Source organism: Labeo rohita, chromosome 10 (genome assembly GCF_022985175.1).
Source record: "Labeo rohita strain BAU-BD-2019 chromosome 10, IGBB_LRoh.1.0, whole genome shotgun sequence".
In the NCBI taxonomy this organism is placed as follows: domain Eukaryota; kingdom Metazoa; phylum Chordata; class Actinopteri; order Cypriniformes; family Cyprinidae; genus Labeo; species Labeo rohita.
In genome coordinates, this window is record NC_066878.1 from 14,795,909 (window position 1) to 14,907,538 (window position 111,630).

Genomic DNA, 111,630 nt, shown 5'->3' on the forward strand with positions numbered 1-111,630 from the left:
ATAGGTTCACAATTGATGGACTGGAGTCTTGTGGATTACTTGTGGATTATTGTGATGTTTTTATCAGCTGTTTGGACTCTCATTCTGACAGCACCCATTCACTGCAGAGGATCCATTGGTGAGCAAGAAATCCAATGCTAAATTTCTCCAAATCTGTTTGGATGAATAAACTCATTTACATTGGAATGGCCTTGCATTGTGTGAATACATTTTTAGCAAATTTTCATTTTTGGGAGAACTATTCCTTTAAAAATTAGAGCAATGTAACAAAAAACTTCTTATTATGGTGTTATATTATTTATAGGGTTGTCAAACGATTAATCGCATACAAAATAAAAGTTTGAGTTTGCCTAATATGTGTGTGTGTACTGTGCACAAATATTATGTATTTTAGAGTACACATTAATGTATATAATAAATATTTAGAAGTTTATGTATTTATTAATTATATTGTTATATATAAATAAAAATATTTTTACATAAATAAAATTTCTATTAAATACATTAATTTGTGTGTATTTATGTTTATATAATAATTACACACTGTACACACACATATATTAGGCAAACTTTTATTTTGTATGCGATTAATCGTTTGACAGCCCTAATTATTTATAAAGACACTACAAACATGGTAAAAAACAGTAAATTTAAGATAATAAACAACACAACGTAATATGTTTTGTCATTATTTAACCAAGGGAAATTAAAAAATGAAGATGCGTGAAAAAACAGACATTTATTCAGTTCTCTCATTTTCTGTCATCATTTTGGCACCTTCTGTGAAACATAAAAGTTAATGGACTCCAATTTTGGTTAGTTACCAAGCTTTATCAGTCTTAAATTTAAATTCAAACCAAAATTCAATACAATTTAATTTTGTGTCTACAGAGAGAAAAAAAAAAAAAAAAAAAAAAAAAAAAAACAAAACTTATACACGTTTGAACCACATGAGGGTGAGTAAATGTTGACAGAATTTGCCACATCACAATAGGGTTGTGGTCTGGTCTTTCCTGGTTATTTCATGACCATGACTTCTAATTTTCAATTTCAGCCAAGCTTTAGATGTTGGACAGATGGCCTCAAATTTGTCCCTAGAACACTTTAGCATAAAGAGAAGCTCATAGTGAACTCAATGACTGGAAGCTGTCCAGATCCTGTGGCTGCAAAACAAGCCTAATCATCACCCTCCACAAACATGCTTGATATCTCATCATAACTTTTGGTGCTTTTTGTAATACACTTTGTTATGGTGAAAATGGCATTGTGCATTATGCTCACACACCTTCACTTTGGTCTCCACTGTGTAAATGACATACTGTTTTCATGACTTTATCTTTAGGTACAAACCCATGGAAATAATACTCCATTTCCATCAGGAAAGTGCCTCTAACATTGTACCCACACATTTCAGTGCCAACAATTTCATACACACAGCCGGACAGAAAAGAAAGCATACACTGAATGTCCTGTAAAGCAGCACTTTGACAGAAGAGCATTACATGAAAATGAGAAAACAGGGCTGAACCAGATCACAACTGGCAAATCTCTAGTAAATACGCAGCAATGTTTAGGATTCAGCTTTTAAATTCATCTCATGTTCTCTCTGTTCATTGCACAGTGTTATCACAGTATCGTCAGGCGTTAACATTCTCATAATGTTTATTTCATCAACCAATACCAGAGCTGCATAATTTCATACGTACAATGCCATGTTTATCCACACTGTTGCCCACTAAAATGTCTCAGAAATGGTCTCAAAGGACAAGACAGCCCAGTGAGACATGGAATCTTTATTATAGCTAGTGTTTGGTTTTAATGACCACAGCGCCACTCTGTGGTGGCATCGTCAATGTCAGGTACAAGCTCTCATTTAGACCGTTTTAGGCAGTGGATAACTAAAAATCAAGAGTGGAACTTGAGAAAATGAACCCTAAAGTTACAACCCAAATACATATCCTAAATACCCTAATATTATAATCAACATTTTCCTCTGGCTGAGAGACATTTGCAGTAAGGTTAATAAGTAAAATAGTGGATAAAGTTGGAAAAAGGCAGAGCACTGTAACATTGTATTTTAATAACCATGGATTAAATTCATTTTTTTTTTTTTTTAAAATACACAAAATAAAATATTAACACAAGGCAAGACACAATTCAGAAGTAATATAGTAGAAAAAGGATAGTTGCGACTTAAATTCTGATTGAGCCACTTAAAGTAGAACTCCACCCTGGTGAAAAAACCAGCATATGCTGGTAGGTATGTTTTGATGCTGGAATGCTGGTTAGGTAGGTTTTGATGCTGGTTTTTGCTGGTCAAGGACCAGCATGAACCAGCAAAGGACCAGCTTAAACCAGCATCAAAACCTACCTAACCAGCATCCCAGCATCAAAACATAGCTACCAGCATATGCTGTTTTTTTCACCAGGGCACTTCCAGAACAACGGTTTACAAATAATGTACTCACCCCCTTGTCATCCACGACATTCATGTCTTTCTTCAGTCGTAAAGAAATTGTTTGAGGAAAACATTTCAGCATTTTTCTCCACATATGACTGATATGGTGCCCCGATTCTGAACTTCAAAAAAGCCATTAAAATGCAGCTTCAAACGATCCCAAATGCAGTTGTAAGCGATCCCAGTCAAGGAAGAAGGGTCTTAGAAACAGTTACATTATTTAAATACTTATTCTCAAATGCTCATCTTGCCTTGCAGTCCTTGAACTCTGTGCATTCTGGCTCAAGTCAAAAAATTCTGACTATTTTCTCCCTCAGCTTAAATCATCCTACATTGCAGAAGTTCTGACCCAGTCTTTGCAAAGTGAACAAAGATGATCAAACACCCTTTATTTAAAAAAAAAAAAAAAAAAAAAAAAAAAAAAAAAAAACCCACACACACCCCCATCCCTTTATGACGGAAGACAGACATGAACATCATGGATGACAAGAGAAAGAGTAAATTTGAATTTTTTGTAAGTTGTTCTGGAGAGATTAGACCCATATAAAAGTGATATTTTTAAAGTGTCCCTTGCAAGTTTTTAAATAAAGCAAGTGTTAAAGCCATTTATCAAATATCTGCTTTTGAGGCCCAAATAAATCCACTTTCATGCAAACAGGCAACACACCCAAACAGGATTGTTAACTTAGCACTGCAAACTGTATTTTAGCCCTTTAGGCATATTAAAAATGCTGTAGGAGAGCCATTTAAACAGTGAAGTGGATGGCACCCTTTAAAAAGTTACAGCAACAAAACCAAGAAGAGTTGTACGATACTTCAAAGTGTTTTTCAAAAATAAGATGAGCCACACAAAGAAAACTGCTTTGCTTCAAACAATTTATTAGTTACCCAATTCTGGAAGACATTTGCATTCGGCTACATTTTAACAGAGTAAAAGTGGCTTGGAGATGAGCTGTAGGATGGTTGAGCAGGAGCATTCTGGTTATACATTGAACTGTAGCCACTCAAGACTTTAGAAGCTGAAGCACTAGATGTACCTTGACTGGCAGCACTTAGATCATAGAGCTGGGACCCAGGGTTATACTTGGTAGAGAGGCCTTGAGATTGGAAAGAGCCACTGTAACTGGCACCACCACCCTGTGCAGAAACAAACTGACCAGAAACTCCTGAAGGTGAGCCACCTGCAGATGACAGGGAAGAGAACTGTATCGGAGAGCTTTGAGATGTAGAGCTACCCTGTGATGCAGCAGAATCTGAGATCTGAACACCTTGTATCCAACGAGTGGCTGAAGGCTGCCATCTTTGAGACTTCTGGCTTTGGGATACAGAATAGCTTTGATATGCTTGGCTCGACTGACCAGCAACACCTTGGGGTGAGGACAGTGACACACTTGCATATGGGGTTGGAGAGCCAGAGGCAAACTCACTAGCAGCATCTTGAGGCTGAGGTGATTCACCATAAGCAGTGCTTCCCTGTAGGGTGAAGAGAGTTGAGGACCCTGTCTGGGTGCCAGAGCTGCCTCTGAAGGTAAACTGCTTCCGTGAACCCTGAACAGTAGTAGGACCAGCAACAGCTTGGGGTGAGGACAGTGATCCACTTTCATAGGAGGAAAGAGATCCAGGGGCAAACTGACTTGCGGTACCTTGAGACTGGACAGAGCCACTGTAACGGCTACTCACTCCTTCTGATGCCAAGCCAGTAGAGGCCCCAAACTGAGCCCCAGAGCTGCCTGTAAAGGTAGAAGCTAGCTGCTTTCTTGAACTCGGAACAGTAGTAGAACCAGCAACACCTTGGGGTGAAGACAGTGACACACCTGCATAGTACGATTGAGATCCAGGGGCAAACTGACTTGTGGTACCTTGAGACTGAGGAGATACATAAGCAGTGCTTCCCTGCAGGGTGAAGCGAGTAGAGGATCCTGCCTGGGTGTCAGAGCTACCCATGTAGGTAGAGGTAGGCTGCTTCAGAGAAGCTTGAACAGCAGTAGATGGACCAGCTAGGGGTGAAGACAGTGACACACCTGCATAGGAAGATGGAGATCCAGGGGCAAACTGATTTGCGGTACCTTGAGACTGGCTAGAGCCACTGTAACGGCTACTCACTGCTGATGCAAAACCAGTAGAGGCCCCAAACTGAGCCCCAGAGCTGCCTGTAAAGGTAGAAGCGAGCTGCTTTCTTGAACTCTGAACAGCAGTAGAACCAGCAACACCTTGGGGTGATGACAGTGATACACTTGCATATGGGGAAAACCCAGGAGCAAGTTGACTTGTGGTACCTTGAGGCAGTGATGCACCATAAGTAGTGCTTCCCTGAAGGCCTAAGAGTGTAGAGGATCCTGCCTGGGTCCCAAAGCTGCCCATGTAGGTAGAGGTAGGCTGCTTCAAAGAACCTTGACCAGCAGTAGATGGACCAGCTTGGGGTGAAGACAGTGACACACCTGTATAGTACGATTGAGATCCAGGGGCAAACTGACTTGCGGTACCTTGAGATTGAGGTGATGCATAAGCAGTGCTTCCCTGCAGGGTGAAGCGAGTAGAGGATCCTGCCTGGGTGTCAGAGCTGCCCATGTAGGTAGAGGTAGGCCGCTTCAGAGAAGCTTGAACAGCAGTAGATGGACCAGCTTGGGGTGAAGACAGTGACACACCTGTATAGTACAATTGAGATCCAGGGGCAAACTGACTTGCGGTACCTTGAGATTGAGGTGATGCATAAGCAGTGCTTCCCTGCAGGGTGAAGCGAGTAGAGGATCCTGCCTGGGTGCCAGAGCTGCCTGTAAAGGTAGAAGTAAGCCGCTTCTGTGAACTTTGAACAGTGGTAGGACCAGCAAGACCTTGAGGTGAGGACAGTGATACACTTGCATATGGGGAATATGACCCAGTGGCAAAATGACTTGTGGTATCTTGAGGCTGTGATCCACCGTAAGCAATGCCTCCCTGCAGGGTGAAGCGAGTAGAGGACCCTGCCTGGGTGCCAGAGCTGCCTGTGAATGTAGAGGCAAATTGCTTTCCTGAACTCTGAACAGTAGTAGGACCAGCAACAAGCTGGGGTAAGGACAGTGATCCACTTGCATATGGGGAAGACACTGGAGCAAGTTGACTTGCGGTACCTTGAGGCAGTGATGCACCATAAGTAGTGCTTCCCTGAAGGCCTAAGAGTGTAGAGGATCCTGCCTGGGTCCCAGAGCTGCCCATGTAGGTAGAGGTAGGCTGCTTCAAAGAACCTTGAACAGCAGTAGATGGACCAGCTTGGGGTGAAGACAGTGACACACCTGTATAGTACGATTGAGATCCAGGGGCAAACTGACTTGCGGTACCTTGAGACAGAGGTGCTCCATAAGCAGTGCTTCCCTGCAGGGTGAAGCGAGTAGAGGATCCTGCCTGGGTGTCAGAGCTGCCCATGTAGGTAGAGGTAGGCCGCTTCAGAGAAGCTTGAACAGCAGTAGATGGACCAGCTTGGGGTAAAGACAGTGACACACCTGCGTAGGAAGATGGAGATCCAGGGGCAAACGGACTTGCGGTACCTTGAGACTGGACAGAACCACTGTAAGAGCTACTCATTCCTTGAGAGGCAAAACCTGTAGAAGCCCCAAACAGAGCCCCAGAGCTATCCTGGGAGGCAGAGGTAAACTGCTTCCGTGAACTCTGAACCGTTGTAGGACCAGCAATAGCTTGGGGTGAGGACAAGGATACACTTGCATAGGAGGATCCAGGGGCAAACTGACTTGCAGTATCTTGAGGCTGAGGTGATCCACCATAAGCAGTGTTTCCTTGCAGAGTGAAGGGAGCAGAGGACCCAGCCTGGGCACCAGAGCTGCCTGTGTAAGTAGAGGTAAACTGCTTTCGAGAAACATGAATAGTAGACTGACTGGCAACACCTTGGGATGGGGATAATGCACTTGGATGCGAGGGAGACACAGGAGCAAGTTGACTTGCAGTACCTTGAGCCAGTGGTGAGCCACCAGAAGCAAAGCTTCCTTGCAGGGTGAAGGGAGCAGAAGATCCTGTCTGGGTGCCATAGCTAGAGATAAACTGCTTACGTGAACTCTGAACAGTAGTAGACTGACTATCTGCACCAGGGGAAAACTGACTTGTGCTACCCTGAGACTGGACAGAACCACTGGAAGAGCTGCTTATTCCCTGTGAGGCAAAACCAGTAGAGGCCCCAAATGAAGCCCCAGAGCTACCTTGGGAGGTAGATGTAAATTGCTTAGGGGAACTCAAAACACTAGTTGCCTGACTGGAAGTGCCCTGGGGTGAAGAAATGGGCTTTAAGTTACCAGAAACGGATGGACTAGAGACAGCTTGAGACTGTGAAGCCAACCCACTGTAATAGTTACCTCCCTGAGATGTAAACTGACCAGAGGCACCGGTTTGAGACGGAGACCCAAACTGAGAAACAGTTCTATAGGAAGACCTGCTACCTGTGGACTGGCTATACATAGCTTGGGGAGCAGACATGGAAGCACTGACAGTGCCCAGAGATAAACTAGGAGAGCTACTTCCTCCTTGTACAGGGAGATAACTACTAGAAGTTGCTAACCGAGTGCTTGACATAGACACACTAGGTGAACTTTTAGCACTTGTGGACTGGCTAGAAACCCCCAGGGGTAAAGTATCAAGTTTGTTAGACATCAGGGATTCTGGAGTATACAGACTAGAGGCACTGAGAGACTGGGGCAAACCACTGTAACTATCACTTCCTACTTGTGCAGGGCTAGATTGGAAATAACTTGGAGAAAATTCAGCCCCAGAGCCACTCTGAGAAGAGGCAGAGCCTTGAGCCTGGCTAGATAAGCTACTGTAGGAGACACTGCCCAAACTGCTCTGAGGGCCAACCATAAGCAGACTAGGGGTGCCTTGACCATTAGTAGACTGGCTAGATACCAAAGGCATGGGCAGATGCAGACTGGATGTCTCTGGAGATTTGGCAGAGAAGTCAAGATGACCAAGTCCTGCTGCTTCCGCTAGATAGGAAGAACCAGAAGCTAAAAACATGCCAGAACTACCCTGAGAGCTGGAACTAAGACTAGGGGAACTCTGGTCACCAGTAGATGGACTAGAAGAGGTCGAACTGAGCTTGGTATTGGAGTCTGGGGTATATTGACTAAAGGCACCTTGAGACAAACCACTGTAGCTACCTTCACCCTGAAGAGGTACATGTTGACCTGTGCCCTCTGAAAATACAGGGCTACTTTGAAAAATTGCACCTGGAGCTGATGAACTGCTGTGAGAGATACTCTCCTGGGAGAACACAGGCAAAGAGGCTTCTGCTGGTTGAAGAGCATAAGTTTCCAGGGAGCTGGACACAGGCAGACTATCACTGGTGGACTGGCCAGAAACAAGCTCGGCAGGGTAACTACTCGCTCCTTGGGTAGAAGTGACGGGTCCACTAGCAGCATACTGGGTTTGCAAACTTAGTCCACTAGCAGCACCTTGAAAGGTTGATCCAGAGGATGTCAAATCAGCAGCACCTTGAAAGGCTGATCCAGAGGACGTCAAACCGCTTGAAGGCTGAGCATCTACAGGCAGAGGCAGGGAAGCAGAGACAGAGCTGCTTGGAGCAGTTTGGGCATGGGATGTTGACTGAGAGCTGATGGAACCACCTTTGACAAACTGGAGGAGATTAAACTTCGATCTGCTTTTCAGGGGTCTGCTAGGGAACAAACTGGAGCCCACTTCTTCAACAGGCAAAGCCCCAGTCACACGGGCTTCTGACATAGAAGACTGGACTGCACGAGGTGAGAGAGTATCAGGATGGGCATTGGAATGAGCTCCACCTATAGAAAAATAAAACAAGAATGGTGTACAAGCCCTACTAAACAAGCAAAAAAAAAAAAAATAAATAAAAAATAAATAAATAAAAAAAAAATAAATAAATAAATAAATAAATAAATAAAAAATAAATAAATAAATAAATAAATAAATAAATAAATAAATAAATAAATAAATAAAGACAGCTCACCTCTAAATCCATCAGCACTTCTCCAAAAAAGCAAGATCATCACTAGCAAGGGTAACCTACAAGTTTTAAAAACACTTTAGTAAATGTTGCCAAAATAACTTACAAACACAGATTGAATCACTAAACTCACTGTTTCCACCCTTGATCCATGGCAAAAATCCACAAGGGTTCCAAAAAACCCAATGTTCAAGTTCTCAAACCACCACAAACAATCTACAAATCCAAGCATACAGGTAGGTTGGGGTAAGTGTATTTTATAGGCCTTCACTAGTCCAATTAGAGCAAATGACTAATTACATCAAATATTGTTCACCTGGGAAACTGGTCGTTAAACGATAATTGATGCTTGTTTTGTGAAGAATCTGATATGCTCTGCAGTTTAAACATTTTAAAACAGCTAATTAATCCCAGAACAATAAATTCACTGTCTGCATATGATATCCTCAGACATTTTATACAAAATATAACTCGTTTTATTTTTAAAAAAATTATTAACTGAAGTATGTGCTAATTATACTACTTTTATCAAAATATCAAAAAGATCAAAAAAGATCAAAAAGATCAAAATCATTGGTTTGCAAGTAATTATATACTTTTTTCTCTATTTTGTTTGCAAAGCAGAACATGTTCAGACTCATTAAGTTACAAAATTTTCTGGTGAAATGAGTAGCCACATTTAATGAGAAGCACAATTATATTTATTCATTTATACCACATCAAGGTTTATTTCATGAAGCAACTGTTCATATACATATTTTCAATATAGCGTTCATGCATTAGGACAACAATCACTTGATATCACACTTTATCACAGTACATATTTTAATGGCACCAAAATAAATTATAAACAACATATTACTTCCACAAACAGAAATTACACATTTTATACAAAATATAAAATAACAACACATGACAAAAGAAAAACCTATTGCTCCGTGTTTGATTTTACTCCTTTGATTTGATAGGGCCACTATGCTTTTTCCATTCCTTTGTAATGCATTCTATGAACATATGGCTTCTTTTCATACTTTATGATAAATATGTACTTTTATATAGTGTATTCATTATAACGATGAAAAATTCATAGAATACATTAAGCCATTATACATTCAACTTGGCACTTCTGAAATATGGAAATACAATGCTCTAAACCTTTACCAGCTAATAGAAAAATTGGCCTTTCCCGCATTGTATACCACTTGTTCAAAACACAGTTTGACACACTGAGCTACACACACACACAAACTTTCACACTGCGGTGTAGCAACAATATTCATACAATATTTGCTTTACTATTTAGCAACACTTACATGATAAATAAATACCAAGAGCAGCAATGAAAACAACTTTGTATTCCATCAATGTAGACTCAGTGTATTTGATTTGAGCAGGGAACGTGAGTAACATCTAGAACTGTTGAGGACAGATTCACGGCTGATTGAGAGACAAAGTGAATAAACGAGGAAGGAAGTAAGACTAATGTTTGGAGTCTCGGGGATAAAACTCGGCCAGAGTGCTCTGAGGAATCCTCTTCAGCATCTCCTTGGGGAAGATTCTCAACAGCTGCCAGCCAATGTCCAGTGTTTCGAACACAGTTCGGTTCTCATATGCACCTGTGGCACAAAACATGTTAGGCTCATTCTGAAGTTATATATAGTGCAGCCCATTGCCATGGTTAGATATCAATGCCATCAAAGCTACAGATGAGTTGTTTTTTGGAGAAATTTAGTATTACATCACTTGCTCACTAATGGATCCTCTGCAGTGAATGGGTGCAATCAGAATCCAAACAGTTCATAAAAAACACCACAATAAATCACAAGTAAGACTCAAGTCCATCCATTAAAAGGAGAAGTCCACTTCCAGAACAACAATTCACATATAATTTACTCACCCCCTTGTCATCCAAGATGTTCATGTCTTTCTGTCTTTAGTCGTAAAGAAATTATGGTTTTTGAAGAAAGCATTTCAGGATTTTTCTTCAAATAATGGACTTGATTGGTGCCCCAAAATGCAGTTTAAATGCAGCTTCAAAGGGCTTTAGATGATCCTAGCCGAGGAAGAAGGGTCTTATCTAGCGAAACGATCTGTCATTTTTTTCAGAAAAAAAAAATTTGTATACTTTTTAAGCACAAAAGCTTGTGTAGCACAGACTCTGGGATGCATGTTCACAACTTACTATTGAATCACATCGAAAGGTCACGCGGAACCACAGACCCAGTGTTTACAAAGCGAACGCGCAAAGACTAAGAAAATGCAAGTCAGTCAAACGCTGTTTACAATCAAACAGGTACAATGATGTCGGACAATTCTGAAGTTGCAGGAGAAAATAAGATTTTAGAGTTTTTCGCCATACTCTACTTTTTTTAGCCGGAGCACACAGACAATGAACTTAGGCGTGATTCATAGTCATTTCGTTCATTTTAGCAAAATATAATTAAAATGTTATGTGTTACTTCCCTAACACATCTACTGCTTACACAAACGTTGATCACACTACAAACAAGACAAAACTGTAATGCTATAAGAAACAGAAAAGATTATTTCATTGTTTACCTGGGTCTTTGGTCTATGATTAGCTCACCTCACCTCTTATCTGACAAGATTTCGGGTTTGAGTAGTTAGTTATTCACATGACAGCCCCATAAGATGAACGAACGACTCGAAAAACCCGCAGACTCGAAACAGGTGAACTAATTCCAGTACAGAACCTAATAGGATGTTGCTCATGCGCAACTCAACAAATCACTCCCCGAGACGACTCGTTCTTTCTGAGTCACATTAAAGATTCTTTCAAAATGAACGAATTGATCAAGAACGACCCATTACTAATTCGTAGCATCGTGAACGCGCATCCCAGAGCCTGTGCTACACAAGCTTAAAAACTACACAATTTTTTTTTTTTTTTTTCAAAAAAATGACAGATCGTTTCGCTAGATAAGACCATTCTTCCTCGGCTGGGATCGTTTAGAGCCATCTGAAGCTGCAATTAAACTACATTTTGGAAGTTCAAAAAAAAAAAAAAAAAAAAAAAAAAAAAAAATTCGCGGCACCACTCAAGTCCATTATATGAAGAAAAATCCAGAAATTCTTTTCTCAAAAACCATAATGCCTTTACAACCTAAGACAGAAAGACATGAACAACTTTGATGACAAGGGGGTAAGTTAATTATTTGTAAATTGTTGTTCTGGAAGTGGACTTATCCTTTAATGTCTTTATTTCTTAAAACCATGCAGCTTTTCACTTCACAAGATGAAGTCAGCTGTTTGCACTCTCATTCTGATGGCACCCATTCACTCCAGAGGATTCATTGGTGAGAAAGTGATGCGATGCTAAATTTCTCCAAATCTGTTCCCATGAAGAAACAAACTGCCTTTTTATTATGGAATATTTTCCTTTTTTTAACTGATATTACACATTGTGATTAGAGACAATATTTGTTCTGTGCTTGGTGAGAACAACTGATTTGATGTGTTAGATTTTTTGTGTGAAAGGGTGAGATAAAGACGAAATTTTTCATATCATTTCACAGGTGCGCTTCTCTTGTTACTTACCCTGGGAAATAAAATTCTTCTCAAATTTCTGTAAGAACTCCAAGTACAACAAGTCATCTGATGTCAGTGCTTCTTCCCCAACCACAGCCTTCATTGCCTGCACATCTTTTCCAATGGCATAGCAAGCATACTGCAAAAGATGAGAAATAATTTAAATCTCCATATATAACGTGCATTAAATGAATAAATGGGGAAAAAATCTGGTGTGCACAACTGCTTGTATAACAAACCCAATGGTTTTAGTCACTACTGAGCTGCTGTTCTTTCTTTATTATTTTAATTCTTAAATAAGCAGCACAACTGCAGCATTGATAATAATAAACAAGTTATTTGAAAAGCAAATAAACATATTAGAATGGCTTCTGAAGGATCATTTGACACTGAAGACTGGAGTAATGATGCTGAAAATCCAGCTTTGGATCACATGAATCAAACAAAATACATTTTACATACACAAAAAAAAATTCCATACCAGCTGATTAGAAACATCTGAGTGGTCTTTGCGTGTCATTCCTTCACCAATGGCTGACTTCATCAATCGAGACAAAGAAGGTAGTACATTGATGGGAGGATAGATCTGTATGGAAATATCAACAGTTGAACTATTAAATAGCACATGGGATTCAATCATGTACTATATATCTAATGTTCAGACTGTAAGCTTATTTCTATGACTCGCCTGTCTGTTATGAAGCTGCCTGTCCACATAAATTTGACCCTCAGTGATGTAGCCGGTTAAATCGGGAATGGGATGAGTAATATCTGTGGAGAGGAAATTAAAATATTAAGTAAATCAGTTATGATCATTTAAAGATTAAAAGTAGAGTAGGATGTTTGCTGACCATCGTTGGGCATAGTGAGAATTGGGATTTGGGTGATGGAGCCATTGCGTCCCTCCACACGTCCGGCCCTCTCGTATATTGTTGCCAGATCAGTGTACATGTAGCCTGGGAAACCACGTCGACCAGGAACCTCTTCTCTAGCTGCTGAGACCTTCAAGATGATAGTCAGGAATAGCATGTTTAGCCTTGATACTAACGGCTGTCAGTATAAATTTAGGACAGTTAAATCGATTAATCATGATTAATCGCAACCAAAACTGTGAAAAAGTTTGTTTACATAACGTGTGTGAATACTGTATTTATATGTACAGTTGAGGTCAAAAGTTTACATCCCCCTTTCAGAATAATTGAAAATGTTGATTATTTTACCAAAATAAGAGGAATCATACAAAATGCGTGTTATTGATTTATTTAGTAATGACCTGAATAAGATTCACATAAAAGATGTTTACATATAGTCCACAAGAAAATAAAGTAGTTGATATATATATATATATATATATATATATATAAGACCCGATTCAAAAGTTTACATCCCCTTGATTCTTAATACTGTGTTGTTACCTGAATGATCCACAGCTGTGTTTTTTTTTTTTAGTGTTTAGTTTTTGTTGTTCATAAATCCCTTGTTTGTCCTGAACAGTTAAACTGCCTGCTGATCTTCAGAAAAATCCTTCAGGTCCCCCAAGCTCTTTGGTTTTCCAGCATTTTTGTGTATTTGAACCCTTTCCAACAATAACTGTATGATTTTGAGATCCATCTTTTTTTTATACCGAGGACAACTGAGCGACTCATATGCAACTATTACAAAAGGGTCAAATGCTCACTGATGCTCCAGAAGGAAAAACCATACATTAAGAACCAGGGGGTGAAAACTTTTGAACAAAATGGAGATGTGTAAATTTTTTTTCTTATCTTGCCTAAATATAACATTTTTTTTAATTCAGTACTGCCCTTCAGAAGCTACAGAAGATACTTACATGTTTCCCAGAAGACAAAATAAGTTGAATGTACCCTGATCTTCAAATTCCAAAAGTTTTCACCCCCCAGCTCTCAATGTATTTCGTTTCCTTCTGGAGCATCAGTGAGTGTTTGAATCTTCTGTAATAGTTGCATGTGAGTCCCTCAGTTGTCCTCAGTGTGAAAAGAAGGATCTTAAAATAATACTGTTATTACTGGAAAGGGTTCAAATACACAAAAATGCTGGGGAAAAACAAATCAAAGAATTTGCAGGACCTGAAGGATTTTCCTGAAGAACAGCAGGCAGTTTAACTGTTCAGGACAAACAATGCACTCATGAACAACTATCACTAAATGAACAAACAAACAAACAAAAAAAACCCAGCTGTGGATCATTCAGGTAACAAGACAGTATTAAGAATCAAGTGTATGTAAACTTTTGAACGGGGTCATTTTTATAAATTATTTTTTATCATAACTATTATTTTCTCTTGTGGACTATATGTAAACATCTTTTATGTGAAATATCTTTTTCAGGTCGGTACTATAAAAAAATAACATGCATATTGTATGCTCCCTCTTATTTTGGTAAAATAATTAACATTTTTGCAGATTCTGCGAGGTGTATGTAAACTTTTGACTTCAGCTGTATTTAAATATATATATATATATATAAATAAATGTATAAATATATGTAATATATATATTCTTATATTATATAAACACAAACTTTTATTCTAGAAGCGATTAATTGCGATGAATCGATTTGACACACTGTACCTCTCGTAAAGCCTCGGCATAAGAGCTCATGTCAGTCAATATGACTAGCACGTGTTTCTCACACTGATAAGCCAGAAACTCAGCTGAGGTAAGCGCAAGGCGAGGGGTGATGATGCGTTCAATCCTGCAACAGGAAATTAAACAACTTGTTCCAAGTCACATCAAAATACTTTCAAAAAAATCATATTACACATTTATTTATGTCATTCTAAACCTGCATGACATTTTGAAGGATTGTACTGGTTGCTCTTCTGTAACTCATTTAATTTTTATCCTCTTGGAAATTATTCAGAACTTTATGGATGTTTCTTTGGTGCTTTTATGCAATCCCAAAAGGCTATACATGTGTTTGGAATGACATGAGAGTGAGTAAATAATGACATCATTTTATTTTTGGGCCAACTATCCCTTAAATTTTTAAGAAAAATTTGAGAAGATACTGACGTGGGATCATTGGCCAAATTTAAAAAGAGGCACACGTTGTCCATGGACCCGTTCTCTTCGAAATCAGACTTAAAAAATCTTGCAGTCTCCATGTTGACCTAAAGATACAAGTAATATCAGGAAAATATCCCATTGGTATGGATGTAAATGCAAACTTTTAATCAAAAGTGCTCCTCACCCCCATGGCAGCAAACACAATGGCAAAGTTCTCCTCACTGTAATCCATCACATCTTTGGACTTCTTCACCAACCCCGCCTGACGACAGATCTGTGCAGCAATCTAAAAACACACATATTACAGTGAGGAAAAACAAAACAGGTTCAAGGTTCAATTGTTAAGTCATTAGGCTTAAATTAAAATAGGCATTTTGGTATTTTCCACAATATTGCTGTCTCAAGATGTGTGCAAGAGTGCAATGGTTAGAGACAATAAATCTGCTTGATCTGAGTCACTGTGTCTGACTGGCTGATTAACTTAAATTTTTTACGTTTGATATTGCAACATTGCATTTTACCTAAACTATTGTTCAAATGTTTAGTCAATAAGACTGTTTTCTATTTGAATGCATTTTAAAATATAATTTTTTTTCTGTGATGCAAAGCCGAATTTTCAGCATAATTTTTCCAGTATTCAGTGTCACATGATTCTTCAGAAATGATCTAATATGCTGATTTGCTGGTCCAGAAACATTCATCATTATTATCAGTGTTGAAAAGTTGTACTGTGTAATATTTTTGTGATATATTTCAGGATTCTTTGATGAACGGAAGGTTCAAAGGAAAAGCATTTATTTAAAAATTAACTATAAAACATAATTATAAAGTAATGCCTTATAAATGCCTTTACTGTCACTTTTGAACAATTTAAAGGAGAAGTCCACTTTCAGAACAACAATTCACAAATAATTTACTCTTCCCCTTGTCATCCAAGATGTTCATGTCTTTCTGTCTTCAGTTGTAAAGAAATTATGTTTTTTGAGGAAAGCTTTTCAGGACTTTTCTTTATATAATGGACCTCATTGGTACCCTGATTTTGAACTTCAGAAATATAGGTTAAATGCAGTTTCAAAGGGCTCTAAACAATCCCAGCCAAGGAAGAAGGGTCTTATCTAGTGAAACGATCTGTCATTTTTTTTTTTTTGGAAAATAAAAATTTGTATACTTTTTTAAGCACAAAAGCTTGTGTAGCACAGGCTCTGGGATGCATGTTCACGACTTACTATTGAATCACATCGAAAGGTCACGCGGAACTACAGACCCAGTGTTTACAAAGCAAACGCGCAAAGACTAAGGAAGTGCAAGTAAACCAAATGCTGTTTAACAACAAAAAGGTACAACGAGTTTTACGGAGAAAATAAGATGACGTTTTTTGCCTTTCTCTTCCTTTTTTAGCCAGAGTACACAGACGATGAACTTAGATGTGATTCGCAGTAGTGATGGGAAGATCGGATCATTTTGCAGACTCGGACCTTTGAGCCTCATTAAGCAAAATGCAAAATGAACGAATCTCTTTTCCAGTCATTTCGTTAATTTTAGCAAAATATAATTAAAATGTTACGTGTTACTTTCCTAACACATCTACTGCTTACACAAACGTTGATCACACAACAACAAAGACAAAACTATAATGCTATAAGAAACAGAAAAGATTATTTCATTGTTTACCTGGGTCTTTGGTCTATGATTAGCTCACCTCACCTCTTATCTGACAAGATTTCGGGTTTGAGTAGTTCGTTCATCACGTGACAGCCCCATAAGATGAACAAAGGATGTTGAACAAATCACCCCCCGAGACGACTCATTTTTCCCGAATCACATTAAAGATTCGTTCAAAATGAATGAATCGTTCAAGAACGACCCATCACTAACTTGTAGCACTGTGAACGTGCATCACAGAGCCTGTGCTACATGAGCTTTTGTGCTTAAAAAGTATAAAAAAAAATTTATTTTATGAAAAAAATTACCCATCATTTCGCAAGATAAGACCCTTCTTCCTCGGCTGGAACCATTTAGAACTCTTTGAAGCCGCATTCAAACTACATTTTGGAAGTTCAAAATTGGGGCACCAATCAAGTCCATTATATGAAGAAAAATCCTGCAATGTTTTCCTCAAAAATCATAATTTCTTTACGACTGAAGACAGAAAGACATGAACATCTTGGATGACAAGGGGGTGAGTAAATTATTTGTGAATTGTTGTTCTGGAAGTGGACTTTACCTTTAATGCGTCCTAAGGCTATGTTCACACTTGGTGTCTTTTTTGAAACTGCCAGCATCTGTTTTACATTATAATCCTATGGAGTAAACCGTATTTTCAAAAAAAGTCCTGAGCACTTTTTTTAAACACCACCGCCGGCATCATTTTCAGCAGCTCAGAGCGTCTTTTCAAGTTGAAAAAAGTTCAACTTTTCTGAAAGAAACACCCTACGTCAAGGCCTTTTTGAGAGCTGACCAATGACAAGCGAGTAGCCAGAACTGACGTTTCCATAACAACAAGAAAAAATGGAGAAGGTGCAGGTAGAATGAGTATTTTATTGTTGTGAACAGATATTCTCCTCCCTGTTAACTTCAAAAACCGGCATGCGGCTCCGATAGCCTCGTGGGCAGTGCGATGATACGAACCATGTTGCGCTTCGGGCATCCTTTTTTCAAGTCCCGGCCTGCAGACACTTCCCGATCCCATCCATCCCGATCCCATCCAACCACCCATTTTTAAAAAATAAAACACCAGCGCAAAAGCGAGCTTCCTCTTTTCTCGACATTCATACTGTTGCAGCTGTTGTTATAGCAACAAAAGACGCCCTCGGCTGCCAGATTTTTTTTTTTTATAATAATAAAAAAAGCGCCCTTGTCAACTTTTTCTTGTCAAAAAAGACGCCAAGTGTGAACATAGCCTTACTGAATAAAAAGTAAGAATCACCTTGAAATTCTCTTCAAGGATAATCACCTTTTATATAATCAAGCTTTTATATATTCAAAACCTTCTTGCCTTTAAGATGAAAAACAAGAGAATGAGACATTTAAAAAACCAACAGCAGCCTCACCTCATTGTGGGGTAGACCAGCTGCAGAGAAAATGGGGATTTTTTGGCCTCTTGCAATACTGTTCATGCCATCAATGGCAGAGATGCCGGTCTGGATCATTTCCTCAGGATAAATACGACACTGAGGATTAATCGGCTGACCTACAGGAATCATGAGGAAATTGGATGGTAAACATAACATCAATACTCAAAAATGCCACTGATGACAGTTTGTCAGTGTAATAATTTATGAGGCCCCATTGAAATGTACCCATAATGTCTAAGTAGTCCTCCGCCAGCACCGCAGGCCCTCGATCAATCGGCTTTCCAGAGCCGTTGAAGACCCGACCTGTAACAGACTTCTAGTTTCAGCAAATACACATGATAAAAAAAAAAAAAAAACATTACATGGCTTCAGGATATCTTCTTTTTAATTCTTACCCAGCATATCCTCAGACACAGGTGTGCGCAAAATATCCCCTGTAAATTCACATGTGGTTTTTTTGGCATCAATACCAGATGTTCCCTCAAACACCTAAAAATGAAATAATGAGGGATGCTACGAATCAGATTTCCACAAAAGTAAAAAAAAACAAGAATTTTGTAAGGTCTCAGTCTCTGACCTGAACCACGGCTTTGGAGCCTGTGACCTCCAGCACTTGTCCACTCCTTTTGGTGCCATCAGGCAGAGTCAGATGGACAATCTCAGCATACCTGGGGAACTGAACCAGATATTTAAATGTTACTGATCAACCGGTTAACATTACATCAAGAATTTCAGTACTTTCCAAACAAATTAGATGATTGCCTTGGCTTCTTTATGCATAATTACAAAGACAATAATGAACATCTAGATGGGTCACTGAGTAGAAGTAGGTAAACTGTCATTACCATTTACAAGAAAATATTTTATATTGGTTGTTATTTTATATTTTATACCCAATAAGTAAGCAGATATTTAGATGCATTATGTTTCTAAAACACAATATATATCAGATGTGTAACAAGGTTATTAAATAATACAGAAATCCAATACCTTCACTTGATCCAAAATCACCAGGGGTCCATTAACACCAGCAACGGTTTTATACGCTGTGCACACAATAAACATCAATGTCACAAGAGATTTTTCATAGTCTACATCAAATCACAAACACAACTATGTCACACAAATTCTACAGAGCTTTTCTTTTAATTGCATGAGCAAAGATCAGTAAGGACTGCAATAAGAAAAATAAATACAGTAAAAAATAAAGCACATATCACCTGATAAAATATGACATCATGTTATGGTCAAAGTGTCTTAAAAAGAAAAATAAAGAAAAAGAATGAGAATGTCATTTATAATGTAGAAACACAAACCCAAATAGAAATAAATAACAGAGATACCCATAATAAAAAAATAAAAGGTCATGATGCCCAAGTAATCTGTTATTCCTAACATTTTAATTATGTATTTATGATTGCTTAAGAGATAATGAGATTCTTTAACTAAAAAGACTTCATATTTGACAATTGAAATCTTTAAATGTAAACATTTTTAAAGCTCCTTGCAAGTTGTGATATCATCAGTGCCTCTGATGATGCTGCCATCTATGGCAAGCCAATTTAACATTAATCCTGTATTTTTATGTTAGAGGATTCTACTCAATTTTACTAGCAACTATTCATTACATACTAATACCAAGACTTGATATATAAACTATAATATATATAAACTTTAGATATGTACACTCATATTACTTATGAATGGGAGAAAGTGTAACACTTTATGGCAGAACAGTCCCGCCTTCTAAAAGAGCCAATCACTAATTGGTAAAGTCATCACATCACTGCAGCTGCCATTAGAAGCTCTGGTTGCTATAGAAAAAGTCAGTTATTTTTAACAATAATTTAGAGACGGTTGTTGTCATATTTCATTGGTGATTTCAAATATGAAACTCAACTGTAAACATATTTGGAGAATTTGATGTTTCCCATTCAAAGAGATAGGAGGTGTACGTGCACGACTGCAATAGCTGCCAAAGAGGTGCTTCAAAGATGGCCGCAAGTGAAATGCCTTGTCTTAAAGGGACTCTTTGTTTATACTTCTTTCAATAAAGGGTTTTCACGACGCATCACCAATCGGCCATATCGGCAGCACTGAATATAAACAACACCAATGAATCAAACTAAACTCGCATATTTTGCTAATTATTGCTGCTGAAAATGGTCAATTATTGTCATGTTTTGGGCTGTACCAATCGGTTGGCCCAAGAAAAACATTCGGATTACTATAGACTGACAAAAGATATAACAAATCTAGGAGAAGAGTGTAAAGTAACTACTGCGTTACTTTAAAAAAAAATCTAATTTAATATAACTATAAAATAAATATAAAACATTGTACACTAATCTACACTATTTTAATGTTGTTGTGGGCAGTGTTGGGAATGTTACTTTGAAAAGTAATTAGTTATAGTTATTAGTTACTTCTCACAAATAGTAACTGAGTTAGTAACAGAGTTACATCATTATAAAAGTAACTAATTACCAGGGAAAGTAACTATTGTGTTGCTTTAAAAAAAAAAAAAAAAAAAAAAAATTAAATATATTAAATAACTTGGATGACCCCAATATTAAATATGTTAAATGAATGAAATTTTAATGAAATTAATTACATTTTTAGTTTACTCACCAGACTAATATTAAATATCTGATATAATATTATAATTATAATTAGCATTCAACTTTAGCCATTAGAACTTTAGTAATTAGAATAACCATGTAAGAATGCATGTTTGTCATGTTGACTGAACTTAGGACTGGTGGTGATATTGTTTGTAATTTAGTGTTTCTATGAACGTCTTGTTACTACCACAAATTCTAGTATTAATAACAGTATTAAACACACTAAGGTTTAATGAGCTGCTGGGTTCATGAATATTAATCACGTTGTCTGCATTCGCTCTAACTGATTTGCTGTAATCAAAACAGGGACGATAATAGGTGAGCGCCAGCCAATGAGATTGCTGTTTGCACATTAGTTCCGCCTACTACCGGAGAAACCAGCAGTTCTTAAAAGCTGAAGTATTCCAAAGGAGCTCCGTTGTTTTGAGAGGAAAATACAACAAAGAATATTGTTTAAACGTAGCTCGTCAATTCTGCATGGTATAAGACTCTGTCGCTCTGTATGTTTCTTTGGGTGTGTGAGACAAAGTGACAGCTAGTCGTGTGCCTTCACACTAGAGTTTACAGCTCGTCAAATACAGGTACGCTGCGCATCCATTCAGATGAACTGAAAAACAAAATTATAATAAAATTATAATAAATGATAGGTAAGCCGTATTTTATTGGCAGTAATGGTAACGGCGTTGTAACGTAGGAAACAGTAATTCGTTTGATTACTCGTTACTGAAAAAATAACGCCGTTAGTAACGCCATTTATTTATAACGCTGTTATTCCCATCACTGATCTTTACCACTTAATAACTTTAGTTTGTCAAAATATTGCGCCCTTTCCTGCTTACTAAGTCCTTCTCTTTATGATTTAGCAGCTTCCACACATTTTTTTCTGTGGTTTAGACAGCATAAATTAGCATAACAAAGTATTTCGTAGAACATTAACCGTGCTGTTGTTTACATCCGAGTATATGCAATATGGACAAGTGCAAACCCTCTATAGTCACTAGTCTTTCAGTTTTACTATTAACATCTTATTAAGTACTATTATTTCCTAAATGCTTTCAGTAGTAAGAGGTATCTTTTCCATTGCTACTGATAACAAATGTTATATTTTGGTCACTATATTATATGGGGATCTGTGGTTGAGATACTGACTACTCATTTAAACTAGTATGTATTCCAGCTGTTTCTGGTACTTGTTATTAACAACTACTTATTAGGTACTAGTACTTCTATATGTTTCTTAATAAGAAATAATAAGTAATGAAAAAGAACTAGTTACATGAACACAGATACTAGTTAACGGACTAGTCTAAATGTTAAAACGGCTTGCCATGACGCCATCACGACGCAGATCCTGCAGGCATAAACCTAAAACCCGCATCACGCTGATTTTTAACGTAATATGTGGTGAAAATCCAACCAAACATTACATTGATTTTAAGATCATGCAATTAGACGTAAACAATATGCATTTGAAAGAAAAATATATTCTCTGGTTAGCAAGCTGACCCTGGATTCACCTGACCGCATCTATAGATCAGAGATGTACAATATCAGATATGCTAAAAATGAGATGCTAAATGTCTGCAGCTGAAAAAAACATGATTGAACATGAAAATAGCAGATGCGGTGTAAATACAGAGCACGTCATTCATTCGTTGCGACACACACACATCATTTGATCGCTATGGTGGTGGGTTTCTGTTTGCGAGGGCCCTTCATAGTCAGCAATGATCACTCACTTAATCTCGGCTGAGAAATGTAGTCACGAGTCACGGCAAGGACATTTTCCCGAACGGCGACGTGTTTGCTCCCGGTAACAGCGGATGATATTTCGCTCACGGCTCCGCTTACCATTCCCCTAAGAGCCTTCATGATGACTATACTACACAAAAATCACTACTGTAAGCTAAGTGTGAGAACACGGCTGCACATGCGCATTGGTGCTTACGTGTTTCTCCCCCTCCCCTTTTCAAAATCGACGCAGTGAACGCTGACGCCCTCTAGAAGTGTTTATGTTGTTGACACGATCACCTGTGACAGTATAATATGCTTTATATTTCATATTATTAGAATAACAACCAGAGTAAAATGTGAGTTGAACTGAAAATTAAAAAAAATAATGAACTTAAGAATTTAAACGTATTTATGTTTCCATTTTGCTTGAACAATACCAGCTCTAGAGCTGCATAAACTTTGTGCAAATCAGATTTGAGAATTAACATTTAACCATCTGTACAATAAAAAATAGAAATAGTGCAAAATGTTAAATATTTCTTTTAACGTATTACGTCATACAGCCTCTTTGCTAAGACGTTTTATTTCATTACATATATACATATATATATATATATATATATATATATATATATATAAGCCATATACATATTGATTTAAAATAACATATAATTGTTAATTTTATAATTACTGTAAAATTGTAAATATTGTAAATGTATGGAGAAAACGAACCTTTCATATTAAAAATTATAACAAAAAATCTAAAATTACAACAAATAATAAAACATTATAACAAAATTATTTTAAAAAATAGTCATGCACATATATACGTCAAAATTAATTAAACTGGCATAATTGTTAATTGTGTAATTTCTGTAAAACTGTATATGTATGAAGAAAATAAATCTTTCATATACAAAATTATAAAAAAGAAAATTTAAAATTATAACAAAATAATAAAAAATAATCATGCACATATATATGCTTTAAAATTATTTAAAATAATTGTTCATTTTAAAATGACTGTAAAATTGTAAATATTGTAAATGTATGGAGAAAATAAACCTTTCATATATATATATTTTTTTAAAAAAGTAAAAAAAAAAAAATAACCAAGCACAAATTTCTCTTTCTCTCTCTATATATAAAAATTAAAATTAACTTCAAAATTAATTAAAATAACATAACTGTTCATTTTAAAATGACTGTAAAATTGTAAATATAAGGAGAAAATAAACCTTTCATATGAAAAACTTAATAAATATGCATAGATCTCTCTCTCTCTTTTATATATATATATATATATATATATATATATATATATATATATATATACTTCAATATAACATATAGTTATTAATTTCCTAGTTATTGTAAAATTATTAAAGAAGCAGTATTTATGCCAGCATGCATATTAATTTAAATGAAAAAAAAAGAAAAAATCGTCAAAAAAATTGTCAAAAATGTCAAAAAACTTCCATTCATATTTAACCGGAAACACTGATATTAAGAAACTTCCTTTTATTTTTTTATTTTTTTCTCGCAACTTCAACATACAAATTAAACTTTTCACTATAACATCTACAGTCCAAAAAATGTTAAGAAAACAACTATTATTCTTTATGGGCAAAAACAAAGATATTTCTAATAATAAAATAAAAAAGCGTAATATATTTTAGACAAAAGTAGAGACAAAACAATAGCAAAACAAACACATTTCATCAAATAAAAAATACTTGAGAATAAAGAGGGTTCTCAATCTGCACATCAAATTTGTCATTACATTGAAATGGCTTCTTAATGATGTTCGATCATTACCATCAACATCCAAATCTCATAGAAAAAAACAATACAATTGATATATTTATTTACATCATCTTAACCATGAACATCAATAATGGAAGCTCCTCACACACAAATATTGAATTTAGGTCTTGGTAAGAGTTCTACCCGTATCATCTTACATGATATAGAACTGCTTGTGCATCATTAATCTGAGACATAATGATTCCTTCTCTCATATTACAGCTACTGTTTAATTACATTGAATGTTTTTGTATCTTGCAACATCATTAAATGCAATTAAAGGTTATTCTATTAGTAACGCAAACCAAAGACAATCTATAGTATGACTTATACATAGTCCTTCATACAGCATAACCAAACCTGCTGTCATACTTTGCAGTGCTGTAGCTGGTGGCAGTGGAAGGCGGATGCTCATTTTGGGTTTGGCCCACCTGGCTGTAGGCCACACCTGAACGGAAGCTGGAGATTCGGCTGTTGGGGCGACTCTCAGGTGCGGGAGCGTCCTCTCTTTAAGGACAGAAAGAAAACAAGACATCAGAGCCAGAATGTCTCATTATCATCATCAAATGTCACATAAGTGAAGGAAATGATGAAAAATGGAGGGGTGGATTTCACCTAATATCATTGGAAAACTCTTTTTCATGTCGATTCCAGTTACATTTGAAGATGAGAAGCCATATAATGATCAGAATGATCATAATGAGCAGTAAACATCCAACAACGGTTCCTGTGATGACTCCTGCTCTATTAGGAGCTGTGGACGATTAAGAAACCGAGGAATCAGTTAGCATAAAATCACTGGTCTGATGAGCACTGGAGTTTATCTATATGCTTCACTTACGCTTCACAGCTTGAAGGTTAAGCCGACAGCTCTCTTTCCCAACAGCATTGGACACTTCACAGGAATAGACACCGGAGTGGCTTACAGAGTGATTACTGATTAGAAATTCACCTGTGAGGGAGTCTAAATGTATGGAGAAAAGAAACCTTTCATGTAAGAAATGGTAGCATAATGAAAAAATATTTTTAAAATATTCATGCATTAATCAATGGGGTTTTATTTAAATGTTATTATAATAAAAAATGTTATAGAATTGAAAAACACATAGAAAATGTTTGTTTTAATTCATTTTTAACTAGAGATAACTGTTAAAACACCCCCTTTGGAGTATTCAATAGGAAAATTGTTTTTTAAAAATAAAGTAAATAATGTTGCTTTTATTACATATATCATAGAAAACTTGGCATTCTTCTGCAAGCACCATAATTTATATATCACAATAAAAGTTATATATAAATAAAAACTTACATTAAAAAAACTTAACTATCAAAGTGATCATTTGAATGGCCACTGAATAAAAAATAAAAAAGGTAACTGCAAGTTTTATCTCACAATTCTGACTGTATTCTCACAACTGCAAGTTTACATCTTGCAATTTAGAGATATACACCGCAACTGCGTGTTACAAAGTCATAACTGTGAGATATAAACTCACAATTCTCAGAAAAGTCGAAATTGCAAGATATAAACTCATAATTCAGAAAATTGTTTATAAAAAAGTTTATATTAGAATTCTGAGAAAAATTCAGAATTGTGAGTCAGAATTGGAAGTTTATTTCTCAGAATTGGAAGTTTATTTCTCAGAATTGCGAGTTTATATCTCACAATTCTGAGAAAAAGTAAGAATTGCAAGCTTGTATCTTGTAATTCTGACTTTATTTCTCAGAATTGCAAGTTTATATCTCACAATTCTGAGAACAAAGTAAGAATTGCGAGTTTGAATCTTGTAATTCTGACTTTATTTCTCAGAATTGTGGCTTTTTTTCTCAGAATTGCGAGTTCATATCTTGCAACTCTGACTTTATAATAAGCAATTGCGAGTTAAGTGAGAATTAAGACAAAGTTTTTATCTTGCAATTCTGACTTTATTTTTCACAATTGTGAGTTTATATTACGCAATTCAGAGAGAAAATTCAGAATTGTGAATTTATCTTACAATTCTGACTTTATTTCTCAGAATTGCAAGTTTTTTATCTCAAAATTTGGAGAAAAAGTAAGAATTGCGAGTTTATATCTCACAATTCTGAGAAAAAGTAAGAATTGCGAGCTTGTATCTTGTAATTCTGACTTTATTTCTCAGAATTGCAAGTTTATATCTCACAATTCTGAGAACAAAGTAAGAATTGCGAGTTTGAATCTTGTAATTCTGACTTTATTTCTTCTGAGAACAAAGTAATTGCAATCTTGTAATTCTGACTTTATTTCTCAGAATTTATATCTCACAATTCTGAGAACAAAGTAAGAATTGCGAGTTTGAATCTTGTAATTCTGACTTTATTTCTCAGAATTGTGGCTTTTTTTCTCAGAATTGCGAGTTCATATCTTGCAACTCTGACTTTATAATAAGCAATTGCGAGTTAAGTGAGAATTAAGACAAAGTTTTTATCTTACAATTCTGACTTTATTTCTCAGAATTGCAAGTTTTTTATCTCAAAATTTGGAGAAAAAGTAAGAATTGCGAGTTTATATCTCACAATTCTGATAAAAAAGTCAGAATTGCGTGTTTGAATCATGCATTCTGAGAAAATAGTCAGAATTGTGAATTTATATCTTGTAATTCTGACTATATTTCTCAGAATTGCGAGTTTATTTAAGTAAGAATTCTGAGTCTGTATCATGCAATTCTGAGAAAAAATGTCAGAATTGTCTAATTGTATCTCGCAATTCTGACTTTATAGCATGCAATTGCAAGTTTATAACTCACAATTCTGAGAAAAAAGTCAGAATTGGGTGTTTGAATCATGCAGTTCTGAGAAAAAAAGTGAGAATTGTCAATTTATTGCAAAATTATATCTCACAATTCTGACTTTATAACATGCAGCTGTGAGTTTATATTTCACAGTTCTGAAAAAAAGTCAGAATTGTGAGTTTGTATCATGCAATTCTGAGAAAAAAAGTATCTTGTAATTCTGACTATATTTCTCGTAATTGCGAGTTTACGTCTTACAATTCTGAGAAAAAAGTAAGAATTGCGAGTTTGTATCATGCAATTCTGAGAAAAAAAGTGAGAACTGTCAATTTATTGTCAATTTATATCTCGCAATTCTGACATTTTTTCCTCTGAATTGCAAAATTATATCTCACAATTCTGACTTTATAACATGCAACTGTGAGTTTATATTTCACAGTTTTGAAAAAAAGTTAGAATTGTGAGTTTGTATCATGCAATTCTGAGAAAAAAAAAGTCAGAATTGTGAATTTATATCTTGCGATTCTTAGAATTGCGAGTTTTTATCTCACAATTCTGACTTTATAACACGCAACTGATAGTTTATATATCAATCTCACAATTCTGAGGGAAAAAAAAGTCAGAATTGAGAGTTTATATGTAACAATTCCGAGATGTAATCTCGCAATTGCAAGAAAAAAAAGTCTGAATTGTGGCTTCCATAGATTTGGATATAGTTTTAGGGAGTCAAAACGATTGAGAATCACTGATGGAGAAGCAGCATGTCATTACAACACATTACCAGCAGAGGTAGCACTTACTCTGAAAGGCATCTGGAGGAATGGGCCCGCCGCTCTCTCTCCTCCATGAATACAGCAGAGGTGCGGTGCCTTGATCCGATCTGCACCGAAGAGAAGCTGGCTCACCCACGGCTTCACCACCATCAACCCAACACTTCGGCACCGACGGCCTCACTGCCACAAAGAGAGTCAAAAACTATTCTAATTTACCTATAGAAATTAAAGACTAGATAACTGCATTCACAATCAATTCAATACTTCACTTGCCACATAGAGAGTCCAAAAACTCATATAATTCACCCATACAAAATCAAGGTAGTTTAAATGAATGAGCAATTTTGTAGAGAGCCAAATGAACTTCCGTGAAGTGGTGCACAGCTATTATGCCCAGGGACTTCTCTTCAAAATAAACCTTTCAGAGGAAAATTAGAAAAAATTTTAACTGTTTGCGCTTTTTCAACGGCTCTGAGTTTGCTTGAACACATCTTCGTTTTTATTGGTCGAATGAACTGATAGCCCCGCCCACAAACAAGTGCCATTGGTCGAGGCCCTTTGTTGCCGTGTCTGCCTAGGTGCAGTCTTTAGTAACTTGCAAGGCTTCCAGTGTAATTTGCTTTATTTCACCTGTACAAAAATAGGTCGTTATGCTGCTTTATGTTGCAAACTGGTATGTTAATTTCATTTATTATCATAATCATAAACTCAGCATAGTGCAAATAGTTTTACAGTTTACTCCACTTTGTTATTCTTTACATAGTGGCTAATGAACCTCGTACATTCACAGAAAATATCTTCCTTTCGCGTTGCAAAATAAGGTTGATATTGTAAAAAGAGTCAGATGTGACATTACCCATCACAATCAGTGATATTTTTCGGCTGTCCACTCCCGGGGCCTTTTTGACTTTGCACTGATATGTTCCAGCATGACTGGCAGTCAGCGAGGCGATCGATAGAGAAGCGTCTCCCTGGGAAGGGTCTGTAGCTGTGAAGTCCACACCTTTCATTAAATCAGGGTCACCATGGGTGTATCTCCTTCCTGCTGTGTATGATATGATCTAATAGAGAAAATTTTAAAATATCATTCAAAGCTGCTAATTGTTTTTGAATACAAATTCAAAACAACACTGAGACTGGTATTTGTCATTTATTTTTATGGATAGGATAGGATATTTTTCATGGATAGGAAGCAGTGGCAGAGCGGCTTACGCACCATCTGGTCTTTTTTTGTGGTGTCTGGGCTGACAACTGACCACTCAATGTCAAGCTCGCCTATGTCTGCTTGACTAGATGTGTAGGTGCAGTCTAGTGTAACCGGTTCCCCTTGAGCCATCTGAATAGTTTGTGGCCCACTCGAGGTCACTTTCATTGCTGCTGTCACATCTACAAAAGTATGGCAAAAGATTAATGTGCATCTATCTGCAAAATTCTTTGAAGAGGTGTTTATTCACAACCTCAGTTTATATGCCAGCCTGCAAGGTTAATCGATATCATTTATTTTTAATGCGTTTTAACTTTTTTTTTTTTTTTTTTTGATTTATGAGTAAAATAAGGTTGTGGTTAACATTATGTGAAGAAACATACTATGGAAGCCCATTTCCACCACATGAGAACAAATTCATGCTTTGGTCAATTATAATTACGGAATAAAAAGTCATAATTTTCACAGAAAAAAACAATTATGACAAAGCTGAGATAAAATGTTATAACTATGACGGAAAAATACAATTATTACATAAAGTCAAAATTATGAGATAAAATGTAATTCTAACAGAAAAAAAAAAAAAACAATTATGACAAAGTCAAAATTATGAGATAAAATGACAATTATGACAGAAAAACAAACAATTTTGGCAAAGTTAAATTATATGAGAAAAAAAGTTACAATTATGAAAAAAAAAAAACATTACATTAAGTTGAAAATATGAGATAAAAAGTCATAATTATGAAAAAAAAAACAATTATGACAAACTCAAAATTTTGAGATAAAAAGGTAATTATAGAAAACATAAAATTATGACAAGGTCAAATTATATGAGATAAACAGTTATAATTATGACAAACATAATTATGACATAAATTCAAAATTAAAAGATAAAAAGTCATAATTATAACAGAAAAAAATATATAACTTTTACATAAATTCAAAATTAAAAGATAAAAAGTCATAATTATGACAGAAAAAAACAATTTTTACATAAAGTCACAATTATGAGATAAAAAGTCATAACTATGACGGAAAATACAATTATTACATAAAGTCAAAATTATGAGATAAAATGTAATTCTAACAGAAAAAAAAACAATTATAACAAAGTTAAAATTATGAGATAAAATGTAATTCTAACAGAAAAAAAAACAATTATAACAAAGTTAAAATTATGAGATAAAAAACAATTATGATGGAAAAACAAACAATTTTAGCAAGACAATTATGAAATTTTAAAAATGAGATAAAAGACAATTATCATAAGACAATTATGAAATTAAAATAATAGTTGTCCTAGATAAAAGGACAATTATGATAGAAAATACACAATTATGAAAAAGTCAAATTGTATTAGATAAAAAGTTATAATTAAGACAAAAAACAATTATTACATAAAGTCAAAATTATGAGATAAAAAGTCAGAATTCTGACAAAAAAACCTGTTATGATAGTAAAAATTATGAGATACAAAGTCAATACGCAAATATTGACAAAGTCAAGGTATATGAGATAAAAAGTCATTATTATGACATAAAAAGTCAGAATTATGAGATAAAGACATAAATATTACGTAGAAACTCATCAAATTTTTGCTTCTGCCAAATGTGACTTTTTAGGTCATAACTGTGAATTTTTAGTCTTATTATTACTTAGTTATTACTTAATTACCTTATAATGTTGACTTTATCTTAGAAAAAAAAAAATCTTATGTGAAGGAAACTGGCTTCCATAAATGACGTACAGTCACACTTACAATATTAATTTTTTGAACATAATTTTGACTACAACATAACCTCACATCCTTGTGGTAGTTCTAGTTAATAGGAACTAATTAGCATCTTAGTATACAGTGATTCCAAAATCCACATTTTAGATATGACTCTGTGTATTTTATATTGTAGAACATGAAAGTAACTTCAAGCGCAGACTATATTTTACACATAAATTGAAAACTGCTACTTTAAAAAATGATTTCAGAGGAAATTCATGGCTTGAAATTGCCAGCTCTCTCATTTTATGAATTACAAACTGACTACAAACATCTTCAAACTATAACTGTAAATACAGCATTTTGGTCAAAAAACCTTAAAAGGGATAGTTCACCCATTAATGAAAATTCTGTCATTAATTACTCACCCTCATGTCATTCCAAATGACCTTCGTTCATCTTCAGAACACAAATTAGGTATTTTTGATTAAATCCGAGACCTTTGTGACCCTGCATCGACAGCAATGTAACTGACACATTCAAGGCCCAGAAAGTTAGTAAGGACATTGTTAAAGTAGTCCAGAAATATCTTAATTTGTGTTCCGAAGATGAACAAAAGTCTTACAGATTTGGAACGACAGAAGGGTGAGTAAATAATATCAGAATTTTCATTTTTGGGTGAACTATCCTTTTAATTGTGACATACTGAAATGTCAAACCAGGCCACTTCCAAAACAAAGATTCACATTTAATGTACTCACCCCCTTGTCATCCAAGATGTTCATGTCTTTCTTTCTTCAGTCGTAAAGAAATTATGTTTTTTGAGAAAAACATTTCAGCATTTTTGTCCATATAATGGACTGATATGGTGCCCCGAGTTTGAACTTCCAAATTGTGGTTTACATGCGGCTTCAAACGATCCCAAATGCGGTTGTAAATGATCCCAGCCGAGAAAAAAGGGTCTTATTTTGCATAACGATTGGTTATTTTCATAAAAATAATGCAATTTATATACTTTTTAATGCCAAACGCTCATCTTGTATTACTCTGCTTGGACTGTTTTTGTTCCAGTTCATGACAGTTGGGGTATGTTCTCCCTTTTTTGTTAAGGGTGTTTAATCTTATTTGCATTTTCACTTTGCAAAGACTGGGTCGGTGCTTCTGCAGCAATGTTGGATGATTTTGAAATGATTTTTGCAGTTGAGGGAGAAAATACCCTAACTGTCTCAAATCAGAATACACAGAGTTCAGGGAGAGAAAGGCAAGACGAGCGTTTGTGATTAAAAAGTATTTAAATTGTATTTTTTTTATGAAAATAACCAATCGTTTCGCTAGATAAGACCCTTCTTTCTCGACTGGGATCGTATGAAGCTGCATTTAAACTGCATTTTGGAAGTTCAAAATCGGGACACCATATCAGTCCATTATATGAAGAAAAATGCAGAAATGTTTTCTTCAAAAAACATAATTTCTTTACGACTGAAGAAAGACAGACATGAACATCTTCGATGACAAGGGGTTGAGTACATTATATGTGAATCTATGTTTTGAAAGTGGACTTCTCCTTTAAATTAATCTGTTCTTTCTAGGTTATTTTTTTCTATGTCATTCAAAGTCCAAGGATGATTTTCAATTAGCCTATAATTCCAAAATCCCTAATATTCCTGGTTTCATGCTGACGGCCTGTCCTGGTGCTCACTCATGAATGATTCATATGAGCTCATATAATGAAACCCTCCAAATGACTAATATCTGGATTTGGTCCAGATGCTTGTGTATAAATCCCATCATACATCCATGACTTGGATGAAGAAAAACTTTCAGGCCTAATTGAGGAACTTTAGCTGTGTTGTGAGCAGAATGCCAAATTAACCTGGTCTAGAATGTGCTGAAATTCAAGTTTCAAAGTACCTTGTGAAGAAACTTACTTGCTTTGAGAAAAAACACAGCGAGCACAGTCAATATCATAAATGAGGACGACGGGGACAAACTTGTAAGACTAACATAAGGCCATTTCAGACATCTGTAAAAGATGAAAGCAAAAAGACAGCAAAAGCTAGAGAAGAAGAGCACGACTAAAAGACACTGTGAGGGAGATAATGAGCATGTCTTGCTGGGTACCATATTTTGAACTTTCAATGGTAACGCACAGTACCTTGTGCTGCAGCATCGTTTTTGTACATTCATGTTTGGACACCTCTGTTTGAAGTTTTGAAGATGCACGCTTGAGTCTAGAAGTGAAAAGAGACTGCAAAAAGCATATATATTTTAAAACAGTAATTCATGGTCAGTTCTGTCAGCACATGTAAGTTACTAAAATCCCCAGAGTTATCCATTTTTGTTAAGTTGTTATGCTCTATGTAAGCAAAGTTAAAAGGTTTTACACTGTAAAAAACAATTTGTTGAGTCAACTTAAAATAATTTGTAACCTGGCTGCCTTAAAATTTTAAGTTCAGTCAACTCAAAAAAAGTTTATTCAACTTGAAATGTTAAATTATACTAAGTGACAACTTAGATATTTGAGTTGAATCAACTTAAAATTTGAAGGCAGCTGGGTTACTTACCCATCTGTTAAGTTTAGCAAACACAAATATCTAAGTTGTGACTTAGTACAACTTAACATTTCAAGTTGACTAAACTTATTTTAGTTGACTGAACTTAAAATTTTAAGGCAGCAGGGTAACACATTATTTTAAGTTCACTCAACAAATTGTGTTCTTTATTTTTTACAGTGTAGTCAAATCGAAAATCCTCTCTAGGTCAAAATGACAGGAAACACAGCAAAGAAAATGACATTTTAAACATTTAGAAAATAAAATAACATAAGTTAATAAACACACAAACATTCCAGCTTGTTATAAAGCACTCCAATTGTAAAATACATGTGTCTTACATATAAATAGGACACGAAACCTAGAAAATATCACAGCAAAGCTACAGTACGCACCTGTTGTGACCCAGAGACATTTTTCACAATCACAAAGCGAAACCTTTCTTATCTACTTCCCTGTGGAGAGAGAAAAGAACACATCATTGTTGCTTTTCTTTTTGTAACACACTCTCTTCTTCCTCCTACACTATTTTGAGCTCCTGTAACCCCATTGTTCAGCAAAATCTATCCTGTACCATACATTATACAACACAGGACGAAATATTTTGGCTGCTTTTATGCTGATCGACCGGAACAACAGGTTCCTCTGTGCAAATGTTTATCTGAGCTAGAAAAAAGGCAATGAAAACACAGATATATCTGCAATTATATATAAAGACTTACACATGAAGGGCCAGTTCATCTCTTTGCTCCAGTCCTCATGCACGTCACCTTCTGAATGGCTCCACTGTGAGACAGCAAGTCACCTCTGGTATCAAGTGAAGGTGGTACCATGGTGATGTGGTCCTCAGAGACTGGTCTCAGGTGACAACTGGTTACTCCACTCAGAAAAACAAAGGACAGAATAATAAATTCTTGTAAGGTTTTAGTACACCAACATGCAGGGTAATTGTTTAATGCACTTATGTTTATTGACAATAAACAGTGTTTTTTTACCAAGCTAACATGCAGTGGAAGTCCATCTAAAGGTGGTTCCTTTACAAGGTTTTCTCCTGACGACATAAACAGGCCACTGCAAATCCCCATGCTTTTTGAGAATCGGATAAGAATTAGTAACACAAATGAAACTAAGAATGAAAAAACATGAAAAAGACATATATTTAAGACATTTAGCAGCTGCTCTGGCAACTTTGGCTTCACATGTGAGGCTCAGATGGTCAACAGATGGCAGTTATGGAATTCAGAAATGCTGCTGGGAAAAGAAATGATTCCTAAAGAATATAAATAAACAAAATAATACAGTTTGGGTCAAAGGTTAGTAGGCTATTCATATAGCTACAAATGCATGTAGTACACTGTAAAAAACAATTTGTTGAGTCAACTTAAAATAATTTGTAACCTGGCTGCCTTAAAATTTTATAAGTGCAGTCGACTCAAAAAAATTTTATTCAACTTGAAATGTTAAATTATACTAAGTGACAGCTTAGATGTTTGAGTTGAAGCAACTTAAAATTTTAAGGCAGCTGGGTTACTTACCCATCTGTTAAGTTTAGCAAACACAAATATCTAAGTTGTTACTTAGTACAACTTAGCATTTCAAGTTGAATAAACATATTTTAATTGACTGAATTTAAAATTTTAAGGCAGCAGGATAACAAATTATTTTAAGCTGACTCAACAAATTATTTTTTTATTTTTTACAGTGTAAATATAGGAGTTACGAGCACTTACAACACTTACAATTAATGTTTTTTATATATGTGTCAAAAGTTTACATGCATGTTGCAGAATCTGCAAAATGTTAATTATTTTACCAAAATAAGAGGATCATACAAAATGCATGTTATTTTTTATTTAGCGCTAACATGAATAAGATATTTCACATAAAAGACGTTTACACATAGTCCACAAGAGAAAATAATAGTTGAATTTATGAAAATGACCCTGTTCAAAAGTTTACATACCCTTGATTCCTAATACTATGTTGTTACCTGAATGATCCACAGCTGTGAGTTTTTTGTTTAGTAATAGTTGTTCATGAGTCCCTTGTTTGTCCTGAACAGTTAAACTGTCTTGTTATTCTTCAGAAAAGTCCTTCAGGTCCCACAAATTCTTTGGTTTTTCAGCATTTTTGTGTATTTGAACCCTTTCCAACAATGACTGTATGATTTTGAGATCCATCTTTTTACACTGAGGACAACTGAGGGACTCATATGCAACTATAAAAGAAGGTTCGAATGCTCACTGATGCTCCAGAAGGAAAAAAGATGCATTAAGAGCCAGGGTGTGAAAACTTCTGAACAGAATGAAAATGTGTACATTTTGCCTAAATATCTTTTTTTTTTTCCATATGACACTGCCCTTCAAAAGCTACAGAAGATACTTATATGTTCACCAAAAGACAAAATAAGTTAAATTTACCCTGATCTTCAAATTCAAAAAGTCCTTAATGCATCTTTTTTCCTTCTGGAGCATCAGTGAGTGCTTGAACCTTCTGTAATAGTTGTATAGGAGTCCCTCAGTTGCCCTCATTGTGAAAAGATGTTGGAAGGGTTCAAATACACAAAAATACTATTTTTAATACTAAGAATTTGTGGGACCTGAAGGATGTTTCTGAAGAATAGCGAGCAGTTTACCTGTTCAGGACAAACAAGGGACTCATGAACAACTAACACTAAACAACAACAACAAAGCTGTGGATCATTCAGGTATCAACACAGTATTAAGAATCAAGCGTACGTAAAATTTGGAACGGGGTCATTTTTATAAATTCAACTATTTTTTCTCTTGTAGACTATACGTAAATGTCTTTTATGTTAAGTATCTTATTCAGGTCCGTACTAAATAAAAAATAACATGCATTTTGTACTATCCCTCTTATTTTGGTAAAATAATTAACATTTGTAGATTCTGCAGGGTGTATGTAAACTTTTGACTTAAACTGTATTTTAACCATAATTGTATAAATGACCAAAACAATGGTTTCATAGTTTTGTATGTTGTCAAAATAGAGAGAATAATCCCAACAAACATGAGACGTCCACCCGACGTCCAGATCATGTCTATATTCCGACAAAGACGTTGAAATGACGTCGTTTGGACGTCGTTTGCTCAGTGGGATCAGTTTAAACATTAGTGGGAGGTCCGAGTAAGTAGCCTGTCTTCCGGTGTCGCACCACAGTCCACGATCCGCTTTATCAGGGCGAAGTGAAGTGCATACTGTAAATGGTCAGCAACAAGTGTGCATAATAAAGGCGAACTTTCAACTTTCCTGGCTTTGCAGTTTCTCTGCAGGATAGTCGAGGTGTTCTATTCGTCTGTGCAACAAACTGCATCGCGCTGTTTGCTCAAACCGCTGCAAGAATGAGTGAGGAACATTTTGACGTGGTTGTAGTCGGCGCGGGCCTGTCCGGACTCAGCGCGGCTCGCAGGCTGCAAAAGAGAAACCCGCAACTCAGCGTCCTGGTTCTGGAGGCCAGAGGTGCGTCGCAAAAAATGTTTTTGCATTAGATATCATCATTAATCAGTTATATAAGTCCGCTTGCACAGCTATACAAAAGTTATACTTTTTCTTGTTTGCTGCGCACAGACCGCGTCGGAGGACGAACTGTAAGTAAAGACCTGCCAGCTGCGAATGGCGTTGACCAATGGGACATGGGGGGACAGTGGGTGTCCAGGTAAGCTTTTAATTACTTAAATAACTGCTTTTGTTATTGCATATTTTACTGGAAGTTTTTAATGTCACTTTATGCAGCGTTAGCACACACTGTCAGGCTCTATCTCACGCTCTCACATTTCAATACAGTTCCTTACGCCAAATAAAAATAAATCACTCATGCATGTTCTCCACGTTTTGGTTTCGGTTTTGTCGTGATGCTCGGGTTTCCCTCAAGTCCAACGACATGATACGTGAATGTAGGTATGCATGTGTGTGTGTGTGTACTTGTTCTTGCTACATTGTGGGGACCAATTGTCCCCACAAGGATAGCAAAACCTGAAATTTTTGACATTGTGGGGACCGGCCTGCGTTCCTAACAATGTAAAAAAATGATTAAAAATAGTAAATGATGTTTATCTGAAAGTGTAAGGATGCAAACATGTTTTCTGTAAGGGGTAGATTTAGGGTTAGGGGATAGACAATATCGTTTCGTCAGTACAAAACTATAGAGGTCTATGGAAAGTCCCCACAATTCACAAAAACAAACATGTGTGTGTGTGTGTGTGTGTGTGGTATATCTGTCCAGTGTTTTGTTGTCCACAGTCCAAAATGTTGAGATAAAAAAAAATGGATGGACGGGGCTCGATTGGGCTAAATGGTAAAAGAGTTGCGTGACCCCCAAACCAGGGTCTGAAATCAAAACCTGGCAAAAGCCACATGTGGATAAGTAAGTTGTAGGTGTTATTTCAATGCCTTGAGAAACACTTAATTTTGCTATTATGTTCTAGATAATGCAAATCATATGAATGGAAAGTAATACTTAGCCTATATTTCAGTGGTGTGTGGTGGCAGTGTCAGTTGCGTTGTTGTCTATGCAGGGTCAGAAAGTGTTTTTTTTTATTTTGATTAAATGTAAATTCATGTCCCAGTCACATTTTCTTAGAAAAAGAAAAGGATGTTTTTGCATTAACAATAAAATCTATTCATTAAAGTATGAATCTCATCAAGTAGGGTTGAAATACCAAATTAGCACTGGGTGATGTCTACAGTGAAACATTGCAATGGACGATGATATTGGGCGGTGGGGGGAGAGGGGGTGTTTGTGTTGGTCGTCAGTCTGTATTCTATAAAAAAGCTATTAAATGGTTAGCATGGTTAGCTGCCAGTGGTTTCCTGTTACATTACAGTACATTACATTTCACTTACCACATAAACAGAGTAAGGAGAGATGACTGAGGATGATGGGGAATGATTTGCAAATCCTGAGCAACACTGACAAACATCTAAACTTGTAAAATGTGTGGTAAGAACTGGCACTATATACACTATTTCAAATACTATGATAGAAAGCATTTGAAATGTATAATTTCTTCCCATCTCCTATTTATTCCGGGGTTCTGGGTTGACGGAACACTATCATCAAATATTTTTAAATTCAAGTTCTTTGACTTCAAATTCTTCGCCTTCTTCAAATGCAACTTCTTCAACTTCTTTAAATTAAACTTCTTCAGATCTCACATCGTCAAATTCGACTTTTTCAAATTCAACTTCTTCGTCTTCAAATTCACTGACTTCTTCGAATTTGACTTCTTCAAATTCAGCCTCTTTAAATTTGACTTCAACTTTTTTAAATTCAACATTGCCTTCTTCAAATTTGAGTTTTTCAAATTCACTTCCCTTTACTTTTTTAAACTGAACTTCTTAGACTTTCTTTGCCTTCTTTGAATTCAACTTCTTCCATATCTTAAAATCTGACTTCTTTAAATTCAACTTTTAAAAATGTAACTTTGACTTATTCAAATTCACTGACTTATTCAAATTTGCCTTGTTCAAATTCAACTTCTTCAGTTTTGACTTCAAATTCACTTCTTCAACTTCTTTAAATTCAAGTTTGCCTTCTTCAGATTCACCTTCTTCAAATTGACTACTTCGACTTTAAATTTGGCTTTTTTTTTTTTTTTTTTTTTTTTTTTTTTAATCGTCTTCAAATTTGACTTTTTCAAATTCAACTTCCTTGGCTTCTTTAAGCATTTTACATTTATTCCGAAATAATGACTCAAGGCCGTAAGAATGTAAATAATATATTTTATTTGTGAACTTATGTTCAGCCATTCTTTTTAATAGTTAACTTTTAAGTATTTTTAAATTTTTTTGAAACTTCAGTCATCAAAACTCAGTAAATATTGGTCACAGACACGGAAATGGCTTTAAATTACACCAACATGATTACTCACTAAAAACTTCCACAGATCATGTTTTCATGCCATTTTAAGTCTTATTTTGACATAACAAAAGTGGTTATATCTAAGTATGTGAGTTGTTTACTTACTTTTTAAAATGAGTCTTTCCATTAAAGCCATTATTTTGTTCATTCAGACTAATTCACGAACACAGAACGCTCACGAACACAAGAGGCAGGATTTATCGCATGAACCAATCACAGCCAATCATAACCAATCATATCCATTGCCTCCTCCCATGTGACTTTCCTCCATTCATTCTCAATTACCTCCCCTCCAAACTCACCTCACACTTTAGGGGGTCTAACTCATTGACTCAAGGGAGGCAGAGAGATGCTTGTTGTAACTTTACATGCGTGTAGTTGCGTTGCTGTCTATGCAAGGTCAGAAAGCTCTCAAATTTCATCAAAAATATCTTAATTTGTGCTCCTAAAATGAACAAAGGTCTTACGGGTTTGGAACGACATGATTGTGAGAAATTAACGTCAGAATGTTCAGTTTTGGGTGAACTATCCCTTTAAATTTATCAGGTAACACACATTTGTGTAATTGGCCTTTTAAACCAAAACCACACTGAAAAACAGTGTTTGTGACAACTAGCTGTGTTTGTGACAGCTAACTTGCTTGTTTTTGAGGTGTGATAATTGGAGCATCCCAAAAGCTAGTTTAAGCCTACAAGCAGTAAAAATGTGTTTTCAAGCGAGATGTTTAGTGCTGTAATCCACTACACAAACTATTAGAAAAATACCCAGAGCTACTTTCAGAGTCCACCGAGATCAATAAACGGCCGTTGCCTGGGGCTGTGAAAGACTTCGCTTTAGATGAGGGCAAGCAGGATTTTCATCAGCTTGCACAAAGTCGATTTGAAGCAGGCGTCCGGCTGCCTTTAGCCGTCTGATTGTGTGCAGAAACACGGTTGCTGGTAATTTACCTGATTTTCATGTCCTGTAGCTCGCAGACCCATGTCATGGAGCTTATTCAAGAGCTCGGTTTGGAGGTCTTCCCACAATACACCAAGGGCAAGAAGGTGCATCACGTGGGAGGTCCGCAGGCCAAAATCAAAACGTACACAACTAGCATGCCGTCATACTCCCCGCTGACCATGCTGGACTTCACCCTGCTTCTGTGGCGGGTATGAGAAACGGCATCATCTCATCTGACAAAATGATTCTTCCACAAAAGAATAATTCTTTTTTTATTGAATACTAGAATGTGACTAATAGCCGTCATTTCAAATCTTAATGTATTGTATTTAAGATGCATATTTACCTTATAGACTCAGCCACAATAGATCTTGTAGATTGCTCTGGTCTGTATAGACGTATGAAAGCTTTTTAGCTGCTATTACTGAGTGGCAAATGCATTAATGGGCTTCTCCAATCTACTAAGATCATTTTTGACATCATGCTGGTTTTAAACTCAACCGTAAGGTGAGAAATGTGCATTTTTTAAGTACAATATATGTGCATCGCCTAGATTGATCGTCTTACTCAGGGCGTATCAGTTGAAGACCCAATGAGTTCTCCTAACGCCGAGTTGTATGACAGCATGACCCTTCACACCTTCATGGAAAAACATATCTGGACCACACGTGAGCATTGTGCATTTCCTCTATTTTCAATTCACTGCATTGTGCAAAGTAGCCCGTTGACATTTGTTTGATACTTATCTGTGTGTCCTACAGAGGTAAAAGAGGAGCTGGCCTTGTGTAGCCGTATCGTGTTCGGCATGGAACCCTCTCAGATCTCCTTCCTGTACTTTCTGATGTACTCCGCTGCAGCAGGGGGCACCCTGCGACTCCTGGAGACCACACCTGGCTCGGGGCAGGAGTTGAAGGTCAAGGTGAGGGAGAAAGATAAGGTGGATAAACAACACAGAGATGTGACAGAGATCGCTCTCACTATCTACAATTGCTAAATGCACTGTTTCAAGACTGATCATGACTTGAAAGCCCAGCTTTAACTGGTTTAAAAGGAAATATTCATACAGAAATTAAAATTGTTATTATTTATTTCTGCTCATTTATGTATGACTTGTTTTCTTCAGGGGATGATCAAGCTCTAAAAAGCATTAAAACCGCCATAAAATGATTAGTATTTAAAATAATTTTAATCAATTCAAGGTGCTTTGTAAAAAAACAAGAATGTAGAAACAGCGTTGTGACGCAAGCAGTAAATACAAAAACAATGTCACATGGTTTTAAGCGGTTAAGATAATATAAAACATAAAGAAACTGAAAGCAGTTATCTCCTCTTTTAAATTAAAATAATTAAGATGAATATATGTGTATTTAGCATGAAATGGATTTTGCTAAATGTGTCCCTGTTCAGAGAAAAAAGTAAAAATTGCAGGAAAAAAGTCAGAATTTGAGCTACATTGTGGGGTAAAAAAGCGCAATTTCCATTTTAATTTTTTATTCCGTGGTGGAAATGTGCTTCTATGTAAGCTTCTAGTTTTATTTCTTTTTTTTTATAATAATATAAAGAAACATATATAATTCAATTATACAAATAACAAAAAGATTATTAAAAAATAAATAAAAATACAAATAAATAATAAAAATATTGCAGAAATAACAAAAATATTAATAAAGATAAATAAAAATATAAATAAATAATAAAACATATTATAGAAATAAAAAGATTAATAAAAAGATTAATACAAATAAATAGAAATATAAACAAATAATAAACATTGTAGAAGTAAAAAGAGAATAATACAAATACAAATAAATAATAAAAATATTGTAGAACTAACAAAAAATACAAATAAATAATACAAATATTGTAGAAACAAAAAGATTAATAAAAAATAAATAAAAATACAAATAAATAATACAAATAGCGTAGAAATAACAAAAAGATGAATAAAGATAAATAAAAATACAAATAAATAAAAATATTGTAGAAATAAGAAAAAGATGAATAAAAACAATAAAAACACAAATAAACAAAAATATTGTAGAAATAACAACAAGAGTAATAAAAATTAATAAAAATACAAATAATAAAAATACTGTAGAAATAATAAAAAGATTCATATAAATAAATAGAAATACAAACAAATAAACATTGTAGAAGTAAAAAAAATAATAAACACAAATAAATAATACAAATATTGTAGAAATAACAAAAAGATTAATAAAAATTAATACAAATACAAATAATAAAAAAATAGTAGAAATAAAAAGATTAATATAAATGAATAAAAATACAAATAAATAATAAAAAGATTATTACAAAAAATACAAATTGATAAATTACTGTAGAAATAAAAAAGATTAATAAATAAGAATATTGTAAAAATAAAAAGATTTATTAATAAAAATTAATAAAAACATAATACAAATATTGTAGAAATAACAAAAAGACTAATACAAATAAAATATACAAATAAATAATAAACAGAAATAAAAAAAATATATTAATACAAATAAATAAAAATACAAGTAAATAATACAAATATTGTAGAAATAACAAAAAGATTAATAAAATAAATACAAATATAATTAAATAATGAAAAATATCAATAAATAAATAAATTATAAACAAAAATAAATGAAATATAATCACTGAAAAAAAACCCGTGTAGTGTGAGCAAGCTTGGAACTTAGCAAAAGCGTCAGATATCAGTAGTTGATTTAGGGGAAAGGGTGAAAAGCAGCTCATTTACAAGAGCTTTTATCTCCTGCTCCTCTTTTACCTACTTTCTGTCAGCACTGTCTGGCTTGTTTATCTCTCTACCAGATTAGATCTAACCATTGAGCACTGCATATTACAACAATGCATATTTGCCGTTGCAGCATACAGGCAATGCAATCTCAGTCCCAAACTGTCAAAACAAAACAGAACTTTCAACATGGCATGATACTTTTTCATACGCCAGATATTCTGAAAGTAATCTCACAATCACTGCACCAGAGAAAAAACCCAGTGGGTGTCGTGCCACAACACAGACATCTGTAAGGGAGGTGTTGTGTTGTTTTTCCGTGTGTTGAGAGCAGCAGCTGTGGGTGAGCTCAGTGTGATGGCCATCTCTCTCCACAGGGGGGCACTCAGCAGCTGTCAAAGAAGCTGGCGGAGCAGATCGGCAAAGAACGGGTTCGGCTGGGCGCCGCCGTAACGACCATATGTCAGGTAACGACTCCATCAGCGCGAGGTTGACACAGAGATAACGAGCATTTCTCCACCAGCGGTGCGAGTGATAAGTTCCTTGCCTTTAAACAAGATACTATTCGGAAACCAAGACACGGGTCCCGCTGTGTGCTTTTCGTTTTGTTTTGCACTGCCTCTTCCTTTCCATTTCTGTATTATACATTATGGTACGCTGAAGTGCTTGTCATGACTAAAATATTTAGATAAGCTAAATCAAATCCACTCCATTAGATCGCTCTCATTTGAGGATTGGTGACACAAAATCTTTTGAAAGCCTCACGTCGGGGAATTTGCCTATAATGTCGCTCTCACACACAGAGAGGTAAAATCCATTAGCCATCTTAATGGTGTTACATCGACATGCCTGAGTACAAAGTTTTACTCACCCCCACTGTTTATCCACATTAACTCATTGAATTCTATCATATATATATATTACAGATGCAACAATACAGTTAGTCCACGGTTCAATACGTACCTTGGTTTTTAACCACGGTTTTCGGTTCAGTTCTCGGCAACTAATTGACAACAAAATACTTCTGTAAACATCTGTACACTGAAAAAATCGTGGAGTATTATATGTCTTTTGAGGGAGGTATTATTTTTTCGATTTTTACACGAAATAGAATGGGTTTCATTAATACTGGACACCAGAGGGCACCCTCGTGCAGAAAATCCACATATGTGTCAAAGAAGTAGTACTGATGAGGTTCCGTTCCAGCTTCTCTAATATGGATAAAGGCGTTGCTATCGCTGTAACTGAATAAAAAACAAGATACGTTAAACGTTTTAAAAGATGAAATGTAAGGACAATACTTGTCTGCAATAATATATGGTTTATCTGTGTGGGCACACACACAGCAAATTTGGAGATAAATAAAATGACAAAATTATTTGAAAAACCGCTATTCACAAGCTGCCTGATATTATATTGTGACATCCCTAATATATATTATCGGTGCCGGAAACAGTTGTGTTGCTTAATATTTTTTTGGAACCTGTGATACTTTGTTTTTTGTATATTATATACAAAAAACAAAATGTATATTATTAGAAAATATAATATACATTTTAACTTATTATTCATCAAGGAATCCTGAAAAAAGAATCACAGGTTCCAATATATATATATATACATATATATATATATATATATATATACACTACCGTTCAAAAGTTTGGGGTCAGTACATTTTTATTGTTTCTTTTTTTTTTTTTTTTTTAAGAAATTAATACTTTTATTCACCAAGGATGTATTAAGTTAATAATTAAAAGTTTATTAAAAGTTAATAATAAATAATTTACATTGTTATAAAATATTTATATTTTGAATAAACACTGTACTTTTTAAACTTGTTATTCATGAAAGAGTCCTGAAAAAAAAAAAAATCACAGGTTCCAAAAAATATTTGGCAGCACAACTGTTGATATTATCCAACATTGATCATTCTAATAATAAATCCGCATATTAGAATGATTTCTGAAGGATCATGTGACACTTAAGACTGGAGTAACAGCTGATAAAAATTCAGCTTTTCATCACAGGAATAAATTCTATTTTAAAGTATGTTAAAATAAAAAACATTATTTTACATTGTAAAAACATTTTGCAATATTACTGTTTTCTATATTTTTAATCAAATAAATGCAGCCTTGATGAGCATAAGAGACTTCTTTAAAGACTATTACAAGTCTTACTGACCCCAAACTTTTGAATGGTAGTGTATATATATATATATTTTGACAGCACAACTGTTTTGATAATTCTAATAATAAATCAACATATTAGAATGATTTCTGAAGGATCATGTGACACTTAAAGGGGTCATTGGATGCTAACTTCACTTTTTCATGTTGTTTGAACATTAATGTGTGTTGGCAGTGTATGTACACATCTACCTTATAATGATAAAAATCCATGCAGTGGTTTTTAATTAATCTGTAAAAATAATATCCCCTTTTTCAAATCGAGCCATTCTCCGATGTCTGTCGGTGTAGTGTCAGACCCACAGAGGCCGCTCCCATAATAGTTGATTGACATGAGTGTCTTACCTCAGATCAGCTGTAACAGTCCAGTAACTTTCCTTGTTTCGATGCCAGAGCAGGGATGTAAGTTAGACAAGAATATCTCCGATTGAGGTGAGGTGTTGCTGGATGTAATAATGAACATAGTGGTAGTCATTTACTCCTGACATCTGAGCCGCTGAAGATGCAGTGGATTACGTTTGTTTGTGAATGGAATGCGCCACCCGATGTACATATATCCGTCTATGTTCGCGTGAATCATTCGTGATCCAGCTTCACTTACAGCAGAAGTGAGTATAAGTGTTTTTTAATGAATCTTTGCGATCGCCTTTCCTTATAACGTGGTAGTTAGGAAGTTTAGCAGCTAAACGCGGCTAAATGCGGCTAAAGTAAACAAGATCGTCATTCCACAGAGAGAAGTGAGGGCCGTGTGAGCAGAGCTCATTTTGATTTAAAGGAACAATCCCTCAGAATGGGATAATTTTTGCAGAGCTCATTTTGGCATGGTAAAAAGGGTGTTGTTTTACAAAACCATTAAGAATTTTTAATCAAAGTATATTAGAGACTTTTCATTAAGACCCTAAAGAATCATATCAACTTGTGGAAAATGGGCATCCGATGACCCCTTTAAGACTCGAGTAACAGCTGATGAAAATTTAGCTTCACATCACAGGAATAAATGATATTGTAAAGTATATTCAAATAAAAAACATTATTTTATATTGTAATAACATTTTTCAGTATTATTGTTTTTTTCAAATGCAGTCTTGATGAGCATAAGAGACTTATTTAAAAACATTGCAAGTCTTACTGATCCCAAACTTGGGCAATATATACACACACACACACACACACACACAATGTGTATTACCCTACATCCCTTGCAGTGGCGGCTACTGGTTTGTCAAATAGGGGAAGCTCATTTTCGGCCTACATCGTAAAATTGTCTATTTATTTATTCACAAGAATGTGCCTTATTGTCATAAGTAAGTCACAATGCAAACAATCGTAAAAAAAAAAAGCTTTAGTTTTATTATGCAAAATATGATGTATTTTTTCTTTTAGTCAGATGCTACTATATAGTATAAATATTTTGCAATTTAAATAAGGTTATTATGGAGATTTATTTATTTATTTATTTCTAAAGTATTTTAATAGAAATATAAGGTTTCATTATGTTATGTTAAAATTTTTCAAGATTACTATATATATATATATATATATATATATATATATATATATATATATATATATATATATATATATATATATATATATATATTAATTTATAGTCATCCTCCATGTTAATATTTAATGTAGTAATCTATATATATATATTGATTACTACATTAAATATTAACATGAATGAATGAATGAACGATCTAAAAAAATATTAAACTCTGTAAAAGTGAAACAAGGAATGTGGTGTATAATTGTGTGAAATGTATGATGAAAATCAAGCAATTTCGCCAAGCAAATATAAAGAAATAGGTTGCAGCAGTTTTATTTCGACTGAACTTGAGAAATCCGCGATGGGACTGAGCGCGAATAGCTTCAGCGATTCCTTATAGTACAAAATCGCTGTCAGTCAAAAGGAGATGCAATCTTTCGACAGACCCTCCAATCATCACGCAGAAGCTCGGAGTCCAGGCCAGCCCACTCCTCATTTGCTCCTCATTCACCCCCAGAGACGCTGAGCGTCCGTGGGCGGGACATAATCGCAGCGTTTATCCAATGACCGTCTAGTTTCAAAGCACTGAAAAAAAACGTTCAAAGCAGCCGCATTGAAGTCAATGGACGCTGGGCTTCAACGGGGAAATGCACTGTGACGCTACGGGAATGTATGAGAAGAAAATCAAGTCAGCCGACCTGCTATATCTAACTGATTCTGAACGAACTCGTCTTTGAGATGAACGTTTTCTAACGCATTTTTAGTCAATAAAATGTTAATACAATAGTACATAATTTGACCATTAATTTTGTGACATTATAGGGGAAGCTGAGCTTCCCTTGCAGTCTTAAAGAAATCGCCACTGATCCCTTGATATAGACTAAAAACAAGTCTTCACTATTCAGAGGCAAAATCTTTTTGCAGCGCAATATCTAAAAATAGCTGTTTACTCGTAGAATTTAAACAACTGCTAGTGTATTATAAATGTCAAATATAAGTATGTGGGAAAATGCTTATGTAAAGGCATGGTGTGCAATTTCTTTTGGCAAACTATGTATAAAATGACAATTTCCTAGAAAAGGAATATAAACAGCAAAAACACAGTTCCTATATTTTTATTTATTTATTAATTTTTTTAAAGCCAATCAGAAAATGAGCAAATCAACTGAAATTAAATTGAATTAAATGGCTAACATCACTTACAGCACCTTAAAGCAATAAAATATTTTAATATTAGTAAAATACTTTATTTATTTATTTTTTTAACTTGTATATGCCACCTTTCTCTTTCTCCTTCAGAAATCATTCTAATATTTTGTTTTGCTGCTCAAGAAACATTTATTATTATTATGTTGAAAACAGCTGAGTAGAATTTTTTTCAGGTTTCTTTGATGAATAGAAAGTTCAGAAGAACAGCACTGATCTGAAATAGAAATCTTTTGTAGCATTATAAATGTTTTTATCATCAATTTTGATCAATTTAATACATCCTTGCTAAATAAAAGTATTAATTCCTATCCTTTCTCCCTCCTCCCCACCACCAAAAAAAAAAAAAATGTATACTGATGTATACATATAATAGATAATGTAAAATGTATACAAATGTTTGAATGTTATAGTGTATAACGTTACAAAAGCTTTTTTTTTTTATAAAAATGCTTTGGATCTTTCTATTCATCAAATAATCCTGAAAAAAAAATGTTTTAAATATGGATAATAATACTAATAAAAAATGTTTCTTGAACAGCAAAGCAGCATTTTAAAAGATTTAATGAAGAATCATGTGACACTGAAGACTGAAGTAATGATGCTGCAAATTCAGCTTTGATCACAGGAACAAATTACGTTTTAAAATATATTCACATAGAAAGCAGTTATTTTAAATAGTAAAAATATTTCACAATATTACATTTTTTTCTGTATTTTGGATCAGATAAATGCAGGCTTGGTGAGCAGAAGAGACTTCTTTAAAAATAATTTTAAAAAAAGATTACAAATCTTACTGTTCGAAAACTTTTGACTGGTAGTGTATATTTGAAGATGTGTATTCAACACTCTTTTAAATGTTAAATACTGAATTAATTTAATGTTGGTTTGTACATATATAATTTAATTATGAATATGGATTAGCAAACTAGTTAGCTGTCTGAAAGATTTACTAAAGGTAGGGTAGGCGATTTTGTAGAGGCTAGCAATAACAAACTAGCTTTGAAAGCAAAAGATCCCATCCTCACTGCATAATTACTCTTCAAACCCACACCTCCTCCAAAACACGTGAACGCGCACAGACAGACCAGAGGCTAACCAGCGACACGATGAGAGAAAGCGCTGATGGAGGATTGAATGCAACGCTGTCAGATTACCTTGTGTCTCATTTACCAAAAACATTACAATACAAAATGCATAATATTACAATAATAACACCTTACGTTCTGCGTGAACAGGGTGCGTGGAGGTATGCAAATACATACGTTGACAGACAGGTAGGACAGCCTATCGTCAGACTGAGAAATATGATTGGACGAACATTTTATGGTCCTACGCCCTCTACAGATGGTATAAATACATAGAAATACATTTAGACCACTTAACTTAGTGATTGTTATCCAACATAAAAACAAAACAAAAACCGTTTTTGAACTAAATCCAACCTGGTCTCATGACAAAAATGTACCTCTGGGAACTTTTTCTCAAGATGCAAAATACATACATATTATGACACGTTCAATGTGAAAATGTCCACTGGGTTGACTGCTCCTCTAGATTACTGTTGTCAATGATGAAAACAGGTGTGCAGCTCAGTATTTTTGTGGAAACCATAATATTTTTCATGATTCTTTGATGAATAGAAAGTTCAAAAGAACAGCATTTGTTTGACACAGAAATTACGTAGAATAATTGTCTTCTTGTCACTTTGGATCAGTTTAAGAAGAAGAGGAGGTTTTATTTGTATAGTGCCACAAGGTTGCATAACAAAGGTAGAACACTGAAGAAAATGTACAGTTTACAAACAACAGACACATACACACATACAAAAGATCAAATACAATTAATTGATGTATAATTCACTGAGACTTAAAGGCAGATAGATAAGTGATATTATAAAAAAGGGGGGTAGTGAAATCCAGAGCTTGGGAGCGTTAACACAAAAAGATCGTCAACCTATAGTAGACAGTCAAAATGTAGGAAGTGACAATATCCCAAGTTCAGATGATCCAAAAGACTGAGCATGTATGGGTAAAGTAGGTCTGATAGATATAGAGGTGCAAAGATTAGCAGGATTACCTTAAAAAGGGTAGTTAACCCCCACAATTATTAAGTTCTTCCAAGCTTAATAATTGGGGATGAATGGCTGAGATTTTAAAGTCCAATAAAGTGCATCCATCCATCATAAAAAGCACTCCACACAGCTCCGGGGGGGGGTTAATAAAGGCCTTCTGAATCAAATTGTTGCATTTGTGTAGGAAAAATACACATATTCATAAGAAAGTGGCGTTCCAGCGGATGACATAGGATGTGGGCGTAGCGCAAGCTATAGTGAGAATATGCTAGTCTCGTTAGAAGTTAGAATTCCTTTTAATCGAAACAAACATGACAAGTGTGAACACACCCTAAGATTTCATTGACTAAAACTAGACTAAAATACCTTAGATTTTCTTTGACTAAAACTAGACTAAATCGTTGAGACTTTTAGTTGACTAAATCTTGACTAAAACAAAATAAGATAAGGTTGACTAAATACGTTAACAACTAAAAGGACATTTAACACAGGACTAAGACTAAGACTAAAATTCAAAATAGCTGACAAAATTAACACTACAGTAAAGGAAAACCAGTCTCCTCTGTCACACCCCTGGACTTTCTAGTTGGTTTCTCCCATCATCTCCCCTGCAGTTCTGTGTGTTTTGGTTTCTCCCTCATTGTCTACACCTGTTTGTAATCACAAACAACAAATAAATTTGTTGTGTTTCCCCTATGGCTTTCCTACTCCGTCCAGAATTCATCCTCCTTCGGCTGAAGCAGGTGGATCTACCGCTCGAGGGATAGTAGCTCACACCACCAGCTACCCGGACGACGCGCTCTGTACGTTCTATGACGCCAGCCTCAACGCGTCATGCAGAGCGCCGTCGTCCGAGGATGGCCCTCGAGCGGATTTCGCCGCATTTGTGGAGTGGACACTACCGAGAAACAAACCCTCGTTCCCCGCCTGCTCCTTGGAGAATCTCGCTAGTGTCACTCCGGACCCAGAACCCAGCCAACCACCACCCCGACACGCGGAGCACGAGCACGAGCCCGAGCCCACTGCAGATGGATCCCACGCTACCAGCGCGACCCAGGAGCCATCGCCCATCGGAGCGACAGAGCGAGCGGTCGCCACGGAGCTGGAGGAATTTGCGTCTGACCAGGTGCGAGAGCCGGCCACAATTCCCGCGACGGTGGTAGTGTCAGCGGAGCGTGAGAGTGCTGAGAACAGCATCCCCCACTGCACCACCGCTGAGGGTGAGCGAAATCTGGAACTGGGAAAATTTATAATGAACGATAAACTGGACTTAACGTATTCTAAGGTTATAAACTCTGAAAGGTCAGCATGCATGGATTTCCCACCCACCCTCCCTCAGTTATCTATGTCAATCAGCCATAGTACTTCAACCATGCCACCTCTGCCTCCTGTCAGCCCCCCAGCTCACCCTCAGCTCACCATCTGTGTGGTGGGGTCGCCGCGGGTCTGCCAGTCTCTATCGGTGTCATGGCTGGAGGATCCCTCATCTTCGCCTCCAGCCTCTGAGTCCTGGACTCCACCTCGGCCCTCCGACCCTGTGGCTCCACCCCGTCTCTCAGCTCTCTCGTCTCCACCGTTGCCCATCGGTCCACCAGCTCCACCGGACTCCATCATCCCTCCGGCTCCGCCCTGGTCAGTCGTCGCCCCACCTTCGCCTCTGGACTCTACTCCTCCGGCTGTGCCTCGTCGCTCCGTCCCTCCGGCTCTGTGGACCTCCTCCCTCCCGCGGGCACAGCCTCGGTCCTCTGTCGCTCCGGCTCCGCCGCGGACCTCCGGATCTCCGCCTCCGCCTCGGTCACCAGAGCCTTGGGCTCTGCCTGGGCCCTCCGGATCCTCGGGGTCGTCCAGGACCATCGGCTCTCCGTCTTCGCCTCGGGCTCCACCACCACCTGCTCCGCCTCCGTCGGTCGGCCCCATGGAGTCGTTAGCCTTTCCTCCACCATGGCTCCTCCCTCCATCGGCTCCACCGTGGGGCTCCATCATGGCTGCGGTCTGGGTCTCACCTGGCTCCTCCTGCTCCAGCCCCCTCCTGTCACCTCCTTGGCTCCTCCCTCCATCATCACCTCCATGGAATATCCCGTCATCACCCTGGACTCCATCTTTTGCCCTCCCCCCGGGAGTCTGTCCTCCACCGAAGCCCCCTCCTAATACTTTGTACATCTTGTTTTCCCTGTTTGTTGGCGCGAGGACGCGCCTTCCGGGAGGGGGAGGTAATGTCACACCCCTGGACTTTCTAGTTGGTTTCTCCCATCATCTCCCCTGCAGTTCTGTGTGTTTTGGTTTCTCCCTCATTGTCTACACCTGTTTGTAATCAGTCTGTGTGTGTATATATAGCGTGTGTTTCCCCTCTTGCTTTGTCGGACGTTGATGTTACTAACCTGTGTTCCTGTGTCTCCTGTGTTCCCCGTGGATTTATTAAATACCTTTGTTTATTTACGTCGTTGTTCGTGTGCTTTGTCTGAGTGTGACATCCTCATGGCTTATATTGAATCCTGTGACATTTTTCTTTGCAAATCCTGATTTTTGTACTTCTCCACTGCTTCTACGTTAGTCACTTCTCACCGGAGCTTAAGTTACACCTACATCATCCACTGGAACTCCACTCTTGTGAACGAGTTTACGACAATTAGAGGAACCTAGAGATTACGATTTATAAAGTTTTAAATATGGATATTTTTCTTACACAATACATCAAGTCACTTCAGACGGCCTTTATAAACTAGGATGACCATATTTTAGTTTGCAAAAAAGAGAACAGTGGGGGCCGGAAACGTGGGGGTGGGGGGTGGGGGCTAGCGCAATGACCGTATCCCATTTCAAAATATTTCATTTCCATACCTAAAATGTATATTTTACAGTCACCCTTGTGCAGACTAATCATAAACACAGCTAAAAGGCTTCCTACCAGTGGCCATCACAAAACTTAAAATCCTGCAGTTTTATCACAGGTAGAATGCAAAATTTTTCAATACAAGCATTTCAGTCGAATGCAATTTATGCAATATTTCAAACATTTAACCTACGGGAGAAAATCACCTCTTCACAACAGTTTAAAATTCCATGCAAAAAAAGCGGATTTGGCAACCCTGCATCTAACACAAGCTGCAGGAATCAAATTTTAACTTATCATGGGTCAAGACAAGAGTAAGGAGAGATGACTGACAAATCATGCTGCTCAGCAGATAATGTGCTCCCTTTATACAGAGTGGGTGTAATCGCGAAATTGAAAGTGAAAGTAAATAGCCGCTCATTCAAAACAGATTTAAATATTCTGCATACGATAGAGGCTCCGTAGTCGTCCCTAGACTGATGGCAGAAGGTCTGGGAACTTTGGCCGCTTTAAATGGCCAAGGCCTGCCCAAGAGGCCACATGGCTGACAGGTACAGCAACCAACCACGTTTCGTTTTGTGCCGCGTCATGTATAAGGGCGTGGAAATGTCGCCACTATAACAGACCAGTGTGTAAAACTCTCTGACATATTTTAAAGATTCTATGCTGTAAACGGTACATTTTTCACATACTTTTGAAAATCTAGTGTCTAGTCCTGATAGGTGCTCGTCGTCACAGTTGTAAACACGACAGCTTTCTTCTTTCGTGAGGGGGTTTGGCGTCACAGCATTTTTGTTTCCAGGCAAAACATTAAAGAACGAGACACGCATGTCTCCCAGAATTCCTGTATAATCTAACAAATCTGATGATGACTTCAATATATTCAGCAGGAGCGGGGACATTTTGGGTGATTTAGAAATCCCGGCCGGACACATTTTTCAGGTCCAAAAAGAGGACATATCCGGGGAAAAGAGGACGCATGGTCACCCTATATTAACCCGCTGGAGCTGTCTGGTGTACTTTTATGATGGATGGATGCACTTTATTTTGCTTCAAAATCTCAATACTCATTCACTGCCATTATAAAGCTTGAAGAGCCAGGACATTTTTAATATAACTCCAGTTGCAGGGCTCAGTGCTAAAGATTTTTTCTACTGGCCCATTTGGGCCAGTGGTTCACATTTTTACTTGCCCAGTCAAAATTTTCACCGGCCCTGCCACAACAAAAAAAAAATTTAACCCATGTTTTCTTTTATTTTGATAAATAAGCGATTCCACTTTCGATACCACAGCAAATCCCATCGGGCACTCCTTATTGTCGAGCTCTGAGTTGTATTCATCTGAAGGACGAAAGTCTTAAAAACCTAGGATGGCTTGATTGTGAGTAAATCGTGAGGTGAACTCAAATGATTTTTGTACATACTGTAATCTTTCTTTTTTTGTCCTTGCTGATTAAGTGTATTTATTCATTTAAAACATCTTGCCTTGACATGAATTAATATTCTTACATTATATAAATAAATCCATCACTAAATGCTGTCAGCTGTATGCATTATGAAAAACCTTCTCTTGACTTTCCATGCTGAATATATGTGGGGCCCAGCAGGGTTAGCCCAGGATAACGTTTATGAATGTCCTGTGTGATTACCTGCCTAGGGGTTTGACTATAGATGTTGGTAGCTGGTCTCCACTACAAATAGTTGTTTATTAAAGGTAGCTCTTATATTTCTATCTGTGGTACCTTTGGGACATACTGTAACAGCTAGTATTCATTTATATCTCAGTCTGGTCAGCACTGCGACCTGTTTGGGAAGGCTGCATGACAGGAAGCCATATTAATGCCAACATGCCTCCCAAGTGCTAGATCTATGTGTGTGTGTATACAGTGTTCAATCCATAATTCCATGAATATCTCCACAGGGATCAATAAAGTCCATGTAACATTTCTCTTATTGTGTTAAATAGCTACCTTCATAGCAGGCCATTGTCAGTGTCCTTGGCATTTCAGCTAGTCCAAACCTCACAATACCAGCCTTTATCAGGTTTCAGTTTTTAATCAATTCTAATATGTTTTTCTCTTACAGAATTCAGAGAACATAAAAGTTACGACTTCTGCAGGAACAGTCACTTGTAAAGCTGTCATTGTTGCGTGTCCTTCTCACTTGGCAGGTTAGTGCACGTACACACACGGGTCTATATGAATCACGTGGTTCATACAAAACAGTCTGTTGTACTGACCCCAAAACAGCCGTCAATCACACGCCCCCCGTAGTGCACTCCATTCTGGAGTAGCGCCATCCTGGCTGCAAGTTTGGCTGCCACGTTTTGTGTTTAACAGATAGTGCGGCGCAGTCTGTTGCGCAGAGTCTGGCGAGGACACTTTTTAAGTGATGGATCTAAGGACAGCTCTGAATTACGCAAAGTGCCTGAACTGTCATCGTCCTTCTGGCTCTAAATCAGAATTCACGGATGGCAAGCTGACAGGTGACGGGAACTCTTAAAAACCGGAGACACTGTTGAGATTAGACATCCGTCCAGAATGCATTCAGCGAATAAATAATGAAGGCAGTGTGGCTTGAAGTCAACCCTCTGGCTTTTCTTCTCTTGTTAAAAAACTTTAAACTTTTAACAGTTTTATTGCGAATCAAAATGCATTATACAACCTGTACACGTTTACTTGTACATATTATGTATGAAACAATGCAAAATTAAGAGTGCAGTATTATTTTAGATATTAAGCTGTTCTTTGACAGGTTTTATAAACAATAAAAGTTGATGGCAATTTTATGCCAAGGTAAAAACACACAAACACAGTCATAAAAGTTATACTCAAATTATATTTGAGAGTAATAGCAGTCAAAGAGTAATATTTTTTTAGTCAGTTCCTCAACAAAGCTAGTATATAACTTCAGACGACTTGGGATATAGAGGAACAAGTCATATGGACCACTTTTATGGTACTTTTTCAGACTTTTTATGAGCTTGGCTTTTATCTGCTTTAATTGAATGGAAAAGCTGCTTAAAGACATCTGTTTTATGAGTGACATTAATTAATACTGGGAACTGCATGAGGGTGAGAACGATAAAGAAATTGTTTTTTTTTCCCCCCAGAAAATATCTTAAATATAGCTGATTTACATTAGTGTAGGTATTGTAACATGTTGTATATATATATATACATATATATATATATATATATATATACACACACTACCAACAGTAGCAGAAGGTTTTTATAGAAGTCTCTTCTGCTCACCAGGCCTGCATTTATTTGATCCAAAGTACAGCAAAAACAGTAAAACTTTAAATATTTTTACTATTTAAAATAACTGTTTCCTATTTAAATATATTTTAAAATGTAATTTATTCCTGTGATTTCAAAGCTGAATTTTCAGTATCATTACTCCATTCACACGATCCTTCAGAAATCATTCTAATATACTGATTTGGTGCTCAAAAAACATTTAATATTATTATTATGTTGATAACAGCTAAGTAATTTTTTTTTTCATATTTCTTTGGTGAATAGAACATTCAGAAGAACAGCATTTATCTGAAACAGAAACCTTTTGTGACATTATAAATGTCTTTATCATCACTTCTGATCAATTTAAACCTTTTGTGACATTATAAATGTCTTTATTATCACTTTTGACCAATTTAAAGCATCCTTGCTATATGCCATCCTTGCTAGAAAGTATTAATTTCTATAATTTCTCCCCCCTTCTATTCATTTTTTTTGTAAATATAATAATAATAATAATAAAATGTTTCTTGAACAGCAAATTAGAATATTAAATTGATTTCTGAAGGATCATGTGACATTGAAGACTGGCATAATGATGGATCATTATATTTTAAAATCTAAATAAATTAGGAATAAATTATATTTTAAAATATATTTAAATAGAAAGCAGTTATTTGAAATTGTAAAAATATTTAACAGTTTTACTGCTTTTGCTGTATTTTGAATCAAATACATGCAGGCTTGGTGAGGAGAAGAGACTTCTTTAAAAAACATTAAAACTTTACTGTTCAGAAACTTTTGACTGGTAGCCAGTGTGTATATATACACAATACTACACGAGTAGTGCGATATGACTGTATATCGGCACGGCTGTGATTCATTCATATTCACAAGGTCACAGGCCGAGGGTTGTAGGTAATCACAGCATTCCGATATACAGCCATATCGCACTGCTACTCGTGTAATATTGCGTTTATACAACAGTTTGACAGCACAACTGTGTAAATACATAAGAAACAACAACAAAGTGTCTTTAAAACCCTCTTTTGTGCAGAACTACTTTGTTCCACCACAGATTCAGATCTAAGTTTGATAGCTGAACGGCTGAGACCAAGCCTCCGTTGCTAATTTGAAAATGTCACTTTAGAACTAGTAACGAAGAACTTCATTGAAATCTTGCTGTATTGAAAGCTCACTGTAGTATGTAGAGTATTATGAGACTTTAGAGCACTATGAAATTTTTAAAACTACATTCTGTGACACAAAAACAGTATTATTTATAAAACTATAGTAGATTTGGGCGTCTGCCATGACACTCGCTGTGAGAAATACTACAAGCGGAGTGATACAATTAATAAAACAGGTGGAGTTCTGATATCTCTAGAACATCACACTCCTCTCAGCCAATCAGGTTCAAAAACCAGAAAGAACTGTTGTGTGTAGAATCATTACTTAGTCATTATTTAATTCCAGTTTTTGGACCGCTGTCTGTGATGCACAAACTGATTCCCTCAGGGAACTGAACACCTACAGAGTTTGTAACGCCTATTGACTCACTCACTGGAGTGTTAGCATGTCCCACTGCGTATCGTCTTGTCATCTGGGCTGATGGAGATCAATGTTTTAACCTCCCATCCATTTATCTTTTATAATGAGTGAAGTCTTTCCCCCACCACCTCCATTTCAATGATTAATGAACTGCTTGACTTGATAGTACTTTATTGTGCTTCATTTTGCCATACCAGCTAATACAAGACTTCTGTTCTGCTGGCAGCCAACAAGAGCTGCGTCTAACTGTATATTCTTAATATTGAGTTTATATATTATTAAATATTTAAAGGAACAGTTCAACCAACAATTATTATTTTTTCCACAGAACGCAAATGTTCTTGGCATTCAAGCTCCAAACAAACAGCATAATCATGTATTCTGAAGTCATGCAAGTAACATGGACAGTTTGTATAATACTTCACTGCTTTCTTGATATTTTTAGACCTTTTTAGAGCCATGGTCAACATGAACGGCTGTTGTATGTCAAGAGATGCCTAATAATTGTTTTGTTTTGTGACCAAAGTCTATTAAGAGTCTAAAAAGTCTACTTTTCTGTTCCACAGTTCAAAAATAACAACATTCACCAGCCATTCCTCTAAAAGGACTCACTGTGAATTAGACACTCATCCTCTGGCTTTACAGTGATTGTTTTTAAACATTTGTTTGCTTCAGAAGTCACAGGGAAGGCCTGTCATGAGGAAAGTCAGTAAGACAGACGTCTACTAGCGATCGATTTAAAAACGTGTGTTAAAACCTTATACGCAGTCCTGGATTTCTCTGTCAGGTTGGGGAGAGGACAGAATATGAAGTGTGGGTGTGCGTGGGCAACCATGAGAAACTAACGTGTGTGTGTGTTTGCTGGGATTGTTGTGCGTGGGCGCATGTGTAGCTGTATAAACCCATGAAGTATTCATGCTTTGCTGCACCAAGCCTACAATATGCCTGCGATTAGTCAGGTTGTGGGATGTATGTGCTTTTTGTCTTGGTATTTTGGTTGGCGTTCGGATGCTCAACCGAGTTTGGACGCATTCCTTCGGTGGGTTTGTGGCGTGTCGAAGCATAACCGGGTGCAGCTGGTTGGATGCTATATTTAACTCCTAAGTCTTCCTCCAACGTTGTACCTGACTAAGCTGGCATTGCAGCTGCATGCAATTTGAGCTGACTGGCAGAGAAAACGGTCCCCGGCCCGGCCTCCCATCGACTCCACTTTGATGAGAGAGCATCTCCAGTGACAGGGGGCTATGGCGGTGGCAAGAAACCTCACAGACGCGTCACTCAGAGTTTCGCTTAGAGGCCTGTTTATACTGTAAGAAAGCAGGGAAGCATTAGCATCCGTTTGACTGCCGTGACCTATTTTTAAGCGTGTTTACAACAAAGTTTAAGCTGATTTTTTGGTTTAAGAGGACCGGGATGTTTCCAGTTTGCCAGCGCTTTGGGAACATGTTCAAAAGCACAGGCTTTACGCCCAAACCTTTAATTAGCAAATTGCTGGTATCACTTTGCCATTTACAGATGAATGAAGGCAGGGTGGGTGTGTGAATGGGAACAAAGGATACTGCAGATTTTGGCCACTGAATTTCCAGCTGAAAATGGCATTTTATGACATTTTCGACTAAAAGAGGAAAATGTGAACAGTACTTTAACACCTAATAACACAATCTTTTTGGGAAAAAAGCAGTGTTCATATGAAAATATCAAAGTTTAAAAACGCTTTACATTGATTGACAGGTTCATTTTTCTTCGTCGCTTTGACATTCCTTATTCAAACTGGAAGTTTTTGCAAGGGTCAGGCAGGGTTGCCAAGAATTGGGCTACTTTAAAACTGTTGCTGCGGGTTGATTTTTTTCCCATGTGGGTTAATGGTTTGAAATATTTCATAAAGTATATTTGACTGAAATGCCTGTACTGAAATATTTCATATTCTACCAATAATAACTGCGGTAGATGTTAAGTTTTGTGAAGGAGGTGCATTGGTAAGGAGCCCTGGTGCTTGTTAATAATCACTATGATATACTGGTTTTCAACAGTGTACTTTAGGTATGTGAATTGCATATTTTAAGTCTTGATATTTGGGATATGGTCATTGGGGTACTTTTGGGCTATTTTTTTATTGGCCATTATGCTACTACTGGGCAGACCTGGCAACCCTGGGGTCAGGACACACTGAAACAAACAAGCAAAAAAGTATTTGAAATTGTATTTGAATTCCATAAAATTTCCACTTAAAGGGTTACTCCACCCCAAAATTTTGTCATTAATCACTTACCCCCATGTCGTTCCAAACCAGTAAATACTTTGCTCGTTTGCTCGTAAATGCTCGTTTTCAGAAGATAATTTAAGATATTTTGGATGAAAACCGGGAGGCATTTGACTGTCCCTTTGACTGCCAAGTAAATACCACTGTCAAGGCCCAGAAAGGTATAAAGGACATTGTCAAAATAGTCCATCTGCCATCAATGGTTCAATCTGAGTTTTATGAAGCGACGGGAATACTTTTTGTAAGCAAAGAAAATAAAAATAACGACTTTATTCAACAATTCATCTCATCTGCGTCACCGTAGCGCCATTTTGGAGAATATACGCTGGACGCAAACTGTGTACGCTAGATACGCTGTTTTTGTTCAAATCAAAGTGTAAATAAACGTAGAAGACGTATCCTTGTAGTGCGGCTGACTAGTGTTGGGTTCGAGTCCACCTAAGCTGAGTCCGAGTCCAAAATGGGCCGAGTCAGACTCAAGTCCGAGTCCCAAAGGGCCGAGTCCGAGTCCAAGTAAACACTCCTGTTTGTCAGTATCTTAACATTGTTTTAACCCCAAGGGTTCCCAAACCCGGTCCTGGAGGGCCAGTGTCCTACAGAGTTTAGCTCCAGCCCCAATTAGACACACCTGAACCAGCTAATCAAGCTCTTACTAGGCATACTAGAAACCCCGTGGCCGGTGTGTTGAGGCAAGTTGGAGCTAAACCAAGGACCAGGACCAAGTTTGGGCACCCCTGTTTTTAACTAAAAAAATGCAATGTCAATTGAAAAGCAAAAAGCAAAGAAAAGCAAACCTCTAGTGGATCTTGACATTTTGATTTTTGATTTCACAACATCTCATAATTAGTGTCGTGGTCTGCTTAGCAAACTTAAAGTCATGTAACAGAAGTTATGGCTGACTTATGTCTTGTGACATTTCAGAGTGAAACAGGTTTTAGAATGTGATAAATTATAGGACGGGACTTGACTTTATTCATTGATGTAGTAAATGTATAAATTCAAGGGTGGGGGTAAAGGAGTAGGTATCGTGGTGAATGGGACCTTAAGAGCAGAAAATGCACCACTTTTATTTCTGATTGTGGCTGTGTGAGTTTTGGGTTTTATGTTTTTTTTTTTTGTTGGATGAAAATGAGGCTGTAAGGGATAAACCTAGTCTTTACAATGGTACACACTGTGTATAAAGCCCTACATATACTTTACATAAGTCACAGCAAACTCACACCTGTTATTTTTGAATGCATTTATAGTTACATTAATTACAATAAATTACATTATATAAAGAAAAATTGATGATGTGCCATTGAATTATTAGAAAATCATGCACACCCAAGGTGGTTTTGGACCCATTAAAACTATTGCTGCAAAGATGTTACAAAAATTATTTTTCTTTTAAGCTAGAAACTGCCACCATGTTTAAAAAAAATAATAATTTCAATACAGCAAAAACTAATCAACTAAGTAAAACATTCTCAAGCTTACTGAAGGCAAGTAAACACTCCAAGTAGGCCTATTACAAACAAAAGGATAAATAAATATATTAATCAAAAATACAAATGAAATAATATTTTTTAAAAATAGAATCTTTTTAAAAATAGTTTTTTTTTTAGGTAGGTGTATTTAAAGGCTATTACAGAAACAGACTACTACAGACATTTCTTGAAGTAATAAATGTTAAAATAAAACACTGCAAAATCTTCACTGTATACATTAAATATGATTCTTATTAAAGTTAATAAGTGATTTAGTCAAGAAAAGTGAGTGATTCTCTTTTTCTTTTGTTGTTTGATTAATATTTTTGACGCAGTCGGTGGCTGCAGGTCCGAGTCGCCTAAAAATTGTACTCGAGACCAGACTCGGGTTCGAGTTTGAGTCCGAGTACCCCAACTCTACAGCTGACACAGAACAGTGTACGCAGTTTGCGTCCAGCATATATTCTCCAAAATGGTGCTACGGTGACACAGATCAGACAATTAAAGTCGTTATTTTTATTTTCTGTGAAAACAATTACATTCATTTAGTTAAAAAGCATTAATTAAAGTACGGCTAGCTGTGGAGTAAGCAATATTCAGTTAGTTCAAATGTATGAGATCCAAACTTCCTGGAAAATGATATAAACCCAGTTACTGTGTTTTTAAAGCATTGTGCCTTTTATTTCATTTATTAGTACTATCACAGAAATCTTAGTACTATCATACATAAATCTGTTTCATTTATGTATGGGTGACGAATATGCATCACATTAATAGACTAGTTCATTTCTAGAATAAAAATTTCCTGATAATTTACTCATCCCCATATCACCCAAGATTCATGCCTTTTTTTCAGTCGAAAAGAAATTAAAGGACAGATAATGTACTCACCCTGTTGTCATCCAAGATGTTCATGTTTTTCTTTTTTCAGTCGTCAAGAAATTATGTTTTTTGAGGAAAAAAATTTCAGGAATGTTCTCCATATAGGGGACTTCTATGGTGCCAAAATGCAGTTTAAATGCAGCTTCAAAGGACTCTAAACGATTCCAGCCGAGAAATAAGGGTCTTATCTAGAAACAATCTGTCATTTTCTAAAAAAAATAAAAATTCTGAAACTTTTTAACCTCAAATGCTCGTCTTGTCTAGCTCTGCCATGCGCATGAAAAACTCCCATCTCATTTTCTTCTCCAACTTCAAAATCATCCTACATCGCTGTTTTACCTTTTTTTGTAAAGGGCGTTTGACCTTCTTTGCACATTCACTTTGTAAACACTGGGTCGGTACTTCTGCAGCGATGGAGGACAATTTTGAAGTTGGAGGAGAAAATGAGATGGGAGTTTTTTGACATACCCTAACTGTAGACAAGATGAGCATTTGAGGTTAAAAAGTTTATAATTTTTTTTTTTTTTTCAGAAAATGGCAGATCGTTTTGCTAGATAAGACTCTTATTCCTCAACTGGAATCGTTTAGAGCTCTTTGAAGCTGCATTTAAACTGCATTTTGAAAGTTCAAACTCGGGGGCACCATAGAAGTCCACTATATGGAGATAACTCCTAAAACATTTTCCTCAAAAAACATAATTTCTTGACGACTGAAGAAAGACATGAACATCTTGGATGAAAATGGGGTGAGTATATTATCTGTAAATTTTTGTTATGGAAGTGAACTACTCCTTAAAGGTTTTTAAGGAAAACATTCCAGGATTTTTCTCCATATAATGGACTTCAATAGGGACCAACGGGTTGAAGGTCCAAATTGCAGTTTCAGTGAAGCTTCAAAAGGGCTCTACAACTGCCAATCCCTGCTGAGAAATAAGGGTCTTATCTAGAGAAGCGATCGGTCATTTACTTAAAAAAAAAAAAAAAAAAAAAAAAAAAAAAAAAGCTTAAAATAACTTGTTACCCTGCTGCCTTAATAATAAGTTTTGTCAACTTGAAATATTAAGTTGTACTAGGTGACAACTTAGATATTTGTGTTTGTTTAACTTAAAAACTTAAAATGCCTTAATTTAAGTTGAATCAACTTCACGCATTACGTAGTCACCTTGGAAAGATCACATGTGATGTAGGCGGAAGTACCGACCCAGTGTTTACAATGTTGGACGATTTTGAAGTTGGAGGAAAACATAAGATGAAGTTTTCCGTCCTAACCTTTTTGAACTGGAGTACACAGCGAAGAACTAACTATGCGTGACCTTTCCAACGTGATTACATGAACGTAATGCATGAAGTTGCAGATGTGCATCGCAGCACTAGTGCAAAATGACCACTCGTTTAGCTATATAAGACCCTTATTCCTCAGCTGGGATCGTGTAGAGCCCTTTGAATCTGCAGTGAAACTGCAATTTAGACCCTCAACCCGCTGGCTCCCATTGAAGTCCATTATATGGAGAAAAATCCTGAAATGTTTTCCTCAGAAACCTTCATTTCTTTTTGAATGAAGGAAGGAAGACATGAACATCTTGGATGACACTAATCCTTTAAGCGTGCATTAAGTTTTTTTGTTGTTAATTGGTTGTTAAAACTATAATTACATTTAAATTTATATTAATTTATATTATAATTTGTTTAGTTATTCAAAACAAAGGCTATGTCCAGAATTTTAAGTTTTGGTGCAAAAGTGTGAACCAGTGATATATTTTTTTCTTCTTCTTCCCCTACTTACGTACAGTTTTCCCCAAGGCTCCAAGGAGGTGGGAGAATCCTACAGAAATGCTGCGAGCACCTGTGGCCCATTAGCCTGAGGTTATGTTATAAATGTCTGTTCCACCACTCACGGCTACCTGAGTAACAGAGGTGACAGAGATGCCAACAAGTGAGGGGGAACAGAGACAACACAAATACAAATACCAAAAAAAAAAAAAAAAAAACCTGAGGGCAAAAAAACAGAGTGACAGACTGACAAAAGTGTAAGAGGAGCTAAAATATGGGCTGTGAAATATCCAGGGAATTCACCAAAGCATGAACTGCAGCCACAAAGCGTGTGCGTAGTTGTTTATTTGCACTGCTATGAATTGCATTGCTGTTTCAACACCCGGTTCACTAAAAGAACCATGCAAATCACTTAAAGACAAACACTATCAAATAATATGTGCTGATTTTTCTATACAGAATATGTCTGTTTAACACTCATCTACATAATTTGATTGTTATTAGATGAATTCCCGCTGCCACAGTCAATATAAGACACACACAAACGTCTCATTTCTTCAAAAGCTATACAAATGAATTCACCTTTCTGTCCTTCTGTTTGGCTGCCAGAAAGTTGGTGTTGCATCATTGCAATTTCCTAACGTCTAGCAAATTGAAGCAAGCAGACAGCCGCTGTCGCTTACAAGCACACAGTTATGATGGACTGCCAGGCGCGGAGCGATCGCTCTCAATCAATGAGAGCAACTCCACGCCTCAGTCACTGCGGCTAAATTAGATCTGTTTCCCCCGTCTGCTATCACAGCCCTTCAGAGAGACAGATTCATGTGGGCTGACATGAGATTGTCGGTCAGATGTAAACGATTGCACATACTGTATAAATCATGGTTAAGAAATGACGCTTTGGCATGTTGTGTGGTTTGTTTTATTCATTAACATATTGGAAAGTCTTTTGGGAGAGAGTTAACCCAACGGAAATGTGCTAATCAGAACCTCTTGTTCAATTAGCGTTTGTGAAACATAATGTAATCAAAATATCTTTTTTTTCTGATTGCGGTCGGTTAATAAAATTACACGCAGAGCGCGTCTCCGCATCGCTTGTCCTGTTTGATTTTTCATTGTCAGGATAGAGACATTTATTAACATCGGCTCCAATTAAAATGCTTTTCTGCGTAGTGCCAGATCCACTTGAATGACGTTGGGTGATTTGCTAAACATTTTACAGATGGACTTAGTGACAATTTCCTTCCCGACAGTATCCAAGCTCTCTTTTATGTCCCTTTTGTTACAATAACCCTGGTATTTTGTAATTATTTTGTACTTCTCGCTTTTTAGATAATCATATTCATTCAGGCTTTAGTTGAGATATCAAAACACACTTTCAGCTGGCATAACAGTGACCTGCCACCTTTTAAGTAACGTCGGCCCTGGAAGTATTTTTTAAAATCATTTTTCTTTTTAAAAAATTCTTCTATGAACATGCTAGCCAGCTCCCAAATGAATAACAACATTAAAACATTTGACTTAAACCTAAAAAGTGTTTGAAAATAGGAAAGTATAGGACTGTGTACATAACGTCTTGAGGGAATAAACTAGTCTGTTTTTTTGTGTGTTTTTATCATGTCTGTTTACATGAGAAAAACCATTACGTTTCTTGCGTTACCTGACTTTGTTTTAATAGCTTATTGTTCTCTGATTCTCTTATTGGTGGATCTTGTTTAAGAATGATTCTTGTGGCTCAGTATAGTGTTGAAACATTTATACATACTAAAATCATTTTCTCCTTGGGGAAAATAATTTTTTATTTGCAGGAAATTACTTATTTTCATATTGTGCAGCTTAAATTAATGTACTTATTTTTTATTTCAGATAGTTTTCTCTTGTGTAAAAGAAGTGTGCTTGTATTGAATGTACATTTTAAATCTAAATTTTAAAAATCTTTACTTTCAGATAATATAATATTAATGAAATAAAAGGCCTAGATTACACTTTTATAAGTATTTCTTAAAGGAATAGTTCACCCAAAAATGAAAATTCTGTCATTAAAGGAGAACTCCACTTCCAGAACAACAATTTACAAATTATTTACTCAACCCCTTTTTATCCAAGATGTTCATGTCTTTCTGTCTTCAGTTGTAAAGAAATTATGTTTTTTGAAGAAAGCATTTCAGGATTTTTCCCTATATGATGGACTTCATTGGTGCACCGATTTTGAACTTCCAAAATGCAGTATAAATGCAGCTTCAAAGTGCTTTAAACAATCCCAGCTGAGGAAGAAGGGTCTTATCTAGCGAAACAATCGGTTACTTTTTTTCGAAAAATAATTTTTTTTATACTTTTTAAGCACAAAAGCTTGTGTAGCACAGGCTCTGGGATGCGCGTCCATGATGCTACGAATTAGTGATAGGTCGTTCTTGAATGATTCGTTCATTTTGAATGAATCTTTAATGTGACTCGGGAAGACGAGTCATCTCAGGGAGTGATTCGTTCAGTTGTGCATATGCAACATCCTATTAGGTTCTGTACTGGAATTAGTTCACCTGTTTCGAGTCGTTCATTCATCTTATGGGGTGATGAACAAACGACTTGAACCCGAAAACTTGACAGACAAGAGGTGAGGTGAGCTAATCATAGACTAAAGACCCAGGTAAACAATAAATTAATCTTTTCTGTTTCTTATAGCATTATAGTTTTGTCTTGTTTGTAGTGTGATCAACGTTTGTGCAAGCAGTAGATGTGTTAGGGAAGTAACACGTAACATTTTAATTATATTTTGCTAAAATGAATGAAATGACTCAGAAAAACATTTGTTTATTTTGCTGAACAAGACTCAAAGGTCCGAGTCGGTAAAATGATCCGAACTTCCCATCACTACTATGAATCACGTCTAAGTTCATCATCTGTGTACTGCGGCTCAAAAAGGTAGAGTATGGCAAAAAACTCCATTGTTGTACCTTTTTGTTTGTTAACCACGTTTGACTTACTTGCACTTCCTTAGTCTTTGCGCGTTTGCTTTGTAAACACTGGGTCTGTGGTTCTGCCTATGTTCCGCGTGACCTTTTGACGTGATTCAATAGTACGTTGCGTCGTGAATGCCCATCCCACAGCCTGTGCTACACAAACTTTTGCTTAAAATGTATAAAACAAATGACCGATCGTTTCGCTAGATAAGACCCTTCTTCCTCGGCTGGGATCGTTTAGAGCCTTTTGAAGCTGCATTTAAACTACATTTGGAAGTTCAAAATCGGGGCACCAATTAAGTCCTGAAATGCTTTCCTCACAAGCCATAATTGGCATTGAACGTGTCAGTTGTGTGGCTGTCAATGCAGGGTCAAAAAGCTCTCAGATTTCATCAAAAATATCTTAATTTGTGTTCCGAAGATGAGCGAAGGTCTTACAGGTTTGGAACAACATGAAGGTGAGCAATTAATGACAGAATTTTCATTTTTGGTTAATTATATGACATATAGTATATTATATCCATAATAAGTTCTTTTTCACAAGTGTATGCTTTAGCATTTATGTTTCTAGTGACCGATTGGGCCGCAGACAACAATTTATTTGTGTGCCCCCTCTTTGAAAAGCTAGCTGACACGTTGGCTTGTCGCCAGATGGCTGTCTCGTCAAAAATGAGGTCAGTGTCCCTTCTGGCACTGTTTGTGTTACTCAGACATAGAGATGGCCCTGAGGGCTGCACATAAAGTTATTGGATTCCCCACACTTACGCTCGCAAAATGGCTAAGCCTTAATTACGGCTTTTAGGAAAACAAAGTAGTAGTGTTAAATCGCAGGGATTCTTTAATAGATTGGCAATTTCATGGAGAGCTAGCCACTGGGGTATTAGATCTAATTTGCCAAAGTGCTGCTTGATTAGAAGGTATAGCCACCTGAATCAATACCAAAGGATGATCTGAGACCTATGAGTTATTCTATGCCATATTCTTCCTGTCTGTGTTCCTGCGCTCGCCATTTTTCCCTTTGATATCTTTAAATCAATTTGCTGTTTTCCATTTCTCTTTAAAACATGTATTTCTATTCAGTCCTGTCCTGTTCCTCTATAACGCCCCCTAGATCCAATATATAAACAGTATCAGTGTCAGTCATTGCTCTGTTTCAAAACCTAGCGAGCTGTCTGCATAAGCATAATTTTAAGGTATTGTAGGCATGTACTTGACTTTGAGACTCTACTAAAATGTATGTGAAGTAAAAAAAAAACACTGCTGTGAGCTCTGTGAAAATATAAATCCAAGATGTGATTGTTGAAAGTTTGCATATTAGCATAAAGGGGGAGAGTGGGGTAAGTTGAGCCAGTGGGAAAGTTGACCCAGCCCCTGTATCTTGGCAACTCTTACTCTTGGCAAACACTTTTACTGTCATGTGACCATGTATTTTGGAATCACACATAATTTCTGCCAGACTGTGAAAAGGAGAAACACGTGGAAGTGGCAGAAGACACCCATTTACTTTAAAAATGTGTGTTTACTTTACCATTTACTTTAAAAATTGACTTTTTTTGGGGGGGTAGTCAAAGCTAAATTTTAGCATAACAGATGTAATGGCTGTTACATCAAAGCAAAATTATCCGGATCTAAAAATATTTATGATGCATATAGGTGATTTAGCAACATACTGTATAAAACCATGCAAATCATTTAGCTAAATATTAACCTAAATTGGTCAGCTAGCTAGTTTTTTTTTCTTCAAAATGCCAGCTATGGGGCAAAGTGAGCCAAAGGCTGTGGGGTAAGTTGAACCAACTCTTTAACTTACCCCACCATAAGGCATTGAAGTTATTGTATTACTGTAGAAATGTAGCACATTGCTGTCTTATTCAGTTTTGTATTATACTGAACTTAAGTTTAACAGCTATGTAAATGTGCAAATTGGCCTCTAGGCACACTGGCGGTGGTTGTGTCTGAGTGTGAAAAGAATTTATATAATTTGAAAGATGTAGACAATTAATGTGTTTCAAACCATATCCCACAGAGTGCTGATAATTGCACTTTGGAAAGTTTTTTGAAACTGTAAATAAAGCAAAGATCATTGAAGTCTGATATGGTAATTCTATCAGTCTTTCTACTTCAACATTTCAGGTTTAACTTAATGTGTTACTTGCTATTTCTTTGTAATAAGTTGTGAAATGTACTAATAATTTCTGAGAGAAAATTGTTTCGGCATCGTTTTTTTTTTTTTTTTTCATTTGTGAACAGTTAGAAAAAGTGACCTAAGTTTTGACAAATGGTTCTAGCGTTTGAAAGAACAGAGCTGTCTCTCCTATTTAATGTCAGTGTCATTCCACTGTTGTTTTCTGGCGCTAAATGGCACTTATTTAATTCAGTGGCACTCTGATTATGACCTCCCTTTCAGCCCAGATCCGTTACGAGCCTGCCCTGCCAGCTGAGCGCCAGAGCCTCACCCATTGTCTGCCTATCGGCCACATGATGAAGTTTATCGTCACGTACCCCACTGTGAGTAACATGCATAACCCATCCACTTACCCACAACCGGCTTACCGGCTTTCGCAGCACAGTGCAGTCACTTCCCCTACAGCTCTATTGCATTAAACCCTATAATGAAGTTAAAATGTGCAGAGGCATGGAGAGCTGCCTCCTAGTGCTCTGTCTAGCATATTCAGTATAAGCCCTCACTTTAATTTAATATTTAATCTTGGCTCTGCAGTGACTGAAGATGCCACCTTAATCAGTGGATAAGAATTGTCTGTCAACTGTGAAAGATGTTTCTGAACATCTTTTGCATATTAAATCAGATAATGGGCTTCATTTACTCACTACTTGTGCATAAAATGTTAAAAAGTAATACGTTTACGCAATTAGATCCCATTGAAAACCTAGATTTGCCTCTGAATCTTCCAAGCAACTCTACAGTAAGTTTTATTTGAGAGTAACAAATAATCGTTTTAAATGTTTTGTTCACTTGTACTTAATTGTTAGTCCATGAAACCCTGCCTGAGTGCTTAAAAATGATTTATAATTATCTTTAATTGCATATATTCATGAATTATGTATAACACATTTATGAATGCAGTTGAAGTTACATATGGGAGCCCCGTAAGTATGCAAAGCATTCATTTACATTTCAGACTTATTAATTGAGCAAATGCTTTTATCCAAATCGACTGAGCATTACCACATAAACACATTTTGATTCACATTGCTGTAATCATTAAAATATTTTAAATAGATTGTAAAATGCGATTTTGAATTTTCGCCTTTAAATACGCACTATGATCATTTGCTTACCCTCATTTGCTCTTTTTAAACCTGTAAGATCATCGGTATGCAGATATTGTATATAGCTGCTAATAATGTACAATTTAATATTATGCAAATACAGTATCCGTTTTTAACACTATGCAGGTCTCTTTTAAAAAAGCATGAATCCTTTTCATTTCAAGGCTGTTCGTTCTCTGCTTTTTTTATCTGACTTCACAGGCTTTTTGGAAAGAAAAAGGTTTCTCGGGGGAAATCGTGGCACGTCCCTCTGAGGACTGCCCTTTAAGCGTCACATTTGATGCCACCAGCCCCAGAGGCAATCCTGCGCTGGTGGGGTTCATCACCGGAGTACAGGCCTGTGACTGGTGTGACAGAAAGGTGAGAGACAGATAGAGAGAATGAGAGTCCGGGAAAGAGAGCAATGCATTTTAATAGCATATAGCAAGCTGTACTGGAGTGAGAAATAGAAAGAGAAAGTGAGAGATAAAGAGCAGGAAGTTTAATATGTCAGGTCTATTCTCAGCTTCACACTTTCAGGGAATACTGAGAAAATGAGTCAAGAGGTGAAAATAGATATATATTGACATTTAGTTGCTCAACGAACGCCTTTGTAAGGCATTACAGTCATAATACCCTGCTGAAGAAACCGGCAGAGCTGCTCACAAGCATATGTTACATTTTGGAATCTCAAAGACTGGTTTTCTTCATCTAGCTTAACTTGAGAAGATCTATAATATGTGGAGACAGCTGTTAGCATTCCCATTTCAAGGTTCATTTCACGCTCTTAGGAGCCTTCAAAACCATGTATTAGAATAAATGGGTGGTTAACCATTTAATAATAATATTTGCAAAAAAATGGTAAAATTAGCTTTTCTTGTCAGATTGCGCAACTACCATTACAGCGGGAAGTAGGCGTGCTAGGGGTGCGGTGTTAAAAATAAATACATGTAAATTTTGTAACAAAATTTTAATAATGCGAATATTCATTAAAATTCATTGGAAAAACACAATGACAATAAGCAACAATAGTCACGTGACGTCACCACATCAGCATCCGTCATTGAAGATTAAAAACACACCAGTCAACATGTCGCAAAAACGCACTTCTGATTTTTTCATCGAACGAAGTGTCCTGCAGCGCGCGCAGATTGGGGACAGTTCTCCGCTTGTTCGCAATGCAAGGGTAAATAAATAACTGATTTTTGATTAAAGGGGTCATCGGATGCCCATTTTCCACAAGTTGATATGATTCTTTAGGGTCTTAATGAAAAGTCTCTAATATACTTTGATTAAAATTTTTCAACGGTTTTGTAAAACAACACCCTTTTTACCTTGTCAAAATCAGCTCTGGAAAGACGGTCTTGTTTACATTAGCCGCATTTAGCCGCTAAACTTCCTAACTACCACGTTATAAGGAAAGGCGATCGCAAAGATTCATAAAAAAACGCTTATACTCACTTCTGCTGTAAGTGAAGCTGGATCATGAATGATTCGCGTGAACATAGACGGATATATGTACATCGGGAGGCACATTCCCTTCACAAACAAACGTAATCTACTGCATCTTCAGCGGCTCAGATGTCGGGAGTAAATAACGACCACTATGTTCATTATTACATCCAGCAACACAACACCTCAATCGCTCAAACGGAGATATTCTTGTCTAACTTTCATCCCTGCTCTGGCATTAAAACATGGAAAGTTACTGGACTGTGACAGCTGATCTGAGGTAAGACACTCATGTCAATCAACTATTGTGGGAGCGGCCTCTGTGGGTGATCTGAGAACGGCTCGATTTGAAAAAGGGAATATTATTTTTACAGATTAATTAAAAACCACTGCATGGATTTTTATCATTATAGGGTAGATTTGTACATACACTGCCAACACACATTAATGTTCAAACAGCATGAAAAAGTGAACTTAGCATCCGATGACTCCTTTAAGTACAGCGTTTTCTTTACTCAGGCGCTATGTCTGTAAAGGCTAATGTTTTTTGTGTGTTTGAAGAGCGGAGAAGAGTCTTAACTTTTGCCGTCTAGTTGTAGCCAATATACTTTTGTGGGCTACGTTTTAAATATCCTGTGAATATAGAGCTTCATCGCTATATCTTGAGATTTTGGTGTATTAAACGACAAGAAAAACTAGGCGCCCATATAACTACAATAAAAGTTATAACCTGTGCGTTGATGAAAGCACATAATGCGATGCATTTGCTGCCTCAGATACAGCTGTTCTTATGACAGACAATTTTTTTTTTTTTTTACAGATAATGTACTCACCCCCTTGTCATCCAAGCGGTTCATGTCTTTCTTCAGTCATAAAGAAATTAGGGAAATTTGGAGGAAAACATTTTAGTATTTTTCTCCGTATAGTGAACTAGTGACCCTGAGTTTGAACTTCCAAAATACAGTTTATATGTGGCTTCAAACAATCCCAAATGTGGTTGTAAAGATCCCAGCTGAGGAAGCGTCTTGTCTAGTGAAACAATAGTTATTTTCATAAAAATAATACAATTTGTATACTTTTGAACTCTGTTTTTTTCCGGTTCATGACAGTTTGGGTATGTCGAAAAGCTCCCATCTCATGTTCTCCCTCAACTTCAAAATTGTCCTATATCACTGTTTTACCTTTTTTGTTGAGGGTGTTTGATCTTCTTTGCATGTTCACTTTGCAGAGACTGGGTCGGTACTTCTGCAGCGATGTAGGGTGATTTTGAAATGACTTTTGAAGTTGAGAAAATACAATTGGAGTTTTTCGACATACCCTAACTGTCTTGAGTCAGAATACACAGAGTTCAGACAGAGCAAGACAAGACGAACGTTTGAGATTAAAAAGTATTTAAATTGTATTTTTTTAATGAAAATAACCAATCGTTTCGCTAGATAAGACCCTTTTTTTTCTCAGCCGGGATCGTTTACAACCGCATTTGGGATCGTTTGAAGCCACATTTAAACTGCATTTTGGAAGTTCGAAATCGGGGCACCATATCAGTCCATTATATGGAGAAAAATCCTGAAATGTTTTCCTCAAAAAACATAATTTCTTTACGACTGAAGAAAGAAAGGCATGAACATCTTGGATGGCAAGGGGGTGAGTACATTATCTGTCATTTTTTGTTCTGGAAGTAGACTTCTCCTTTAACTGCGTTAAATATTTTTAATGCTGTAAACTGGAAAAATGAATCGCCTGCGTTAACACGCTAATTTTGACAGCAAATAAGTTCTAACAAATAGGTTTTTGCTCAGAATTAACCAAAATTAAAAATAATTAGTCTGTAATTTTCATTATTATTCGTATCTGCATCGGCTATTGTCCTAAATTATTTTAAAAATATCGGAAAAAAATCTAATAGTGTGCATATCTAATGCTAACCATGCTACCCAACAAAACTTTGACCACTTACTGTAGCTGAACCAACAAAACTTTCCTGCTCAAACAGCATGACTTACATTCTGCTGGAGAAAATACTGACTGGTGATTAGCCAGCTAAATGTCATGTGCCTGGTCTTTGTCTTCTGTATTAGTGTTTAAGGACTTTTATTTTGTAGTTTTTGTGTCTTATTGTTCCCTGCTTCCCTGTACCTCTGTTCCCTTGTTTGTTGCCATGGATCTTCATTGAACCACACCCACTCCCTCATCAGTTACCCCGGTTACCAATTAGATCATTACCTCACCCTGTGTATAAATAGTCCTTGTCTTTCCCCTGTATTTTGTCAGTTGTTTAATGTCTGTGATGGTTGCTCCCTGTTCTTGCCTGGATTCTAAGGGTTCCCCGTTCTGGATAATTTGTTGTTTTCTTTGGATGTACAATAAACTCTTGCACATAGATCCTCGTCTCATCTCCGCTTCGTTACAGAACAACTGACCAACTATGGATCTAGCAGGAGTTTATCGCGACCCTCTGAGCACTCTTTGCTCAATTTTTCAAAACGGCCGACCGATCGAATATTATGTGGAGGAGTTCCTTTATTACAGCCAGCTAGTGCCTGGAGATGACACCAAAATAAAGGACTGTTTCTGGAGTGGACTCGATCCAGAGGTTAGTTTAAACTTACCGGATGAGGACCCCAGCTGGACCCTGTCACAGTATATAGACTTTGTTTTGCTGTTCTGTGAATCCCCTTTTTCTGTTAAGGAAGTAGAAAGGGTAATTCACAGCATGGTCGCCACTCCTGAGTCTCCTTGCAAGATGGCCGCCAGCCCAGACCCACTGCACAAGATGGCCGCCACGCCAGAGCCAGTCGCAAAGATGGCCGCCACGCCAGAGCCTGTCGCAAAGATGGCCGCCACGCCAGAGCCTGTCGCAAAGATGGCCGCCACGCCAGAGCCTGTCGCAAAGATGGCCGCCACGCCAGAGCCTGTCGCAAAGATGGCCGCCACGCCAGAGCCTGTCGCAAAGATGGCCGCCACGCCAGAGCCTGTCGCAAAGATGGCCGCCACGCCAGAGCCTGTCGCAAAGATGGCCGCCACGCCAGAGCCTGTCGAGCCTGCAAAGATGGCCGCCACGCCAGAGCCTGTCGCAAAGATGGCCGCCACGCCAGAGCCTGTCGCAAAGATGGCCGCCACGCCAGAGCCTGTCGCAAAGATGGCCGCCACGCCAAAGCCAGTCCACAAGATGGTCGCTGTCTCCAAGTCACGCCACATGATGACCCACGTGTTGGACTCACCCCTAATGGCTGTACGGACAGCTAAGATGGCGCTCCTCTTGTTGCGGCAGCTACCCCTGATTCAAGTCAAGCTACAGGGCCGAGTCAAGCTACAGCAGCTGTTCCCCACGAGTCAAGCCAAGTCAATGTTGTTCCCGAGTCAAGCCATGTTGTTCCCGAAGCCATGTTGTTCCCGAGCCATGTTGTTCCCGAGTCAAGCCATGTTGTTCCCGAGTCAAGCCATGTTGTTCCCGAGTCAAGCCATGTTGTTCCCGAGTCAAGCCACGTTACAGCAGATCTTCACAAGCCAAGTGACGTTATCGCTGCTGCTCTTCCCTTAATGGCAGTGGCCATGTGGTGTGTGTGGGCTACACACTGTGCTCCTGAGGTCACGCCTGTTCACAGGTCAGCCTCTGAGCTCGTCTGATCACAAGCCTGCACCAGAGCTCTCGTCTGGTCTCAAGTCTGCCCCAGAGGCCCCGTCTGGTCTCAAGTCTGCTCCAGAGGCCTTCCCCGTCGGAGAAGCTGCGCCAATGCCTCCAGAGGTGTCGGCGCCAGCCGTAGAACCTCTTACGGAGGGGGCGTTAACCACCAAACTCTCTGCTTCTCCCTTTTCCCTGTCTACATCCTCTGTCACTGTTCTCCCCAGGTCCCAGTCGATGACGCAGCCTCCTGTTCCGCCCGGAGGGCTGCTCCGCCTCCTGTTCCGCCCCGGGAGGGCTGCTCCGCCTCCTGTTCCGCCCGGGAGGGCTGCTCCGCCTCCTGTTCCGCCCGGAGGGCTGCTCCGCCTCCTGTTCCGCCCGGAGGGCTGCTCCGCCTCCTGTTCCGCCCTGGAGGGCTGCTGCGCCTTCTCCTCTATTCTGTCTGCCTCCTCTGTCCCTGCTCTCCCCAGGTCCCAGAGCGTGATGCAGATTCCTGTTCCGCCCGCAGGGCTGCTGCCTCCTGCTCCGCCTCCTGCTCCGCCTCCTGCTCCGCCTCCTGTTCCGCCTCCTGTTCCGCCTGGGAGGGCTGTTGTGCCTCCGGCTCTGCCCTTGGGGGCTCTAGTGTCGCTGGCTCTGCCTCCGGCTCCGACCTGGAGGGCTGTAGCGCCGTCTGTTCTGCCTCCGGCTCCGCCCTGGAGGGCTCTAGTGCCACCTGTTCTGCCTCCGGCTCCGCCCTGGAGGGCTCTAGTGCCACCTGTTCTGCCTCCGGCTCCGCCCTGGAGGGCTCTAGCGCCGCCTGCTCTGCCTCCGGCTCCACCCTGGAGGGCTCTAGTGCCACCTGCTCTGCCTCCGGCTCCGCCCTGGAGGGCTCCTGAGCCTCCTGCTCCGCCCTGCTGGGTACCGCCTGCTCCGCCGTGGAGGTCTTCTCTCATGATCTGGTGGTCCTCAGCTCCTCCCATCTGGCCGACTCCACCCTGGCCTCTTGCTCTGCTTCAGTCCCTTGTTTATCTCCCCTTACATGGACCTGGCCCTCCATCCCTTCCCCAGTTCTGCCTGAGCTCCTCCCCCTTCCTGGACTGGTATTTCTGTTTGGAGCGTCTGGAAGCCACTCTTTGAGGGGGGTTATGTCATGTGCCTGGTCTTTGTCTTCTGTATTCGTGTTTAAGGACTTTTATTTTGTAGTTTTTGTGTCTTATTGTTCCCTGCTTCCCTGTACCTCTGTTCCCTTGTTTGTTGCCATGGATCTTCATTGAACCACACCCACTCCCTCATCAGTTACCCCGGTTACCAATTAGATCATTACCTCACCCTGTGTATAAATAGTCCTTGTCTTTCCCCTGTATTTTGTCAGTTGTTTAATGTCTGTGATGGTTGCTCCCTGTTCTTGCCTGGATTCTAAGGGTTCCCCGTTCTGGATAACTTGTTGTTTTCTTTGGATGTACAATAAACTCTTGCACATAGATCCTCGTCTCATACTTTACATGGCAATCAGTCTGAAATAAGTTTTAAGTTGAAGTACTGAAATTACTAAGACTGAAATTAAAATGAGCTATTAAAGCTAAATATAAATATTAAAACAAGCAAAACTAATAAAAATGACAAAAACATGTAATAAAATTACTAAAATTAACCTAAATTCAAAATGAATACTGAAAATTAACCATAGCTTTAGTTCTGGCAAGTCACGTCAGTCAAGCTTGCATCAGCTGATCCATGACTACCTATAATAATACAACACCTATCTCAGTATTCATATATTAGGTCCTTCAGTATTATCAGCAGCTTTTGTGTTGCTCAATAGCTAATCACCCTCCTCCATCCCCAGCTCCTCCTCTCATCCAGACAGGATTCGGCCTTCTGACTCTCCTCTGAATCAGACTAATTTCTAAAATGTGTTTGAGTTATTCAGTTATTCATTACCCATAACTCATGGAGAACAGAGACCAGAAAAGGGTTTGAGTTATTCAGATCAATGGAGGTTGGAGATCCGGGCCCAGCACGGTTCAGTTTAGCATAATTTGAAAAATAATACTTATTATGGAGATTATATACTAGTATAAGAAGCATTTTTTTGAAGATGTTATTTACAATTACAGTATATTTCTAAATTTACTTAATTTTACTTGCTTTTTTGACATTTTTAAAGGGATAGTTCACCCAAAAATGAAAATTCCATGATTTACATACCCTCAAGCCATCCTCGGTGTATACGGCTTACTTCTTTCAGATGAATACTCTGAGTTATAGTAACCCTTGTGCAATCTTTTGGACATTTTTGTCCTGTTCAGTTTTGTTTTGTTTTTTTGATCATTTTGCCTGTGTTATTGCCAGGTGCATAAATATTTGCGTATTTTTATTGGAATTTTACTATTTCACCCCCATTTCCAAATCTATTTTGCACTAGGTACAAAAAATAGTTCCTCTCAGGACCTTAAGGACAAAAATGTCCCCATTGAAACCCATTAAAACTTCTTTTTGTAATCACAGTGTACATTAAATTATTGAACATTAATGTTAACCACAGTTCTTGCCCAGAACGGAAACATACCGTCAATCCAAACTGTCAGTCATCTTTGATGATAGTGATTCTGATAGAAAACTATTCAAAATATTAAGACATACTATAATAGTATATAAATAATACTTGTATGCTAGTCTAACCTAGTCTTTCAGCAACCAAATTGTCTGTAAACAAGCAGTATCAGATTAACGATTAGCCAAATGTCTTTAACGGCTACAGATTAAACTGGATGTGTTATCTTGGGAAAAGCAAACATTTCCAGGTCTGAGTCTTAAAAGACTCTTTTCTTGACTGATAATGCAGCAAACTATTGATTTATCTGTCACTCGTCGCTCAATCATACAAAGATTGCCACACATCTTGCATGCAGAAAATAGCTAGCCTAAAGCTAAAATCCATGAAAAACAGATGAGATGAGAATTCCCTCTTTGAGATGAACTGGTCTGATAAACACGTTTCCATCTCGCATCTTATGATAAAGCTCCCAGACCGTCTGTAGTCATGCATTATAGACAAGAGCAGTGAGTTTATGGCTGCTTCATTCATAATGAATCAGACGGACAAGCCAGTCTGGTTCTCATTTGCTAATACAACATTGCTAGTTTGCGTTCGGTAGAGTTTTATGTTGAAATATCCCCGTTTGTCATCTCCACTAATAGAGATTTGTCCAAAAAATGAAGAGTCATGCACTCTGCAATGCATTTTTTTTGACAAACTCTGGTTCTTACAGATGCGTGAAGAGCCCAGACTGACTACTCAGCGGAATACGCCCGAGCCGCATGCTTTCTGCCATTACTCGACATTACCTTCACATGAATGAGCTGGCAAACTTTAAAGTGTGGACATGAAGTGTAATTTTGTGCCGTTTGTTTTATGGCTAGGCATTAGAGATAGTGGCTAGCCCTGCAACTCCTTATGGCCACTTTTATAACACCCCCCCCGCAGATGGTTCCTCTGCCGTCCCGCCCCCTACCTGGTGCAAAGCCATAATTGTGGGCTGAATTATGGGCCGGGACACTCGGTTCAAGTGGATGTGTGCGCAACATGCAGATGCAGGGTTTTATAAGTTCCCTTAACATCTGTCACTCGCTGGCATAGTAACAGCAAGGGTGCACGGCCCGGCCGCTTTCTACCCATAACTCTTGGAGAACAGAGACCAAAAAAGGGTTTGAGTTATTCAGATCGATGGAGGTTGGACATCCGGGCCCAGCACAGTTCTCGCCCTTGTGAAAAAGATATACAGTTTAGCATAATTTGAAAAAGAGTACATATTAAGAAGATTCTAGAAGCAATTTTTAAGATGTTATTTGCAATTACAATATATTTCTAAATTTACTAATTTTACTTGCTTTTTCGACCCTGTGAAAGGGATAGTTCACCCAAAAATGAAAATGATCCCATGATTTACATACCCTCAAGCCATCCTAGGTGTGTACAGCTTTCTTCTTTCAGATGAATACAATCGGAGTTATTTCAACCCTTGTGCGATCTTTTGGACATTGTCCTTTTCAGTTTTGTTTTTTTGATCATTTTGCCTGTGTTATTGCCAGGCGCATAAATTTTGGCACAGGTGTGTATTTTTATTGGAATTTTACTATTTCACCCCCATTTCCTTTAATAAATCTATTTTGCACTAGGTTCCAAAAATAGTTCCTCTCAGGACCTTAAGGACAAAAATGTCCCCATTGAAACCCATTAAAACTGCTATGTTTAATCACAGTGCCATTTAACCGTAAAATGATGCAAATTTTGTTAAAAGACTTTTATTCTGTTGGCTTTAAAATTTAAATTTTGTATACATTTTTACCAGATGCCATTTTTTTAAGTTTGGCCTATAAAGCAAATACTCTGTTTATTCCTGTTTTCTGCTTCTGCATATTATAGAGCCAACTGGATAAATAATGCAGCTATATTTGTGTGGGTGTGTTGGTATGGATGTCAGAGTGTGGTTTGTACATGTGTACATAAAAAAATGTATGTGTGTGTGTGTTCTTGTAAATCTTTGAGAGAGAAAAACTCTGCAAATCACAAATCCAACCACTATGTGCACCAGTGCAGTTTTGCTGGCATCTAATGGGGAAAATCTGGTACTGTGCCCAAACAAAATCCTACTGAAAGCTCATTTTTTGAGATATCAACCTCAAATTTGGAACACAACTTGTTTAGATTAATGGCTTTGATTTTCTAGCAAGTTTAGAGTTCAACATGTTTCATAAAATACATATTTTATATAAAATATTGTTCATAAAGCATTTTCATAAACTTAAATCTCTGTAACTTTTTTTTTTTGGTTTCACTTTTTAAACTTTTTCTACTTCAACAATAATCTGCCATGGGTCTTCTTTAAAATGAGACCAAACTTAAGTCTGCGCTCACAAGCTTCAATTTTTTTTTTTGACAGTTTTTTGAAATGGACATTTTTGTCCACTAAGGACCTATGTGTAACTTTTTTGCACAAGGGTTAAAAATGTTCTAGCTTGTCCTAGCTTTATAATTGCAGTGAATGGCTGTTGAGATTTTTAAGTCCAATAAAATGCATCCATCCATCATAAAAAGTACTCCACACGGCTCACGGTTTTAACTATCCATATTTAAAACTTTCTAAACGATAATCTCTAACTTCTGCTAACTGTTGTATGCGAATTCATGAGAAAGTGACAGACACGGAAGTGACGATCGTGGAAGTCACAAATTAGAAGTACAAAACAAGGATTTGTAAAGAAAAATGTTGTAGGATTTTGATATAAGCAAAGAGAAGACTTGTTTTCTTTTGCTGTAAACAAAACTTGGTTCTTGAGAGACTAGCATATTCTCAGTGGAGCTTATGCTACACCTGTGTCCTATGTCTTGTGAACGTGTGTACGACAGTTAGCGGAAGCTAGAGGTTACAGTTTACAAATTTGTAAATAGTCTTTTTTTTTAACACAAAAACCTCAGATTCACTTCAGAATGCCTTTATTAACTCCCTGGAGCTGTGTGGAGTACTTTTTATAATGGATGGATGCACTTTATTTGACTTCAAAATCTCAACAGCCATTCACTACCATTATAAAGCTTGGAAAAGGCAGGACATTTTTTAATATAACTCAGATTGTATTCGTCTGAAAGAAGAAAATCATACACACCTACAATGGCTTGAGGATGAGTAAATCATGGGGTAATTTTCATTTTTGGGTGAGTTATCTCTTTAAGCGCATCTTTATATGCAATTTTGTATTTAATGTTATGAAAAAAGTCATGAAAGTACACTTAAGTGGCCTTTTATTTTATTAATACTGTTTTAATTTTACAATTTAAAGTGGACTACAGGTGCACATTCAGTACAAATAATCACACACGTTTTCACAAGGACAGATGCACAATTATATTTTTTCTGCTTTTGTGATATGATGATAAACAAATGTTTTTGTGCTCATTTTAGATGGAGGAGAGAAGAGATGCTGTGATCTCCAGCCTGGTGAAGTACCTTGGTCCGGAGGCGTCCACCTACATTCACTATGAGGAAAAGGTATGTGGTGAATTTCAACCAATGTGTGCGCTGAGTCACAGAAAGTATAGTCATTGTCTTGCGAAACCCTTCGCTTCAGCTTTATTTAGTAGCATCTAGAAGCACCTAGAGTGTACGGAAAGACAACCCGAGGGAAATCGAAAAATTATGCAGGAAAATATTTTATGCCGGCTTGCGTTGTTACACACAGTGGAAAAAATGTGGAAACTAGATTCAGGAAGGCACTAGCTTTTATATTTTAGGTCATTTTGGGAACACCATTAAGACTGTGGAGATTTGTCTCTGCAATTGTCAGAGATTTTATACTATTTTTACTATACTATATTGATTATTAGCTAAGCTTCACCCAATTTGGTAACTGATGCTAACTCATATAATTCAGAAATGTATGTCAACAATGTAGTTTTCAGTAAAATGTGCTCATAAATTAGTAAAAATTAATTGGACATTGTTCTAAAGGGATCTGGAATTAAATATTACATAGCAAAAATGCTGCTTTTGTTTAAATGAATTATTTAATTATGAGGTGCCATGATTAAATCCAAATCAAGGTAAACACTTCTACATTTACATTAATTCATATAGCAGATTTTTATATCCAAACTGACTTACAATTGAGGAATACAACAAGCGATTCATCATAAAGAGGCAAATAAACACAGGAAGTCTCAGAAATTGTTCCGATTAGTACAAGGTAACGCATTAAGGAAAGAGAAAGCAACATTTTTTAATATTAGGATGCAGTCAAATGTTAAAAAAAGTAAAAAGCCTCATTAACAATAATTTGAAGAGACATTTCTGCAATACAGTTACTATGCTACTATAAACTTTTTAGTCAACACCACAGTGACCTGAATGAATATGTAAATCAAATTTAATTTTTCATTATTATTTTTTATTTCTTTTTGTGAAAATGTACTTACCCTTTAAGCCATCCAAGATGAGTTTGTTTTTTCCATCAGAACAGATTTGGATAAATTTAGCATTTTATCACTCACTAATGGATTCTCTGCAGTGAATGGGTACCGTCAGAATGAGAGTCCAAGCGGCTGATGAATACATCACAATAATCCACAAGTAATCTACACAACTTCAGTCAATAAATGAATGTCTTGTGACGCTAAAAGCTGAGTAATGAGGAGGTTCATCAGGAAATTGTTTTTAACTTGGCCTTTACTAATGTTTCTGGTTAAATTACGTCAAAAAATGTCTATATAAACAAATATGTCAGTGGATTTTGGTGTGAGAGGACAACAGGGGATGGTCTTTTTCACTGGAGGAAGCATTATTATGGATTTTGGACTAGTATTTTATTTTATTTTACCTGTTTGGACTCTCATTCTGACAGCACCTATTCACTGCAGAGGATCCATTGGTGAGCAAGTGATGTATTGCTAAATTTATCCAAATCTGTTTTGACAACGAAACAAACTCCTCTATATCTTGGATGGACTGAAGGTGAGTACATTTTCAGCAAATTTTCATTTTTGGGCGAATTATTTGTTTAACCACTGCAACCTTATCTGCTGGCTTGTGGATAAAACAGCCTATTAGTTTTCATATTAATTAATAATTTCATATTAATAGGTTTTTAATTTACCTTAGAGCAAATATAGCTAGACGTTTTTTTAAGTTCATATACAGTTGAAGTCGAAAGTTTATGCACACCTCCAGAATCTGCTAAATGTTAATTATTTTACCAAAATAAGAGGGATTATACAAAATACATGTTATTTTTTATTCATTACTGAGCTGAATAAGATATTTCACATAAAAGACGTTTACATATAGTCCACGAGAGAAAATAATAGTTGAATTTATAAAAATGACCCTGTTCAAAAGTTTACATACACTTGATTCTTAATACTGTGTTGTTACCTGAATGATCCACAGCTGTGTTTGTTTTTTTTTTTTTTTTGTTTTTTTTAATGATAGTTGTTCATGAGTCCCTTATTTGTCCTGGACAGTTAAACTACCTGATGTTCTTCAGAAAAATCCAAATCTTTGGTTTTTCAGCATTTATGTGTATTTGAACCCTTTCCAACAATGACTGTATGATTTTGAGATCCATCTTTTCACACTGAGGACAACTGAAAGACTCATATGCAACTATTACAGAAGGTTCAAACACTCACTGATGCTCCAGAAGGAAAAAAACGACGCATTAAGAGCCGGGGGTGAAAACTTTTGAAAAGAATGAAGATTTGTACATTTTTCTTATTTTGCCTAAATATCATATTTTTTTTTCCATTTAGTACTGCCCTCAGAAGCTACAGAAGATACTTATATGTTCCCCAGAAGAAAAAATAAGTTGAATTTACCCTGATCTTCAAATTCAAAAAGTTTTCACCCCCTGGCTCTTAATGCATCGTTTTTTTCTTCTGGAACATCAATGAGTGTTTGAACCTTCTGCAATAATTGCATGTGAGTCCTTCAGTTGTTCTCAGTGTGAAACAATGGATCTAAAAATCATATAGTCATTGTTGGAAAGGGTTCAAACACACAAAAATGCAGGAAAACCAAAGACCGGGAAAAACTACAAGTTTTACAAATCAATGAGTTAAAAATTGTTTAAAACAAACTCAGACCCTCTCAGCCAAAGGTTGGACTGGCAAGTAACCTTTTTAAGGCAGGGCTACAATAAATTATTCAATTCAACAACTAATTATTCCAAATGTATTGTAGATGTATTCATGGAATACAGTTTCATTTAGATGGCAAAACTAGTTTTTCATGCGTTTATGAATTGGACCTTAGGCAATATCAGCGTGACCCAGTTTATGGGTGGTTTGCATTTATGGAAATTACAGTACAAATGTGACCCTGGACCACAAAACCAGTCATAAGTAGCACAGGTATATTTGTTGCAATAGCTAAAAATACATTGTATGGGTCAAAATCATATTTTTTCTTATAAGCCAAAAATCATTAGGATATTAAGTAAAGTTCCATGAAGATTTTTTTGTAAATTTCCTACTGTAAATATATCAAAACTTAATTTTTGATTAGTAATATGCATTGCTAAGAACTTTATCTGGACAACTTTAAAGGTGATTTTCTCAATATTTTGAAACCATATATCAGTGGAAAGCGTATTTATTTAGCTTTCAGATTATGTATAAATCTACATTTTTAAAAAGTGACCCTTATGACTGGTTTTGTGGTCCATGGTCTCAAATGCCATTCAGACAGAGCTGCGGAAATGTTTCAAATGTAAAAATACGGGCTGCTAAGTGCAGGTATCATTTAAGGCTCCCTCAACCTTTCATTTTGATATCCTCTGGGGGGTTCAGTGTTTAATTAGGGGGTCAAATCCATAATTTACACCCTGACAGGTATGCTTTTCTTTCATATTAACTCAGTTCTACCAATAATTGATACATTACAGTGTGCGGCCTGAGAAACAGAGGGCGAGCGGTTTGGAAAATGGATGGATGAAAGAGTGGCAGTGAAAACATCTTTTAGTCTTGAGCGAATCCAAATGTCAAAGCTCTCAGTTTGCAGTTGTTGTTCTCACTAGATGAGTCAGCGTGTGAAAATAACACACATTGTCTAGAATCAGGCATGAAACCTATTAAGACCTGTTAGAGTTCATCACCTCTGTCCAATATCCTGTATGACTTTGACAAGCCTCCGTGTGACACTCGCCACGGGCGTCAACTGAAAATGGAAATCTCTGCGGTCACCTCTATTCCTCGCTGACCAAAGCTGAGAGGCAGTTCTCCACTGTGCCTGAAATGCACCATTTCACAAAAGAAATGGGAATTTATTTCCCCTGAGAGGTAAAAAGTCACCATAGACCATACAGGAGGTGTAATTGAGATTGACAAACGGGCACACTGGTTTGACAGCCATCAGCTTTAGCAGTATGTTAACATTTTACCGCCTTGGTGCAAAAGGGGTGTCAGGCCACTTTAGCACTGTAAGTGAAAAGAAAGAATAGCCTTAAGCAACTCTGTGGCCTGTGGATGGAGAGTGCAGGAGTGGATGATGGGACTACTGATGGCAAGACCATTTTCCAATGAGCTGCAGCTGAAAAAAGGAAGTACAGTACCTTTTCAAGAAGAGAACTACCCAGAGTGCCCTGAGAGGTCTTATGCGCTGGGCTTATGGTGCATTGTGGAAAGCAAGGGTGCATCAATTTTTCAAAATGTCCGGAAGGTGTTTAATGCATATGATATAATAAAAACTGAATTAAACTCAGTTTAAAATATTTTGAAAAATCTACCAAATTAAACTGAATTAAAAAAAATGAAATAGATTAAATTAAAACCAGTATGAGTAAAAAATTCTACTTTTTGTCATAATGAGTTTAAAAATCTACCCTACTGAACTAAATTGTTGTAATTATGACTGTTTATCTTAAAATAAAATTCAAAATGAAAAACTGAATTAAAAATAATGAAATAGATTAAATTAAAACCATTATGAATAATACAAAATCTACATTCTGTCAATTATTTTTGTAATACGTAATTATTACATCATAACTATGACTTGTTTATCTCAAATGAAAACAAACTGAATTAAAAACTGAATTAAAAATCTACTGAATTAAACTGAATTGTTGTAATTATGACTGTTTATCTCAAAATGAAATTAAAAATAAAAACTAATGGAATTTAAAAATTAATTTGAAAAATAATCTACAAAATTAACGGAATTAAAAAAGTTAACGAAACAGATGAAATTAAAACAATTATGTAATATTATGTAGTAATATCAATGACAAAATCAAAATTATGATTTAAAACCAAAATTACAAGATTAAAAAGTTGACATAAGTCATAATTATGACAAAACAGTGTATTTTTGTCATAATTATGACTTTTTAAATTTTACTTTTTGTAATAATTATTTTTTGTAATACATGATAATTATATTATAATTGTGATTTTTTTGTCATTATGACAACTATTTAAATAAAATCTGAATTAGGAAATCTACAGAATTAAACTGAATAAAAAATAAATAAATAAATAATGCTATAGATGAAATAAAAACAATTAAGAGTCATAAAAATTCTACTTTTTTCAAAATGAAAAACTGAATTAAAAAACTGAATTAAACTGAATTAAACAGATGAAATTAAAACAATGAGTCATAAAACATTTTCCTTTTGCCATAATTATTTTTTGAAAAATAATTATTATAGCATAATTATGATTTGTAATTATGACTTTTATCTACAAATAAAATTCTAAATTAAAACTGAATTTAAAATACTGAATTAAACTGATTTTAAAAAGTAGTGAAATAGATTAAATTAAAACAATTGAGACATAAAACATATAGTTTAGACATAGTTTTTTGCCATAATTATTTTTTATAATACATAATTAGCTTCATTATGATTTGTTGTAATTTGATTTCTCAAAATAAAATTAAAAATGAAAAAAAAAAAAATTAAAAATGAATGAAATAGATTAAATTAAAACAACTATGATTCATGAAACAATCTATTTTTTCATAATTATTTTTGTAATGCAACATTATTATATCATAATTATGATTTGTTGTCATTATGACTGTTTATTTCAAAATGAAATTCAAAATGAAAACAACCTGAACTGAAAAACTGAATTAAACTGAATTAAAAAAAAAAAAAAAAATCAGAATTAAGAAATCTACCGAATTAAACTGAATAAAAAAAAAAATAATGATATAGATGAAATTAAAACAATTAAGAGTCATAAAAATTCTACTTTCTGTCATAATGATTTTTTAGAATACATAATTCTTATATCATAATTATGATTTGTTGTAATTATGACTCTGTATCTCAAAATATAATTCAAAATGAAAACAATCAGATTTTGAAAGTCTAGGTTGGAAAAATAACACTTTTTATTGCAGAATTTTGACTTTAAATTATGACTTAATATGTCAGTTTTATGTTTTTTAATATGTCAAAATTATGTTTTTCTCATAACTATGACTAAGCATCTCATAATTTTGACGTTTTATCCCATAATTGTGACTTGTATAATCATTTTGACTTTTTATGCTAAATTATGACCATTTTAAACAGAACTTTTTTGACAGAACTTGTCCATGCACATTTTTAGAACTACATTGGGAAATGACTTCCACTTCCTGAGTTCAGGCAGTTTTATTTACATAAGTTTACAATTACCGTGTCTGTAATTGTTCAAAAATTGTTAATAACCTTGACATACTGCTGTGTATACATAATTAGAAAGGTCTAAAGAGTTCAGATTGAAGTCTGTTCACTGTTTTGTGATAGAAATGTTCTAGCAAATGTAATATAATTAGAGGTGTGGAGGTAGCATCGTTTTTTAGCATTCAGCTGATTGCATTAAGCTAATAATGCTTACCTCTAATGGTGTTACTAATTTTTTTTCGTAGAAAGGTGATGCATGCTACCAAGAGAGCTGCTTGAGATGACAAAAGCTTCTTTTAAAAGAATCATCCAAGTCCAAAAACACATCATTAACATGTAAATCATTCTAAGAGGCTTAGATAGTTTAGGGGTTTTGCTTCAAGTACCTTCATAAAATCTACAGGCACATTAAAGAACATTCAACATTAACCAAGATGCCTACTTAAAACCATCAGGGTATTTCACAAAGAAGGCTGCAGGGCTCTAATGATGAATAATGCCTTGCACAATGAATAATTCTTCATTAAATTAAATTAGAAATAATTTCTAGACCTTTTTATTTAGTTTGAACATAAACTGAAGGGAACATTTAGTCTAATCCACACAGAATTCATTGAGGTGACCTTATTAAAAGAGAGAAATAGGAGGTCACAGGGAGTTTATGATGATGTGAGGCTGCAGTAATATAAAAATAACCTGCCCATTGTGAAGAGCGCAAGACGACTGTCTGCCAAATGTTGTCGGCCAGATGTCTAAAAGTTTTGTCAGTGTCATTGCAAATAGCACTTGCATATTAAATCTGTCTCTCTTGGGAAATAAACGACGAGATTCATCACAACCACAGTCTTAATGTTTCCCAGATCATTTATTAGCCCAAAATTAGAGTTTACTTTGACACTGACTGCTGCAAAAGGTTAATTGTTGTGTTGTGTTTACAGGATTGGGCAAAAGAAGAGTGGACTGGAGGCTGTCCTGTGAATGTAATGACCCCCGGGATGCTAACGTATTACCACCCGAGTCTCCGAAAGCCTTTCGACAGGTAGACCAATCCACTACACTGGCCAAATCCCTTTATGTTCAACAAAGCCTCATTTCACCACATCCTCTGTCCTTCAAGAAAAGCTCAAAAAGGAAACTTCTGTTATTATGTACTCAATGCCATGTCAGTCCATACCTACTGGAATTTTCCCCTGGAACACAAAAGTAGTTTTGCTCTTTTCCATACAAAGGCAGTAGAATGACCACAGCTGTCAAGCTTCAAAAGAGCGCCATAAAAGTAGTCCATTTGACTCCAAGCCTGTATTAAAGCTATCGAATGCCTTCTGAAGTCTTTGAATACAGAGCACACACATACAAGTCATATAGATTACTTTCAAGGTCTTGAATTGAAAAAAATAGAAAAAAATCTCGTTTTCTTTGGGCAATAAAATGTCTAATTTTGGTTCATTTTGGTTGTGATCAGGTCTTAGTCCATTATCCATTTTTGTGGCACCAAGATTATTATTATCATTATTGTTGTTGTTGTCACTGTTATTAATAATTACAGTAGTCCAGGCACCCAAAAATTGTAATAACATATTTAATAGCAATAATAATAATAATACAAAAAACTGTAGTACTATTAGAATATTTAACACTACTACTATTAATCATTATTATTAATAAACATTGTTATTATAAAAATAACAGTAGTGCAGGCACCAAAATAATTTGAAATATATAATGTAGAATTTTTGTTATTATTATTATTATTATTGTTATTGTTGTTGTTGCTGTTGTTTTTATTATTATTATTGATCACTGTTATTAATAAAAACAGTTGTCAAGACACCAAAACAAATTGTATTACTATTAGAATATTTAATAATAATAGTAATAATAATTGTAATGCAAAAAATGAAATACTATTAGAATATTCAACAACTACTATTAAAAAATATTTTTATTATCACCACAAATTCTATATTATATTGTACAAATAATGTTGATGTCTGTACTACTGTTATTATTATTATTATTATTAATTAATTAATTAACAGTTGTTAATTTGCTTATTGCAAATAATAATAATACTAATACTAATAATTATAATTATTATTATTATAAATATTAATCACTGTTATTAATAAGAGTTGTCCTGACACCAAAACCAATTGTATTACTGTTAGAATATTTAATAATAATAATTATTGTTTTTGCTTACTGCAAATAAAAGTAATAATAATAATTATAATAATCATTATTGTTATTATTATTATCACTATTATTGTCACTATGGTTGTTATTATTATTATTATTAATCACTGTTATAAATAATAAGACTTGTCCTGACACCAAAACAAATTGCATTACTATTAAAATATTTAATAATAATAATAATAATAATAATAATAATAATAGTTTTATTATGATGATTTTTATTATTAATCACTGTTATGAATAATAAGACTTGTCCTGACACCAAAACAAATTTTATTACTATTAAAATATTTAATAATTATTATTATGTCCTTTTTGGAGCATAACAGACATATGACCTGACATTGTATGGGAAAGAGGAGTGTTAAAATTAACATTTGATTTCTATTTTTTTTTTGTGTGTGTGTGTTAATAATAATAATAATAATAATAATAACAACAACAACTACACCATATATGTTTGCAATTATATGAACAAGAGTAAATGGACAGCATCCATTTTTAGGTGAGCAATTGGTTTCATCACAGATCTCATTGACTTTAGCAGATATTACCTGTAGATAAAGATGGAAGTGAGAGTGGTACAAAAATGCCAATTTTTCCCTGAAGTGCAAATGCTACCCGAATGCATGGCTAGATGTCAAAAGGACAGCGCTCTCGGGGGAAAACGTCTCAAAAGCTATTTGAAATGGCCCGGTTAAGCGATTGACAGGGCTGAACTAATGCTCGCCCAAGGAGAACGTACAGAAAGAGCGTGCAAGAGAGAAAGCGAGAGCGTGCGGTGGCTGAAGTGGATGGGAAATTTCCATAATAGAATTAAATCCATAGGGAGAGGAATGAGTTCATCATATAAAGGTGGCTGAGGCATGTACAGACTTCCCATTTTGTCTGGTACCTGTGCGGGCGATGAGCCGTTTCCTGAAGGAGGCCTGTAATCTGTCCTTGACCCACTTGGAAACAAGACGAGATCTTGAAGCGCTTGATCTTTCAGATGCTACAAGACTTTTTCATGTATTAAATCTCCATTCATTCTTCCTCACTGTAGCTTCTGCAAAATTAAATGATTTCTATTAGATGTGAATAATTAAAGGACTAAAGCATGAATTAATGGCCGATCCACCAGCACAGAGTTCTGAAGTATCCCAGCCAAGACGTCTTGAGAGTTTTGTAGTACATTGTAATACATAAAAAAGGTTCTGTAAAATTATAATACTTTAAAACACAGCTGTCAATTTAACGTTAATTTACTGGGTTTAATTCGAAATAAAGAGAGTTCTGCTCTATGAAGAAAATTTATGAAGAAATACGTCTGTCTCAGCTGATAAAAATATTAACATACACAAACATTATATGAACTATAGGCCTGCCTCCTAATAGTAGACTAACCGTTAGTTGATGAGAAGAGGCTTGGTTGACCAAAATTTTATTAGTCGCATAGACACAGAAAAAAAAATCTACAGGAAGTGGCGAAGTCATGCAGTCCGTGACGGACAGAATGTTAACAGCTGTTCTATGTGGTAATACATCGGGCATGACATCCAAACGCTCACCTATCATTCATCGACCTCAAATATAGCTTTTCATCTGAAATATGTAAGTAGTAGCAACTTTACATAGCCAATCTAATGGCTATGTAAACTTTACAACCCAATCTCATGTTAACCTAGAAAAATGTGCGCAATTAAAGTGTCTGTGAGGAGTGTGGAAGCTGAATAGTAGTGCACTCACTGTATGACAGATGGAGGCACTAGTGCGGTTACTTGCACTTAAAATATTCCGTCATTTATGATCATACAGATAAAAGTAATACATCTTTCGAATCTGTAAAGACTCTGCGTTTATTTATGTGCACTCACAATAACAACAAAATGTTGCACTTTTGTAAAATAATGAAAGTAAACAGGATGTGCTTTCTGCCGTCTCGATATCTGTGAACTTGAGCGTGAAACCTCTGTGTATACTTGCTTTAAAGACATAAAAATATAGGCTGTTTATAGAGAGTGAAATGTCTACTTTTCAATAAACCAGTTTAAATAGAAAACAAATATTCTCAGATTATATAATTCGTATGAAACGTAGGCACATCCACTACTGTGGAGATGACAAGTCAGTGTTGCCGACTTCATCTCTTAAGCGAAAACAAAAAGAAAAAAAAGCACTAGTTTATCAGTAAATTATTAATATGTTTATGCAGTCTCCTTGCTCTTTTTCACTGAAACATTCATAAATGTTATTTCTGCCAGTGCGCTGTGGCAAGCTTTTTTGCGCACGCTTATTAGGCTATGGGCAATTAAAGGCTCATTATTATGATTTATATGGCTTATGAAACGTGCGACTAATTGTCAACTAATCTTTAAAATGAACGACTACTAGTCGACCAGAAAAATCTTTAGTTGAGGGCAGCCCTAATAAACTCACAACTGCGAGTTCTAAAGTCCGACCTGGGAAATATAAACTTACAATTCTGACTTTTTTTCTCAGAATTGCATGATATAAACTCAATTGCGAGAAATAAACTCAGAATTTACTTTTTCTCAGAATTGTGAGATACAAACTCACAATTGTGAGTTATAAAGTCCAGTTTCGAGGGAAAAAAAGATTGACGTCACAATTGCGATACATAAACTCACATTTGCAATAAATAAACTCAGAAATGTGAGGTAAAAATTCTAGTCACAATTCTGACTTTTTTTTCTCACAATTGTGAGTTTATATCATGCAATTCTGAGAAAAAAGTCATATTTCACAATTCTGACGTTTATATGAGTTCAGAATTGCGAAATGTTGAAAAGTCAGAATTGCGAGATAAAAAGTCACAATTACCATTTTTCATTTTTTATTCACTGGTGTAAATGGGCTTCCATAATTTCATATAATGTAGTTTTCATAAAAACTTGTCTTCATAACAGATTTATTTAAACATACATATGTAATAAACAGCAAATAAGCTTCCTCTAGCGTTTTGTAATGCTAACTAACGATCTGTGATCACTAAATAACGTTCCTGAGGTACATGTAACATCAAATGGCATAACTGCTTACAAGCTGTTTTATTGGACATCTTTCTTTTTGTTGAAACAGTGACATGACACATTTCAGTATCTTTCTTACTGTATCTTTTAACATACCTTCTGATGTTTATTCATGTTTATTTTGTGCCTTCATTTTATTAAAGCGCAAAAGACGTTAGCGCTTGAAATTAAGTGCCTACATTGATCTGTCACCACATTTAACAGCGTCATTAATTGTTTGCATTATGTGAAAAAATGTACAGGATTCTAAAGCTGAGACTTTGTTTCTTAACAGAAGTAACAAAGCACAAAGCTCTTGTGATATTTAGTGAAAGGAAAACCATGGATCTGGCAACCCTCTATATACAGAAGATTTCTTGTTTGATTTTTGTTTAAGTAGATTTGATTTTAGTTACTACATTATTTCAAGTAACACATGCTTTTTATGATTTCAGTTTTAGTTAACTACTATAACCTTGGAGGGAGCAATGTTATGACAAGGTGGTACTTGGATGTTATGTTTTTTTTTTTTTTTTGGTTGAAGGTGATACTTCTGCAGGACTAGAATCTAAGATATTATGCTGGCTGCTTTTGATGCAGTATTTCCAAAGTTAGAAGAGCATATCTTGCCTGCCATAGATGGTGGAATAGAAAACAAACCGCTTTTATGTCTTCGTGATTCACAGACAAAGAGCATAGGTGAAAAGCACTGTGGGTAAAGGATATCCCTCAGGGTTTCATGAACAACTAAGTCCACGCATCCATAATGCATGAAGACTAAACTGCGTGGTGGATGAGAAACAGCCTTGCATGAAGAATATGTTGTTGAATGCAGCAATAAGCATTTTTGAGAACCCAATTAAAAGTTATTTTTGGTAAATTCACAGCAGGCATGAATACAGGCATTATCTTTCGGAGGTTTTCTGATCTGTTTTATATGTGCATAAATTAACCACACTATTAAGTTAATAGGACAGTCAAATTAGCTATTTACTTTCTTAGTAAGTATCTTTAGTAAGTCACTTAGGATAAAAGCATCTGCTAAATGCATAAATGTAAATTATTAATTGTGCAGTTTTAAATAGATTTTACTATTAATTTTACTACATTTTTAGATTTTAAATTTAACTTGAAATATTGTTAATATTTAATATTCAATAGTAAAATTAAATAAATTTCTATTAATTATTTATTATTTTTAATTACTGTTCAAAAATGTGGGGTCAGTTAAATATTTTAATATTTTGGAAAGCAGTTTTATGCTCACCAAGGCTGTTTTTATTACATGAAATACAGTAATGTTGTGTGATATTTTTAACATTTTAAATAACGTAATGTATTTTAAAATATAATTTATTTCTGTGATGCAATGCTGAATTTTCAGCATCATTACTCAAGTCTTCAGTGTCACATAATCCTTCAGAAATCATTCAAATATGCTGATTTTAATACTGCTTTTTTAAAATCAGAATTTATTTGAAATATAAATCTTATAAATGCCTATGAATGAAAGTATTACTTTAACCCCACACTTACTATATACAATTATCTGTATGTTTTAAATGAAAACACATTTGATTAATTTTTTTTTTTTGATTGACAGCCCTAAAAGTTATAGATAAGCTTCCGCCTCTATTAAAGATATATATTTTTTATTTATTTTGTAATAGATTCTATACTGTAGTTTCTCCAGTGCCTTTGGGTGTTTAATGACATACTTACCTAAAGAATCATGACTGCCATTAGCACAAACTAATATAGCCATTATTCATTATGACAGGCATCAACCGTGAATACAAAGTCTTTATATTCCCAGTCACCTTGACATTTTCCACATCCCGGGTGTTTATATTCAGTCATAGTGGTTTTAAAGAATATAGGAAGTTGTAATACTTGATCAAACACTTTAAACATGATTAATTTTGTACCTTTCTCGTCTTTTAATTCTCCATCTCTTGTCAGGATTCACTGGGCAGGCACAGAGACGGCTACCCAGTGGTGTGGATACATTAACGGGGCAATTCAGGCCGGTCAGCGGGCGGCTATGGAGGTCCTGGCTCAGATGTGTCCTTCTTCTCTGTCCCGGGAGGAACTGGACGCAGTGCGAGCTTCCCTAAAACAACGTAAGAAAAGAAAGGATTCAAAGGGCAAGTCGTGCAAATGTTATTACCTCTTCGGCGCGGTAATGACAGCAGCCGCTGTGGTGGCCGCCTACCTGTTGGCCAAACCGGAGCTGGGATTTAAATGGATTTAAAAACATTATTGGCAGCACTTAGCCATTGTGCCTTGAAATACACAACTGAAATAACAGTAATTTGCAGAATCATGTCAACTTGACCTGTTTTACCTTACGTAACGTGTATTTACTTAAACGCATTTCTGAATGAAACAGCATTTTCAAAGGAAAACAGAGTGGGATTTGATTGGATAATGAAAAGTTGCATACCAGAATAGAGCCAGATTGTTGGTGGGAAGGTGTTGAGAAATAAGAGGGCTTGGAGGTGTCAGCCAAAAAGGAAAAGCATTTCAGATACACAGCAAGTTTGTGCTGAAAGATTCGAGCAAGTTAAAATCCATCAGTCGTTAAGTATCAGTATTATAAAATCAAATATCATTACTGTATAATCACTTCTTGTAGCTTGTACTTAATAATGAAGCTGACTTGTGACATTCCCATATTTGATTTTCTAATGGTGCCTCATATAATTATAACTAGGTGACTAGGAATATGAAACATTAAAGCACAAAAGTGAAGCAAACACACAGTGAGCTACTCCACAAAAATCCAGTGTTTTTAGGAAACAAAGTAGGTTGGACACACTGTCAAGTTTAATGGCTCTCGTTGTGCATAGATGCATAATGCCATATAATTTTAGTTAATAACAATATGGTGAAATAATCAGTGAAAATATGTCAAACTATAATAGAACAAACTGTAGTCAGACATTTCAAAATATATACAGTATACTATATAAAAATATATAATATTCCAGGAACAATATCATCTACTGTTAATTAGTTTCGTTCATGTTTACCTGTGTTTGTGTTAACAGTTGTCTGCAAATTATGTACTGCATTCATAATATTACATTAATGCTGTCACATTTGTGACTATATATTTGGAAATGCACTCTGTAGCTAATGAATACATTTACTATCCATTATTGATGTTATTTTTTGTGATACTTGTAATTAATGCTTAATAATTACGCTTATAATAGAGCCATATTAATTTGTATGCAACAACTGCAAAATAAAGCACTTCATCTGTATTGTTTTTTTGAGTTTTATTTCTTTTTTTGAAAGAATCTTCATTTGTAAGTTGCTTTGGATAAAAGCATCTTCTAAATGATTAGATGTAAATGATAATATCTTGCAGTCATTTTTTTTCTTATATTTTCATCAACAGATTGTGTCAAATAAATCCATGCAGTTATAATCTTGATGCCTTTTTCATCTCATCTTCATTATCCTTAACAAAATCTAAAAACAAAGAATTTCATCATTTAAATGAACCCTGCCTAGAATACATCTTAGAACCGCAATAATTTAGAGCTGTCAACATCGCCCCATTTTAAAGTGCCTCAAAATGCATCTTTCGTCTCCCAGGCCATGCCAGTGGCAACATCGTTATTTATTTATTTGTTTGTCTGTTGAATTTTTACACTTTTGAAAGTGTTGGGTTTCAATGTACTTGAATATCTGTAGGCTAGATTGTCTCAATTAACAATGCCCTGAATTGGGACACAGCTTTATTCACAGTGCTTCATGGGTGTGGGCGGAGCTTTTGTCATGATTCTCTGATTGGTGGAGATTTTTGCAGAATCATGGGTAATGTAGTTTTTTCATCAAGAAATCCCATTAAATATGTATGATGTTTTTTTAAGTGCATAGATATGGAAGCCCATTTCCGCCACTATGTAAAAAATAAAAAGGTAATTGTGACTTTTTTTCTCAGTATTGCAAGTTTACATCTCACAATTCTTACTTTTTTTCTTAGAATTGTGAGTTATAAAGAATCGTGTGGTGACCGATAAAGCTCAATGTGCTGTAAATAAAAAAAAAAAAACACCTGTAAATTAAAAAAACATCTTCATCAGTTTGACAGCGCATGTCCTGCAAATACTCACAACACAACTGATTTTACAACTTCCCTTACAAAAATTAACCATGGTTTTACTATTAAAGGGCACCTATTATGACCATTTTTACAAGATGTAATATTAATCTTATGGCTGTCCTGAATGTGCCTGTGAAGTTTCAGATCCAAATACAGATCGTTTAACCTGTTGAAAAGTGTCATTTTTGGGGCGGGTCTAAAAAGTGCCGTTTCAGGGGTGTGTTCCTCAACATGAAAATGAGCTGCAACTTCCCGGACAACTCCAGAAAGGGGCAGAGCCTAGACGTCTCTGTTTTGCATATGGCAATAAACAGCAAGGAGAAGCAACATGAGCGAGCGAGAGAGGACCGGTATTTTTACTGTACTTAAATGGAACAAATACACGATTTCTTACCAAGAGTTGCTGAACAATGAATCAAAACGTGCAATCTGTGATCACATGCAGTTGCTGACGATGGCGTAAGTGCACAGACGCTTTCTTATGCGCGCTGTTTTACCAGTTTCACTTTCGCTTTCGAAATTGATCACGCTTAGCAAGGAGGGGAGAGGATGCACAGGGGTGCACGGCCTGCGAATGCCCCCCACTTTGGCACGACACCTGTCCTGCTTGATGTACATGCAAAGTAATCTATTTAATACATTTGCATGGCAGAATTTGAATTTTGTTCAGTTTATAGAAAGGTTTATCCCTTTCAAACCGATTACAATTTCATTCGGTTTGAGCATTTTTATTCCGACTGAGGCGTTTATATGGAGCATTTTCATTCGGATTGTACTTTTAAACCGATTACAATGCTCCATGTGAACGCATCTATTGAGTGCCAATGAATAGAATATAACTGCAGTAGCCTGTTAGATGATCTTACAAAGCTTTTAGCTTCACGTTTTCCTAGTTAAATTCAATAAATGTAGACACAGCCAGTGAAAAAGATGGAAACTCTGTACCTTACCGTTTTTGTTATATTTGTCAAGTAATCCATAAAAACTTGCATAATGTAATTACTTTCCTTTATTTACAGGTATACAAAACTATCAATGAACTTCACAAAAAATATATATAAATAAATCGTAGTTGTGCATAGACTTTTTTTTTTGTAAAACTCCAAAAAAAGCCAACAGACATTTACAGCAGAAACACTAACATCCTTGAATGTTTTATGATCATGAAACAGAGCAAGGGTGTTCCCGACGGGACACTGCTTTCGGCACAATTTCGACAAAATTTTTACTACACATTTACTATAATAATAAAATAAAACGGTTATAATGGTTAATTTTCATAAGAATTTTTGGATTGTCCACCGTTATGATCTGTGCTTGCAGCGCGTTTTTGTGTTTGGTTGTGTTGTGACTATTTGCATCGCGTTTCTTTGTTTGTGTTGTGAGTATTTTCATTGTGTTTCTGTTTTATGCAGCATGTTTCTGTATTTGGTTGTGTTGCGAGTATTTGCAGCGCATGCGCTGTCAAACTGATGAAGATATTTTCTTAATTTGCTGGTGCTTTTTCTATTTGCATGTTTTCTTAAGTTGCAATGCATTGAGCTCTCTCAGCCACCATAGAATTGCAAGTTATAAATCAGAATTGTGAGTTATAAAGTCGTAATTCTGACTTTTTTCTTTTAATTGTGAGATATAAACTCACAATTGTGAGTTATAAAGTCATTTCTGAGGGGAAAATATATTTTCTCAAAATTACGAGTATATATCTCACAATTCTGGCTTAATAAATTGCAATTGTGTGTTAAAAAGTCAGAATTGCGAGACGTAATTCAGTCAGAATTGTAAGATTACCTTTTTTAATTTTTATTAAGTGGCAGAAACAGTCTCCGATATGTAGCACTGAAACCAATTTTAATTGTTTAGATTTTCAAAGATCACAATTCTGACCTGAAAGTGGTTGGACAGACCCAACTATAAGGCATAGAGACCTGAAACTCTGTACCCACCCCATCTACAACATCACCAAAGCTTGCCCCGATTGGCCTGACGGTGGCACTACAGCAATCAAAAGTATGGCATCACTCATAACTCCTAAAGTGCTTGTCGCAGACACGTGTTTCATACAAAGAAACAGGTTCGATCTCCACCCTGGTAAAAATTTTTGGATTTTTTGAAAAACCTACTGCGAACTAGTCCTAGGTTTATTCACTCGATCAGAACCAAACCAGTGGAGAAACATTCTTCGGATTGTAAATATCAATAATTATCAATAAAAAAAAAAAAAATTTTCCACTCACCGTCGCAAAGGGATGCCAAAACGTTCAAAGAGGTGGGGCCACGTTTTCTAAAACAGCTGTAAGTTTTAAACAGAATGAAATATGTACACCTAACTTGATACAAACAAGTAAGATATCAATCTGAGGTCACATGAGAAAAATCGAGTCTAGCCACTGTGTGGTGCTATAATAGGACAAAAACATAAAAATGGTTATAACTACGCATCTATTAGTCCAACTGATTTGAAAATTCATATGTAGTGTCTGTGTCCAAAGTGCAACGGCTGTCTAGCACGTTTGAATATTTAAAAAAAAAAATCGACCAATGAAGTCCAAGCACCTATAAGATGGGGTTAACAGAGGCCATTCAGAACAAAATTCAGTGAGCCTGTTTGACTCACGGTCCTAAAGGTCTGAAAAATTTGGAAGAAATTTCAAGTGTGTAACAATATGTGTGTGTGTGTGTGTAAGCATGCTTAATGAGTATTAATATAATATTTTAACCATTTCATTTCTTTGTGGGTGTGTCTGTGAGCGTATTCTCCATCATGGATGTGTTTTAGTGTCAGCCATACATTTTCAGGATTTATTTTGGCCTTTTATGCCTAGATTGTGATAGGATTGAAAAGGGTCTATAAGCAGGGACTCGAACTTGGGGCGCCTTAAGTGCAATAGCACTAAATGTTGGCACACTTCCCATAAGGTTATCGGTGCTGACAAAGACGTACGTTCAAAAAAGTTGAAATAATTTGGGCTAATGACTGCAACAAAAACATTTACCATCGATTAACAACCTTGTAGCTTGCAGTAGGTCTTTAACGATTTAGAAGTTATCTTTCAAAATCAGTTTCCCTGTGGAGAAAATAAATGAATGGGATTTTCACTTCCAGAACCTGACTGTTGTGCTCTATAGAGCCGGATTGTAAAGGGAAAAGATGTGCAGCAGCAACTTAGTGTTAAGTAAAACTGTTGACTGCTGAAGCATGAATCTTTTAAAATCAACTTAAACCGGAACAGCACTATAATCAGTCATATTATCTTAAAACGAAAGTTGAATTGTGAAATTTCCATATTTGATCTTCTAAGCTGCTTTGGGTGCCCTGCCATATAATTACGATGTTCTTATGTGGGGAATATGAAACATCAAAGCAGAGAACTGAAGCAAACACACCGTGAGCTATAAAAGTTATTGTGATGCACAGTAAGTGCTCTCTCTGTCAACCCCACGGGAATGGCAATTGGTTTCAGTGCTTTAGTAGAATAAAGCACGCTAGACACGCAACAAGTTTGTCAAGGCCTCTTTAAATGTGTGTAATTGCTCTTGTTGCACACAGACGGACAGAAAGAAAGGAAAGCGAGGGGTTTAAATATAGACAAAGCCAGATCTGGAATAAACTTCGAGCAAAGCTCGCCACTGCGACTTTGAAACAAACGCATCCGTACAGTACAGCAGATCAAATACTCGCGGACACACGTGTGGCCGCCCACACATGCACGGCAGACACATCTCTAGAAGTGTGAGAGATGGATGAGCCATTCATACGGCACGAACGTCCCTGTGAAAGTGATTTAATCGCTAGTGCTTGATTACACAGATGATAGAAAAAGCTGAAGCTCAGAGGCTCTCCAAGGAGCGATCTAACTCCTCCGGCGGCCACTAACCGAGCATTATTTGTCTTCGTTATCGCCGCCTCGCGGGGGATCAACTCTTCATTTTCCCTGCTTGTACGCCCACCCCATCAAGATCAATCCCTGGCCTGACCGACATGTTTTTGTAAGCGTCCAATTTATGGGCTCCAGTGGTGGCGAGATGACACAGCCGGCACTTCCTCCGCTCGCTCTGGCCAGAAGCCACGGGAAAGATGAGTCTCTTGTGATTGTGAATCTGATTTTCCATTCCATTTGCTAGATTACCTCCACGTCCGGCCGGATAGCCACAAGTCTTCATTTAGAGCCACTTCGCCGTGTGGATAGGCTATTATTTTGGACGTCCCACAAGCAGCTGCGTGCATCTCAAAGGATCCACCGCCTAAATATTGCATAATGTAACAACTTGTCCCAAGCTTTGGCAGATCGCCTGTGTCCGTTTGCGGTTTGAAAATGTCTAATTCAAAGCAATACACCAACTTCAGAGTGGGTGATTCCTTGCCAAGATGGAAGGCGGCCCCTGAGGACAATCACAGGGTCATTCGGGCTCTTCTTTTGGGATATGATGTGTTGCACTACACGGCGGTTTGTAATACTTATAATGACAGACTTACAAATGTCTGGAGGAGTTGAACTCAAGAGTGCACACACAAGCCATCGCAGACACTTTCTGACGTGCGAAAAAGACGTGAGGCAATCGCCTACAGTGATATATGATTTTTTGTTGTATTCCCTGCATTTTAGATATCATGCAATGTCATGAAAAAATAATTTCCTTACATTCAACCTATAAATTGATGTTTTATCAAAAAAGATTTGGTAGTGAATATCGCCTATTGTCACATTCCACAACATCCAATCTTTTTACAAAGTTCAAAATACTCAGGACTCTTCAAATAACTTCGTATTTCATTGTAATGCAAAAGAACCATAGAAAAGACAGCTCACAAAGCTTGTTCTCAAAAGAGAGCCTATTTGCGTATTTCTTTCTTGACTAACCTTGCAAACCCTCTTCCACTGACAAGGAGCCGATGGCCGATCTGGAAACGCTCCATGCATTTCCACTGCAAAAAAAAAGCCTGCTGGTCTTGCAGCAGGAATCCTTAAAGTGGGGACACAAAGCTGTCAAAAAACCCAACTTGGCAAGACCGAGGCAAAACTAAATAGCCTCGGTATATATAAGCAGTCTGTTTACAGTATAAACGCCTGATGCAGCGTGTTCAGTTGAAGGACGTCTGATTTCTATGCAATATTGTTAAAAAGTTTGGGGTCGGAAACATTAAAAGCTTTTTTTAAACACATCTCTCATTCTCACCACTTTTCTATTGTAATACATTTTCAAATGGAATTTACTTTCCATGTTCATCTAAAATAAAAGGAAATGTGATAAATGCTTCTGCACCTTAAGATGCTGAACCAAGTTCAATTTTTATTCAGCCGAAGAGAGACAACAGGTTTAAAAAAACAAATCTGAAACTAAATTAAAAAATACCAATAGGTCTAAGGCCAGATTTATTTACAGATTGTGCCAGGGCAAACCTTCTTTTCACAGCATAAAACTACTATCAAATGAACAATTTCAAAAGAAAGATTTCTATCAAATAGCATACCCAGGTTCCCTAAATGATAATGAATAATTGACTGAACAGCCATCAAGTGTTAAACACTGTTCTAGGTTATTCAGTGCAGAGGTTTTTGGTTCGATAATTAACACCTTTGTTTTTTGTTTTGTTTTGTTTGTTTTTTCTCTCAGAATTTAGCAGTAGGAAATTTTTAATCATCCATTTTTTTTTTTTTTATGTCATTTTGTTAGTTTTGCAAATTGGGGGTGACTGTTGACTGTTATCAGCATAACAGTCAAAACTAAAACTGATGAAATCTCCCAATGGTAACATGTTAAGTGTGAAAAGCAACAGTCCTAGTACTGAGCCTTGTGTATTATGTTATTTATGCACAATTACAATTTTATTCATCTGAAGAGAGAAAACAGGTTGACAGATAGTGATAGACAGTGTTCTAGGTTATTACATGGGAAGGTTTTTTTGGTCTGATAATTAACACCTCTTTTTTGGCAAGTAATTAAGTAGTTGGAAATTACTAGATATCCAGTTTTTTATATCAGCTATGCATTCCGTTAGTTTTGCAAATTGGTATGTTTCATCAGACCGCAAAGAAATATAGAACTGAGTATCATCAGCATAACAGTGAACGCTAACACCATGTTTGCATTCACTAACCCCTGATGACATCTCCCAAGGGTAGCATGTAAAGCATTAAAAGCAGCGGTCTTAGTACTGAGCCTTGTGGTACTCCATACTGCACTTGTGATCGATATGATACCTTTTTATTCACTGCTACGAACTGATGACATAATTTGATGTTATGTTATTTATGAACAATTAAAATTATATTTAGCTGAAGAGAAAAAAAAAACAGGTTAAGTGATAGACTGTGTTTTAGGTTATTACATGCGGAGGTTTTTTGGTCCGATAATTAACACCTCTGTTTTTTCTGAATTAAAGGGATAGCTCACCCAAAAATGAAAATTCTGCTTACCCCTAGGATGTAGGTGACTTTGTTTCTTCAGTAGAACACAGACGAAGATTTTTAACTCAAACCGTTGTCAGACATATAATGGCAGTCAATGGCTCCCAAATCTTTGAGAGTAAAAAAAAACATGCACAAACAAAACCAAATTAAACCCTGCGACTCGACACAAAACGATCGGTTTGTACGAGAAACTGAACACTATTTATATAATTTTTTACCTACTGTCCTGAGCACTTGCACAGCATCTGGGACGTGACGTGTACGCGCTCTGGCGTAGTATACGCAAGCGCCAGATGCGATCGCCGTGCAAAGTGTTAACAATAAGTGACCTAAAAGCGTCCGCCGCTTGTGTATACTACGCCCGTACACGTCACGTGCCAGATGCTGTGCAAGCGCTCAGGACAGTAGGTAAAAAATTATATAAATACTGTTCAGTTTCTCGCACAAACCGATCGTTTCGTGTCTTAGGACATCACTATATCGTCACAAGTCGCAGGGTTTAATTTGGTTTTGTTTGTGCATGTTTTTTTTTTTACTCTCATAGATTTGGTAGCCATTGACTGCCATTATATGACTGACAGAGTGCAACGGTTTGAGTTAAAATTCTTTGTTTGTGTTCTACTGAAGGGTGAACTATCCCTTTAAGTAGTTGGAAATTAATAGATTATTGGAAATACTAGATTACATTTGTGATTGATATGATACCTCTTTATAAACTGCTACAAATTGATGACATACATTTGATGTTATGTTATTCATGCACAATTAAATTTTTATTCAGCTGATGAGAGACAACAGGTTAAAATAAAATCCATACTGGAAACTAAATTAAAAAAAAAAATATCAATAGGTCTAAAGACTTTTATTAACAGCTTACATCAGTACAAACCCACTTTTCACCACCTTGGAATTATATGTCTATGTATAATGTCTATCTGACATTTTTGTCAAAATTGAGTTATTCACATATTCTTATTCTGTGACAAGTTGTTTATGTTATGTGATGTTTCTTTTGTAAGCTGTGTATATTTTGAGCCTTTAAAAAAAAAAAAGACTTCTATCTACAGAAGTCTATTGAATGCAAAAACTTGGAAGCTCAATATCACAAAAGTGCTCAGAATGCAGATAGAACCTTTTAATTCCAAGGCAGCATTTTGGTGGCATAAAACTGCTGTCAAAGAAAAGATTTCAATACAAAAGAACACTATCAAATAACACATTCAGATTCCTAACTGATAATGAAGAATTGACAGAGCAGCCATCAAGTTTTAGTGTTTTAGGTTATTACATGCAGAGGTTTCTGGTCTGATAATTAACACCTCTGTTTTTCAGAATTTAGCAGTAGAATATTACTGGTCATCCAGTTTTTTTTATATCAACTATGCATTCCGTGAGTTTTGCAAATTGGTATGTTTCGTCAGGCCATGAAGAAATTCAGAGCTGAGTATCATCAGCACAACAGTAAAAGGTAATACCATGTTTCCTGATGATATCTCCCAAGGATAACACATCAAGTGTGAAAAGCAACGGTCCTACAACTGAGCCTTGTGGTACTCCATACTGCACTTGTGATCTTTATTCACTGCTACAAATTGATGACATAAATTTGCTGTCATATTATTCATGTACAATGAAATTGCAGCTGAAGAGATACAACAGGTTAAGTAATAGACAGTTCTAAGTTATTACATACAGAGGTTTTTTGGTCAGATAATTGATCTCTGTTTTTTCAGAATTTAGCAGTAGGAAATTATTAGTTATCCAGTTTTTTATCAACAATACATTCTGTTAGTTTTGCAAATTGGTATGTTTTGTCAGGCTGTGAAGAAATATAGAGCTGTGTATCATCAGCATAACAGTAAAAGCTAGCAACATGTTTCCTGATGATATCTCCCAAGAGCAGCATGTAAAGCATGAAAAGCATCGGTCCTATAACTGAGCCTTGTGGTACTCCATACTGCACTTGTGATTTATATGATACATCTTTATTCACTGCTACAAACTGATGACATAAAAATATAGAGCTAAGTAGCATCAGCATAACCTACCTGATCTCATGATGAAATTTGCAAGACGCAAAATACGTACCAATAAGTACATATCACTGCAGTTTCCAACAGAAATGAACACTAGAGTCAGTAAAACAGCGAGAACTTGTAATAGTTTTTGTACACAGTGATGCTTACAGCTCCATATGTTTCGCTTTCCGGATGTAACAAGCTTGCCGGAAACGGAATTGGACTTAGGATGCGGAATCCTTGTGTACGAATCCTGTGAAAAACATGACTCACAATGAAACAACTAATAGATGAGGGATCGAAAAACAAGCTAAAACAGCATGCTTACAATTGCGTTTTTAAGGCACATTCGCTGCAATCAGGCAGGTTTTGGTGTAGTGCAGATGGTACGTCATTTTAAAACGTTAGAGATATAGCAGCAACCAAAGTACATTTCATGTGAGAATTGCGGTGACACGTACAAAACCAATGTCACATAAAATGTACCATATGTACGTTCATCTGTTCATCAACGCTTTTTTAGCGCCACTCAGTGGACATTTCATATCGAATATGTCATGAAACGTACATGACAGTACATATTTCCAGTCTTGCGAAAAAGTTCCCACAGGTACGTTTTCATCTTGAGATCTGGTTGAGCATAACAGTAAAAGCTAACACCATGTTTCCTGATGATATATCCCAAGGGTTGCATGTAAATCGTGAAAAGCAACAGTCCTAGTACTGAGCCTTGTGGTACTCCATACTGCTCTTGGGATCGATATGATACTTCTTTATTCACTGCTATGAATTGATTATATAAATTGGATGTTATGTTATTTATTCATCCACAATTAAAATTGTATTCAGCTGAAGAGAGGTTAAAATAAAATCCATATTGGAAACCAAATAAAAAATGCCAATAGGTCTAAGGCCAGACTTATTAACAGCTTGCACCAGTGCAAACCCTCTTTTGGCAGCATAAAACTGCTGTCAGGATTTACTAAAGACTAATTTAGCAATGAACAGGTGTGGACAGTTGTTTTTGAGGCTGACCTTGCATTTGCAGTTGTGTTTCCCTTTCAGACCGAAATTTATAGGAGGAGACTATTTAAATCAAGCAACATAATTCAGTAAGGTTTGTGGTAATCAATTTACTAGTGTTTACACCATTATTCAATGCCCCAAAACCATTTTGTGCTTGACATGGTCATTATGGAAATGTGCTGGCTGCGTCTGTGTTCTTTAATTTATGCATTGTCAGTAGATCACTAGCAGAACTTTCCAACTGCACTTTTACTTTTATTGCGCTGTCACACTAATTTGCCCTGTTTAGTAAATTTGGCCCTTGGTCTCTTTCTGATCCAGTTAAAAAACTTCACAAGCTAGTTGTGTGTGGCAACAAGAGACTGTAATATACTGTTGAGTCAATCTGTTTTAGTTAAGCCCATTTAAATCTATTAACACTAAGTACAACGAACTTCATATTGTTATGTTGTGAGCATTGTGGCTGGAGGGAATAACCATAAGCGCATACTCTTTAATAATCATTAATTAAATCAATAATTAAAAGTATGCTCAGTAAAAACACAGGGATTGGGAAATGTAAAGTGTTCAGAATTATTAAAGGCTTTGAGCTCTATTTGGTATTGCGATTTTACCTAGTTAAACAGTCTTCTTATTTGTTCCACTGAAGGAAGCAAGTCATAGCAGGATGAAACAACAACATGAGGGTGAGTATATGATCATAGAACTTTTTAAACATTTAATCCTGTTGTGATATTAAACAGATCTCATCTTTTTTCTACATTAAAGAATTTACTCACTCACAGTTTACCCTTAGGCAATCCTAGATATAGATGAGTTTATTTCTTCGAAACTGTCTTCTGAAATGAAAAGCTGAATGTTTGTAAGAAACAAATCCATCAAAGACATGAAGGAACGAATTCATCTACATCTTAGATGACCTGAGGGTGAGTAAATTTGCAGCAATTTTTCATTTTTGCCTGAATTATTCGTTTAACCACTGCAACCTTATCTGCTGGCTTGTGGATAAAACAGACTATTAGTTTTCATATTAATTAATAGGTACTTGGTCTTTTTAACTATATCTTGAACTGTGTGGGTGAACTGGGCAGTCTAGATCATCTCAGCTTTTAATTAGTTATGAGATGTGTTCTGGAAATATGATTTCTGGCTGGATGTTGCATAGGTTTTACCAACCTCTTGCTCCCTGGAGACCGTGCAACCATCAAGAACGGGGCAGTTTTCCTTCTCACGAGATATATATACCCTTGAGGCCTAATCTTTCCCTGCAGTACTGTCACTTGACACCCACATCAATCTGAGATCATCTGTCAATCATGTGTGATGCAATAACACTTTTCAAATGATACTCTGAAATGTCATCTATCTATAATAGGGAGTATTTTTAAACCATGACATGATCATGTCTGTCTATTCCTGTACATATGGAATGAAAGATGCTGTTTGTATGCACCTGTAAAACAGTTTTGGTTCCTAATGACTTCCATTGTATGGACAAAAAAATTACAATGAAAGTCAAAGGGAACAAAAACTTGAATATTTTAATGCGGCAGTTACTTTGTTTCCATCCATGTGCAATAGGCTATATTATTTAAGTCCAGTAAAAATTCAGCAACTTACATTTTAGAGACTTGTTGCTTGTTGTCAGTTTGCATCGCCAGCGAAAGATGCAGATGCAGTCAAACCAGCCGAGCAACAAATTAGCGGTATTCCTGAAAGAATCAGTGCTTTTAATGAATCAGTTGAGTGAATTATTCAATAACTTACATATATGGACAGGCATATATTTATTGACTTTATGAATGAATGAACAAATCGGTTGAATTCGTTCAAAACCATTTTTAGAATTACTAGCATGTGCAACATCCTGTAAAAGATGTGCAGACTGCACATAGAAAAACAATGTTAAAACAGTGAGGTGCGATGCATCTCTCATTACAGATTTTTTTCTTCTTTAAATTACTTTTTTTTTTTTTTTGTCACAGAAAAAATAAAATATAAGGTAATTGCAACTTTATCTGAAAATTCAGACTTTTTTCTTGCAATTGTGTGTAGACTTCTTTTTTTAAATAATTATTTTTGGTGTTTTTGCTTTTATTATTATAGGACAGTATAATGTTGACAGCAGGCAAAGAGAGAGAGAGAGTGATGAGGGTGAGATCAGGAAAGGTTCCGCGAGCCTGGATTCGAACTCGGGACACCTGTAGCGCAACGGCGCTATATGTTGGCACACTGCTCACAAGGCTATCAAAGTCGATGTGTAGACTTTTCAGAATCGTGAGTTTATAAATGTGATCTTTTTTGAGTCACCCAGTTTATTTCTATGAATTCTGAGAAAATTGCAAGAGAAAAAGTCCAAATTCTAAGATATAAACTGCAAGAAAATTCTAAGAAAAAAGTCTAAATTGTAAGATAAAAAGTTGCAATTACTTTTTTTTTTTTTTTTTACTTGGCAGAAACTAGCTTCATGGAAGAACACGGAAAAGCAGTGGAATATACAAAAACTTTGGTAACACATTTTTTACTGTTAACCCAAAAATAAAAATTACCCCATGATTTATTCACCCACAAGCCATTTATGGTGTATACGAATTACTTTTTTCAGACCAGCACAGTTTATTAAAAAAATTCTTTCAAGCTTTATCCATCCATCATAAAAGTGCTTCACTGCTCCAGGGGGTTAAAAAAGGTGTTCTGAAGTAAACTGGTGCGTTTGTGTAAGAAAAATATTAAAACTTTATAATGCGTAATCTCTTTCACTAACTGTTGTATGCGCATTCACGAGAGAGTGGCATTCCAGGGGATGACGTAGGCGTACCATAAATTTTGGTGAGAATATGCTAGTCTCACAAGAACCAAGTTTTGTTTACAGCAAAACAAAAAAACAAAGGATAACCAGCAGGGCTGCTGCTGGCCAAACGGGTGCCCTAAGCAGAATTGTATTGTTGTGCCCCCCACAACAACAAATTAAGAAATTTTTAAAGAAATTATAGAGGCTGTAGCATTTCTATTGCAAGATTAAGTGCATAATTGAATTGAATTAAATGTTTGGTCAATATTAAACAAAGATTTGGTTGTCCTGTAAGTGTAACAACAGGCAACTGTAAAGCCTTTAACGCCCTTTGCAGGCATTTGTAATAAAATCTAATGTATATAAGTTGTTTATTTTGCATTAGCCTATATGTATTTTAACAGTGTTATTCAATGAAACCATTTTATTGCTATTATTATTATTATTATTAATTTAACCAATCATTACTGCCTCATTGTTTTTATATAACCCATTTTAAGTCATGGACACTAGAATAGTAAGGCAGATGCCTTGGTGGTGGTAAAATTATTACCGACATTAAAACACGTTATTAACGTCAACAGCCAAAAAAGTTTCACAGGTTATTAACGTACCTGAAAGTGATATACGGGCTTCATCTTGGGATTTTTTTCTTTTTCTTTTCTTGGCGCCGGACTGCTTATTATGATCATTTGCATTCAGCCGCAAACATTAGCTGAGGGAAGGCGGCGCGGGCGCGAATGCGGGAATGGCGCGTCACGTGTGCTTAACCTGCACACGTGACTGCTATTCACCGTAACATTTTTATAATTATAAATATATGTTCATATTTATATTTTCACTTATGTACATGTACGCTAAAATGAACATAGAACTGTTAATATAAAACTAAAGCTGGAGAAATTATCCAACTAATTGGCCCAACGTGAAATACCCTGACATCTACAACTATTTGTGTCTTTAAACACTAGTTTTTTGGGGGACAGCTTATAAAAATGTAGTTCTGCCACTCTCTTGTGAATGTGCGTATGACAGTGGAAGCTAGAGATTACGGTTTATAACATTTTAAATATGGATATTATTCTTACACAATCGATTTGCTTCAGAAGGCTATCAGAGCCGTGTGGAGTACTTTTTATGATGGATGGATGCACTTTATTTTCAAAATCTCAACCACCATTCACTGCCAGTATTAAACTTTTATATGTTGTTTGAACATTAATGTGTTGGCAGTACAAATCTACCCTATAATGATAAAAATCCATGCAGTGGTTTTTAATAATCTGTAAAAAATCATATCCCCTTTTTCAAATCGAGCCATTCTCAGATGCCTGTTGGTGTGGCGTCACATCAACAGAGGCCGCTCCCACGATAGTTGATTGACATGAGCGTCTTACCTCAGATCAGCTGTAACAGTCGACCTCCATTGTTTCGATGCTGGAGCAGGGATGTAAGTTAGACAAGAATATCTCCGATTGAGCGATTGAGGTGTTGTGTTGCTGGACGTAATAATGAACATAGTGGTCGTCATTTACTTCCGACATCTGAGCTGCTGAAGATGCAGTAGATTACGTTTGTTTGTGAAGGGAATGCACCTCCCGATCTACATATATCTGTCAATGTTCGCACGAATAATTCGTGATCCAGGTTCACTTACAGCAGAAATGAGTATTAGGTTTTTTTAATGAATCTTTGCAATCGCCTTTCCTAATAACGTGCTAGTTAACAAGTTTAGCGTTTAAACGTGGCTAAATGCGGCTAAAATAAACCGGCTCGTCACTCCATAAAGAGAAGAGAGCTTGGCTTAAGACAGTTAGCAGAGCTCATTAACATTTAAAGCAGCCTCGACCAGAACAGGATGATTTTTGCAGAGCTGATTTTGTCAAGGTAAAAAGGGTGTTGTTTTACACTGCCATTGAGAAATTTTAACCAAAGCATGTTATAAACTTTTAATTAAGACCCTAAAGAATCATATCAACTTGTGGAAAATGGGAATCTGATGACCCCTTTAAAGGAGAAGTCCACTTCCAAAACAAAGATTCACATATAATGTACTCACCCCATTTCAGCATTTTTCTCTCTATATGACAGACTGCTATGGTGCCCCGAATTCAAACTTCCAATATGCAGTTTAAATGCGGCTTCAAACAATCCCAAATGCAGTTGTAAACAATCCCAGCCGAGGAAGAAAGATCTTATCTAGCGAAACGATCAGTTATTTTCATTTTAAAAATGCAACTTAAATACATTTTAATCTCAAACACTCGTCTTGCCTTGCTCTCCCTGAACTCTGTATATTCTGGCTTAAGACAGTTAGGGTATGTTGAAAAACTCCAATTGTATTTTCTCCCTCAACTTCAAAAATCATTTTAAAATCATCCTACATCGCTGCAGAAGTAACAACCCAGTCATTGCAAAGTGAACATGCAAACAAGATCAAACACCCTTAACAATAAAACAGTAAAACAGTGATACTGGATGATTTTGAAGTTAAGGAGAACATGAGATGGGAGTTTTTCGATATACCATGACTGTCATGAACCGAAAAAAACAATCCAGGCAGAGTAAGAAAGACGAGTGTTTGACATTAAAAGTATATAAATTGTATTATTTTTATGAAAATAACTAATCGTTACGCTAGATAAGACCCTTCTTTCTCAGCTGGGATCGTTTACAACCGCATTTGGGATCATTTGAAGCCGCATTTAAACTGCATTTTGGAAGTTCAAAATCAGGGCACCATATCAGCCCATTATATGGAGAAAAATGCTGAAATGCTTTTTTCAAAAAAACAATTTCTTTACGCCTGAAGAAAGAAAGACAGGAACATCTTGGAT

At 36.3% G+C, this 111,630-nt stretch overlaps 4 protein-coding genes across 19 annotated transcripts; 1 reads left to right on the top strand and 3 right to left on the bottom strand.

Moving 5' to 3' along the window:
• Window positions 1–3,317: 3,317 nt before the first annotated feature.
• Window positions 3,318–8,665, bottom strand: LOC127172191 (hornerin). 13 transcript variants are annotated; one of them, XM_051121376.1, is made up of 5 exons: window positions 8,551–8,665; window positions 8,421–8,476; window positions 5,980–8,235; window positions 5,521–5,565; window positions 3,318–5,310 (listed from the first exon to the last, which is right to left on the bottom strand). In XM_051121376.1, the coding sequence occupies exons 1-5, from the start codon at window positions 8,568–8,570 to the stop codon at window positions 3,374–3,376; spliced, it is 4,314 nt and encodes a 1,437-aa protein (XP_050977333.1). In that variant the 5' UTR covers window positions 8,571–8,665; the 3' UTR covers window positions 3,318–3,373. The 13 variants fall into 13 exon arrangements, with proteins under 13 accessions (XP_050977333.1, XP_050977335.1, XP_050977337.1 ...); XM_051121378.1 differs by having other exon boundaries at window positions 3,318–4,431; window positions 4,849–4,941; window positions 5,149–8,235; XM_051121380.1 differs by lacking the exon at window positions 5,521–5,565 and having other exon boundaries at window positions 3,318–4,941.
• A 430-nt stretch (window positions 8,666–9,095) lies between these two features.
• Window positions 9,096–22,647, bottom strand: atp6v1b2 (ATPase H+ transporting V1 subunit B2). Its single transcript, XM_051121698.1, has 14 exons — window positions 22,433–22,647; window positions 19,060–19,115; window positions 18,647–18,745; window positions 18,465–18,558; window positions 18,295–18,372; window positions 18,046–18,185; window positions 15,180–15,281; window positions 15,002–15,099; window positions 14,558–14,681; window positions 12,818–12,968; window positions 12,655–12,737; window positions 12,448–12,552; window positions 11,976–12,105; window positions 9,096–10,033 (listed from the first exon to the last, which is right to left on the bottom strand). Exons 1-14 carry the CDS (start codon window positions 22,563–22,565, stop codon window positions 9,897–9,899), a joined length of 1,530 nt encoding a protein of 509 aa, XP_050977655.1. The 5' UTR covers window positions 22,566–22,647; the 3' UTR covers window positions 9,096–9,896.
• A 1,300-nt stretch (window positions 22,648–23,947) lies between these two features.
• On the bottom strand, window positions 23,948–34,614 carry vsig8a (V-set and immunoglobulin domain containing 8a). Of its 3 annotated transcripts, none has more exons than XM_051120449.1 (11): window positions 34,225–34,614; window positions 33,952–34,106; window positions 33,625–33,684; window positions 32,833–32,925; window positions 32,606–32,700; window positions 28,973–29,142; window positions 28,613–28,817; window positions 27,784–27,936; window positions 25,075–25,197; window positions 24,849–24,987; window positions 23,948–24,740 (listed from the first exon to the last, which is right to left on the bottom strand). In XM_051120449.1, exons 3-11 carry the CDS (start codon window positions 33,642–33,644, stop codon window positions 24,575–24,577), a joined length of 1,164 nt encoding a protein of 387 aa, XP_050976406.1. In that variant the 5' UTR covers window positions 33,645–33,684; window positions 33,952–34,106; window positions 34,225–34,614; the 3' UTR covers window positions 23,948–24,574. The 3 variants fall into 3 exon arrangements, with proteins under 3 accessions (XP_050976406.1, XP_050976405.1, XP_050976407.1); XM_051120448.1 differs by having other exon boundaries at window positions 33,952–34,111; XM_051120450.1 differs by lacking the exons at window positions 32,606–32,700; window positions 33,952–34,106; window positions 34,225–34,614.
• Window positions 34,615–36,360: 1,746 nt separating this feature from the next.
• si:ch211-127i16.2 (amine oxidase [flavin-containing]) lies at window positions 36,361–95,697 on the top strand. 2 transcript variants are annotated; one of them, XM_051120442.1, is made up of 13 exons: window positions 36,361–36,709; window positions 36,818–36,905; window positions 40,078–40,258; window positions 40,603–40,717; window positions 40,811–40,968; window positions 43,173–43,262; window positions 54,671–54,755; window positions 69,126–69,226; window positions 70,211–70,369; window positions 81,005–81,091; window positions 88,154–88,254; window positions 94,388–94,646; window positions 94,882–95,697. In XM_051120442.1, the coding sequence occupies exons 1-13, from the start codon at window positions 36,592–36,594 to the stop codon at window positions 94,912–94,914; spliced, it is 1,575 nt and encodes a 524-aa protein (XP_050976399.1). In that variant the 5' UTR covers window positions 36,361–36,591; the 3' UTR covers window positions 94,915–95,697. The 2 variants fall into 2 exon arrangements, with proteins under 2 accessions (XP_050976399.1, XP_050976398.1); XM_051120441.1 differs by having other exon boundaries at window positions 36,362–36,709; window positions 94,388–95,697.
• The last annotated feature ends 15,933 nt before the right edge of the window (window positions 95,698–111,630 follow it).

What these genes read in the sequence shown, in the direction of transcription:
- si:ch211-127i16.2 (XM_051120442.1), top strand. Translation starts at nt 36,592, where the DNA reads ATGAGTGAGGAACATTTTGACGTGGTTGTAGTCGGCGCGGGCCTGTCC. An exon ending in CCTGGTTCTGGAGGCCAGAG is followed by an intron (nt 36,710 to 36,817) that starts GTGCGTCGCAAA and finishes TGCTGCGCACAG; the next exon opens with ACCGCGTCGGAGGACGAACT. An exon ending in GTGTCCTTCTCACTTGGCAG is followed by an intron (nt 54,756 to 69,125) that starts GTTAGTGCACGT and finishes CCTCCCTTTCAG; the next exon opens with CCCAGATCCGTTACGAGCCT.
- atp6v1b2 (XM_051121698.1), bottom strand. Translation starts at nt 22,565, where the DNA reads ATGAAGGCTCTTAGGGGAATGGTAAGCGGAGCCGTGAGCGAAATATCA. An exon ending in CATTTCTCAGCCGAGATTAA is followed by an intron (nt 19,116 to 22,432) that starts GTGAGTGATCAT and finishes TTGTGTGCACAG; the next exon opens with CGTATAAAACCGTTGCTGGT. An exon ending in TGATTTTGGATCAAGTGAAG is followed by an intron (nt 18,746 to 19,059) that starts GTATTGGATTTC and finishes TATCTGGTTCAG; the next exon opens with TTCCCCAGGTATGCTGAGAT.
- LOC127172191 (XM_051121370.1), bottom strand. Translation starts at nt 8,570, where the DNA reads ATGGATCAAGGGTGGAAACA. An exon ending in ATGGATCAAGGGTGGAAACA is followed by an intron (nt 8,477 to 8,550) that starts GTGAGTTTAGTG and finishes TAAAACTTGTAG; the next exon opens with GTTACCCTTGCTAGTGATGA. An exon ending in AAGTGCTGATGGATTTAGAG is followed by an intron (nt 8,236 to 8,420) that starts GTGAGCTGTCTT and finishes ATTTTTCTATAG; the next exon opens with GTGGAGCTCATTCCAATGCC.
- vsig8a (XM_051120449.1), bottom strand. Translation starts at nt 33,644, where the DNA reads ATGTCTCTGGGTCACAACAG. An exon ending in AATATCACTGATTGTGATGG is followed by an intron (nt 27,937 to 28,612) that starts GTAATGTCACAT and finishes TCTTTGTGGCAG; the next exon opens with TGAGGCCGTCGGTGCCGAAG. An exon ending in TAACCTTCAAGCTGTGAAGC is followed by an intron (nt 24,988 to 25,074) that starts GTAAGTGAAGCA and finishes AATCGTCCACAG; the next exon opens with CTCCTAATAGAGCAGGAGTC.